This window comes from Lygodium microphyllum, chromosome 23, assembly GCF_053477565.2.
Source record: "Lygodium microphyllum isolate KBCC chromosome 23, Lygodium_microphyllum_v1.1.10, whole genome shotgun sequence".
In the NCBI taxonomy this organism is placed as follows: Eukaryota; Viridiplantae; Streptophyta; class Polypodiopsida; order Schizaeales; family Lygodiaceae; genus Lygodium; species Lygodium microphyllum.
The window spans coordinates 3788598-3929615 of NC_141157.1; the positions used below are offsets into that span (position 1 = coordinate 3788598).

Below are 141018 nucleotides of genomic sequence, written 5' to 3' on the forward strand. Positions count from 1 at the left end.
CAAATCCGATCCTAGAAATATTGAAGACAAGCCAACAAATGTAGTCCCATATAGAGGACGACAGTCTAGTGATGGCCAAAGATCAGAAGTCGAGTGTTACAAATGTGGAGAAAAGATACATATCTCACCAAACTATCCAAACCCTAGAAGGTCTATGGACTACAAACCTTTATGTAGTCCATGCAAAGGAGAAGGCCACATTGCAAAAAATTGTCCAAGTCCAGCCCTCGTGAAAGCTACCATGGATACCCAACAGAAGACCCAAGAATTGGAGGTTACCACAATAACGCATGCCAAGAAAAGAGAACCCACAGTTCCAAAAGAGAACATTCCCTCTACCAAAACAGTGAAATTCAATCTTCCCAAGGGAAAACAAAACAATACAAAGCAAGATGATGTAGTACAGAGCATTGTAGTGCCACAAAAGGATACATAGACAGGACCAGAGGTCCAAGAGACAAAGGATGTTGAAGTACCTCCAGTAGTAGAAAAAGTGTAGATTTGTCGCTTTTGGAGGAAAGAGGAAGGATAAAAATGGGGGTTGCTCCATTTCCTAGTCGATTGGAAAAGCCAGTGGATCCTATCAAAGAATATGACTTGGTCAAAGACCTAGACACCTTCAAACCAAACTTCACATTTCGACAATTGCTAATGTTGTCTCCTAGCTGTCAAAAGAAATTCAAAAGCATATTGACTAGAAGAAGAGGCCTAAGGATTGCTCCCTCAATAGCAACCAAGTCCAACAAAGCCCTTGAGCCTATGAAAGAAGTGGTTGTGGCTAATGCCTTCTTGGATCCTGGTACCCCAAAGATTGGCATGTGGATTGAATGATGCTTGATAGCAGATGCATTGATTGATGGAGGTTCATCAGTGAGCATCATGATGGATGTGACAATGAAGAATCTAGGCTTGCAAGGAATGTAACCTATGCAGTGGCTTATTAGACTAGCAGACTAAAGCAGAATTAGGCCTTTGGGCATTGTTCCATATGTGAAGACAAGCCTCACAAGAAGAGATTATTAGCAGACCTATTTGGTGGTAAAATCAAATTCCCATGGGACCTCATACCCTCTATTGCTGGGAAGATCATGGCTTTTTGAAGTAAAGGCATGGACCGATTGGCTCAAAGGAACCTAATTCTAGGTAGATGACCCTACAAAGTGGTGTTAAAGTTGTATGGCTCACAAAAAGGTAATGGATCCACTTCCATTGAAGTTGACTAGACTCTTTCAATGAAGTAACAGATGGCACATTAGGAGACGAAGAAGCCACAAAAAAAATCTTGATTGAACTTGAATTGACTTCTAAAGTCACCTCTAACAGTGAGATAAAAGCATAGATATATAGATGTATTGTTTTCCCTACTACATCGCTGTAGTTGAGAGACAGCGACAAAGACACGGACAAAGATAGAGACCGTAGCAGAGATAGAAATAGAAGTAAAGACAGACATAGAAGCAAAGGCCAAGGACACAATAGAGAGTATATTTTTCTCTTACAAAGCCCCCACTGAGGCAGAAATAGATTCTGAAGAGGACGAAGATGACATTACAGAAGAAGACTATGAAAGCAAGCTAGAAGAATCTATTCTACTCGCAAAAGACATAGATGATGTTAAATTTTTTGGCTGATTTTTTTTGTTTTTGTGGACTAAATGATTGATTTTTGGTGGATTTTATATGATGATTAGTTGATTTGTAAGTTTTTGGGAGTGTTTTAGATGAGGTTGATTATGTTTGAGAACCTCATGATGAGTTTTAGTGGAGATATGATATTTTGTTAGTGTTTGATTGTTTTGTTCGAGTTTGTTGAGCTTCTGTTTTGCTTTGTTTTTCTTTTGAATGAGATGATAGAATTATGATTGATGAAGTTTGAGAGTGTTTGGAAGCTTATTGGTTGATTCTTGATGGTTTTGAATGGTTTTAGTTAAGCTAACATCTTTCTAATTCTGTAGTATGGTTTTGTAAACCCCTATGTTGAGCTTCTGTAGAGCCTCTATCTATGTCCTGTTATGTTCTGTATACCTTTGTAAGTGTTATGATAAATGAATGTGTAACTTGGAAAAGTTTTTCAACATTGGAAAGAGATGAATACAAGTTCAAAATAGCTCAAAGAAGTGGAAGAAGTAGCTACTGAAGATTCAAGTAAAGATTGAAGTGATAGTGACACTATTGAGATACGAAGGGACATTGTAGTGGCTCTGGTGACCTTTCATATCAGACATACCTCTTGGGATGGGTATACATGACCAAAGAGTGGTTATGAATGATTATTCTTGATTATCCCATTGTACTATTGAGAGAGAGTATGTATGAGAGAGTGTGTGAGTGAGAGATAGCAAATCTATACAAAACAATGTATCTACCGAGTGAGAGATTGTGAGAGAAAGTAATGGAACCTTTGAAGAAGATTTTCCATTCAAAATGGTGTATTCTCTTGTGTTTTTTTTGTCTCTTGATGAATTTTATGAAGAATATGAAGAGCATAATCGATTTTGTTCAAGTCAAAGCCATGGGAGAATAAGCTATGTGAAGATTTCTTGTTCCTAGTGTTCTTTTCCTTATTGTGGTCACATAAAATATGAAAAACATGATTGTTGATGATACAAGATAGATTTTCTTATAGTAGATTCACCATTTTCTTGGTGCTCCTCTTGGGCTCTAGATGAGGAAAAAGTTTCGATAGCTACAGAAGCAGAAGACTCCATGCTATTGTGGACATAATGACCATGATACCATTTCTCTTGATATGCAAAACCTTTATAAGAAATGGATTAAGCAGAATAAGCCTTCCTTTAATAGTGGCTTTTACTATGCTAATCCATCCTTAAGAGAGGATGATGATGATGCATTGTGCCAACAACTACCAGTCCTACAACCCAAACAAAACTTCGAAGGTTTCTATTGTGTGACATTCATAGAGGCATCCTCGAAAGATGAATCCTTGAGTTAAGAGATAAATAACCCTTCTATAAGATTCGAAACAACTCTAATACCCTTTCAACATCCCAAGGAGTCAGTCCAGCCCTCATTAAAGGAGGAATTTGATTCTAGTGGAGCATCAAAAGATGAGATCACTCCCTTGAAGGAGTCGGATTTGTACCGAGAAGCAGTCTATGGGACATTCATCTGTGAAGTGGATGATGAAAATAAATTAAACTTCATGGATCTAGATGGTACTAGAACGTCACCTGAAGGTGGGTATGAATCTTTCAAAAGAGGAGCTATCAATCTTACATGACCTTCTGAAGGAGAACTTGGACATGTTTGCATGGCCCTACAAAGATCTAAACGGGATTGATCCCACAGTGTGTCAATATCACATAAACCTAGAGCTTGATGCCAAGCCTGTGAGGCAAAGACAGAGGCACATGAATCCAAATTACTTTGCCCTTGTGAAAGTCAAATTATTGAAGCTCCTTGAAGCTAAGTTTATCCCACAGTGTGTCAATACCACATCAACCTAGAGCTTGATGCCAAGCCTGTGAGGCAAAGACAGAGGCACATGAAACTAAAGGGGATTGATCCCACAGTGTGTCAATACCACATCAACCTAGAGCTTGATGCCCAGCCTGTGAGGCAAAGACAGAGGCACATGAATCCAAATTACTTTGCCCTCGTGAAAGTCAAATTATTGAAGCTCCTTGAAGCTAAGTTTATCAATCCAGTGGCTAATAATGAATGGGTTTCACCCATTGTGGTAGTAGCCAAGAAGAATGAAAAGCTGCAAATATATATGGACTTTTGAAAGTTGAACTCCAAGACTAAGAAATATCATTTTCCTATCCCCTTCATAGATCAATTGTTAGACACAGTAGCTGGCCATGAACTCTATTCCCTCTTAGATGGATTTAGTGGGTATAACCAATTCCAGATCATAGAAGAAGATCAACCCAAAACAACCTTTACAACAGAATAGGGAACCAATGCTTCCAAGGGGATGCCTTTTGGGATCTATCTTAACGCTCGTGGTACCTTCCAATGAGTGATAATGGTCGTATTTCAAAACCATCCATATGATTTCATTGAGGTGTGGCTAGATGACTTTTGTGTCTATAGTCTAATCTGTGAGCATTGGGGACACCTAGAGCAGTGCTTTCACAGATGTCGAGAGTATGGGATCTCTCTCAACCCTGAGAAATGCGTCTTCAAAGTCTCTTTAGAGTTCTTTTGGGCCACATTGTCTCTGCACAAGGGATAACAACAAACCCTACCAAGATTGAGAAGATTGCAGCCTTAACAGTGCCAACTAACCTCAAATAATTGAGAGGATTCCTTGGCCATGTGGGTTATTATAGAAGGTTCATTGTACACTTTGCAACAAAGGTAGCCCCTTTGCTTTAGCTCCAGAGAAAAGATGCAGAGTGTATGTGGACCACTAATTGTGACATTCAACACTCTAAAGGAGTGTTTAATTGAATAACCCATCCTGCAACTTCTTGATAGGACGAAGAAGTTCCATGTGCACATTGATGCATCAGTTGAAGGCCTAGGCATAGTTTTATGCCAAAAAGACTTCTCAAAGTTGGATCAACCTATCTATTATGCAAGCTGAAAAGTAATCGACAGAGAAAGAAACTATACAGTGACAGAACTTGAATGCTTGGCAATGGTGACTTTCAACACATTTCAAATTCTATATGGATCATGCGGCTCTATCCTTCTTGATGAACAAAGCAGATGTGAAGGGAAGAATGATAAGATGGCTCTTTCTATTCCAGGAGTTCAACTTTGAAGTGGTTATCAAACCTCATTGCTTCCATGTCCTGGCTGATCTTCTATCACCACGGATTCGTTAGAGTGATGAAGAGTAGGATGACCTAGACCTCCCTGATGCTTCTCTTTTTCTAGTTGAAACTATAACTCCATGGTATGCAGACATAACCAACCTCTTGGAAATGCAACAATATCCTCCTGGTATCTCTAGCCATCGTAAGAAGAAGAAGCTTATGTTGGAATCACCCCCCTACACCCTGTTAGTAGGTGGCACTTTGTACAAGAAAGACAAAGATGAAGTACTGAGAAGATGTGTTGCAGGAGACAAGATTGAAATCGTTCAGAAAGCATATCATGACGAGCCTTATGGAGGTTACTTCGCAGGAGAAGTGACAACTGGAAAGGCCTTGCTTGCAAGATATTGGTGGCTGACCCTTCATAAAGATACTTATGACTATTGCAAACGTTGTGATGCTTGTCAGAGGATTGGAAAGCCTACCAAAACCAACAATATGCCACTACAACCCATCGTTCCCCTAAAGCCATTCGAGAAGTGAAAAATTGACTTTGTAGGCCCCATTGATCTGCCAACCAGAAGGAAGCAGAATAGATACATTTTAGTTTGTACAGACTACGTGACAAAGTGGTGTGAAGCCAAAGCTCTGAAGTGGGATGATGGTAACAGTGTGGCCATGTTCTTATATGAGAACATCATCACCCATTTTGGCAGTCCCCTAGAGCTAGTTAGTATTTATTTTCTCAACAAGATTATGGAAGAATTGACAGAGTTGTATAAGATCCGCCATCGCAAGTCCACACCCTACTACCCCAAACCCAATGGCCAAGTTGAAGTTACTAATTGCATCCTCTGCTCGACTCTAACAATGACGATTGCTACACATCACCGTGATTGGGACGATCGACTTATAGAAGTCTAGGCATATCGAACCTCCTATAAGAATGCTACAGGATAGACCCCTTTCTAGTTGGTGTGTGGCACAAAAGCAATCTTCCTTATTGAATTGGAGTTGCCCTCTCTAGGTGTGGCTATCAAAGAGCGCTTGGGGGATGGCAAGTCTTTGCAGCACCATCTCCTACACTTGGAATGTCTGACTCATAAGATGGCCCTATAGTGCATGGAAGCCACATAAGCTCGAAGAAAGGCCTATCATGACAGCTTCATCAAGTAAAATGAGTTGAAGGAAGGTGATTTAGTCTTGGCTTATGACTCGAGGTTTGACAAGTTTTCAAGAAAGCTTCAATGATGGATGGGCCCTTATAAGGTACTTGATGTCAACCCTAATGGCTTTGTCCAAGTGCAAACAATCAATGCTTCTAATGATCCCTTCCTAATTTATTCATCCTAACTAGATGAGGATGTGAGTATGGCCTATCCTCTGTATTTATCAATAGAGCATGAGGAGACAAAGGGTGGGATGAGTGACCAGTCCTTGCCCTTTACATTCAAATGAGAGGTGAGATATGTGAATGGAGTGTTGCATGCATGGGATGGGCCTCTCAATGCACCAAGCACAAATTGTTCCTATACACAGAACTATAAGGCTCCATGTCCTTCCTTCTCACATCGTATGCTAGCACAGAGCGGGATGCACTATTGCACCATCAATTACGCACAAGGCATATAACTTTCGCACAAGTGGTAGTGAGGCTTGCATTAATGGGTGTGAGGAACGGGTTTCCCTCCTGTAATCATCAACATAGCATGAGATAGAGGGGGGGCTAGATTTCCCTTTAATCAATTGAAAGATGAGGTTTGAGGGACATTGCGACAATTGGAGTCAGGTACATTCTTGCTTCCCTATGCACATAAGGGATGAATCTCATCCATCACCAGACACACCTCATTCTGTTTGGTACACTACACTATAAGGCTCCTTGGCCTTTCCTTCTTACACCTATGCCAAATGGGTTGGGACGCACTAATGCACCATCAACTATGGACTTTAGTATACACCCTCTGAACCATCCCTCTTGTCAATTTTCGAACAACTGTAAGATACATGCCTCAATTATTCTCTTTGAGTGACATGAGCCATGGGGCGAGTGACTAATCTATCATTTTAACATGAGTGAATGTCAAACTTGAGTGTTGTATACCTCACAATTGACAATTTAATCAACGCTTCATTCACAAGTGCTACCTCTCCCCTGGGTACTGCTACATGCTCCCTGCCATGACGGACGAGTGTGATATGGTGAGTCATGGTACCTCCTGTTTGTCTTTATCCTTTGTTTTGTCACTTCTCCATGTGAACACATTCTATGTTCAATGAAATTGAAATGTGACCTTACAACCCTATTTTTCCCTTCAAAGTGGCCACTTTTTCTTTTTACGGCCCCCTGTTTCGAGCCACAATTCTTAAGTTATTAATTTTTAAAGAATTTTTTATAAATTTGATGTGTTTTCATGTGAACGTGCATTTTTCACTTTGAAACAAAGATTTGATGTGACAATCCCAAACTACACCTTCCCCTTTACATTTTTCCTTTTTATTGCTTATCATTTTGATACACAGTTTGTCCTTTTTTTTTGTGTTTTCGAGTATTCTATTCTTCCTTTGTCTTTACCTATAGTGCTACTAGATGCACCTAAAGATGTAGATCTACTCCTTTTTTTGGCTCTTTTTTCATGTGAACCTTCCCTATTCACCTCAGAATTTGATTCTGATTAGATAGCCTTGTCCGACTTACTCCCTTGCACAACTTTTCTTTTTTCTCCATCATGTTTTGGTCCACCGATTTTGTGTTATTAATTTTTCTGTGTGTTCTCGTGCTCGTTTTTACTATTTTTTCTATGTGAACGCGCCTTTCTTGAACCAGAATCACATTCTGATTTGACAGTCCTATCTCCATCTCTTGAACATTTTTTCTTTTTGTTGCCCTCTATTCCAACTTATGAATTGTTGGGAATCAATTTTTATTTGGATATTCGAGTGTGTTTTTCCTATTTTTTCCATGGATCCTATTCTCGTTAGAACTATGTTTTGACATGACAAACCTGCCTGACTCGTAATTTCAGACAATTTTCCTTGTTTTCCCATTTCATTCGGGCTGATGAATTTTGTGCCATTAATTTTTGTGTGAATTTTGTGGTCGATTTTTCATATCTTTTCACATGAAATCCCCTTTTTTGTTGATAAACACGCTAGACTCGTGTCCATATCATTCCCCCCATCATCCTACTCAGTTTTCCTTTTTATGACATCTAGATCCGATGCTCGAATCACTTCGAATTAATTTTAATGGTTTAAATTTGTGTTTGTGCTCCTCGTGTATCGCATAACCGATCAATTTTTGCCTCAATCCACATGTGCGATCTTCGCAGTGTCACATGTTGACATTCAGATTTTTCAGTCGCACGTGGCTAGTCGTTCATGTTAGCGTAAGTCCCCCCCCCAGCACGCCTATGTTCATGCACGAGATGTGGGGGAGCTCTTTATTTATTAAAAGAAATAAAGAAAACCTCACTAACAACATTTGAAAAAGATAATTAAAAAACAAAAGATAAATAAATCCTTTCCCACCAGCCCAATCGACACCCTCTCTCTCTCTCTCTCTCTCTCTCTCTCTCTCTCTCTCTCTCTCTCTCTCTCTCTCTCTCTCTCTCCCCCTTGCATCATACTCCCCTCCCTCCCCTTCTCCTTCCCTCTTCTTCTTCTCCATCTTCTCCTCCTCCACCTCCTTCCCCCCTCTTCTTCTCTCTCTTCTCCCTTCGCCTCCTCCCCCATCTCCTCCCTTCCCTCCCCCTCTTCTTCTCCTTCCACCTCCCTCCCACCTCCCCTCTTCTCCCCCCTTCTCCCTTCCTCTCACTCGCTCACATCGCCAAGCCCGCTGACCACAAAGGGACTGCCAAAGTCACCGTCACCACCTTGCTGTTGCCATGCTTGCCGTGGTCACTACCTCTCGTGTTGCCATCGTCGGCCGTTCGCCACCATAGCCACATTGTCACACCTCCTCCGTCCGCCACCTTGACCGTGCTATCGCCACCACGACCGATCGTCACTGATGCCACGCCCATGTCACAACCACTCCATGCAAGTGGTCGCTTACCCCTCGCTCTTCTTCTTCCTCCCATTGGCCACCCAACAACCCCCTCTGCCTACCCTTCCCCCCATGTGGGCGTTCGCCCACCCCCAAGGCCCTCCACAAACCCCTTGCTCGCCCACCCCACAAAAACAAGGCCCACCCCCCTTTCTGCCCAACCATTTTAAAAAATGCACCCACCCCCCCACCACCTTGATGTTGTCACAATCGCCGTGGTCACTACCTCCTATGTTGCCATCGTCAAGTATTCACCACCATAGCCACGTTGCCACACCTCCTCCGTCCGCTGCCTTGACCGTGCTGTCGCCACCATGACTGACCGTCACTGATGCCACGCCCATGTCACAACCACTCCATGCCAGTGGTCGCCTACCCCTCGCTCTCCTTATTCCTCCCATTGGCTAGCCAATAGCCCTCTCTGCCTACCCTCCCCCCCTGTGGGCACTCGCCCACCCCCAAGGCCCTCCACAACCCCCTTGCTCGCCCACCCCACAAAAACATGGCCCACCCCCCTCTCTACCCAACCATTAAAAAAAATGCACCCACCCCCCCTCCCCCACCTTCTATAAATGTAAACCCCCTCGCCCCATTATATGTATGTATGTATGTAAACAAGTATATTAACAAAAAAACACCCACAAAAAGACACATAAAAACAAAAAAAAGCACAACCTTTTTAAAAAAACACACGATTTAAAAAAACAAAAAAAAAATTCCCCCCTAACCCCACCCTTTTTTTTAACCTTTCCCCCATCTACTTTTCCTCTTCCAACGTGCGACTGCCTTTTCTATTGTGCCCCATTGCCATGTCCCCTTCCACGGTGTTGTTCATGTGTGCAGGTTTTCATGTTCGTGTGAGACTTTGTTGTGATCACAGACATTCACGTACGAGGACGCGCATGTAGTTTTTTTCCGCGCAGTGGTAGAGAGCTTGCAGCTGTTCACACGTAGTCCACACAGTCCGTGACTGGGTATCATATTCCTAACATATTTTTAATTCCGAAAAAACCATAAATACACTAACAATTTATCTACAAACCATAAAAATTCAAATAAAATGAAAAAATTACCAAAAAATCAAAAAAATTATTAAAATTTTGGAGAATATTCTATTAATTAAAAATTGACAATAAGCATAAAATATTGAAATATTTAATGAGAATTAAAAATACCTCACTATATCATAAAATTTTTAAAAAATAAAAAATCTAGAAAATTCTAAATAAATTTCCATCATGATTATGACCAATAAAAAATACATAAAAACTAGAAAACATATTGGAAATGATTTATTTGAAGAAAAAACAACTTAAACAATGAGAAATTGAGGAAATTTACAAAAATGGTTGTTTGAATGCATTAAAAAATTCCTACAAAATTCTTTTCATGTTTCTAATATTTGTTTTGACATTTGGATAATCACATTCATTTATTTGTTTGTTTGTTCAAAATATTTTTTTTTAAAAAAAATCAACTTAAAACACATAAACACAAATTAAAAATAAAAATAAAATAAAAATAAAAAATGAAAAACAAAAAAAAAACAAGATCCCAACACATAATCACCTAGGTGTGATAAACCCTTCTTTGTCCTTGTTTTTTTTAATAGTATTAGTATTTGGTTTCTCGTGCCTTACAAGAGGCCGACTGCCATTTAGTCGCCCTGTTGTTTTTGTATGAGGATTTTCCTATTCTGTGGCTTGTTTGGAAGTGGGATTTTGCGCATCAGACGTTGTGGATGTCCACACATCACCAAAAATCCTTCCTCCTTTTCTTGGTTTTGTTTGTATGTGAATACTCTAATGTGGTCTAAATGGTATCTTCTTCCACTCCCCCGCTTGTGATCCATCATGTACTATTACCGGTCCATGATTATTCTCTTCTTTTGGATGTTGATTGTATTCAAAAGGCTGGTCTTCATCTCTTTATGGCCTTTTAAGTTCCCTTCAATGGATGCAAAGCTCTATTACTCTTTTTTGGAGATTTACAAGAAGCTTTCGGTCTTGGTTTATGGCCCTCGGTTTTGTTTATCCCCTACTACTATCAATGAGGCCTTATTCCTACCTTTTGTAGCTTCCCGTGTGCCTAGTGGCAATCATTTATTATCCACTACAGAGATCCTTGCCTTGTTCTAGAAGGAAACCTCTACTCCTTTGGTAGCAAATAAGGTTATTACTAGTTCAGGAGTATCAATTGTATATATTTCCTCTCCTTTATGGAAGCAATTATGCAAGTTCCTCTAGGACCGCTTTATGTTGGGCAAGTCTACTTCAAAGTGTTTGTCTTGAGAATTATTCACAGTATCTATCAGGATCTTGGAAGGGGTTAAGCTTAATTGGACAAACTTTTTGTTGGCGAAAATGGATCAACACTTTCAGTGAGTCACGAAAGGTCAACTCAGTACTGTTTCCTATGGGGTTTTTCTATAGAAAACCATTTAGTTGGCATCTCCCCTAGGTGGCATTCATGTGCTTGATCCTTTTCCACTCCCGTAGTAGCAGTCTCTACATGTTCCTTCTCCTCCTATGGAAATCAATTCAAATCTAGCAAATGTATCCCCTGCCAAAATCATTTGAAAGAAGCACCATACATAGGGTCCTTCTAATCCTCTACTTCTTCCAACCCCTGTGGTATAGATTCCAATCCTTGAAGTGTCTGGTAGCTCCCTTCCCTCGTTCTTGTCTTGTATCGATCTCCTTGTAGTGCAACGGCAAGGACAACTGGATCCATAGATTCCTCATTCCTTGCAAATAGTACTTTCTAGATTTATGCTCTCACAACTAGTTTTTGGTGTTCACTTTACTTTGGAGACTTCCATGAATTCTTATCTTCATACAATCTATACGGGAGTATATACCTCATTGCAAGACAAGGTGCATTCTTTGAAGTGCAGCATGTACAAGATCTAAGAAGAAACCTAATATGAATAGGTAAACTTGAGGATGAAGGATACATGATAACATTTGGATCATGTTTTAAGATATGTTTACTTTACCTATATAGGCTTTGAAAATGTTGACACTTCTATTAATGTGGTGAAGAGGTAAAATATAACATATAGACTTGGGCCCATGGGTGAAAAGGACATGCATATTCTTCAGTCAAAGAACATGCTTCTAGGTTTGAAGAGTGTTGATCAATGGGAGGTCAAAGAAAGGTGACAAGCTTGAGCTTGGTTCATAGATGTGTGGGGGATACATAGGTACCATCAATGGCTCTATCATTATGTTATATTTATTGATGGTGCGTCCAGGAAGGCTTGGGTTTACAATATTAGATGATATTTTTTGACACTTTTAAGTAGTGATATGCTCTAGTAGAGATGGAAACAAGAAAATGGTTGGAGTTTCTTTCATCTAATAATCTAGATGGGTATTATAGCAAAGAACTTGATGAATTTTGTGCACACAATGGAATTATTTGGGAGAAATTTATTCCAGGAGCACCAGAATGAAATGTGTCTCAAAGGGGATGAATAGGACCATTATGGGTCATGCAAGGAGTATGAGGCTACATACAATTTGGCCTCTATTAAGTTGGGTTGAGGTAGTAAATACACTAGTTTTTTAAATAAATTGTTCATCTTCAAGTTCATCGAATGGTGGGACCTTAGAAGAAGCATGGATACGAAAAAGATGGACTATTCCTCCTTGAAAGTATTTGGATGTGAACATTTTTTTCACATTAATAAACAAGAAAGAACCTAATGCAAAATCCACAAAATTCATCTTCAATAGATATGGTTTGAATGATTTTAGTTATTGACAATGGGATTTTGTAACAATAAGATCATTAGAAACAAGGATGTGAACTTTAACGAGTAGCTAGTATTCAAAGAAGAAGGGACAAGGAAAGTAAGTTGGATAGGAAAGTTTAGAGTATGTGTCTTTGTTGGTGGATGAAGAACCTATTGGAAAGCCCCTAAAAACACGACTTGCAACAAGAGAAACTATCTCAAATGCCTCAAACTATTGTAAGAAAACACAACTAGGGAAGTATAGCCCCACTAAGGTATTCTCCTTCCCTAATCTTATATGGTTAATCGATCATGGTGAACTAGAATTCTATGTAGAAGTCTTTCATGCAAATTCTTGTAAGAAGTGGGAGAAAGCTATCCATGAGGAGATGAGCTCCTTTATTGACAATGACAAATGGGAACTTGTAGAGTTCCCAAATGAAAAAAGAACATTGAAAAGAAAATGCATCTACAAGTTGGAGTAGGAAGCAAATGATCAAAAAAGATATAAGGCAAGGCTACTTGTGAAAGGGTTTGCACAAAAACCAGGTATTGACTTTTCTCTTGTATTGGTAAACTGACTTCAACCAAGGTTAACCTAAGTTTGGTACCAATAGAAGATCTACATATTCTTGTTGGTAAAATGGCTTTTCTCTTGTTGCTAAAAATGACTTCATCAAGGCTATCCTAAGTTTGGTACCAATAGAAGATCTACATCTTGAGCAACTAGATGTGAAGATCTACTTTCTCCATGGAGATTTAGAGCAAAAAATCAGAAGATATGAGGCCAATGATAAAGGAGAAAATGGTACAAAGTTAAATAAAAGTGTGTAAGGTGTAGAAAGCCTTAAGACAATGGCGCCTAAATTTTAAGACGTCCATAATAGATCATGGCTATTTAAGATGTCATACTCATCATTGTGTCTGCTTCAAGAGGTTGCCAAATGGAGGTTACATCATCTTACTATTATGTATAGATTACATGCTTGTTGATAGACTAACATCTAGGATAATCAATTGGTAGAAAAAAATGCTTGCAAAATCATTCAAAACTAAGGAGTTGGGTGCTACACAATAGTTCTTTGCATGAATATCAATCAAAATAAGAAGAGTTGGATGATGACTCTATCTTAAGAGGAGTCCATCAAGAAGATGTTTGAGAGAGATTCCACATGCATGATCCAAAGCTTATGTATATCCCTTTGGCAAGTCATTTAAAGGTAAGCAAGGATCAAAGTCCTCAAACACATGAGAAAAAGGACTATATTTTGGTGCCTTATGCTTCAATGGTAGGGAGTCTTATCTATGCTATGGCATGCATTAATTTAAATTGCTCATGCACTATGAGTTGTGAGTAGGTTCAAGAGCAACCTAGATAAGGTGCATTGATGTTTGTTAAAGTATTTGAAAGGGACAACAAATAGGAGTTAGCATTATGTTGTATGTAAAACCCCATTAATTGGATAGGTTGATGCCTACATGGCCAGAGATCTAGATGGTATGAGGACCAACACAAGGTATGTTTTTACAATTTATGACAATATTGTTAGTTGGAGCTTCAAAGTACAAAATGTAGTTGCTATATCCACTATAAAGGAAAAATATGTTTCAATTAAATATTCAAGCAAGGAGCCTATATGGATACAACAATTTGTTAGTGAATTACAACAAAAGCAAGTTGATCCTAGACTCACAATCGTGGTCAAAGTGAAATTCATCTTACAAAGAGTCACAAACAAAATACATTCACCTCAGGTATCATTTCATCATTCCCTTGTGAAAAATATTCAATTGAAGTTTGGAAAAGATACATATCAACAAGGTTACTACAAATATTCACATAAAGACAATCAGAAAACTGAACCTAGAAGGTTTTTTAGCTTCTGTAGATCCACTTTGATTGAGGAGAAGAAACTCCTCATCTCTTGCAAGTTCATGATTTTCTAAGACAATAAGTCTCCAAGTGGGAGACTGTTAGGCAAATGGAGCCTAATCTCATTTTCACCATATCCTTATATGGTCTCCTTCATATTTTAGTATTGTTGAGCAAGTTCTTGAGGTGCATGCACCGAGTAGGGGAAGATATAGCTATAGGACCCCCTGAGGAGAGTTTGGGGTCTATTTATTTTGGAGGCATTTTATTGTGGTTTTAATGTATTTTTCACCCAAACGAGGTTATGTTTATTTTACCATGGATGGATTATACACTCTTCTTTGTATTATCATTTTGGGACTTGCAATTGTGAGTCTAAAGCTAACACTACTACAACAAGCTTCACAACATATGTAGCCAATATTCAGTGAATCACGCTATATTCATCTCTCTTCTCATACTATCTCTTTCTTTGTGCAAGTATATTTGTTCATATTTCTACATGCGTGCACATTTATTATTGATTTGTACTAGGATTCTATGCATAATTGGACTTAGGATTTAAATCACCGACAAAATAGGCAATTCCCTTATCTTCATGATGACTTGCAACAAATGCCTAATCACATGTATGCATCGTAGAGTGATTTTGCCTAAACTTTTCTTCCTTAGTGGCATTGATATCAACTGATGAAATGCGAAGACATTAGGTTTTCCCTTCATCATAAGTTAAAGTTTATAAGTAAAATCTTCATAAGTTTCTAGTACAAAATTTGAAATTTGGTAATTAGGGTGCCATTTGGCACAATCTCATCAACCATACAAGTTTCACATTTAGGTGCTTGACTTCACGAGAAAAACTTCATGGTGTCACTCTTATTCATATACTCAAAATCCAACTACTTAAGTAGGTGGGCAACATGTGCCTATGCATATGGAAAAGTGTAGAAAGTGCATCCCAATTCCACACAATTATGAATAAGTAAATATGAAGTATGGTTTTTGTTCTGACAGGTCAAGTCATTAATAGATGGGCTTATGCATCCTTTATATGCAATCTAGATTGTTACTTGGTAGGTGGCACATCAATTTTAGGACGTAGCTCATCCTCCTTCATGCCTTTAGAGGCTACAACTACAGTGGAGCCAAGCTACTTCTCAACACATTTTATAACATTCCATGATCCTTTGGCTAACTAGCATAAACTACATCATGTAGGACGAAAATGAATACTTGGTTCCATTAGGATTTTCATTGCTTGACATTAAATCGTTGGATACCTCATTTCTCCCATGCATTTTTATCTCTCAAGTGTTCTTGTACATTTCTCAAGGCACAATTACAAAGTCAGTATATATAAATATGACCCTTGGAGAATTGTTGTACCTATATCACAAGATAGAATAAATTGGCAAAGTATAGAAAAGATCGTACTAAGAGCAATAAGAGAAAAATTACTAAAGTTGAAAGCTATAAGCAAAACTTGTAGGAATCTTTTATCACAATGTACCAACATGGCCAAAACATAGCAAATGTTAGACCTTGCTTACAAAGCACAAAATGTGACTATTTTGTAAAACAAGCCACACAAATTTGTAACCTAAGTAGTAGACTATACGCCATATTGAGACCTAAGTTTAGCTTGAATCGTAGAGCAATTTAATGAATTTTATACTCATATATTGTATAGGTGCTAATGCATAAGATAGACAAACATAAATACACAACAAAGGAATGGATGACTTTTTGCCATTACAAGCCTCACATGGAGTGATGGATTGCAATGCTTTAGTGAGAAACCTACTAGTACATAAGATATACATGCAAACTTTTTGAAGCATAATCACACTTCCAACTTAGCTTCAAAGGATATATATATGCATGCATAGAGTAATTCGTCATAAAAACTCATGAAATATAGACAATTACCAAAAACAATGTTTGCATTAGACTATAAACATTATTATGTACAACAATAGCTCTCATTGAATCATCATCTTAAGGAGACCATGCTTCATTGTACAGAAACATGCAACCCTCAAAAATACATTTTACAAGTGCCTCCAGAGGAGGCAGTGAAGACGAAATTCAGATCACAAAAACATCATGTCAAAGTTTTACATCGAAGACAACCCACAAGTCTACAACTATACATGCTACAAATCCACAAATTACCCATAACTATTAAGTTTTTGCAATTCACAATATAACAAGTCAATTGTGATAATTGTATCACAACATGAGAGTTCATGAACAATACATCAGTCATCCATAAATTTGATCATCAAGCCAATCTTGGAAAGCACAAAAACTAATTGTAGACTCTTTTTTATCTCTAACACATACAAAGCATGTGAAAGTATAAAGGTATTAGCATTAGTCCTTTAAAGGTAAGAAGAGTTACGATACATGTAACTACCCTTATAGGCAAGCCCAAGAGAAATAAAAATAAATAAATTATAAGGTAATGAAGATTATAAATAAATAAATTGATATACAGGTATCATGTAATGAAGATTCATAAGTCCATTATGCATGAAATATCCATTGTCTATCTTACACAACATTTGTATATTCTAAATTAGAAGGATAGTATACAATAGTTATAAAATCTTTTACTCTCATTTCTTTTCCCATCCTTCTTAACCTTCTTTGTTTGATTAGTATCTATAGAGTTCTACTTACTCATAAAAAATGTAGCTTTTCCTTTATCTTTTTTACTAGCCACAAAAGCTTGATTTATAAAACATATGGTGAATATATTTCATCAAGATAGATCTTATTGTACAAGATAGAAACCAACTCCTTAAATGACTAAGGATTGTGATTTTCTTTTATCATCAAACATCAAATCAAGAAGACCATTAAGAATAATCTCCACAAGTGAACTATGTGGTGATTGTTCACTCAAGATTTTATCATCAAATGTAGAATCAAGAAGAATAAAAAATACCATTAAGAATAATCTTCACAAGTGAACTATCTCCACATTACTTTGAGAAGAAACAAGAAGTCTATTATGAACAATCTCCACAAGTGAACTATGTGGTAAAAATCATCTACCACAATTAATTTCTCCTTAAAATCTCTGATCTTGATTTAAAAACTACCCATAAAGTCACATTTATCCATGTGTTCACTCTTTAATTGCTTATGTAAATAAGCAACATAAGCTCATTTCTTGCTTGATGCAAACGTACAAGTATACCCCAAGCCTCTTTAGTTGTCTTACATGTGAGCAAACATACAAGATCATGGTACATAACAAATAGTATAATCAAGACATGGACCTATGTATATCTAATATCCCACTACATTTTCTCAATAATAGGAAAGAATGCTTTAACCATTAACTATAGTAAAACTACAACCTAGAACATCCTCATAACACGGTCTTTTTTTGCATTTGCAACTTCCATATTCACAATGGTCCGAAACCCTTATTTAACCAATAGATGATGCATCTATAAGCCCACAGTGAATAGTTGGTTCCATCCAACTTATCCTCAATAATCAACATATGGAATATTACTACTAACCATAGTCATTGATTAAACTTGATACAAAACTAACATGTATAGGGCAAAATTTGTACAAATTCAACATTTCCTATATAGAATACAACTTGAAGTATAACATAAAAGGCCTTACCTACAAAGGTGAACATGTGTAAAAGTTCTACATTTTTTAAAAAAAAATTGCATAATACTAATAGTAGTGCAAATGGAGTCTAAAATAAACTCAAATGGAAAATATGACAAAACCAAGCCCTATGGGCATACATACAGTATTAGTTGATTGCAAATGTTCATCACATATTGCTTTTATCTAAAGAGATGAAGTGGAGAGTTTTAATGACTTTGCCTAAATATGGTAGTCCACTTTGATGCCAACTATTGGAACAACATGGAGAAGAACAAGTTTGAGAGCACACAACATAAAGTATATTCAAAAGTATCAATGTAGAAGACTTACAAGACTACGTTTTCCCTAGAGTGAATGGGCATATATACAAAGCCAAGGGAAAAACCTCCTAATGAAAGGAAAAGAAGTGCCCCATTGGTCATAAGTGTATTTACACACACATTGTTAAAAACATGGTCATAGTCTGCTAATTGGAGAAGTGGGTTATATTTTCAATAAGAAATGGCATGCATTAGATTAAAGACTTGATAGTGAGCTTGATGCCTACAACTTTATTTAGACACATTCACCATCTTTAGTACTAGTAAGATTGTGGTGGTGAAGTGTAATCCTCTGTTGTTTTTTATGCAAATTGAGAACTTTGTGCTCTCAATTATGCACTTAATCATATTTACTTAAACCATTACAAGTCAATTCAAATTTCGTACTCAAATGACAACCTTTTTTAATATGATATTTGCAAAGAATGGAAGCCATCACATGTAAGAGCTAAATATGTCATAGTTGTGGGTTTTAGTATATCAATCATGATCTAGAAGGATCCTTTGATGTGCCCTTTTAGATGTTCAAGTGGCTCGCAAAATTTCTATCTTTACTAATGATAGTAACACACTTGCCATAAATAGTTACATCATCAAAATGATCAACTAGTTAAACTTCAAATCTATTTGCATGAACAATAGCTATCAAAGCCCAGTGGGTAGCTTTAAAGTTCTAGATTTTGGAACAAAAGAATGCGGCCTAGGATTTCTTCATGAATCTTCTACATTAAACCTTGTACTACCCTCTTGAATAATACAAGAACAATGCTCAGAAATTCACTATCCAAAAGGCTTGCATACCATATGTAATTGCATTTTTATGTAGATCATTATCTAAAACTTACAAGTTGGATTTAATAAATATTTGATTGATTACTTAAACATTGCAATCAAAAAATCGTCAATGCATGCATTTAATCAAAGCTACAACAAAGCACATACTAAAGAAGATGTGATTCCATTGGTTAGTGAATCATGGATAGATAACCCTACCAATTTAACTATGGCCATAGAGAGCAACATAGATGGAAGCCTTAGGGCTAATAAGGATTCATTGAGCATCCAAGCTTATAGGATAGCAACCTAGGCCACCTTGGAACTTCTCATCTTAAGGGGCACCCATACCCACAAGGTGAGATAGAAACCCTCAAGGATGTGAATAAATTATCGTTTTGGATGCGAGAAGTTTGAGAACAACATCAAGGAGGCCAAGAAAGGAAAAATATGACCTTCAAAATGTTTACCCCCTTCTAGTGACACTATCAAATGTTTCAGATGCCTTCAAAGTAGGCTAGGGCTCAAGCCACAAGAATGAACAATGCCTAAACTAGGACAAAGTTCCTTGGCAACAAAATCATCTCAAGATTTTATTGCCATATAAAATGGGTAGGTGACCAAGGAAAGCACTCTAAAATCTAGTAACTTGGCATCTCTTGACAAGCTCTATCCATGGATCCCATAGAGTTTTCTAGTCTCTACAATTTCTGAGATGCTACTTTATAACTACCCTAACCTCCTAAAAGACTCTACCCATGAAGCCACCATTCATTGAGCCTCTTCAATCAATATATAAAACATGTTAGAGCTTTTTACTGTCTATAAACATTGAGATTCTACTTTGCTGCCACCCTAACCTCTAGCGAGGAAGTGGGCCATGCACATGAGGAGACTTGCATGCCCATATATGTGGGAGTTCGCAGAGACAACGTTCCCAAATACTAGCTCCACAACTAGAATAATCTTGATATCTCATACACAACTATCTCCATAACAAGGACAAGGGTACTATAATGATAAAGGTTCACTCTTCTTACACCAATATCATTTTAGATTAGGTCACATAACTAAGTATTCTTACCATGCTATAAAAGGAGAAGTTTGGGAAATATTGGCACAATAGCTTAGCCTATGGGCAATTGAAAAATATAAAGAGATGTTAATCTTGGAACAACCATACATGAGATTAGAAGGAAGGCTACAAAATTAGGAGCAAATAATGTATGTCCATGAAAGATTGAGAAGGTATTGAGAAGCAATCTTAGCAACCAATGGACTTTTGATATAAGAGGAGACTTGTACAAGATGTTGACTTTGTCACAAAATCTTGACTCTAACATTGATAATGCTACAATGAACACATAGTTGAGATGCAATATATACATAAAAGAGTTGTACTCACATTAGAACATTACACACAAAGCTCTATAAGTCCTAATGGCTTGAGAATTGGATATGACTGTAAGTATGTTAGAGGCATGACCAATGACTTTGAAAAATTTGGAACCAAGGTGTTTTTGGACCAAGAATGGGTTACATGATTGTTAATATGCTCCATGGATAATCAGTTCCTAGGAATTGGAACATGTGAATACTGAATTTTCAATCATCGATAGCCCATTTTCCTTCTATTTAGACAAATATACAAAGAGATAAATACCCTAGAACTAATTATGGCACATTGTCCTCTAACGAGCTAATGTTGGGAGCAATGAGAAGTTTGCGAAATTCTCACAATTTCATATACTCTTTAAAGGCATTCCTAGTTTATAAGGAGACTTGCAACAAACTACGACACATGTGAGAAATTTCCTCTAAGATGCTAATGTTGTCTAAATGGTCTTAGTCATGGTTAATAAGAGATGAGAAATAAGGAGAAGTTTGTGGAATTCTCACCATTTCATACTCTCTATAAAGGCATTCCTAGTTCATGTTAAGGAGTTCTACAAAAATCGAGGTGAAGGCCATAAAGGTAGTTAGATAATAAGAAGAGCACATATGGTTTTGGGATATTTTCAAATCAAAGGGTTCTAAAGCACATCCATCAAAAATAATTATAGAAGAGGAACGTAGAGAAAATTGAAGGCAAAAAAGGCTACAAGAAAGAACCATAAAGGAGATTATAAGATCAAGACCTTCATCCCATGCTTCAAAATACAACTATGAAAAATTATTTGTTTCAACATGTCAAAAGGTCTTGATCTTATAAAGGAGATTATAAGATCAAGACCTTTATGCCATGCTTGAAAATACAACTATGAAAATTTATTTGTTTCAACATGTCCAAAGAGCCTATGATAGAGACACCCCAATGACTTGTCATGTCATGAAAGGGAACCTCTAGTACGCATAGTGTAACATTGATAGTTGGCATGCATTCAAATTTACCCTCCTCTTTCAGTCGTAAGAAGAAATCTCTCTATTTCTTGCTAATTTGTTTCCTTCGCATTCCCAACAAAAAAACTTAAGCTAAGAAACTAATCCATAAAGCAAGAAGAGAATCAAGTTCTTAGGTAACACTTGCTTGAAGATAGGATTTGTGATCAAGCAAAATGGCCAAGAAAAAAGTTCTCATCAGGCTCTCCCTAAGATGTAATGAAGACTACACTGAACATTGTCATATAAGGTCATATGACTATATATAGAGTTGAGCCATAAGCCCTTCTAAGCCTTATTTCCTAGCATATGGCTCAAAGGCTCTCATGCACAATAGTGCCAAGCCTTTGATCATGAGGCCATAAAAGGGCAAGTGAAATATACCTCCACATGCACGGGTATAAGCTCACCAAGCTAGATAAAGCACATTTAAGGCCTACATTAATCGAAACCTACGTAAGAAGGAAATTCAGTAAGATCATATAAGGTCATATGACTTTATATAAAGTTGAAGCCTTGGTTCTTAGCATATGGCTCAAAGGCTCTCATCCCCCATAGTGCCAAGCCTTTGACCATAAGGCCCTAAAAGGGCAAGCAAAATATCCCTCCACATGGGTGGATGTAAGCTCAGCAAGCTAGATGAAGCACATTTAAGGGCTACATTGATTGAAACCTTCGCAATAAGGAAATTTAGTAAGATCGTATAAGGTTATGCAACTATATATAAAGTTGAGCCATAAACCCTTCTAGGCCTTGTTTCTTAGCATATGGCTCAAAGGCTCTCATGCCCACTGCATGGTATGTTGTTCACTCTAGTTGTACATACAAATATTGTAAGTGCCCAACAAATTATTCACCATGGAACACCTTAGAATTCTTGAGCATATTCAATACTCCTAACTAAAAACATACATTTCATTATATACTGATATTGCCATTATTACGTAGACTCGCATTTTCCAATCTTAAAAATGACTCATAGATAGATGTACTACTCAATATCCAAATAGGATGTTTCATCAATTACCCCACTACTGTTGTGATGATTAAAATTTCTCCATTTAACAATATATGAAAATCCCGCCTTCAAATTTTGAAATTTACCTCTAAAACTAAAATTAAGAGGTGAGAGCTCTGGAGCGACTAGAACGGAACATGGCAAGCATCTAGCAACTTTTGCTGAAATTCGTGGTGGGAAGATCGCCATTTGACTTATTGATAAACAAATGGCACGCACGAGTGACAAACAAATCATCCGTGCTTTACTCATTCAACTATAAAGGCATTTCCAATAAAAAGGAGCTCAGCAACTTTTTTATTAAATTTCCAGATGTCATTCATTCAAAGAGCTCGAGTACAAATGGAAGCTACAAAAGCTTGCTACGCATCATCATGACTTCGCTCAGAAAGCCAGGGAAATACGGCCGGTGAACTTGGCAAGCGGGCTGTAAGAACCTCCACCCCTGTATCTGTGACCTGCAAAAACTTACAAGTAAATCAGAAACACGGGAGTGTTACAAAAACTTGGTATACAGGTCAGGTAGGAATTTCACAAAGACTGGTGCAGGCTTTGTCGCAGTGTATTCGTTCAAAATCAAGGATGTATTAACAGAGGTGCAGTTGTATTACAAACCACCGGGAGATTGAATTAGATACTCACAACATAAAGCAAAGGTGTACATGCCTAGAAATAGGAGCACATCACAGAGTTCTCCAAGCTGTGAAGCAGTGCAGTCATTCGACGTGCTAAAACAAAACATGTGAGTCAAATTTAAAAAATGTATTAACATGTGCAAAAGACACAGGAGTCTGGTTGAAGCTCACATCTGCTGTCCAGTAAACGACAAAAAAGACGCACGACACCTTAATAATGGTAGTGCATTTTTAAGTACTAGAGACATGAGCATGAACTGCTATTTGTTTCTCATGCTCTTTCCATCATCATGCAAACAAACAAGAAAGCAGCTGCCTCACGCACAAGCTCTCAAGAACCATTGCGTACATATGTGAGAACAAAGGATAAGCCTTCTGACCGTATTGTTTCTAAAGTGACTTTCCTCTGCTCTACAGAGATCAACAAATGCTAAAGTGTCTATTGATCGTCCTAGGGATCTGCCAATCCATCTCACCTTTGATAGGAAAGACAAGGTGTTCATTGTTCACTCCCTAGGATCGTCGATATCAAAAATCAGCTCATAAGCGAGGGGATAATCCCTCTACTTCCAAGTCTGATCATCAAGGGCAGAATGCATTTGCAGTGTTGACTGACTTTTTGGATGATGGGGTACTCAAGGCATTGGCAAAGAGAGTTAAATCCAGGCGGAAAAAGTTAAATTGCGGCAAAATCAACATCTATCTTGATCTTTTCTTGTTCATGCATATGAAGATTGCCGCTTGGAATGTGCCTAGAATTTGCTCTCGTAGCAAGCAGCATGACATGTAGCATGTTTTGCATGAAAACAAACGGAATGTATTACATGCTCTCAAGCATAAGAGTCATGGTCAAGCAAGGAACATTGTGGATTGCCATGGGTTTCACTTGTTTTATGCTGGGGGTCCTACAATGCATTACTCCAATGTGCTCATGGTTTTTCATGAGAAATTTCAGCTCGTGCTTGCTAAGAAATTAGAATAATGAGTTTGGCCGCTTCTTGGTGATCAAAATTTTGTTTCAAGGGGACGTTCTATGGCTGATTGGGCTCTATGCCCCAAATGATCCCCTATCTAGACATCATTTGAGGGATAGACAAAAAGCATTTTTGTCCCTCGGTAGACCAGGTTTCTTGATGGGGGATTTTAACATGTGCATTGATCCCTCACATTGTACTTCTAAACACTCGGTGATGAATGCACTTGAGTGTCATGCTTGGAATGATTTTGCTTTGGTCGTTCGTAAGCAAGACCTTTGGTCTTGGCTTCTTCTACCACTAGCCTCGGGATACACTTTTTATTCAGCACAAGATATAGCCACATGGTCTCAATTGGATCATCTATACATTATGCAGGAATATACTTTTTTTGTGGGGGATTTTGGAGATGCAAGTACTCCAACAATATGCCTTGCCCAATCGCTTTCCCCTGCAGTTTGAGATGCTTGAACAACCCATTGCTCCTTTTGCATAGTTTTTAGACAAGCTTCCTAACGCTTCAATTCATCTTACTCAAAACACCTAGTCATTAACGGTTATATGAGGCACTTGCTTGATGGATTCTTGCTCGACTTCTCATCTAAGGATAGTCACTCTTTTGAGCAATTGATCTATAATGTGCAAAGGGCTGCCCGGTAATATGGCATCTATCATGGCTCCCTCTCCTCTCCATCAGCATCATAACATATAAGAAGCATGGGGCATTCAATTTTCATGCCATCCATGTGAAGAAGGGCACAAAGAAGTTCAATTCCCACCATTGGACATTAAAGTATTGCAAAAAGCGCTACACTAGTGGTGCGACTTGACATCTCCAAAATCGTTCCAAGACGGGCTGGGACCAATTGCTCCATGCAAGGAAATCCCTAAAACATCGCGGATAAGATTCCCATCAAGATGAGATAGGGATCCACTAGATGAGGTGGAAGTGGCATAGTAGCACCAAGACCTGTGCCTACTCATGAGGAAACCTCAAGTATAGGCATATCTTCAACCAATGCAAGTGAGCCCTCTACCATTGGTGATGCCAGCTCCACATTCACATCCAAGTCTGGCAAAAGACAAAGATTGAAGGTTGATGCAGCACACGAGAGGCAATCCTCTCTCTCTCAAGCTCAGGGTCATGTGCATGGATTGGTTGCCTTTCTTAGAGAAAGACGACAACTTGCGGACATTGAGGTTGCATGCACAGTGATTGAGTGCAAGCTTGCACTCAGATGGCCCTGATGATAATAATAGTGATGCCTCACTCTAGGCCTTTCTCTTTTTTGTACCATTGTATCCACTCCTAAGTCCTACCTATGATCTACAATCCATGTATAATGTCTGTTGTTGAATGGCATGTTGCATAATTTTTTTAAAAACAAGTTTATTTCTTCGTACAAAAACTATACCGTATATTATAAAATCTTAAGGTACCATTTAGTACCAAACTTAATTCTACCACATTGTATCGTATCTTTCCTATCTAGCAACTATAGACTATTAGTTGGTTGCTTTTTCGTGCTATGTGCACTGATCATCACCCATGGGTCTTTATCGCCCATTTTTGCCTGGAGGACCAAGGACATGTGCATGGTAATACCAATTCAAGGCTCATATCAGCACATCCTAAACATTGATGCTCATTTCTCAACATCTTCCTTTTTCTAGTGACTCACTTGGTGTGCTTATAAAAACTTGTTCTTCAAAAGATGCACAGGTATCCAATAGAGAATCGCTTGGCTGCTAACTCTTTTCACATGGAATTGTTGGATGTGTCAAAGCTACTTTCTTGAAATGAAAAACATGAGACATCGTATATCTGAGCTTATCTACAACTTTTGATGGTTTTAATAGTGTATGTTGTGAAGAACACTCTATCTATAGGACCAAGCTTCTATCTAAAAGATAGTTTGAAAAAGCATGAGCACATGGTCATGCTTGAGAGAAGGATTCAACCTTTCTCGAAAGTTGAAAGTCCATGGTTTTTAGTGTGAAGGGGAAGGTTTATTTAACCTTGGAAAGAGATAAATGCAAGTTCAAAAGAGCTCAAGGAAGTGGAAGAAGTAGCTGCTGAAGACTCAAGTAAAGACTGGAGTGAAGTAACAGTAGTGAGCTATGAAAAGTCACTGTAGTGGCTCTAGTGATCTTTTATATCAGACACACATCTTGGGAGGGGTATTCAGAACCAAAGAAGGGTTATTGTGAGTGATTATTGAGTATTGTAGTGAGGAGATGATGTAATATGGAGAGAGAGAGAGAGAGAGAGAGAGAGAGAGAGAGAGAGAGAGTCAAAGATAGCCAATTCTATGACAGACAATGTATCTACCTGTTGTTGCTACCCCTTTGGTAAGGTAGGGTGTATTGACGCCTTTCCACGTAGCTAGGAGGCTTTTGAGGATCCCTCCCAGATGTCCTAACTTATGGGGACAAATTTTGATGATATTGCAACATAGGTGGTCCTTTTCCGCCCTTAATTCTGATCGTCCTTTGCAAGATAGGGATTTTGCAAGCCAACCTAATCTTGAAAAGGCTTCAACTACTCCGTGTATCATCTCATGATGAAATATCATCATTGGCTGGTCACTAAATCCAATGCTTCTTTGACGCTTGCATACTTTTAAGGCCTTGTGAAAAATGATTATGTTGGATTATAGTTGGCCACTAATATGTAGTCCCAAGTTATGGTGGACCCATATAGTGGGTTAAAGAAAAGATAAGTTGGCCCTATCCATCTATATCATCATCCACCACTCTATCAAATACCCCCATATTCCCTCTTCTTTCACTATGGTTTATAAGACAACAAACATGTAAATTCATTAAAGCCCTATCTCCTTGAGCTCTTCTTCCATTTCAAGAACAAGGACCAAGCCGTATTAATGTATTGCTAATCAATGATGTAAAAATGCTAATCTTCCCTCTTTCCACTCACATCTTGTAAAGAAGTCTCTTCTCATTATTACATAGTAGGTCATGCATGTGTATACGTACATGTGTTTATAATCTTGTGAGAGTAAGAACTACTTCTCCACACTCTCTAATTGATTGTAACTAAGCTCTTCCCTAAAAGACTTGGGTTAAGCAAAAATAAATTCTTTTTGGGGAGGGGGAGGGGGAGTGGAGGGGACGACAGGATCTCCATCATCTCCATTACTTTTATATTTCCATGGATGTAGATTGTCATATTCAATGTTAATTATTTGTTCTCTCCATTTCTTGAAAGATCAAAACTTAAAAGTAAACGAATACTACAATTGTTGAATACACTATATCATTCGAGCATTTACAATGATATCAAGAGCTTTGGTTCGATCCTCACCCCGATATTAGTAATGCTCACAGTTATAAATCTCTTTGTTTTTAGTCTTGGCTGCCCCATCATTGCATGCATGCCCGACTATCCAAAACCTATTGGATTGGCACTAGCAAAATGGCCTTCATTTGGGATATCCAATCCCACTAATAGCATTTTCTTTTGCTCATCCCCAATCTTTGATGCATCTTTAGGCTGCGGTAGCTACCCTTTGGAAGCTTCTTGCTGCCCAAAGGCCTTTGAAGATGACATCTTCTTCTTGCCCTTGTCCTTTTTGGGGGAATTCAAAGATCTTTGAAACTGTGGAGATCTTTGGCCAATTGAACAAATATGTTTATCACTGCCTTCAACCAGACCCTTGAATAGATCAAGGTATTATTTACCTCTTGGCCGGTTATTAGCATCTTGTGACCTAGAAGGACATCCTTCTTGGTCAATAACCACATTTTCTCCTTATTGTCCATGTTGTCAGCTTATTTCAAGATTAGGCATTGCATTTTTCCCTTCATTATGTGCATTTTGAGAATGAGATGCATCATCACTGCTTGATCCCATCTCATTGTAAGAACACATGGTTGTTGTAATTGGTCAATTGAATACATTTTCAACATTGGAGTAACGCTTCTGACCTTCAATCAAGTGCCTCGGGCCCACCAAGTCAAGGGGTTTAATGGTGTCCCGGTAATGGAACCATGAAACCAACCTTCCTCCTCGAAGAGAGTGGTAATAACCTGATTTAGCAATAATTACAGAAAGCAAATAAATCACATAAACTAAAATGTACACTTTACCACTCTAATCTTGGAAAATGGACAACCTGTTGGCTCCAAATCGAGCGCCCCTTGTAGTATTTCTTTATCTTCAATTGCAAATGGATGGAGTATAACTGAGATTCACCAATCTCCTCCGCTAATCCAAGTGCCTCTTGCTATCACAAATGACCAACAAATCTCCAAACCAATTTGCCCCTTGGTTTACTTAGGAATTCACCTTCACCCTACTTCTTACGAGACAAATACAATCCCAAATTTGATATTGGCTAGCTGGCCTGAATCCCCCTGAAATTCTTCAATTTCAACTAATAGAATTCAAGTCCTAGGCCTCAATTCTAGCATGCATCCCAAGGTAGCTATCAAGCCCTAATTTCTATTATAAATTAGAGTTTAGAGCAAAGATTAATCGAAATCTCTACCTCTAATGACTCAAATGGTTGGATTCAACTAAGATAACCTCAGAGAGCGCTAGAGAATAAGAGAGAATGCGAGAGAGAGAGAGAGAGAGAGAGAGAGAGAGAGAGAGAGAGAGAGAATTTAGACTTCCATCACAAGAAAATGAAAGCAATCAATTACTGCCCTTTTTAGATAGCCATGAAAGCTATCTCCTTATGAAACATCCCAAATATGATGTTGGCTTGCTAGAACAACCCTCAAACCACTATCACCTACAGCTATAGTCCCTTCTAGGTGTGTTACCAACTCCTTGTGCCACCGAGCAAAGAACCGATGGCAGGGGTTTTCTACATATATTTGACAAAAGAAACAATCACCATTGTAAATCCACCGCTTGGAGAGAGTAGAGACAAGAGGAAGAGCACCAATCAACGTTCACTAAATGAAGACCTTAGATCTAGAAGGCATTTTGTTGTGCTAGCCTATCAGTTTTACAAATTTTCATCAAACTTGATCTTTGTGAAGACCGCAAGTGGTGTTGGTCGTCTGAATAATCTCGTACAAGCAAGTGGTATATCTGATTGACTGAAACAAAGCCCAAATGCAGCTGATCATTGCTCATCCAATCCTACCAAGGTGCCTCTTGATCCAAAAGGGGGAAGAGGCTCTATGACTTGCAAAGAGCTTGAAATGGAGTTCCACAATTATGATAGCCTCAAGGAATATAAAAGTAGCATCAAACTAATCAAAAGACATGACAGTCTCTCTCATGAGAACATGTATTTTTGAAACCTCACTTAATATGTGGATTAATTTTTAATCACATGGTTAAGTAAATGTTACACATGTGAGATGTTACAGGGGTTAGAATAAATTTACGAGCCCTCGACCCAAGGAAATCACAAGATGTCAAAGGCAAAATTTACTATAAGTTATGTCACACAAGTACTTGGTGGTCTCTAGTGCCAATTGTTGACCTAGGTCATTCATTTGACCATACGTGTCAATTGATGACACTAGAAAAGTGGTGTTTAGTAGTACTTAACGCCAATCAGATGATTAAAAATTATGTAGAGACACTAGGAATGGAAGTTGCCTAACCAATCAAATTATTTTTCTAGACACCGAAATAATTATTAGATTAATTTTTAATATTTGAAAATTAAAATTTAATATTTAATTATGAATAATGCTGAAAAAATCATTTGGAAAGATTGCCACTTGGCAAAAATACCCATGCAAGACTAAAAAATGTCTCTAAAGACTGGAGAGATGCATTTTTAGTGCATTAAGCTTGCAAGAGAAAGGGAGGAATGCTCCTGGTCTAATTTGCAGCCATTGCAGGACCTTCTGAGGCAACCAATTGCAAGAGAAGACCAATCAACAGCAGGTGACATCATCTACAAGCTGTTGAGACAGGGCAGCAATAGTAAATGACTGATTTTCTTTAGTTCTTTGCAAAGAATGTCTGAATTTTCTCTCTCATCTCCCAGCCTTTCTACAATCTTGCTCGGAAGATTACAGCATTGAGATCACCAGTCTTTTAAGATTATAGAAAAAATTAGGGTTTAGCAGCAACCTCTGGAAACTTGCCAAAAATTGAAAGCTCCAAAACTTGGATTCATTAGGGCTGAAGCTATTTTCAGTAAAATTCAAGTGGAGGGACCAACAAACCAATGAATTTGAGGTATTTTTCATCTCCATCAAAATGGGTGAAGGCCAATTGACTGCCCAAATCAAGGGGGAAATCAGATTGAAGACTTACTAGTCGTTTTGGACAACAAGGGGAGTTGGAATACCGAAAGGGATTGGGCGAATCCCATTGTATATCAACTTCTTCTTCAATTAAGTTAAAGAAATACTGAAAGGGGTGCCAGTTTTTGGGCCAACAAGGTATCCATTATCCAAGATTGTAAGTTAATTTGTATTTCTCAGTTTTGTAATAAATGTTACTATTGTAACTAAGTTGTAATTAGGGAATAACCACTCATCAACAGAAGGAAGGTTGGTTTCATAATATTAACTTAATAATTAATAATTATGGATAATCCTAGAAAAACCATTTGGGAAGGCTACCACTTGTCAAAAGTGCCCATGCAAGACTGAAAAACGTCTTTAGAGGCTCAAGAGAGGCATTTTAATGCATTCAACTTGCAAAAGAGAGGGAGAAGATGCTGTTGGTTTGATTTGCAGCCATCTGAGAACCTTTAAAGGTAGCCAAGGGCAAGAGAAGACCAATCAACAGCCGGTGACAGCATCTACAAGCTATTGAGACAAGGCAATAGTAGTAAATGACTGATTTTCTTCATTTCTTCACAAAAAAAGCTTGAATTTTCTCTCTCCTCAGCATTCTCTCTCATCTCTTAACCTTTCTATAGCCTAGCTCCGAAGATTACACCATTGAGATCACCATAGGTAGAGAAATTTCAGATTTTCCTACTGTAAACCCTAATTTGCAACAAACTTTAGGGTTTAGCAATAGCCTCGAGAAGCGTGCCAAAAATTGAAAGCTCCAAGACTTGGATTCAACAAGGCTGAAGCTGTTTTTAGTCAATTTCAAGTGCAAGGACCAACAAATCAATGAGTTTGGAGCATTTTCCATCTCCATCAAAGAGGGTAAAGGCCAATTGACTGCCCGAATCAAGAGGCAAATCAGATTGAATACTTATTGGTCATTTTGGAAAACAAGTTGGAATACCAAAAGGGCTTGGGAGAATCCCATTGTACATCAACTTCTTTTGAATCAAGTGAAAGAAATACCAAAAGAGGCGGCAGTTTTGTGGCCGATAAGGTGTCCATTGTCCAAGATTGTAAGTTAATTTCCATTTCTCGGTTTTGTAATAAATGTTATTGCTGTAACTAAGTTGTAATTGGGAAATTGCCACCCATCCATGGAAGGAAGGCTTGTTCCAGCAACTCTCAGGGCTTCTCTCAACCTGGAGATGGGTACCAAGAAGATTCAAAAGCATAGGAGACTTAAGATGAAGAAGCTGTTCAACATTAATCACATGCCACCATCAAGCAGAAATATTGATATTCCCATGCCTAATACCTAGAGTCTCAAGGATAAACTTGGCAATCAAAGACCAGAGCTACCTACCCTTTCCCAAAACATTGACCTACGCAGAGCAGTCATATGTGTCCCCAAATCCAGAACAGCCCCACTACCCATTCTTTTGGAAGTGCAAGCATGGTACCAAGAGATACATGATATACCCACCATCCCTGTACGGTCCTCTTTTCAAAGTAAGAACCCGATAGGTTTAGTAATTTCCCGTAAATTAGACTTTAACCAAGGGAGCAAGGGGAGGTAATATGAAACCATTGATACTATGATTATCTAAGTTATTTTTAATCTTACATGGAAAGGCCAAGCTTGCAATTTCCACTACACAAACTTATTCATAATGCTTGAGAAGATCTAGTGCATTAGCACCTTGGGCAAAACCTACATCCCCAAAAGATAGTCTAGATGCCTAAAAACAAAGCCCTTAAGCACAACCTCGAATTGCTAGCTCAAGGCTTGAAGATCACTCTCAATGCACCTGATAAGGACTGATTTAGATGCATTAATATGTAGCATCAAGGCATGAGTCCCATGTATCCATTGCTCTTTGCATATTATCAAGATCTGCCTTGAGAAACATGAAGGTGTCATCTTGTTGAGAAACCCTTCACCCTTCACCCGCAGTTTGCATTTCTACGTCTTGCGTCTAGGGTTTGTGTTTAGGATTTGCAGCCCCAAAAAGGGACGCCACCCTTGACTAACTATGTCTATTTATAGACCACTCTCTCATTCATTCCTTACGGCTGATTCATTCAGTCCGTCGCCTCTTGTCTCCAACCTCTCCACTACCCTCACACCCCTTCAGGAGGACATTGCGGTTCATGGTTCGTGGTTCGTGGCTGTCTTCATCATCTTCCTTGTGCTACGACACCCTTGTTCCCTTGTATCACATTCACTCCATGATTCAGAACTTCATCATTCCATTCATCAAAATTTCTTCTCCCTTCTTTTCTCTTCTGCATGTTTGCAAAGTTCACTCTGTGTTCCTCTCCACAAACCCTACTGTCTCGCTAGTATGTCATCTTTTGACATGGTATCTTGTTATGTCTTCGACTAAGTATAGTGCTACTCAAGTAACTGAATCACTTCTCCTAACTGGATAATAATAAATATCATTTTTGTATATTTAAAGTGTATATATAAAAAAAGTTTTGTCCTTTATTTTTTACACATATCCAATGACATTTTCGCGGTGGCCGAGATACTGGACTATCCCTTTGCCTATGGAGTCTAAATCTTCGTATTGTGGATTCTCTACAGCCACCCACCAACCACAAAGGCAATGAATGGATATCCACTGGCGATTGCTGTCTATAACAATCTGGTGCATGTTTCCAACCTACCACACACTGTGCGGAGCTGATTTCAGCATATACTAATTGCTACTACTGATCTAGCCTTCCTTGGCTATGTTTGGCCACAAAGATCCTCCTCACCAGAGAAGACAAAGATTGATGGCGGGTTCAGCATCAACATTTGATTTCTCTATCATTTCTGCTGAGCATTGGGAGATATCCTTTTTCTCGCTCCCACCCTCCCTTATCCAGTTTACCACACCGTTACCATGGCGTCTCCCCCAACAGATCGCCCTTCTACTAGGTGTTCCTACTGCAGTATGAATGGTCATTCCACCGATGATTGTCGATATCGACCTTTGCTCCCCACCCCTCCGGAGTACATGCATCTTCCACCAGGCACTCCTTGTGCCACCTCTCCTTTCTGGGCCACAGAGATCGTTCAGCATTGGCTATTAGAGTATTATGCTCGAGGCAATAAGCCGCATTCAATGCGCACTAAGTCCATTCGAGCACGCGGAGGCTCTAAGACCTTATGAGGCAATAACCCCTCCTGAAAACCACCCCACTACGTGGAGGTTTCCCCTACCCACTTCCGGGTACAGTGGCTTCCACGGCCCACATCTCCTCCACAATCCACTCTCTTGAGAGCCCGCGAACTGGGATTCAGAAGGGGATTTTCTTACTTCGCCCTCAGAGGGGGCTTCTAGTTCTTCTTCGCTTCACAGGGGGAACCTACTTCTACTCCTTCCAATTCAGAGAGGGATCCTATGTGCCATGAAGTTTTTCACACACCACCACCTTTCACTTTCGAGGAGTGGCTCTCCTTTGAGCAATCATTTCCTCCACTCATACCCAAGATCTAGAGGATCTACCTAGATCGAAGTCCTTGGGACTTCAACAACGACTTGATGGCTAGGCCTTCGTATTCCTTCCAGCATGGAGTCATGAAGCTAGTGGCTTCTCTCACGAGGTTGAGTTTCAGGTTCTACAGCTCATCCAGTCTCCTAACTATCTTCAAAGTTCTCCTTTCACGTGGTATTCTCATATTACAGGGTGGATCTTCTTCGTCCCTTGGTTAGCATGGAGCCCTCTCCCGAGATCGAGTACATCCGCCAAAGCTTGGCCAACCAAATACTCCTATAAAGGGGGAGAGAGTTCGATCAGCTCACTATTAGCCGCTAGGCTACTCAACATCATCAGAATGGGATGAGTAGCCAAGGAGAAAAACAAAGGACTCGGTTTTGCTATAAACTCTTATACAGCAGCTAAAGATAGCCTAAAGTTAGCCCCATCTATGTTCATGATCATTCTTCACTCCTTCACCATCAAATAGGTCCATATTCCCTCTTCTTTTACTTGTTTTACAAGACAACAAAGTTGTAAATTTATCAACCCTTCTTGCTTTAGCTCTTCTTTCATTTCAAGAACAAGAATCAAGCCGTATCAATGTATTACTAATCAACGATAGAGAAAGGCTGATTTTCCCTCTTTCTACTCACATATTGTAAAGAAATATATTATTTTTATTGCATAGTAAGTGATACATGTGTGTATGTATATCTTTTTATAATCTTGTGAGAGTGAGAACTACTCCTCCTCACTCTCTAGTTAATTGTTCCTAAAGGACTTCGGATGAGCAGAAATAAATTCCTTCAGCAAGGGGAGGAGAAGAGGGGGGTGTGTTTATTGTTGCCCATCTTCAACCCTCAATCTTGTCTCCATTACTTTTATATTTACATGGTTGTAAGTTGTTATATTCAACTTCAAGTATTTATTCTCTCCATTCTTTGAAATATTAAGTCTTGAAAACAAATCAATATTTTAATTGTTGAGTATAGTATGTTATTCAAGGCATTCACAAGGTGGCTAAATAAGAGTCCATTCAAATGTAAGATCCTTCTTTGGTGAGTGTTGATCGGCAGCCTTTCCCTGCCTTGGTTCTTTCAAAGCACCAAAGGTCGAATGGCAATTATTCTACAAAATCTGCTCATCATAGATTTATTTCCTACCCTTTAGCTAGAAAAATTTAGACCATCATGTCTGATATTTGACAAGTTCTTGTTGGGCCATCATTGAGCCCCTTTGATTGGGTCTTTGCTAAGGTAGAATATCCCACTCTGGCGTAGCCACCTATGAAGATATTGTTGCATCTTCTCAAATTTTGGGGCTATTGGCACAACTAGGTCACCCGAAATGCATTTGTTTTTGACTCAACCTCTGGTGTTCAGGGATATATTGCTAGGCTCAAGGGTCTTCTACATTGGCACTTAGATCTCGTTTAGCATGCTGGCCTTTCCCTAGGGAGGACTTGGTTCCTTGGTATACGGCAATTTCACCTATTTCTTTGTCATGGCTTTTATATTCTTCACGTAATCTAATATAATATTACTTATTACAAAGAGAGAGAGAGAGAGAGAGAGAGAGAGAGAGAGAGAGAGAGATGAGACTGAAGTGGAGAATGTGTTGTCCCACGTAGAAAAATCCCCAAGTGGAATGGCCTCCCTAAGTAATTGTTTTCAATCCATTTTGAACGACTTGAGAACCCACTGACTTGCCTTTGCCAACATATCCACTTCAATGCCTTCAGATTGGAAGATTGTGGTCACTCATTTGCTGCCCAAGGTTCCTTCCTCGTACACCGTGAAGCAATGAAGACCCATTTCTATTATGGGTTTTTTGATACAAAATCTTTTTCAAAATCATTACCGACAGATTACAAAAAGTGTTCCTGTAGTTGATTCATCCACATCAACTACAGAATGTTTATATGGGAATTGATTGTGCCAAAGCCTCTGGCCAACAAATTGTTATAATCCAGCTAGATATCGAACATGCTTTTTGATCATGTTAGTCGGTCTTTTAATTGATATCATGGATTTTTGTCCTCACATGACTTCTCTTATTAATATCATCAACCGTGATATTGTGGCACATATTACGCTTTGTTGGGGGGGGGGGGGGGGGGGGGAGGAGGAGGAGGAGGAGGAGGAGGAGGAGGAGGGAGGGGATGGGGGGGTCGTCTCTCACAAATGGCATTGCCCTATCTCATTCTCTTTGTCAAGGATACCCTCTTAGTCCTTTGTTATATACATTGGTCACTCACTCAATGCTCTCTTTGTAAAATAAGTTGGCTGATGATGGGGAGATCATTGGTTTAACTCTTCCTAGTGGTGATCACCTTTTGAGTCAATCTCTGGCACATGATTCCTTTATGTTTTTGAACACTGACCAGATCAATGTGAATAGGACATTGGTTGTTTAGAGTCTCTTTGGTTTGCCTTTGAGACTTTGTATCAAAGCTCAAAAATCTACACTATTTTCTTCTGTGCAAATAGATTTGCAAGTTTGGGATAGCAAGGAGCACTTATTTATAAAGGTGAAATTACCTCACACTTTGGGTTATCCCATTGATGTGGATGTGGCTCCTTGCACCTTGCTTGATTGGATGTCTTCTTGAGTTCCTCATAGGTTTATATATTGAAAATCTTAGAGATAGCCTCTTCATGTGCAGTGAAAAGTGGCCCAGTCCATCATGATCAGTATGGCTTATATTTTTTTCCTTACTTCCCTAGACTGAGAAGTCTCTCTTGGAATTGGTGTGGCCCATCCCCTTTATGTTGTAGAAAAAAAAGGGGAATTGTCTGGGTTAGGTGTGGATATCTTGGCAGCATGTTACTACTCCAAAATAGCTGGGTAGGGCTGCTTTGTTGGATGTCAATCTCCACATGATAGCTTTGAGATTGGCTCTTTTGCAAGCTTTATGTGTGCAAAGTCATCCTTGGTCTAATATTGCAATAATAAGGAGACTGGTATCTCCCATGGTCGTACTCATAGTGGCATGTTTTGAATTCAAGGCAACCTCTTAAAATTTCTCCGTCCATTACTCATCTAAGTGGCTCCTAGCAAGAGATTCTCCGCTCTACAGTTTGGCCTCTTGATCTCCGAAAGGAGGCTAATTCATTGCAAGCAAAAGTGCTAGCCACTTCCACACTACTAGATTGGCTTGACATAGACTTGCAACAAGATAAATTTAATCGGATCGCTAGATTGGGACTGTAGACTATACATGCTACTATCATTCCTAGTGAGCCCCGTCTTTATTCTTTCTGTTGCACTCGCCAATAGTTACAGATGCCTAGAGACTATGACCATATTTGGTCAACCTTGCAAGAGTAACTTCAGCAGCATGTTCTGTTGCTTGATTTTCAACCTTCTTCCCTTGGCAGAACTGGCCATTTGTGAATCCAACGATTTCCTAAAAAGGTTGGTTAATTGGATTTTTACCATAACATGGTCAAGGATAAGAGATAGGTCGTTGAGAAAGCCCAACATAGTTTGGCATGTTCAAGATAGCAAAGAAAAATGGCGATTTCTTCAATTGTGGAAGTCCAAGTTTCATTATCAAGGAAAAGTTTTCATATGAAGGCTTCTTATTGGGTGTCTTTTCATCTCCTACCCATTTTGGAGCTTTATTTCCCGTGCCTGGACTTCGGTGACACAACAGCAAACAAACATTCATTCTTGGGTCATGAGCAAGATACCTTCTTTGACTACTTTGCAACCAAATCATCCTTGCCTTTTCCATTTTTTGAGATGGACTGCTCTCTAGAACATTTGGTGTACCCATAATGCCTTGATTTTTGATTAGTCCTCGGGTATTTGTGGTCACATGGCCTATGTTTGAGGATTATTGTTATGGTAGATTTCTTCCATGGTTTCAGCCGAGTTGGTCCTCACTGAGGTGGCTGCTCTATGGCTTCATATTGTTCACTCCACTCCGGTTGTGCCCTCCACATGATATTTGTTTGCTACATTTTGGTAGTCTTTTGGCTTCACTTATGATCACAATAATTTTCTTTGGCTGGCCAGGGCTGATGTAAATATTCTCGTTTAAGTTAAGCTTCTTCACAAGAGAGACAGACAGACAGACACAGGGAGAGAACCAAAAAAGTTGATTGCCATACAGCATTAAGTACATTACAAGCAGTTCCTGCCTATAGATTAATATAAAGCTAGTAATGACAGAATCAGAATTCAAAACTAATGTGACAAGCTAGTCTACTCACAAGCAATGTGTGCTCGAATTGAGCACTGCATTTTCCATCTGATGTGACAGCACTCCAACCATCTGGCCACATTCTGTCCCTCCAATTCCCTAAAGAAACATCCAGTGATGGGCATTTGCTCAAGCGCTTACATTAGGGCCTTAACAATTCCCTCCCCACCCCAATTCCCTAAAGAAACATCCAGCAATGGACATTTGCTCAAGCACTTAGATTAGGGCCTTAACAACTCCCTCCCTGCCCCAAACCCCAAAAAAATCAAAACAACAGAAAAAAGAAAAAACGAAAACAGAAAACAAAAACAGCCTCCTGTTTCCAACTCAAGTCAGAAGAGGCTCTAACTCATAATACTCACCTGCATTTATCATAGGTTCGATGGTAAAGATCTGCCCTGCCTTCATTACGCCAACAGCTTTGTTTTCTGGTCTAAGTTAAGGGGGATTACAACAAAATGTTTCAGTTCTTACCTTACCAAAAACAACTTATTCAACTTTGGATACTTGCATAATGTGGTATATTGGGAGCACAATGGAACAATTCTCCAATACCATGACCACAGTAAGACTTTACCTATCACCCATAGTAATCCAAACACAATGAATATCAAAAACGTGAACATAAGCGATTTTTTGACATGTGAGATGAGAATTTAAATATACTCACCACAGAAAATCCAGACGTAGAGGCATGCCTGTTGATAACTTCACCAATCTCACGGTACCTAACTCCAGGTTTCACTGCCACAACAGTCCAACTTTAGAGGGTAATGATACTCCACCTAGAGTCCTATGTCTGATCAAGCAATAGTTATTTTTTCATTGCAGTGAATTAGTACTTGGAGTGCCTTTACAAAACAGTTCAGATCCAATTACTTTCAGTGACTGTATGATAAGAATATATGACCTTTTCCTGGAGCAAGTGGCTACCATAGATGCAATTTTTCAGAGTTAATAGATTGTGTGTGTACTGTACCTTAAAAGTATCTTGAAATGCTTGGCTAGTGCCTGAGGTTGGGGGCATACATCAAGGACCCCTAGAAAGTAACAGTAAAATCCACATTCTCTAACTGCTAACAGCCAGCATTCATTGAGCACTGAGCTAGAGGGAACCAGCCAAGGCTGATCCTTGATTAATGACAAGAGATGTGACTTGGCATCTCAAAACAATATGTTCAAAATGGATTTATCTGGTCTTATCCTGAATTCAGCCTTGACAGGTCCTCCATTTATAACTTGGTGAATCTGTTGCGCAAGCATCCTGTTCAGACACACTCAATGTTCACAACTTAGGTTCCACATATTATGCATCCACCTGGCTGATAAGACCAGCTCAACTAAGGGTTGGTAAATTTGGCTAAGCAGGCCAGACAAACCAAATCAGAAAAGAGGACAGAGTAGGCAGCTCAATATCTTCTCCATTCGATCAATGATTCTCGAGAGTGTGCAAATCACTGGCCTTATTCTTATTACAGATCTCTTCATTAGCACCAAACTTCTTCATTAGCACCAAACTCATATAAGAAACTAAAAATTACAATCGATTTGAAGATACTATCGGACTTATAGTACCCCCTTGGTGTTGTAGTTCTAAATCACTTATGAGACTTCCTGTTTACAAAGTATAAACTACCAGCATATTATCAAAATACAAGGGAGGTGACTAACCTATTGCAATAGCTTTCTCAAGGCATTCGTATGTGCAACGAACAAGTTGTTCCGATGCTTCATCTACTTTGCCTACGAAGAATGTTTCATTCAAGTCTCCTGCAAATAAAAAACCCCACAAAGATGGAAAATTAGTCCTGAAAAACATCATCTATGGTAGCAGAAAGGTTTGTTGAAAGCAAACCCTGAATCCTTCCATTAATGTTCCAAGTATAAGTACCATGATAGCCATTCAAGTACACTACAACATCAACATTTACTATGTCGCCTTCCTCCAAACGCCTGAAAAATCACAGTAATTTTTAGCTTCAGATAATGTGGACTTCAAGACAGAAATATTCTAGAGCTGTTCAGCAAATATGTATGCAGACAGAATATGATTATGATACCTTAACCTCTCGCATAAGACACTGATAAGCACTAATACCTACCTTGTATCTCATAGCACACAGCATATCAACACTGCTCTCCTCAGTCTATACCTCCTAGTCATATACCTGACAGATGCAGTCTTCTAGCTCCATTCCCTCATATCTGCCAGTCTCTAACCTTTTGCATCCATGCAACCTATCATTTGTGCTCATTGTTTGGGCCATTGTTGTGGGCCACCCACTCTTTTGATCATGTCCTTTGTCACAAGCTTCCCTATCCAGCCATTTAGTAAGTAATTAAGGACAAGCACTGCCCCCCTGGTGTTGTACTTAAAACATATTCTGCTGCATATTCAGACATGAGTCGCTCTCTTGCTATGCATGAGCTTGCAGACGCACATCCACAGCAGGGTAAGGCCTCCTGCCTAGCAGCCTCTTAACTTTTGCATCCATGCAACCTGTTATTTATGCACATTGTTTGGGCCCTTGTTGTGGGCACAGCCCACCCATTTGATCATGTTGCCCTTTGTCACAAGCTTCCCTATCCAGCAATTCAGTACATAATACAGACCTGCCCATTCCGTATGATCTGTAGCATATGGTACCATACGGATTCGTACCATAAAACTGTCCACTTTTGGCCACCCCGTTTGGCACATTCCCGCATGATGAAAACATGTTTCGATCTATGTACTCCTCCCCTAGCCCCCTTGGATTCTATCCAGCTCTCTTTGACCAATTGAACCTTCTTGGATCCCTCTCTTGTCCCACACTCTTCTCTCAAAGCTCCAGGTCATGTGCAAGGATCTACTACCTTTCTTAGAGAAAGGCAATGACTTGAGGACATTGAGATTGCATGCATGGTGATTAAGTGTAATCTTGCACTCATGGTCTTGATGATGATAGTGATGCCTCATTCTAGGTCTCTCTCTTTTTGTATCATTCTATCCACTCCTACGTCCTACCTATGATCTATGATCCATGTATAATGTATACTACCTATTGCGCATACAACTGAGAGGGCCTAGCATATGCCAATTTGGCTTTTAACCTCATGTATTCATCTTATTTTGTGATGGCATTGCTATTTTCATTTTAAGCGTGTGTTTTGTCATTTATAGTTATGAAAAAACTGAGTTTTTCTTTTTTTCAAGCTAATATCGTACCATACCCTTTGAAACCTTAAGGTAGCATTTAGTACCGTATTTTATCGTAACATACCGTATCATACCTTTCATACCTAACAACTATGCATTTACTGTAGTTAAGGGCAAGCATTGCTCCGTGGTGTTGTACATTATACATATTGTACTGCATATCAAACAAGAGTTGCTCTCTTTCTATTCATGAGCTTGAAGAAGCGCATTTACAGCAGGATGAGGCCTCCTACCTAGCAGTCTCTTTGTCATGCACTATAGGTACACACACTCTTCTAAAAGCCACATGCTCGAGTGCATACCTTTGCCAGCTTGCACTCGCCTATCCTCTTGTGGCAGTTTCCAAATGTTACAGCATTCTTTGGAAGCAATCCTGTAGCTGAAGTGCAATATAAACATACAACATGACCAATTGCAGTAGACCAATCGGTTACTGTTCTTCTACAGTACCCCAAAACACCATTTCAGGCAGGCTGAAACAACAGGCACGCCAAAACGGTGTGGCCTTATCAGACAGAAACAGCACCTCCAAAATGGTGTTTCTGGCAGCCCATTTTTATCCACCCTGCAGTAAGATCTGGTTATCCAGAGAGTTTCACTCATATCTGCCCACATCGCATTTTCCTAGAGCTGCTGCCTTGCATCTCTCTCTCTTTTTTCCATAAAAGGTAATTGTATTAATTACGAAAAAAAGTACCAAGGTTACACCTCCGAAATGGTGTTTCCGGCAGTCCATTTTTTCCCACCCTGCAGTAAGATCTGGTTATCCAGAGAGTTTCATTTTCCTGGAGTTGCTGCCTTGCATCTCTCTCTCTTTTTTCTTTTCCGTAAAAGGTAATTGTATTAATCACAAAAAAAGTACAAGATACAGGATGGCTCTAGGCCCTCAAGCGCAAAATCTGAGACATCATAGTGATGGTACAAGGGAGGTAGAGTGACTAAAGGGGCCGCAGAAGAAACTGCACTGTGCCAAGCAAGTGGATCCTCTCTAGGGAGAATATCTGTTAACTCAATCAAGTCAGGCTGTCAATGAAGAAGCCCTTTCAAGCGGGCTATATGACTCTGAACGCATGATGAAACATCAAAGATGAATGCATTCTTCATGTTCCATATATACCAACAACCCCAGAAGCATAAGAAAGGAAAGAGCACTTTTATATCAGCCTGCATGGGACCCACAAGCTTGGGATGTCCAAAGACTAAGTCTCTTGGAAGCATCAATAGCCCAGCCACTTGGAACCAAATGGCCAATGGTAGCGACCAAACCTTTTGCGCTATCAGACAAGTAAGGAACTGGTTTCAACCGATGTCTGACAAAAGTAGCAACAACAATTTGGAAATCCTCACTTGGAGAGTGTTGAGGCAAGAGGAAGGGCACCAATCAACATTCACCAAATAAGCCACCTTGTCATTACCACAAACTTCGCCTTGCTCAAGACCCCAAGTGGTATTGCCTTTCTGGACAAGCCTATCCTTATCACGAATAAGCAAATGATATATCTAATTCACTAAAGCACAACCCAAAAGCTGCATGGCCCATAAAGAGGTGGAGATGGTGTTCCACAAATTAGGGTAGCCTTAGGGAACATGAAACTAGTGTCGAGCCAATCTGGAGGACGCAACAACCCCACGGACAAGTAAAAAATTTGGGATAAGAATCCTCTCGAGGGGGGTTAAGCTTTAACCATGTGTTGAAATGGAAAGCTCAAAGGCTTTTCTCGTCCTTATCGAGGGAGATGATAACCTTCTCTCCTTCTTTCAAGAACACACACACACAAACACACACACACACACACACACACACACTCTCTTTTTTTTTTCGTAAAAGGTAATTGTATTAATTACGAAAAAAATACAAGATTACTGGATTACAAGATACATGATGACACAAAGCCATCATGTGAAGAGGTTTTCTCTTTCTCTCTCTCTCTCTTTTTTCTGATTACAAGATACACGAGGGCCCTAGGCCAACGTGTGGGGAAGCCCCGTAGGGATGCACTGAAAAGGTTACACCAATCATGGCAACGACCCAGCGGCAATCGCCATATGCCACGGTTGCAAATCCTCCCGAGGGAGCAAGTCGGAGTGACGGATGATATCTAGCTGCCAATGCAAGAGCCCTTTAAGCCTGGCAATATGTCGGGGTACATTAGAGGCCGAATCAAAGAGAAAAGCATTGCGCGTGGTCCAAATGTGCCAGCAACCCCAATATCTGAAAAAGTGAAATAAGATCTTCTCATGCAACTGTGGCGGTGCGGGATACTTCGGGCGCACAAAAACCCAGTCGAAAGGAGTTAGCGAGGACCCCACCACCGCGCGCCAAATGTGCGACAAGAGCGACCAGATATTCTTGGCGAGCGGGCAAGAGAGAAAACGATGTCGGGCCGATTCCGCCGGTGTGGTACAGAAGAAACAATTGCCATTCGAGATGTGACGCTTGGCAAGGGCCGAGGCCAGAGGAAGACCACCAATCATCACCCGCCAAAGAAAAACCTTGTATTTGAAAGGTGTCTTATTTAGCCAGCCCTCCATCAGCGTTTTCTGCCACCATGACAGCGATTTCCGCAGTCCCCAAACAGTATTAGCTTTCTCTCCCAGCCATTGGTGATCTTGAACAAGAAGATGATACACCTGATTAGTAGAGGCCTTTTCCAGACTCAGGCGGCCTGCAAGGTCCCAGTCCTGCCAAGGGCGATCCACAGTCAAGGCAGGAAAGGGTTGCAGACCCTGAAGCTCCGACGAAAGCTGGTCCCATAAATGACGGTATCCACGCGGGATCTTGAAGAGTCGCCGAGCAGTCCGAAATGATACGAGGACATTGCGAGTGGCAAGGGTAGAATCCGCAACCGGCGTGACACCTAAACGGGCCATGCGATTAAATCTTGGTCTGAGTTGATGTTTATCTTCCCATGAAAGGAGTCTCGATACTGCCAACAATTCCAGCTGAAAGGAGTTAGTCTGCAAGCGATCCCCTACTGGGTGCCAACGGGACTTTTGGAGCACCACTTTCCAAGAGCCGACCAGGTGCAGTAACAAAGAGGAAGCGGGACTGGAAATACGAGAGTCAGCATTAAGGACATGCCACCAGGAGGCCCGAAGCCGTGTGTTGCCATGGCGGAGCCCGCTGTCCTCAAGAAAATAACGGCCTATGATGGTCCATGGGTGATGGTCCACACACATGGCACGAAAAAGGGACCAACGGAGAGCTAACATATGAGTGTGTGCATCCAAAATAGCTCCTCCACCCATGCGCTTAGGGGTACATGCGTGTGACCACGAAATTCAGGAAATGCCGGCCTGCAATGAATCCTTCTTCCACAGCATGAAACGGATGGGATGAGTGAGGGCCTTCAAAGTAGTAGGCGTCCATGGCAACAAAGGCAGAAAATACGTTAGCATTGGAAGCATGATTGTCTGGGCCACTTTGAGGCGGACATGGAAAGGCCACGCTTGTGACTTCCAATACATAAACTTTGCCGCCAGTTTTTGTGAAATCCACTCCAGCAGGTCTTTTGGCCGTACATCCACCCCCAATGGGTATCCAAGATGCCTGACAATGGATCCACGGGAAACCACCTGGCCTTGCCAGCCTAAGGACGGTAAATCAGGCTCCGTGCAACTGAGAATGGCTGATTTGAGGGCATTGATGCGAAGCCCAGAGGCCTGACCAAAGAGTGTCCAGACATCTAATGCCCTGCGAATGTTATCCCTGTCCGCCTGCAAAATCATAAAGGTGTCATCAGCCAAAGATTGACTAACGAAGTGCTGACCCAACGGAAGAGACAGCCCGGCCAGCTGAGCAGAGGCTGCCATGGAGGATAACATTGAAAGGACCGGGTGAGTCGCCAGGGCAAAGAAGAGAGGGCTCAACGGACAACCCTGTCTGACCGAGCGAGCAAGGACAAATGGCTCTGTAACTCCACCATTAAGCATAACTCTGGAGGAAGCCTCAGCACTAATGGTGTAGATTAATCGGGACATTCGGGTACCAAAGCCCATAGCCGACATGAGGTCTGCAATGAAAGACCAGTCCACATAATCAAGCGCCTTTTCCAAGTCCAATTGGATCAATACCACTTCCTGACCGGAGTGCCGCGCATAGTCAATAGCCATTTGCACATTTAGGATATTATGCAGAATGTTGCGGCCCTTAATGAAACCATATTGGAGCGGATGCACAATAGCTGGAAGGTGCTTGTGAAGCCGATTCGCCAGCACTTTGGAGTAGATTTTATACATGGAGCCCATCAAAGAGATCGGTCTCCAGTGTTGCAACTGTGACTGCGAAGGGACCTTTGGAATTAGTTTGATAAGGCCTTCTTTCCATGAGGAGGGCATGACTCCCGTTTCCCACACCTGCTGAAACATGGCCACCAATGGCTTCACCAACTGCGTGGCCGAGGTCTGAAAGAATTCATTAGTGAGACCATCCCAGCCAGGGCTTTTATCATTCGACAGGTGCAGCAAAACATCCATAACCTCTTCCTCGCAAATATCCGTCTCCAAAGCGGCTTGCATGTCAACTGGAACCTGCTGGCGGACCAGATGATAGAAGACCGAGCGGGCATGCATAACCTGGCTAGAAGGCGAGGAAGAGGAACCAAGAAGTTCCATAAAATAGTTTCTGCACATAGTGACAATGGTCTGCGGATCCGTGACCATGCGACCTTCCGAATCCTGGAGTCTGGTCATATTTTCGCGAGCCGGAGACGCATGCAAGGCGCGAAAGAACTTATGAGACTGGCAGGCGCTATCTTGCATTGTGTCCGTCAAGTTGTGCAGCTTGGCCTGTTGATAAGATTTCAACTGAAACACTTGAAGAAGGTGGGCCAACCGCCTCTCCAGAGAGAGCAGAAAATCATCATCAGGGGAATCCAGGAGCAAGGAACGGACCAAAGCCAGTAAATCTTCTGCTGCATGTCGGCGTCGGCGGCAAAGCGAGGCATGATGGATCCCATACTGGCGAGCAACCCGCTGCACATTAGAGAGCAGCCATGCAAATGAAGGCAAGCCCTCAAAGGCGAAGTCCAATAGGAACCTCTCAATCAGCTGCTGCATATAGCCCTGGAAAATTGAATGCTTCAAATAAGAGGAGTTGAAACGTAAAGGGAGCTTATCCAGGAATTGCACAAAAGGTGCAATAGAGTGTGCCCGCATCTCAAGCTGGAGGGGGAAGTGGTCCGACAACGCATATTGCCGCAAGACCTTCATTTCCAGCATCTCGGGGAGAAAATCATCACCCTGCATGATATACATTCTGTCCAGTCGCGACCAGGTAGTTGCATATTGTGCGGAATGAAAAGTAAACCCTGAAAAAGAAGGGTGAAGCCACGACCAAAGATCTTGCTTGAGCACGTGCAAAGCAAAGGAACTCCACACCCGGCTTTCCGGCGTATCCATTACCGAATGTCCTGAAGTGGACTGAGAAGAGTCAACACACATATTGAAATCTCCCATCAAGAATCCCCTTCGGCCGAGTGACATGGAGCCCTGCAAAGTGGACCAAAGATCCCGTCGGGATGCGGGATCATTCGGAGCATAGAGGCCCAACAGCCATAAAATCTCTCCTTCAAATAAGACTTCGATCACCAGAAAGCGGCCGTGCACATCATTTTTAACAAGGATAGGCTGATATTTCTCATGGACAATCATCAGCACGCCCGAATAGTGCGTAGCATGGGTCCCTGCATAAAATAGACGGAATCCATGACAATCCATCACTTTTCCTGCTTCACCGTGACTTTTGTGCTCAACTGCACACAATACATCCCACTGGTTCTCGTGCAAGACGGTCCACATGGCATGTTGCTTATGACGAGAGCAAATGCCTCGCACATTCCACGTGGCTATCTTCATGTATCCTCAAAGAAGGAAGTCAGGAATGAGGCGCCTGCTGCCTCGATTTCACCTTTTCCGCGAGAGCATCCAGGACACCCTCATCCAGAAAATCAGCCAACACTGCGAAAGAATTCTGGCGACCTGCTTTGGAGGTAGAAGGGAAATCCACTGCCTTGGGAGAGGGGCAGGGATAACGCCGGTCCCAGGGTGTAATAACATTTCCTTTGGTATCGAACGCCAGCTTGGCAGGTGGGCCTCTGGGGCCGTCGGTATAGGCTCTCCTTGGAGACTGATTGCGGGGGCCCGACGGGGCCGTAGGATGCGCAGCCTGCTGTGAAGTGACCATTTCTTTCCGGCGCGTATACGTGCGCACGGAATCCTGGAAAGCGGGAGGCCTAGGATCTGCCAGGCCTGCATCCAACTTTTTACCTTTTTTAGGACGTGCCTCAATCCAGTCAGTGCGACGCGAATCCACACTCAGGACCTGTTGTTTGCCTTTATCCATGACATGAGGAGACTGAAGGGCTTCCTGGGGCGTGGCATCAAGCACCATGTCGTCCTTGGGCAGCACCACCTGCGCGTCCTCGGAAGACCATTGCTTTTCAGGGCATTCGGCCATGAAATGCCCCAATTTACCACATGAAAAGCAGTGGCCCGCAAAGTTGCCCCATTTTAAGCGAAAATACAAAGGATGCATGCCCGAACAATTGAGGCGAAGCCAGGCGGGCCTTTTCCTGGCCGTGTCCCATAGCATGCATAAACGGTTGCGGTTCATCGCCCTGAGGCTTGGGGGAACCAGCACTGTTCCCACAACTGCCATCGCATCCTTCAACATGGGCCAATAGACCGCCGGACAGTTTTCCACCTCCACCCACACCAGGCATTCGCGTTGAAGCAGACGCTGGAAGTCGGCCATGGGGCGCCATGGCACAACATGGACCAGGCGGCGATCAAAGAATAGCGGCAACTTGGACAGGAGCTCAGCGCGCTGCGTTTCCGATTTCAGCAGGACCTCATAAAACCCTCGAGGTCCAAGGAAGATCTCCTCAACAGACTCCCCTTGCAATAGATGGTGCAACCATTGGCGAATGTGCGAAAGCACTGGGATCCTGCCAGTGAAGAAAAGTATAACTGCACGGTCATAGAACACCGTGAAGGATTGCAAGACTGATTTGGGGTCCACCGTAGCTTCCAGCACATCATCCGTTCCCGCAACAGAAAAAGATTCGGTATTATGCTGGACATAATCACCGAGCAGAGTATTGGCGAAGTCCAGCAAATGCTCCCAGTCAATGTCCTGCGAATCCACAGGATCAGAGGCCACTTGCGCATAGGAGCGTTCCGGAGGACTCATTGGCTCATCAGGCGTATGCTTGGAGCGTTTGCCGGCAGGCGGCTGTTCAGAACTCGGCGGCAACTCCTCCGTGCATGGCACCATATCTTCCGGCTCCTCAGCATCGGAATCAGGGCCAAGGGCTGCCACCGTCCGGTCAAGAAAATCCAAATCCAGGCCAGCCATACTGCTGTCTTCACACGCGTCCTGGCGGAGGGCGAGCTAGGTTAGGTGAGGTCGAACCCGGGCAGGGACGTATTGCAGGTCCCCAGCTTCGCGCAGGATCCAGTCAAGCCTGCACTGCCCTGGAGGACGGGGTCAGGCGGCGCGCAGGGTGGGATGGCGAAGGAACCACAGGACAGGGCGGCGCAACACGCGGGCGGGTCAAAGACGAAGGCGCGCAGGGGGGCGACGAAAGGGCGCAGGGGGTAGTGACAGGCGAGAGGGCAGGGCGGCACGCAGGGCGGCGCCAAGCCCGCAGGTCAGAGGGGCGGCGGCAGGAGGGCCAGACAGGCGCAGGCGGGCCAGACAGGCGCACGCAGGGCCAGACGGACTCGCAGGCGCACTTTCTCTCTCGCTCTGTCTCTCTCGCTCTCTCTCTCTCTTTCTGAAGCGGCAGACGACCAGTTACAAACAGGCGAAGGTCTGGGTCAAAACGGCAGACGTCATGGCAGAAACGGGCAGCGCGCAGGTGGAACAGGCGAAGGTCTGGGTCAAAACGGGCAGTGGCGACGGGTCTCCAGCGAACCTGCAGATCGCGCGCTCTTCACAGCGCAGGGCGCCGCAGGCTGCAGGCGTCGACGGGTACCACGGAAGGTCAGGTCGCCCTCGCGCCATCACGTCCGCCATTCTCTCTCTCTCTCTCTCTCTCTCTCTCTCTCTCTCTCTCTCTCTCTCTCTCTCTCTCTCTCTCTCTCTCTCTCTCTCTCTCTCTCTCTCTCTCTCTCTCTCTCTCTCTCTCTCTCTCTCTCTGAACTGCTGTCCGCACACTCTCTCTCTCTCTCTCTCTCTCTCTCTCTCTCTCTCTCTCTCTCTCTCTCTCTCTCTCTCTCTCTCTCTCTCTCTCTCTCTCTCTCTCTCTCTCTCTCTCTCTCTCTGTCTCTCTCTCTCTCTCTCTCTCTGTCTCTCTCTCTCTCTCTCTCTCTCTCTCTCTCTCTCTCTCTCATTTCTACAATCTACTCTCCTCCTCTCTGATGCCTTATTCTTCTTCTTCTTCTTCTTCTTCTTCTCACGCTATCTTTCTCGTCTTATTCATCTACCTTGAAGCTTCAAGGCCTAACTTCAAAAACAAGTCCAAGAGGGATATCATAGTACCGCATCCATTTTGGAGGCATGTCACACTATTCTTGATATACGGAGGCTTAGGTGGATTAAAATAATGGAGAAACTATTGTGGATTGGAAAAATCGGCTTGTGTAATGTAAAATACCATTTGGTATACATGCCCAACAAGGATATAGTGCCTTACACAAATAGACCACTGCATGTAAAGGCAAGCCTTGATTAGTGGTACCAAAAATGATTGGGGCTTGGGCTATGTAAGAAGGAATCCTCTCATCATTGTGGGGATCAAACTAATGTAGCTCAAATTAGCCAAGTTAAGGCTAGCCAAATGGGGACATAAAAAAGAAGAGTATCCAAATCTGCATCCAGTCCAAGCACAAAAAGGATTGTATTATCTCTTCATCCACCAAGGGGCTCATTGCGAAGTGTAAGTATCCAAGCAAGGTTTCAAGAGAATACATGATGGATGCAACCAAAGAGCTAACTCAATTGTTCATTCGACATGCCATTCCTTTCAATGTGGCTACCACATAACAATGAAAGAGGACAATGAGGGTAGTTAGTTGCATAGGATGTGGTGGAAAGGTCCCTCAATGGAGGCATTCCACACACAAGAGTTGAAGAGGAAAAATGCATCTATACTTTATAGAGACTCACTTAGAGCCCTTGAAGAACACTTACGCCAAATATGGATACAGAATCTTATGTGATGGACAATCAAACATACAAAAGAGAAATGTCAATATGTTTTGGCGTCTTCATGCAAAGGTACAATGTTTACTAAGGCCATCGATACCTCTGTTGTCGGTCTTACCATTGCAAGAGCTTTTATTTGGAGCCACATAAAAGAGATCATCATAGACATAGAGGTCCAAAACGTAGTGCACATGGTTACTCATAATGGTACCAATTGTGTAACTATGGAAAGCATACTTAAAGGTGAATTTCCTACCATCACATAGACTCCATCCGCTTCACATTGCCAAGACTTACTAAGATATTGGTTAGATATATTGGGTGGATAGCATCTTCAAAACAACAAGTATAGAGAGCTTTGCGACGAAGAAGAGGCCAACCTAGTAGATTGCTTATCTCTTTCTCTTGTTAGAGAGGCTTATACTGGTTCATCCAAATTTAATATAAACCATTGCATGTTAGGAGTGGCTCACATAGAATGTGTCTCTCCAAAGACTCACATTTAGACACAATATCTTGGATGAGAGGTGATGGCTTGAGAGCAAGACATTGATCAAGACAAACTCCTATCTACACTAGCTTGCACATCACTCACACGGAGTGGAGTACTCTACGGCTTCTCTATGAATACACAGACAAAACTAGGGAAGTCTTGCTTTGGAATTGCTACTTTCCACAAGACAACTCACCTTGTGTGTGTGTGTGTGTGTGTGTGTGTGTGTGCAGGCGCGTGCGGATATGTGTTTTCAATGTTGATTTCATGATTTATCTACTATTTGACTTTATCCATGGCTCATTGTTCTTTTGTCAAAACTATTTATGTACTATATAGTCCATTCCCCTCAAGAGTTGATGTAATATGGAACACAATATGGGATTGGTTTCATAATCCAATCCATGTTCTTATGTATGTATTGCATTCTCTTTGGCACAATGAGTACCAATAGAGTAATGAAAATCTTGACAAGGGCTCCATGGAGTACATGCAATGGATTACAAGTGTGACTTAGACATGATGAGTGAAACATCCCCTAGGATCCAATCTACATACAAGACACAACATAAGCCATATCCACAAGGGGCTGGACATCAAACTCACCTCCCAACCATAGTGCCAAATGGGCTCACCCCCAAGCCTATGAGCTAGAAGTACTCCAGGTCACGACTATATCCAAAAGTTGACATCCCATACCACCAATCCACACCTTTCTGATACACGAATGTGTCAACCAATGGGCCAAGAATCCAACAGAGGTGATTACACAATGATCATGCACAATAGAGCCTTGAGTTCCATAAATAGGACTCAACTGCCCTAACCCTAAAATGTCCTTATTGTATTCGCACCAAGTCACTTTATAATCATTGTGCCCAATGCTGCTAGCGCCCATTCGAATGTCTAAGGATATAACACTTCCTCCCTTATAAATGATTACTATTCTCAACAAACAAAGTGGGAAAAACGACTCTTCAATAAACATACTTAATACTCCAGACAAACAGCTGAACAAGATCATTTGGACCTAAGGTCAAGAACTAATTTAGCTTCAAGTGGAATATATCAAGTGGTATCTTTGAGCTGTGGGACTTCCTTAATCAGAACAATCAATTCACCTGGTCCCAATCATTCCTTCAAATGACCAACATGGACCACAAGGTGAACTTGAATTTTTGAACATAAGTTCAGCCAGCTCATAAGATACATTACTTATCTTCTTGCTAATCTAGAAAGGGCCACAATACCTCGAAGATAACTTATAACATTTGCCAATAGTCATTGAATCAAAGTCGTTTGGGACTTTAAGGTAAACCAACATACACTCCTCCAGCTCTTGAGAAGTATGGTATGGATTAGCATAAAACATGGCACAATCCTAGGCCGTTTTAATGCTTTCCCTAGCAATTGTCAACATCTCCTACATATCATGCAGAAAGTTGACCACAACCTACATTTTTACCCCCTTGAGCTCGATAGCAATCAATGGTTTTTGCTCATAACCATGCATAAGTATAAACAAGCTATAACTAATAGGTGAATATTTGGCACTATTATAAGCAAACTCAATCTGAGAAAGATAGTGTTCCTAATTAGATTACCTATGAAAGACATATGCATGCAGCATATTCTTCATGGCTTCATTTGTCCTCTCAATTTGTCCATAGATTTCAGGATGCTTGGAGAATGGCATGGACAATCAAATTTCTAGTTTTTCAAAAATTATTTGCCAAAAATGGCCAATGAACTTAGGATCCCTGTCACCACTATTTCATGAGGCAAACTTAAAGTTTGTAAAGATGCATAGTTTAAGAAAAAAACCAACCAAGTTCCAACTTGTGGCTTTTCATGATTATCTTTGTAGGAATGAATAGAGTCATTTTTGTCAATTGATAGATCACAATCCAGATTGTGTCATGACCTCAATTCGTACAAGGTAATTCTACTACAAAATCCATAGAAATGTTGCTCCACTTTCTATCAAAAATTTTGTAAGGATGTAACATCCCTGCATATCTATGTCGTTCAACTTTATTAAGCTAACACTACAAGCAATCATGCACATGAGACTCAACCATAGCATTAATGTGCAGCCAATAAAAGCAGCAACTAACCAAGGCCATAAGGATTCAGGGATATGAGCATAGTTTTTTTTTAACATCCATTAAAACGTAAGAAAGATTTTACTTACCTCGTGGTCCATGGAATAAGCCAATCAAGCACTACTCAAATCTTTTCAAGATCAATGGAAATGACATCCATTGAGATGACATGTCCAAGATATAATAGCTCCCTGTGAAAAAATACACAATTACATAATTTTGCAAACAATCGCTTTAGTCTTAAGAGACATAAGATGATATCCAAATGTTTATCATATCCCTCCAACGACTCACTATAAATAAGGATGTTATCGAGGAAAACGACTATCCACTTTTCGAGATATGGACGAAATAAGTCATTCTTCGTCTACCCGAAAGTTACAGCAACATTGGTTAAACCAAAAGGTAGGATCAAAAATTCATGTCCATAGAGCATTTAAAACGTAGCTTTGAGAACATCCTCTCAACCTACTCGTATGTAATGGTAATCAGACCTACGCACCATAAAGTCAATCTACAAAGTTATCCATCCGAGGTAAAGGATATTTGTTCTTGATTGTCACCTTATTGAGACTTTTATGATCAACACAAGAGTGCATTGTCTCATCCTTCTTTTTAGCAAGAAGAATAGATACCCCCCATGGAGATTTACTTGGCTCAATAAAACCCTTAGCTAGGTCATCGTGAAGTTGCCTAGCTATCTCATCCTCCTCTTTCGAGCTAAACCTATAAGGCTGCTGAGAGACGGAAAGTACATGAGTTTTATGGTCAATGTACAAATAGGAATCTTTATCAAGAAACTATGACACATCAAGAATGACATCGACGTAGCCAAGGCTCATAAGGCAAAATTCTATAACTTGATGGTACCACTAGATCAAAAAGTCCAAACTCAATACCATTTGATTCCAACAATCCACAATAGGACTCTCTGCATAAGGACGCAATAAGTTTGGTTAGCGTGGGTACCATGAGGAGCTATAGTTTTCCTACCAATCGAGAAAATGAAAATTGTGAGTAGAGTGCTTATCAAATAAAGCTATAAATTCTTGGCCATTAATACACCCAGTGACCTTTAAAAGATCATGCAGGCCAAATATAATTTTATTAATCAAGCAACCATTGCAACTACTCGTATAAAAAAAACGATATTCCAATTAAATCGAAACCCGGGTTTCTCGCATATCCATCAAAGACTGCTCCGAAGTAAACTAAGAAGGATCAAAGCAATGTTGAAGTTGCCCATAAGTAGGCCCACTCTATCCAAAGACAAAGAATCAAAAAGTTGATTCCACAAGGCCTCACGATGCAATGAGGCATTGTGTGCATAAAGTCCAGCCAACCACAAAGCCTCTCCTTCAAAAACATTTTCCACCACTATGAAGCAATGACGGAAATCATTCTTAATAAGTACAAGTTAGAGTTTCTCATGCACCATCATAAGGACACTCGAGAAGTGCATCGCTTTGCTACCAGCATAAAAAAGCCAAAAACCATGACAATCCAAAATGCAACCTGTATTATCATGACTTTGGTGTTCAACAGCACACAACACATACCAAGATTTCTCGTGAAAAATGCACCACATATAATGCTACTTACTGCGGGAACAAATCCTACCAACATTCCAAGTGGCAATCCACATGAGGGGAATCAAAATCAAGGACAAGGCTGCTCATACCTCACTCGAACTTTATCCAACAATGTCTCGAGATTTCCATCATCCAAGAAATCTACCAAAACCGCAAAAACATTCTACCCTGGACAAGTACACTTTGATGACGAAGGGTCAAATCCATTCATTGGGCTGAGCTAGGGTATCTACGATTCCATGGGGTGATGCCCTTATTTGTACAATCAAAGGCAAGACGTGTTGGCGGCTCCTTGCAGCGTTTAGTAGATACAACAGTAGCACCTCCCGCTCTACATGGAGTGGGGGAAGAAACATTCAAAGGAACATGATTAGAAGGGGATACACCCTTCCTTCGTGCATATGTGCACAATGAGTCTACAAGAGCTCTTTCTGGAATGAACCTCTATCCAAGCAAGTGCTGACTAATCACTTGGGTACATAAGTTGTTTACCCTCATTCATAGTCCTCTATAGAGGGGTTTCACTAGCCTTCACTTCATCAGCAATTCTATCCACTTTTTTCAAGCACTTAGACCTAAAGTGACCCAACTTCCCACAAGAAAAGCAACGACCTACAAAGGTGCCCCATTTGAGCCAAAAAAGCAATGAACACATAACATAGCAATTAATGAGCAGTCAGTTAGGCCTCTTGCGGCCAATGTCCCACAACATACATAATCTATTCCGATTAGGAGCATGCAAGGTCACTGGTACCTAAATTGTGTGAATGTCAGCCATTGCATCCTATAGCAAAGGCCAATATACCATTGGGCAGCCTTCAACCTCAACCCAAATAGGACATTCACATTGAAGCAGATATTGGAAATATGCCATGGGCCTCTAGGGCACTACATGGACCAAATGAAATCTAACATGGGCCTCCAGGTCGCTACATAATCTATTCCGATTAGGAGCATGAAAGGTCAATGGTACCAAAACCGCACCAATGGCATCCATTGCATCCTGCACCAAAGGTGAATATACCACTGGGCAACCTTCAACCTCAACCCAGATAGGACATTTACGTTGAAGCAAACATTGGAAATCTACCGTGGGCCTCCAAGGCACTAAATGGACCAAACCACTGTCGAAAAGAAAAGGCAACTTTGCCAATAGAGCATCCCGCATCTAAGAAGAATGCAACAACACCTCATAGAAGCCCTTAGGGCCTACAAAGATTTTGTATACACAGTCAGCTTGAATCAAAGAAGCTAGCCATTGCTGAATCTGAGCAAGCATCGGATTTCTACCTATAAAAAACAATATGACACTCTTTTCATAGAAGCTAAAAAAGAAGCACAACATAGCCTTAGTACCCATAGCATCTTCCTTGACCTTGTCTGATGTAGTGGAAAGATTTTGGTGAACATAATCACCCAACAAAGTATTCGCAAATTCAAGCAAGTGCTCCCAATTCAACTCTTGGGAGTCCTCAAAGACGGTGGCAATTTGTGCATAGGAGCAGACGGGAGTATGGATCGGAGTAGAAGCCAACTTCATCTAGGGCATGTTTAGAACATTTTCCTACCACCTGATTATCCAAACAAGGTACCATTTCTTCAGAACAAGGAAGCATTTCCTCTTCATTGTCAGCCACAAGATCCACAGTAAGGATACCCTCTGTTCGATCTAGGAATACAGCATCAAGACCAGCCATGAGTGGCGATTCCCCTCTCTGGGTTGGCATGTTTATATTTGTGCAACAAACAAAGCTACTGTGCAACAAGGATATCCGGTACAGATGTCATGATAGGTTCTCTGCAAGTCACAACGGGTCTTAGGATGGGTGGCAGAACAGATTGTGTTCCAAGAACAAGGATTGTGGACGCAAGGTTGCAAGTGCCAAGCAGGGCAAGCAACTCATGCTAAACTACAGACTCCACAAGCAAGGCGGGGACAAAAGGGACACACCCTAAGACAAGGCGGTAGGTGGGCCAAAGGAACCTCCCTCTCTTTTTTTTTCTCATGAAGATAATTGTATTAAGAAGTAAATATTTACACTAGACCATCAAGTCAGCATGGAGCTAACAGACATAAACTCTCTCTCACCGGAAATATTTACATGAGGCCTGCAGGCTCTCATAACAACCTATTACAAGAACAGTACTAATAAATCACACAAAAGGAACAGCTAGAGTAGAGCGAACAATTGCCAGCCAAGGAGCAACAATATCCGGAAGAGCCAGGTCAGCTAACATCATAGAAGAGATTTTCCATAAAACTAATCCATGCACACAGGCGACATGCCCATGGATGCCTGATGCTGAATCAAAAATAAAGGCATTGTGAGTACGCCATATATGCCACAAGGCTGTCCATCTAAGGAAATGGAATAGGCAAGAACAATCTGAATGCAAAGAAGGCATAGAGGACATATTTCCCATAATTCACTAACAAACTAGTATGCAGTGGTGCTGAGTTACCAAGGACCACACTCGAGAAATGAAATTCCAAATCTATCGCACAACAAGGCAAGAGACAAAGAGGTGAAGCAATGTCTCATCACATGTAGTGCAGAAAACACAACGACCTGCAAAGATCTTTCGGGCATGGAGCACTTCTCCCGTTGGAAGACCCCCAATGAGCAGCCTCCACATAAACAATTTACCCTGATACGGAACCCTAGACTTCCAAAGCTGGATAAATCTTTCCCGCCACTTCTTTTTGCTATCCCTAAGATGCCATAACTTATTAACTTTCCCCATGAGTCATCTCTTAGCTTCCACCATCTGATGATATATCTGATTGGCTGACCTTTTCTCAAAATCATCAAAAGCACAAACATCCAGTCACGCCATGGATCCAACGGTTGTAACGCAGGCAAAGGAGAGAACCTCTAAAGGCTGTCCTGTATGGACAACCAAATGTCACTATATCCACAAGGCAACCTAAAGTACTAACAAATACGCATGAAGAATAAAGACGGGGCTGCCCAAGAATAACACCATCACAAACTGTCTTCAACCCCAACCTAGCCATCCCATTAAACTTGTCTCGCTGCAAATCTTTTTGTGGCCAATCCAACAACCTTGAGGAAGCCAGTATTTCTCCTTGCAGCAAATTTTCCTCCTTACAAATATCCAGAGGACGCCAAACTGCCAAAAGAAGCATCTCCTGCTAAGAAGCAATCAAATGAGAAAGGAGAAAAGACTGGGAGACCTTAATAGGTCTCATAGAATTAAGCGCATGCCACCAGGAAGAATGAATAGCTGTGCTACCATCAGAGATGCCAATATTTCCGATGAAGAATTTAGCAATATTTGACCAAGGATGACAGTGAATACATAGACTCTACAAAAGGGATAGCCTCAAAGAGGCCATATGCAAATTAACATCCAACAAAGCTGCACTCCCCATCCTTTTCGGAGTAGTTACATGCTGCTAGGAGATCCATACCTGACCCAAACGATTGCCTTTCTTTTTCCACAGCAAAAATTTGATAGGCTGGACCAAATCCAAAAGGGACTTCTTACTCCAAGGAAGCAATGGCAGAAAGAACAAAATCATATTGATCATAATGCATTAAGCCACTTTTAGTCTCACATGTAGAGGTCAACTCTAAGATTTCCAATACATGAACCTATCATGAATTCAGGACACCATCCAATCCAACAAGGCACCGAGAGCAACCTCCATACCAAAAGGATATCCCAACTGTCTGGTTATATTGCCCCTTGGGATCACAATTCCATTCCAACCCAAGGCCTGCAGATCATTCTCCATACAAGAGAGAAGGGTAGATCTTCTGAGTATTAATGTGAAGACCCGATGCCAAAGCAAAAAGATTCTAGGCCACGATTTCCCGATTAACATTAGTGCGATTGGCCGTATATAACGACCCCATAACTGAAATGGGTCTCCATTGTTTCAAAGAGGTTGGAGAGGGAACCTTGGGCAACAACTTGATGATAGCAATCTTCCAATTTGAAGGCATCATACCAGAGTTCCACACCAACTAACATAGGCGAGTTAATGGGTCCTTAAGTAGTTGCACATGGGCTGAAAACAGCTCATTAGGAAGTCCCCCATCTCAATCTAGACTTTTCCTTCGAGGCAAGTGAGACAGCACTTCTTCCACTTCATCTTCTGAAATATCAGCCTCCATTAAATTCACCCATTTTGGTTTGACCTGATTACTAACCAAGTCACAAATATATGTTCGAGCAGAGAGAAAAGCATCAGAAGAATCCCTTGCGGACCCAACAAGGACCTATGAAAGTCAAGAGTCATTTGAATAATGGAAGCAGGATCAGTCACCATATCACCTTGGCCATCCTTTAAGCGCACAATATTTTTCCAAGCATATTTCTGATGCAGACGAGCAAAAGATTGATGAGTTTGACAGTTGTTATCATGTAAAGCTTCGCTCTGGCCAACAGTTTGTATTTTGCATATTCCTCTTCGTGAAGAGATTGGACCCTGCCTTTCAACCATTCAATGCAGTGAGCAAGTCATCATTGGAGTCCCCTGTCTGACACACAGACAAGGAATGAGCTAATAAAGATTGAGCATGCTGCAATTCAGCTCGAAACGAGGAAGCATGTTGAATACCATATTGTTGGGATAACGCTTGCGCATTATCCCTAAAAACCGCCCATGCTTCCATCCCTCTAAATAGGACCTTCAAGCTAAAAGAAGCTATCAGTTGCTAAACACCTTCCGAAAACTGGTTTTGCTACAAAAAAGATTGATTAAACCGAAGAGGAAAATGGCCAAGGAGAGACTTAAATGCATGAATAGGTCTCTAGCTCATTTCCAAGACCAAAGGGTAATGATCTAACAAAACATGTTGTCTTTTCACCCACATATCAATGACTGCAAGAAGAAAAGAGTCACTCTGGCAGATGTAGATCCTATCCAGTCTGGCCCAAGTATTTGGATGCTGAAAAGAACGATAAGTATATCCACCAGCTTGTGATGGATACATCAAGGACTACATGTCCTGTTTCAAAGATGCCGCTGCAAGAGCATCCCAAGCATGTTGCTCAAGGCCAGCCATAACCAAATGTGGAGAGGTCGCCTGATTTGCAAAAACACAAGCATTAAAATCACCCATAACAAAGCCTTGACAAGCCATGGCAAGGCAGTGCAGGTCATCCCAAAGCTAACGACGTTCCCTTGCATTAGAAGGAGCATACACACCTACAATCCACAATACCTCTCCCTCATAAATTATTTCGAGAATCAAAATCGGCCACAAGGGTCCTGAGAGACCAACGATGATTGTCGGGAGGATTTGATAGCCAACATAACTCCCGATCTGTGTGGAGGTCGACCACTAAAAAAAACCGCATAATCCTTATATACATAAGAAGATCCAGCCAGAGTGTGTTGTTTATGCTCCACGGCACAGAAAACGTCCCATTTTCCAGCTAGCACAACTTTCCACAACCGATATTGCTTGCTGCTCGAAGAAATACCTTTCACATTCCACAAAGCAATTTTCATGATCAATCAGAAATGAGAAAAACTACTAAACCGCCGCTTTCCCTTTTCCTTTTACATCAATTGCCTTGGCAGCCTGGAATCTCTCCATTTCACCTCGGATAACATCAACAAGATCTGCCCTCTGCAAACCTACAATCGAAGCATGGGAAGGGAACTGCTGTTGCTAGGAGCGGAAAACATCCCGAGGAGGCACAAGCCTCCCACACACATCGAAGCGCAAAGCAAAATCAGAAGGCCTTTTATCTTCTACTGCCGGAGCACGCAAAGATTGAGGTTTCATATAAAACCCCCTACCTCTGTGCTGAAAGGTTTGAGTGATTGGGGGCGGCGGAGGATGTGCAGGAGTGGAGCAAAAATCCTATCTGGCATTACGATGAACCACAGTGACCCAAGAATCCTCCTGAAGAGACAAATTCCGCCCACCCACAAGCGAAGCACACTCCCCACCACCGTGGGAAACATCCTTGTTGCCTTCATTACAACCATGTTGGAAAAGCTACTCTGGATCGGCTATTGGCTTCTGAATCGTCTACTGAGGGAGGTGGTCTTGCATTTCCATGTCTCGATCCATAGGGCATTGCCCTACCTTCATATTTTTGTCACATTCTGAAATGAAATGGCCCAACTAGCCACATTTGAAACAGTGTCCTACAAAGTACCCCATTTCAACTCATATACCAATGTCTATAACCCTGGAACCTCAAAACGAATCTTTGTCGGCGGGCCAGGTTTCCCTGTATCCCAAAGCATACATGCCCTATTCTGATTGCAGGAAGCTAGCCAAGGTTCCACCAAAACCTCTCCAAGGGTTCTCAAAACCAGGAGGAGGAGTCTCCAGAGATGCACAGGGAAATCAACCACCTCTACCCAAATTGGGCATGTCTGTCTCAGCACCTCCCGAAACTCAGCCATGGGCCTCCAAGGGACCACATGAACCAGCTGCCCATCCATAAACAAAGGAATGTGTTGCATAATAAGAGCCCGTACTTCCGCAAAACCAAAAAGAACCTCAAAGAACCCCTTCGGGCCATCATAAATCTCTTCAACTAGGGGAACCTGCATACGCCCTAAAGCATCATCTGAGCACTGTTCAAAACTAACAAGCATGGACTGCAGCCAAGCACGAATTCTAGTGACCAAGGAAGTCCTTCCAGTGAAATAAAATATGGCTTCCCTCTCATGAAAAGCAGCTATCTATTGTAAGATCAGGTCGGTTCCCATGACTGCAACTACTTGATCCCCATCCGGTAATGCGTTAGCTTTATCCTCACTACAGTGGACATAATCCGACATAAGAGGATTGGCAGTGGCCAGCATGAACTATAAAGAACCATCAGGTTGTGAACATGAAACATGAACCTCAGGCTGAGGCAAATTCGAGCCTAAGACCGGTTCTTCAACAAACATCCTATAACGTTTGCCCATCTCTTCACTATCTAGCAACGGCCTGAGTTCATCAACCAATGAATCACCATCCAAGTCGGCCAAGTCTTTGTCATTCCCTTGCCCAATCTGCTGATCAAGAAAGGCCATATCAATACCATTAGATTCCTGCAGATTTACATAGCAGAACCATATTCTCTCTCTCTCTCTCTCTCTCTCTCTCTCTCTCTCTCTCTCTCTCTCTCTCTCTCTCTCTCTCTCTCTCTCTCTCTCTCTCTCTCTCTCTCTCTCTCTCTCTCTCTCTCTCTCTCTCTCTCTCTCTCTCTCTCTCTCTCTCTCTCTCTCTCTCTCTCTCTCTCTCTCTCTCTCTCTCTCTCTCTCTCTCTCTCCGTAAAAGGTAATTGTATTAATTACGAAAAAGGTACAAGTTTACATGATTACAAGATACATGATGGCTCTATGCCAGCGTGTGTAAAAACACTCTGTCTCTCTACAAGAACTAAACGACTAAAGAGTTACAAAAAGTCATGGCAAAGACGTAGAGGAAATTGCCAGATGCCAGGGACATAAGTCCTCCCGAGGGAGCATGTCAGAGTGCCGAATAAGATCTATTTGCCAATGCAAGAGACCTTTACGCAATCCCCATAGAGTATTAGCTTTAGTAACCAGCCATTGATGATCTTTAATCAGAAGATGATACACCTGGTTAGCTGAAGCCTTTTCTAAATTCAGCCGGCCTACAAAGTCCCAGTCCTACGGCAAAAGCATATGCAGCCTTAGGTGCATTGAAGAGGCAATGTGCTCACATACAATTTCATGAACCATGCACCAAACTATGGCTTTTGCACACCCTAGTTACACCCACACTCCTATATGGGGCAGCTATTTGGTATCGAAGTCTCTTCCATACAAGGAGACAACCTTTGGGAGATCAGGTACAACCTAAGAAGGAATACTATGGAAAGGCCACCAGTCATGTAGATCTCACATATGATATGAGCAAAGAGCTCGACCCCACATGAGATTCTAAGAGCTAAGTTGGGAGCATCACCCATGGTGGTTGAGGCCTTGGTCTAGGAAGTGACTTTCATACATAGCTTATGAAAGCTCCCCCAAGATAGATACCCACAGCTAGCCCTTGCCTCTTCTAGACAGCTTGCAACAGATGGTGACAGACATTGTTGGTATGCTTTGATGAGTACATCAATGAGTTTACATGGGCTACATATTGACAAACTTGACTATATCCTGGATTGCCATACACTTGACCTAAGCCGATCAAAGCTGAACCATGTGATCAAAGCACACATATTGAGGTTAGATGCGGAGAAGACTTTCATACATAGCTTATGAAAGCTCCCCCAAGATAGATACCCATGGCTAGCCCTAGCCTCTACTACACAACTTACAACAACAGTGACAGGCATTGTTGGTATGCTCAGATGGATACATGGATGAGTTTACATGGGCTGCAAATTGACAAACTATCCCTTTGACCTAACCCAATCAGAGTTGAACCGTGTGATTAGAACAAATATACTGAGGTTAGATGCAAAGAAGACTTGAATCCGACCCCCCTCCCTCCATGGCACAAGGATAACACACTACCAGATCCACTTCGTTCAGGGATCTGAGAATGGTTTCATCACCCCACCCAATTACATGGATACACAGTTACCTCATGGATTGCGCACAGTTATTGGTCAAATTCGAATTTCGCTCCTCATCCCACCACCTCAGGATTGAGACAAGCAAATGGAAGGGCATACAGAGAGAGGAACACATATGCCTACTATGTGACAAAGAGCCAAAGACAGAGGAACACTACATATGCAGATGCACAGTATATTATGATATACGAGACAGATATCACTATCTGTTTCAAGAGGGTTTTGGACCCTTGAGATGAATCATGCAATTTGAGGATCAAAGATGCTTGGGTTTCTTCCTCTTGGAACTCCAGAGGCATAGACCACCTATCCTACAGAGTAGGAGGCCCCCACAAGTTGGCTCACAAAGACAAAGCGAGTCATTGACTTTTTCATTGGTACACAACCGAGTATGGTACATACCACTACTGTCAAAAGATGACATACCAGCGAGACAGTAGGGTTGGCGGAGAGGAACACGGAGTGAACTCCGCCAACATGGAGAAGAGAAGAGAAGAGAGAAGAAACTTTGATGAATGGAATGATGAAGACCTAAATCATGGAGTGAATGTGATACAAGGGAACAAGAGTGTTGTAGCACAAGGAAGGTGATGAAGACAACCACGAACCGCAATGTCCTTTTGAAGGGGTGTGAGGGTAGTGGAGAGGCTGGAGAGAAGAGATGACGGACTGAATGAATCAGCCGTGAGGAATGAATGAGAGAGTGGCCTATAAATAGGCACAGTCAGTCTAGGATGGATCCCCTTTTTGGGGCTACAAACTCTAAACGCAAAGCGTAGAAACGCAGAAATGCAAACTGCAGGTGAAGGGTTTCTCAACACCCCCTCTCAAGCCCAGAAAGGGGAACAAGTGAAGAGTGAGGTGGAGATGCAATGCTACATGCTGAAGAATGCTCATGCAACAGGTGTCACTTGGACAATGTCCCTCGTGGGGAAATTGTTCACTTGCCCAAGTGCCCTAGTACAAAGATGATTAAAACATGCAATGCATAGGAGGAATGTCAGACTTTGTGTGGTGCCAATAACCATAAGGATATGCCCGTACGCGATCTCAAGAGGTGGCTCCATGTTGACCAAGGAACGAAGGCAAGAAGAAGAGGAGGAAGAAGATGTAGAGGATCCCTAAGATCCAAGATTTCCACCGAAAAGGGAACCTGCAGTAAAGAACAATAGACAGAGTGAACTGGAGAACCCGAAACTCAACCTCAGGAGAGAAGCCACTAGCTCCGTGCATCCATGCTGGAAGGAATACGAAGGCCTCATCACCAAGTCGCAGCTGAACCTTCGAGGTCGCGATCAAGGTAGTACCTGAAGATCCTGGGTATCAGTAGAAGAGATGATTGGTCGAAGATAGCCACCCCAGGAAAGTAGAGGATGGGTGAAGAACTTCATGTGGAGTAGGTTCCCCCTCTGAGGTGGGAGATAGAGGGATCCCCGCTGAAGTCGAAGAAGAAGTACATGCCCCCTCTAAGAGCAAAGAAATAACATCCCCCTTTGAAGTAGATAGGGAATCCAAAAACTCATGGATCACGGACTCCGAAATGTTTGATGACAGAGGAAGTGCCACTAGTCATGCCGAAGAAGGTAGCTGGGGTGCCGAAGAGCTCCCAGAGGTGGCCTCTCGAACTTGAGTAGTCGAGGGTATAGAAGGGTGGGGCTCAGAATGAGCAACAGGTGGGCAACAATCGTTGTTTCTCGCTGGACGAACTGGGTAGCCGAAGAAAAAGAAGGAGTCGAGCAACCACTGTCTCTCGAAGGACCAGACTGACGAGGGGACAATATCAAACAATCGCTGTCTCTTGACGAAGCAGACTACAGATCCGTAGGTCGTGGAAGCCACTGTACCTGAAAATAAGTGAAAGAAGACTGCCGCTGGCATTGCGACGATCTCCAGGAGGTCATAGAGCCAATCGATCCTCCATGTGCTCGAAAGGACTTAGTGCGCATCGGATACGTCTTATTGCCTTGAGCATAGTACTCTGATAGCCGATGCAAAACGATCTCTGTGGCCTAGAAAGGAGAGGTGGCACAAGGAGTGCCTGGTGGAAGACGCATGTACTCCGAAGGGGTGGGGAACAAAGGTCGAAGTCGGCAAGCATCGGTGGTGTGTCCGGTGATGCTATAGTAGGAGCACCCAGTAGTCTGGTCATCTATTGGTAAAGAAGCCATGGACACCAGTGTGCCTTGCTGAAGAAGGAAGAGGTCAGTCACCATGAACCACGAACCGCAACGTCCACCTCAAGGGGTGTGAGGGCAGTGTGAAGCACGAACCGCAATGTCTGTCTCAAGGGGTGGGAGGATAGTGAAAGGGCTAGAAGTAAGTTGCCAATGGAAGGAGGATGCGACCAGCAGTAAGAGATTGCAACCAATAGCAAAACGCAGGTAAGGAGAGAGAAAGACTATCAGCAACTGTCGCTCTATTGTAAATAGCTGCAAACTGCGGGTGGAAGGCTGGAAACAGGCGCCAGACTGTAGATGACAGCAAGGGATAGCTGAGACTGCGATGTCCTCCGCCAAAGGGGTGTGGGCAGCAAGCTGAAAACACCTGAAACCTGCAAAAACGAGATTTTGATACAGCCGAAGAAGAAGAGAAGTGGATGCCAAACCCACCACCGTTCTTTGCCTTCACTGGAGTGGAGGAGCTTTGCCGCTGTTTGAGTAGATCCAACACTGATACCATGTCAAAAGATGACGTACCAGCGAGGCAGTAGGGTTTGCGGGGAGGAACACGGAGTGAACTCGGCAAACATGGAGAAGAGAAGAGAAGAGAGAAGAAACTTTGATGAATGGAATGATGAAGACCTAAATCATGGAGTGAATGTGATACAAGGGAACAAGAGTGTCGTAGCACAAGGAAGGTGATGAAGACAACCACGAACCGCAATGTTCTCCTAAAGGGGTGTGAGGGTAGTGGAGAGGCTGGAGAGAAGAGGTGACGGACTGAATGAATCAGCCGTGAGGAATGAATAAGAGAGTGGCCTATAAATAGGCACAATCAGTCTAGGATAGCACCCCTTTTTGGGGCTGCAAACCCTAAACGCAAAACGCAAAAACGCAAGCTACAGGTGAAGGGTGAAGGGTGAAGGGTTTCTCAACAACTACTACTACCCCACAACCTACACGAGTACATCATCACTGGACCTCATCTTCTGTAGGTGTCCCTTTGGATAGAGCAATGATACTCAGCCGGTCTAGACGCCCACATCCACCCGAACGAAGACCTAGATATCCACACCAAAGACATTAAAGCCATCATTGAGCACCATAGGAGATAGATGCCGAGATGCCTCAGCCATGCAGAGATACATCTCTGTAGAGGACAGACATCTCATTGATGGAGAGTTTCATTTTTCTACTTTGACTTTTAGATTATTGACATGTTTTCTTTTTTTAGGACATTATTTCACTTTTTAGTCTTATAGGCATGTTTTTCATCTTTTCTTGTTCCAGATGAGAAACACACCATCATCATATGTATTATTTTGGTCTCATAGGCCACATTGGCCTTGTAGAGACATTAATATACTCTTTCTTTCTTTCTTTCTCTCATCCGTACCTCATCCCACCATCTAAGGATTGAGACAAGCAGATGGGAGGGCATACAGACAAAGGAACGCATATGTCCACTATGCGACAAAGAGCTAGAGAATACATCTACCAATGCATGGTATATTATGATATACGAGGCAGATACCACTATCTGTTTCGAGATGGTTTTGGACCCTTGAAGATGAATCATGCAATTTGAGGATTAGAGATGCTTGGGTTTCTTCCTCTTGGAGCTCCAGAGGCGTAGAGCAACTATTCTATAGAGTAGTAGGTCCCCCATAGCTTGGATCACATAGACAAAGAGCGTCACTAACTATTTCACTAGTACACGACCAAGTATGGTAAATACCACTACTACTGCCACACAACCTATAGGAGTACATCATCATTGCACCTGATCTTCTGTAGGTGTCCCTTTGGATAGAGCAGTGGCACTCAGCTGGTCTAGGCGCCCACATCCACCTAAACAAAGGCCTAGACATCCACACCATAGACAAATTAGAGCCATCATTGAGTGCCACACAAGACAGATGGCGAGATGCCTCAGCCATGTAGATATACATCTCCTTAGAGGACAAACATTTCATTGATGCGGAGTTTTCCTTTTCTACTTTTACTTTTAAATCATCGACACATTTTCTTTTTATAAGACACTATTTCACTTTTCAATCTTATAGGCATGTTTTTTATCTTTTCTCGTTCCAAATGAGAAACGCACCATCATTGTATGTATCGCTCTGGTCTCATAGGCCACATTGGCCTTCTAGAGACATTAATATTGTGTGTGTGTGTGTGTGTGTGTGTGTGTGTGTGTGTGTGTGTGTGTGTGCACTTACCCCTGCACATGGGATGTATACAGCGGCAAGCTCCTCTAACAAGTGTCATACCTGATAATGTCCATCTAGATATTCCTATTAACAAACTGGGGGAGTGCCTCCATCTGCACATCATGGATGACAAACAAACTGCTCACCTGGGTGCACCATTAGTTGTTTCAAGAACTAGTGCGAACCGAGCCACCTTGAAAACTCTCTTATTGTATATGATTTTGTAACTGTTTTTGTTTTTGTTTTTTGAGTCGGGTGCCTAATCACGCTCAAAGGCGGAACCCTATACCACTAGCTTATGAATTCGCTACTTCCTTTGGGAACGTGTTCCTTGGAAGACTCCGCTTACCACCCAAATGACAGAGTGTGGGTAGGCACCTAGCTGGAAGGGGACTTCTGCCTTCAGAAGAGTAAAGACCTATGAGAGTCTTTACACTAACAAAAGGATCTTTACTTTCTAAATCATGCATCAATAAACCCCCTGGGCCAAAGTTGTGTATTATGGAGGTGGCACTCAGAGGAGCCCATGAGATTGTTGTTATTGCATCTGAACATTCTGTGCTGATGCAGCTATATGAGTGAATGGTGGCTCAAGGGTCAACCCTGTAAAAAAGCATATATCTTCCTCAATGCACGTCTTTGAGTTGCTTCTATCTGAAGCACGCAGCAGTTGTAAAGTTTGTTACTAGGTCTCCTGTCATGATGTTTGTAGGAGAGTGGTGATCATCTTGGATGTGTTAAGTGCTAAACAAGACAATATATTAAGCTTTGGTCATAATTGAGTGATCTCACGTACCAGTCAACAAGACTTGATGTTGCTGTTTCTATTAAGGTCAAACATTGAGCATTCATGATCTGAATTATTTGAGGCAGGCACCAGTTGCTATTACTGAAACTCTACTTCTGATCTCCAACTACCTACTCTGATTGTGAAAGAAACACATCCAAAAAAGAAATACAAGCCGCTCTTCAAAACTGCTCATAAGCATACATTTATGACACAAGGTTCACCTTGAATCTGGAATTCCATGACAAATCACCTCATTCACAGACCTGCAGCATGCACAACAAAGCGAACAAACACTATTCAATAGCCTTGAGAAAGCCCAACCCTTTCCATTACAAAGTTATTATCTCAGAAACTCCTTGGAGCCCCAGAAAAAGTTTTTAAAAAACCAAAGTGATGAAACCCCAAACCTACGTGCAACATGATTTGGGGAAGAAAATATAATTCAACGGTGATGGATAAGCACCTGTTCATGACATTAAGAATAAGAGCAAAAAAAGGCATGATTCTTGTCATAACATATGCCAGTCTGAATTGATGAATTAAGTATTCAACAGATAAGGCATAAATTTTAGTATAACATTCCTTACCTGCAGCAATGATTGCCTTATGAACAATGTCATCAATTTCATCGGTTGTTATTCCTGGCCTGATAGCTCTCGCAGCAACATCCAGAACCTCACGTGCCACCTACACCAGCAGGATTGGTATCAGGAATAGGTGCACAAATGACAAGAGGTCACTCAGTTTCTATTTCCAAGGTATTAAGGTTGTTCAATTACTCTTTTTTGAAGTATCTACTATGCATCTGAAATGTAAAAGGTGCATAGACAAGGAAGATGTCAGATCACTAAGAGATCACACGGATGTGCAAACTCTTGGAGCAGCTGAATTTTTGTCCAGTTTCAAGGCTCACCCTTGTGGAGCTGCAGGGAGATATTAGAAGTAGAGACCCTCAGGGCATCTGCATTTATGAGCCACACTAGAGTCTGGGCACAACAATATCTTAGAAAACTGTCCTCAAGTGTGAGGTGCATGTAAACACACACTTTGTGTAGAAGTATGCCACAATGTGCATATATGTTGCCCAAGATACATTGGCCCAATATTGTACACAGGATTAACAAGGCCACATGCGACAGATTCCAAGCTAGTTTGGCAGACACAACAATATCTTAGAAAACTGTCCTCAAGTGTGAGGTGCATGTAAACACACACTTCGTGTATAAGTATGCCACAATGTGCATATATGTTGCCCAAGATACATTGGCCCAATATTGTACACAGGATTAACAAGGCCACATGCGACAGATTCCAAGCTAGTTTGGCAGACCATACTATTGTACCTCTCTTCAAGAACAGACACCCCAATTCTTGCACCAAGTACTGGAAAATTATGATTGGAAATTACTTGGAAAAGCTCTACAGCTCTATTTTGGAACATGAATTGAGTCTTTGGGAGAGAAACATAATCAGAGATCCCTAGAAAAATGGGCAAATGGTAAAAGGATTTATTGTTGTTTTACAGAGTTTTGCAAAGCCTTTTACAATCACCATGGTCAAGGCTCAAAAGAAGGCTACAAAAGATGGAAGTACCAGAGGACACACAATGGATCACATGTCTTGTACGACTCAATGATAGGAAAAGTACAGGCCATAGTCACATGGAACTCCATTCCATGGCTCAAGGAACTTGGGAACATGTTTCATAAGTGCCAGCATTTGCACTCCTATTAATAGTATATTGGAATAGTCATATGTTTTGAGCATTCTAGTATCTTATGTGGCAGAGTTTATCAATATGTTATAATGATGTGGCGGTCCCACAAATACTCAATCAATAACTTTGTTCTCATTCCAAAAAGAAGTCTCTTTCCATCTATACATTTCCACTCCATGTGACATCAGTGCAGCACCAAAAGGCCTCTAAGTAAAAGGGCGAACAGCACTAAACAGCCTAACAGGTAAAACAAGATTGCCCATTGTTACATTGATGAAGTAACAAAACATGTGGACAGATTGGGAAGACATGGGGCAAAACTGCAGGAGTGTCATTACATATCCTATTGTATATTGATGGCATTGTTTTCATCTCAAATTCACCAAAGGTTTGCAACAGTACCTAAATGCTTTACATGTATTTTGCACGATAGAGATCTCTCGGTAAACCTAAAGCTAAGTTCATAGGGCTTGACACCACCCAAGGTTGGATAACCAAGTCAGAACAGCAACTTACCTCTAATGGGAGCCCCATAGAGATGGTCTATGTATATCTAGATGTGACCTTCAAAGGACCACACTGGGCTTTATCAGCTCCATTCCCCTTCTTCTGTGAAGGTTGAAGGGTCCTCCTCAGCATCTCCCCATCCATCAAGCTATCTTCTCTTCCACAAGTTCCTATCCATACCCCACCATTTCCTCTAGTCATTCCCTCAGACCCTCTATGCATTTCAAGGGAGAAATACTGACATCAATGATGCGGTTGTGCATTTGTTGGCCCTTCTATCAGTTTTAGAGGTGGATTCTCAGGATTATGAAGATATCTGTCACAGATACACATATTCACATGGCTTTTACACCACGCAGCGGCTCCTAAAACCAACCTTCCTTTTACATGAGGGTAGTGGAACCCTAAATTACACCAATTACTGCAAGCAATTAATGAATTAAATAAATAAGCGATTGATAATTCAGTACTTCACCACTTTGAGCTAGATTGCCCTCAAGAAAGTACGACGACCCAACACCCCCATGTTGTTTTTAATGAAAATCGCTAAAGTTGCTATCAAACTGCATAGTATTACTGCTTGACAAGGATAATCTGATTGGTCCTGAAAGCACTGATACCCCTTGTGCTATTTCTATTCACATTAAATTCAAGTAGTGCAATGGAAATAGGCCGAATTCCCAAGAAATTGATGAACCACACCACAGACTCAAGTAATACGTCCAAGTTCTTAATCCTCAACGAATCAAACACAATCCCACAAAATATTGTGAACCGCATGCTGCTCTCTGAAAAAAACAATCATAAAATTCAATTTCCACTTGAACCCACATCTTGAGAGCCCAAATTAAACCTTCTCTAGTTGCACCCAAATCAGCCCTATTGTAAACCAACAGATCTCACCCATTTTATTGTTCACTAGCTGAATTCACGTCAGTAACCTTCCTTTCATGCAGGCATTCCAATGCAGAATGCAAACCCTAATCCTTGCTGGTTAAGACTAAGATAAGCAACTTCCCAAACAGCAACAGTTCAGGTCCAAAGTGAGGCTTGAATCTTCACCCTTCATCCCCAAATTGAACACACGCCTGACAAAGATGACAGAATATAAGCAAGACACAGAAAATTCTGATTGCAGCCCTGGAAATGCCCTATACAGCAGTTGCAAGCAGCAATTGATGTTCTCAAAGTTGTCACCTAGCACTGGAACACCCCAAATGCTATCACCTGGCTCAAAAACCATCCCAAATCAGGTCACCTACTGCTCTTAGGGATGTTGCTGCTGTCTCATGCTCTAATTTCTGTTCCAACATCTAGCAATGGTACAGATCAGCTGTCGCCTGCATCAAACAGCCCCCGAATCAGCCTCAATACAGGTCATCCTACTATCAAAGTGCCCACTCTCCTAGGAAATGACCCAAATCTGCTCTCTCCAGTCCCAAACAGCTCAAAATGGCCTCACACAGCCTTGCATGCCTGCCTGACAACTGTCAAACATGCCCATGCAAAATTCAGCCTCTAGACTTAATTTCAACAACTCATTCAAGACTTAATTTCAACAACTCATTCAATAAATTGAAAAATGCACAGTCCTGCCCAATCTTTGACCGGTGCCCAGCCTCAGTTTTTTGGATTATTCCTATGCAATCATACTATGGATTATTCTCGTGTACCTCATAGTTGCCTAGTTTTGGATGGTTTCAACTAAGACAAGTTTACTTTTGTGGTGGTGTAAAGACACCTTAGCCCTTGCAGTATCACTAACTTTTAGAGCACTATAGGTGGGAGAGGAACCTCTCTTCTAAATGGTGGCTGAGGGTTGACCAGCTTCTTTTGATGAGTCACAATGCAAACAACAAAGGTATTAGGCCACTTGATTCTCTAGAGACTTTATTGGGTGTGGGCTATGCAGACCACAAACTGAACTACCTATGCAGGACATGGAAAATCTCTCAAGATTTGCAGAACTTGTCACCTTCCTGAACTGGAGACTAATTGAGCAACTAGTTGAGAAACTTTGGTTTTCATGTGGGAATAGAATTTCAGTAAGGCAGAAAATCACTGCTTGTGTTTTGAGCATCAAAAGAAAGCTTCTGTACTCATGCTACAGCAAATCTTTCTTTATATGGCAGATCAAGTCCTTGTGCTCCCAAGTGGTACGTCGGTACGTCACCCCTTGTGAGGCTTCCTCTAGATCCCACACTTGCCAAATGGAACAAGTCATTTCATTTGGGCTAGAGGACATCAAAGGAAAATCGGTGATTAGTGGGACGCAAGGGTTTATGCATTGTGGCTGCAGTCTTTGCACTAACTCCTTTAAAACTTCTACTATGATTAGAGCCAAAAATAGCTCTTGGTGCAAAAATTTAAGGGATGCAATCCATCCTTAGCTGGCTCTTGAGCACAATACAGTTTGCCATTCTTTTAGTATTTTCTCTTCCACTCCTTTGGAGAAGGTTTCTTTTGAACCCATACATGGGGGTTCATTGCCCTTCGAGAATTTTTCTTTTACCAGTAAAACTAGAATCTAAGACTATCACATTTGAAACAGACCTCCAACAAAACAAAGCACATCATTTTCAAAAGAATGCAACAGTTCATGTGGAAACTTCATGCCAACTAGCTTAAGGCCTCCTTACAATTTCACACGTGCATGCACACACAACAAAAATAATAGTATGATATAGCTGCTTCTATTGGTGCTGCTACTGACATTTTTCGTTCTGTGGTCATCATTGCTAGTTTCTGTCAACAGTGTTCAATATGACTGGCACAAATGTAGTCCACATGCGACACATCACTTCATCCACATTGCTTATGAAATTAGATGAAGTAGATGAAATATTGAAGGCTAAAATGAAAGGTGCCAAAGATTCCATGGCCATTTCTTTCCCAACATGAACCTTCACTAACTCTCCAAAGATTTTGTGTGTGCTGTACAAAAAAGAATCATATATTATAAAGATTACCCGGCATGTCTCTCGCATTCGCTTTATTTGTTCTGGTGTCTTGATCTGGACATGACATTGAAATTTTCTCTGCGGTTATCATGGAAGTTCATTGTCTCTCTCTGAGATTGTATAAGATGGCTTACCTCCACTCTGTTTTGCAGATCACTAGCCAATTGTCTCTTCGGTACACCCTAGCACGTAAAAAGCAAAGGACAATTAAACAATAAGCATATATTTGTGCTTTGTATAACGGCCACATTTAAATACTAAGCAGCAGACGCTTATACCAAAGTAAATAGCATTAACCACATCATTCACGGCGAACACAAAAACTGCAAAGTAGCTTCTTGTTCACAAATCAAATGAAAAACGGTGCAATACAAGTAGCCAAGTCCATAATACATACAGTCCAAAGACCGACAGACATTGTAAAGTGAACCGACAGGATCTATGCAAGCACATACCATTAAAGGTTTTTCTGAAGGACAGTGTGCTCATATCTACATTTCTGCCAGCTGTACATCTATGCTGCAATGTGTATGCATCCCTTTTTATTCACATTATGCTGTAGTTCCATGGGCCTTTCTTGCCTTCATCAACATCCATCACTCACTACCCTTTTCACCATCTCATCTTCGACATTGAGTGCTAGTTTTGGTACTGAATCCAAAGACATCGATCCCCTTGATTTTACTTTTCTCTTATCATCCTGTCTATCTTCGTAGACATGGAGGACATTATCATTTAAACTTAGAGAATGATGCAAAAGATAACTGCCATAATGCAAACCTAAAGGAAAAAACCCCGGTTGACCATTTGAGCCCACCTTCTCTAATGAATCTATTGATTGCTAAGCCAACTACCATCAATCTACTCCACCTCGTCTTCAGCCTTCACCATCACTCCTGCAACCAGCCTGCCTTCTTGGAGAGAGTGGTAATTCTCTAACTAAGCACTTAATTACAGCAATCAGCAAAAATAAACATAAATTGAAACGCACAATTTACCTTAATAATCTTGGACAAAAGACACCAGGTTGGCCCCCAAAATAATGCCCCTTTCAGTATTTCTCTAACTTTAATTGCTAATGGATTGAGTACAAGTTGAGATTCCACAATCTTCTTTGTTAATTCAAAAGCCCCTTGCTGTGCATGCAATCAACAAGCAATTTAGGCCAATTGCCCCTTGATTTTCACCCACGAATTGCACAAATGGAACCACCAACTGGCCAAATGTTGCCCCAATTCACAATAGATGGCATGGCATTTGAAATACCTGTCAATTCCACGAATTTCAAGTGTTGATTTCAGTGTATGATGCCTTCTCCTATTGGCTCAAGACCCAAGGTGGCTACTAAACCCTAATTCCTACAAAAATTTAGGGTTTACAGCAAAGATCTCTCTCTCCTATCCACCAAATTTGGCTGAGATATGCTCAAAATAGCTAAGAATGCTGAGATCTCTTGAGAATGGGTTGGAGAAGGTGAGAAAAAGACAAGATGAGAGAGAAATCTAATTTTCTTTGCAAGAAAACCCTAAATTCTACATGTTGCCTACTCCAACCTGCATTTAATATACTCACTTGTTGCTGCCAGTCCATTGATGTCTACATCAGTTGACGCCTGATTTCCAAACCTCTTCGCACAGTTTGGAGCTGATCCCAGCCAGGCGACTGCTGTTCCGGCACAGACCTGCTGCCGTACTACCTGCCACGTCATCTATAGCCTGCATTTGACAGTTTTCTCTCTCCTCCAGCTATTACCCTCCTCCAGCCTGCGTTTTTATTCTTTCTCTCTCCTCACTGCCGTCTATATCAAATCCAACATCTTACTACTGCATTTCCTAGTGTTCGACATCCAGAGGCTACCTTGCTGCGATTCGAGATCCATTCAAAGTACGACACACTCTCTAGCTCATTACCCTTGCTTGACCCTTGAGATACAGGAATTCGAGATTCAGTATTCATTCACTGCATAGTGTGTTTGCTACATGAGCATTGTATGTTCAGCAGTTATATCACTTCAGTTATTTTCTATGTTCATTGTCTCTGGGTTACCCTAACCCTAACTGACTTATTTTATTAGTCTGTGCTTTGTCATACGATTGTTATTTGTGTTTCTGTATCAAAGTATTTATTTACAGTTTCACCCTCTTGCCACCTTTATCAAGCCTTCTTTCCCTTTCTCTCTATTAAGTCTTATTGGCACTCGTCTAAAACTCAAAAGAGAAAGTATCCACCAAAAACATCCCTTTCTAGTCGTTCCTAATAATGGAACAGGGTAAGGGGTAGCAAGAATAGCTAAGATGGTGGGCCAACTATGGGGGATGAGATAGGGGACATCCACATCCTCATCTAGCACCCCCCGTGGCCTGAGGGAGTAGAGTGGGACAACCATTCCCTATTTACTATGAGATGTTGCCAACCATATATAGAGTAAGTATGCACGGTGCAAGTGGGCTTCTTAAAGCAATATGCTCACTCTGCAATCATAATATCTTTGGTATGCCTTAGAATCACCTCGACAATACAAAGGTCCAAAGAGGATATGGATGAAGAGAGAACAAAGAGGAAACAATCTGCTAGAGAGAAGTGATAAGCAAGAGAGTTGTCCTTCTTATAGAAGAGGGTGATAGAAAAAATCTCCTTACATTTTTTCTTTCTCTAGAATCTTCTATGAGTCCTACTCCAAAGAGTTTTTCGAGATTTCTCACTTAAGAAAAGATCTCTATAGAGAAATGTGGACCAAGTGTCCAATCTATGCTCCAAAAAAAGGACCCAATCTAGAGTCCGATCTAAAAAAGAACCCACTCTGGAGTCTAGTCCAAAAAAGGATCAGTAAGAACACAAAGAAGTCTCTCCCTCTCGCCACCCCCCCAAAAAAGAAAAAACATGGTATGTCAGTCCCCCACCCCCCACCATACCACCTCCCTCCCTCGTAACATGGCATGGTAACACTCCCATCCCCCCACCCCTATTGAGCTAAAAAATGTATTATATGCTGATTAGCTCTTTGAAACAGCCCCAAAACATGTAAACTTTTAATTGACCAAAGTTTCATTAAACAATGCATGATCCTAAGGAGTGCATGTGTCCCATAAGCCAACCCTAATTTGGAAGGATCCACTCATCTATAAATAGACAGGCTGCCTACGTGCACAGTACGAGGTCCTAAAAGTTTCTATAAATAGGTTGGATGCCCTCCATTCAGCATCAATCTCGTTTTTGCAAGTTGTAGGTACTAGAGCTTTGTTGCCCACACCCCGTTTGCAGAGGATATCTCAAATGAAGCTGCCGCAACCTTGTGCCCATCCATTAGCACCTATTCTACTACCTCCATCCCACTGTGCAAATTGCCTATTGATCCAAACCATCTCTCAAGCTGCATTTGCTAATTGGCAACATCTTCTCTAGCTTGGCGACTTCTTTCCCTGCCTAGCGACATCACTCTCCTTGTGTCTAACACTCTAGAGGCTCTTCCTAATTAGGGCGACCCTGTTCCCAGCTGTGTTCACAGATATTGCTACTGCTTGTCATCTATCTAACACTTGGAGCATGCGTTTACACCCTACTACTACTGCCCAAGCTGGTCACACCCTCTAGGTACTTGCATTTGCTAATTTTCTGTCTCTTCTACTACCTATCAGCATCAGATCCAATCTCTCGGGCTGCATTTGCTGGTGTTAGACTCATAGTTGCCTCCGTACGTGGTATGAAATAGTTCGTACAATACGATCCGTACCGTATGGATTCGTACGATTTTGTACGTTAAAATAGGCTTGTTTGGGCCACCTGGCCTGCGCGTCCTTATTCTGCGTTTCCTGCGCCCCTGCACCCCCCCCCCCCCCCCCCGTCCCGCATTTCGTGCACTGTTGCACTTTTTGGGGGCGTGGGAAGCCTTAAATACCTCACCCCACCCCCATCAAGACATGACGGAGTGGGCTTCACAACTTGCTCCTCCATTTGACATGGCCAAGTCGTCAAACTACCATGGAGTCCACAAACCGTACAACATTTCACGAGCCAAATATGACTCCATTCTCATGTATCGAGCTCGACAGTAGATTGAAGGTAAATCTGAGTTTTTCCTTATAGATTCGGTGCATCCATCTAATGATTTTGCAAGGATGGAAATTCCACAAAGGACCAATCACCCTTACGTGGAAACTAGCATGGAGTATAAGTCATTTTCTACTCCATCTTCATTCACTCCCATGTCAAGTACACATGATACTTCTCAATCTTTTGATTTTTCTTCCCCTTTTCCACAATATATTGGAGATCTCATGATGAAGGAACTATCTACACCAAGAACTGGTACATTAGCCCTAAAGAGGATAGGTATTTCAAATTGCACTCAAGAAAAGGTAAACAAAATTTGCAAGAATCTATGGTGAGTGCTCCTTCTTCATCTTTTCCTTCAGTTTTTCCATCTCATGGTCAATATGATTTTGGTGATGCATCTATTTCTTCATTTGCATTTAACGGACAAAAGGAATCTAACACTTTTCCAACAACTCCTCAAATGACAAATCCATTTGATCTCCCACCCATCCCACCCATTAGTTCTGCTACACCTTCCTTTCAACCTTCATTAAGTGCACCACACATCTTCTCACATCACACTGGAGGGGCCTTCCCCCATATGCACCTCTTTTAGAACCTTGTCTTCTCCCCGACCGGGTGATGTCCCCATGATGGAGGTTCATCCTTCCATCCCCACACTTTCAGGTTTTTCACGGATTGGGAATGCTATCCGTCCACTACTGAGTATGGATCAGTTGGTACCAGAGTTTGCTTCCATGACATTACTTAGTGGGCCTTCTAGTCATTTTGTTGTGCCCCACCCATCTACTGGTTAGGGCTTACATGTCTCTGTGCCTCCATCTTCACCGGCACTTTATGGAAACATTAATGTTCCAATGCCTCCCAATCAATTGATCCCCATTGAACACTATCAACCTATTTTTGCCTACCCACCCCCCTCCTACTTATCCTCCTCTTCCTCCTACCCATTCCACTTATATGACACCTCATGGTTCAAACCTTATGAGACATCCTTATGAGACATATCCTTGACTCCCAGAACCTATGGGATGTTATGTAGGAGTTGGAATCCCAACTTAACCCCACACTTATTCCATACGAGGTTGTCTGCTCATGGAAGGCTAGACATGCCTCCACTATTATCGAGCTGATGCAAGGTCTATTACCTGAATTTCATTCAAAGCTTCAGCATTTTGACTTAGCATCCGAGTGTTGGGCATACTTGACTAACCGCTATGCAACAGCTCGGAATAGGATTCGTCACATAAATTTGGATCATTTGCTCCAAAACTTTAAATCGTTGACTGGGATGACTTGAAAGTTGAGTTGACTCAGTATCAATATCTTCTCACCAAGTTCTCACCATGAGGGCTCCTAAGTCCTCAAACAATTGAGTCATATTATTTCTAAACACCTACTACAAAAATACTTCCATTTTATGCAACAAGTGATCTCATAGCCCACCATCCTCATATTCTATGTATTCTATGAATTCGAGTGTCAACTACTATGTTATGCTTGGTTGCTCGATCAGTTTTATAGTTTGATCTCTACAGAGGGGGCTCTCATTGCTTCTTTTCAAGAGGGAACACAAGGAAAGTGTAAACAAAATCTAAAATCCAATCAAAATCAAAATAGTGAGACCCAAGGAAACTCCCAATCATCTCTAAAACTTGAGTGGAAAAATGTACCAAAGAAAAATCAGTATTGTCAACATTGTCAAAAGGCTGGCCATTTTACCAACAATTGTCAATCAAAGGTAAAAGGCACAGCATCAAAAGACAAGACTCAAACCCCTACCCCTTAGTCGAGAAATCCCCAACAAGAAAAGGCAAGGTGGTGGCAACCCTCAGTAGGGGCAATGGTGAGGCCAAACCCACATTGCCACCAGTTAGCCATCACAGTCAACAACATTCTTTACACCAGAGGGCTTGTCTAACTACTCTACAGAGACCCACATCGTCTCCATCGAGACATTTGAGGATATGAGTCTTGTCCATATTTGCAAGTTGCCTCTTGACGAGATGACTACAAAGGCCCACTCGTCACAACCAAGAACTTTAACTACTCCTTAGATTGTAGACAACGGAGCTACCCATTACATGACCCCCATCACAATATTTTCATTTCCTGAGCCCCTGCAGCCGGGCACATCCAAGTTGGAAACAACTCCTCGATCATGATTCAAGCTCACGCTCCTGTCAGTTTTTCCACTAACCACGGCCTGGATTCACTATGCTTGACGATGTATACCATGTCCCCCAACTTGGGGTGAACTTGTTATCCATTCAGCAGCTTTGCCAGTTGGGTTGAGCAATCTTATTCACAATGACCACAGTCGAGGTCCTTGACTCTCAAACTGGTTTAGTGATTGCTCGCGATGAGCCACAGTCTAGTGGCTTGTACCACATGACAGTGTCTTTCTGAGCCAAGAGCTAAGGGCTCTAAGTTCCACCACTTCCAAGCTTTAGCCACTACATGGGAGCCTACTAGCATTAAGCGTCTTTGGCATTTTTGCTTAGGGCATCTCGGATTTTTGCTTAGGGCATCTCGGATATGACTCTATGAGTTGTCACCTCAACAAATGGTTAATGGCCTTCCCTGCCTGAAGCTATCATGGGATGTCTGTAATGCCTGTCAACTCGGGAAACAGTACCATACTCCATTTCCTCAGTAGTCTACACATAAACCTGAGGCACCTCTCAAATTGATTCATGTTGATCTTTGTGGTCCGACATCCATTGCCGCCTTAAACTACACATTATACTTCTTTTTTATTGTGGGTGATCATTCTCATTACATGTGGGTGGCTTTCTCAAGCATAAGCCCAATGCCTTCACATATTTTTCTGCTTGGATGCTCCTGGTGCATAATCAAACCAATCGTCATATAGGATGCATGAGAAGTGATAGTAGAGGCGAGTTTACCTCCCACAAGTTTTGCAAGTTTCTATAGGAGCATGGTATTTCCAAACAGCTCACCTCTATCAACTCCCCCTCTCAAAATTGAGCCATAGAGCATAGAAAGGAACCGGACCATCATGAACATGGCACACTCTATGTTATTCACAGCAAAGCTCCCTAAGCGCCTTCGGGTCGAGGCTATTAATATTTCAATGTACTTCCTTAACCGATGCTCAACTACAGTTTTTCCTTAGAGGATCCATATGCGGCATTCTTTGGCTCTTTGCTTGTAGTTTCTCTTACACACACACCCCTAATGACAAAATAAGCAAGCTCACTCCCCGAGCTGATCTCTTGACTTTTGTAGGATACTCCTTCAAAGCAAAAACCTATCGTCTCTTCGATCCTTGGACAGACAAGGTGATCGTTAGGAGGGATGTAGTGTTTGATGAAAGGGACATTGTGCAAACTTCTATAGCTGATTATGTTCCCTTCCTCACATTGTTCCTACTGAAATAGTGCCTTCTGAGCTGAGTCTACTACCCACAACTGACCCACCCGTAGATTCTTTACCCCCCATACCCCCTCTGTACGACTCTTTACGTCGCTCATACCAACAAACCATGTGGGATTCATGGATCCTTCTACCAGATTCTACTCCGGAGGGCCCTAGAATATCTACCTAGCTTGTACTTCAAGCTTCATTTGCGTCATTGTTTACATCTCATTATATAGTGCATTCTAAGCCAAATAATTGGCAGGTGACTCTTCAGCACCCCAATGATATCGAAAAATGAAAAAGAAGAAGTTGGAGAGTATTGATCAAAATGAGATTTTGACCTTAGTGGATCATCTAAGCTACAAGAAAGTCATCAAGACAAAATGGATTTTTAGAACTAAGCTAAAAGCTAATGGGACTTTGGACAAATACAAGGCTCACCTTGTGGTGCAAGGGTTTCAATAGTAGCAAGGTATTGACTATGAAGAGACCTTTCCTCCTACAATGCAATTGACTTCATTTCGTCTATTAGTTGCACTCACCGCTCACCACGGTTGGCCGATCTATCAAATGGACGTCAAAAATGCCTTCCTGAACAGTTATTTGAAGCAAGAAATCTATGAGGAGCAGTCTCCCAAATTTTTTTCTGCTAACCAAAAAGATAAGGTCTTTTGCTTGTGGAAAGCTCTCTACGGGCTGAAGCAAGCACTGCAATCTTGGTTCCAAAGCATAGATGAGTTTCTTAGGACTCACGGATATCATTCTACACCTTATGATCCGAACTTATATGTCTGTACTACTTCACAGAGGGTTAGCTACATCTTGTTGTATATAGATGATTTACTTATCTAATGGTATAGCAACAACAAAGACCTAGCTTTGCTCTACTTTTGAGATGTCATACCTTGGTTTGTTGTCTTATTTTTTGGGGATGGAGATAGTTCGATTTGAGGGCAGTATTTTTGTTTCCCACCATGAATACACTCTTCACTTAGTGGACCAGCATTGCACGGATCAAACACAACTTGTGGCCATGTCTCTTGATCCCACTGTTCATCTTTCTAAGGATACCCTAGGTCAACTACTTGACAAGAACACCTATAGGTCTATTATAGGAAAGCTTCTTTGATTGATTCACACTAGGCTAGATTTAGCTTACTCAGATAGTTTGCTTAGTCAGTATTTCAATGCACCTAGGATATCACATTGGATTGTCTTTTTGCATGTTTTGAGATATTTGCGGTATCCCTATCCTTATGGCCTAACTTATGAATCCGGTTTATGTTTGAAGGGGTACACTAACTCTGCCTGGGCAAGATATCCTACCACCTAGCGTTCCCACGGCAGCTACCTTTTTACCTTGGGCATGGCATCCATCTCTTGGGCCAACTGTGAGCAAAAGATGATGGCGGCTTCCACGACAAAGACCGAGTGTAGGACTCTCTTCAATGGTAGTATGGAGGCCATCTACTTGAGGAGCTTACTAGTAGCACTATACTTTCCATGCAACTTTTCCACTGTCGTCTACTACAATAACCAAAGTGACATTGCCCTTGCAGGAGATCTAATCATCACACCACGAACGCAGTATGTGGGGATCCACTACCACTTCACCAAAGAGCAGGTTGAGCTAGGCACCATCCACCGTTTGTGCCTTCTTTCGACAATTTTGTAAACATATTGACCAAGGTGATCAATCGGCCGATGTTGCAATATTTGTTACCTAAGATCGGCTTGGGTATATCCTCGTCTACTTCTTCAATTTGACGGAGAGGGTGTTTCCCTCTAGCTTTTCCTTCCAATTTGAGAGGGGGTGGCTTCTTCTCTTGATAGTGACAGTGATGATGCTTCAGATTTTGATTCAATTGATATATTTATTGAACATTTTGAACATTGTATCTTCATCCACACTATCAGGATGACCTAATTGTAAAATGGCACTTCGGCAAGTGAGCAATTCCCAGCACTGTCCAAGTGGTACCATTGCATAGCATTTTGCAAGCGCTGTCAAGATAATTTGTGCGTATATCGAAAAGACATCAAGTCTCTGGCTGCGGAAGTGAATAAGAGTAGTAATGGATCAATAGATGTATGTGATGTTAAAGAGATTCTTAATGAAGGATTAATGATAGTAAGAGATTAGGCAAATTCTTGTATGAGAGAAGAGATGATGATAGAGATTACATAGAGTAGAGACCAACGAGAGATTAAACAACACATATGCAAGAGATCAGAGGCTCAAAGTATCCCAAAACCAATCCTTGATTAAGAAAACCTATTTATGATGAGTTTTCCCTTCACCCTGTTATACCCAAAAACTCACAGCAAATACTACCTTTATACTCTGTTGTTTAGACGGCAAATCTAACGGTTCCGTTGGCTCCAAAAGGAAAGTAAAACCCCATGACACCTGATCAGAATTCTCCTGGATCACTCCTTCCTCCTCCTCCCATCCGGAGTGCTATTTACTGCCTAAAAATTGTGATCACACGCAGCATGAATTCGCGAGTCCTTCTTTTTGTATAAGATCTCCAAAACTGACTGAAAAGCGACTTGCTTTTTGTATGACACCTTATTTTGAAAGTTTTCTACACCTTTTTAGGATATTTACAAGAAAAAATGTCCAAAATATCAAAAATAGGCTAAAATTATCCAAGAATCCTGTAAGTTTGAACCATTCATACTATGGACACTAACGCTAATGACTAATATGACATTAACTCTCTAGATTAATAAGAAAACTGGATGATGATGCACTTAAGGGTTTTTCACACTATGTCCGCATAGCAACACGTCAGTGCATGATCGCCCTTGCATTGCCTCTTATATAACTCCATTGCATTGACATTTTGTTATATAAATATATATCTATGTGCATATATCCCTTTTCGGTCTTTCTAAGTGGTTGGCCCTAGATCCACCACATTCACGGCATTGCACATGGCAATCTCCCTTGTTTACTCGGCCTTGCTAGCTTGTTTTTCACACATCCTTTTCACATATCCCCCATATTTGTTGCACATTTCCCTAGCCTATTACTTTATTATCAACACCCAATAGTGGTAGGGATAGCCTATTTATTTTATGAAAGCCTTGGAAATTTGCTACTTTTCTCCTATCCATTACTTATTCGACTGCCACCTCCCCTTTTTGAAACAATGATTATGAAACCAACCCACCAAAAAAAAAAATCATTGTGGTTCCATCCACCTTTGTAGAACTTGGTATACCACTAGGCAACCAACATGCACCCTTTGTCTGATGTCCTGGCTTCTCTGAGGTGACTACTTAAACTCCCTTGGTAAGATAACCATCACCTCTATAGTCTTGGTAGGCCACTAGCCAACCACTATGCACCCTTGTCCAATGCCCTGGCTGCTTTGGGGTGGGACGCCTTGGGGTAAAAGTATGTTTTCTTTAACAAAACAAAAAAAAACAATATATATTCCAAATTCAAATTGGGCTTCCTTTCTTCCTCAATTTTTGGTCCTAAGAGGACTCTTGAGCTAAAATAAGCTTTACATGCTAAATTAGCCTCTTAAACTTCCCCAAAAATGCCTACTTAATTAAATCCCCAAAATGGTGTGCAGTACAAGGTCCTGAAACTTTCTATAATAGGCCAATTGCCCTCCATTCAACCTCAATCTCATTTTTGAAAATTGCAAGTGCTAAAGCTTTGCTGTCTATACCCCATTCGCAGAGGACATCTTAAACGAAGCTGCCCCACCCTTGTGCCCATCCATTGGTGTCTATTTTGCTGCCTCCATCCTATTGTGGAGTTGCCTACTGATCCAGACCATCTCCCAAGCTGCGTTTGCTGATTGGCGACATCTTCTCCAACTTGGCAACTACTTTCCCTACCCAACAACATCACTCCCAGCTGTGTTTAACACCCTGGAGGCTCTTCCTGATCAGGTCCTACCTGTGTTTGCACATATTGCTGGTGCCTATCATCTATTTGACACCTAGAGTATGCATTTACACCTTACTGCTGCTGCCCAAGCTGGTCACACCCTCCAAGTACTTGCATTTGCTGATTTCCTCTCTCTTCCACTACCTATTTGCATCAAATCCAGCCTCTGTGGCTGCGTTTGTTTGTGTTCGACTCTCGGAGACTGCCTTTGTTAAATTTCAAGATCCGTTAGGAGTACAACACACTCCACTCAACACCTCTGTTTCAGTCCTTGAGACACGAGAGTTCAAGGTACAATTTTCATTCTTGCACGGTTTGTTTGCTGCATGAACACTGTATATTTAGTATTCATTCATTCATTCAGATTCACTGTGTTCATTGTCTCTTTGTTACCCTAACCCTAACTATGTTCTTCTGAGTTTATGCTTTGTCATACACTTTAGTTTATGTTTCTGTGTTAGGGTATTTCTTCACAGCAGCCAGCCCATCTCCAGCCTAAGCCACCCCCTGGCAGCTACCACCAACAAACCTACTATGTTCGGGAGCTGTTTTAGACCTGCATTTGGTGCTGTTTACTGCCACCCTGATCAGACAAACTCTGATTGTCATGAAATCCACCAAGAACTTGCAGCTTTCTGCTGCTTTCCAGCATCTCTCTCTCCTCAGATGCTGCTGCCACTGCAGGCTGATCTGCATTTTGCTGCCAGACTTGCATTTTCATTGCTGCACTGCCCTGTCTTCACTCTGTACAGGCCACCCTGCTGCTGTTGCCTATGATCAGCTTGATCCAGACAGGTTCATCACCCTGATCTACATTTGCTGCTGCTGATCACATACAGATATTGTCTGCTACATTCCGGGACACGCTCTTCAGCTCACACTCTCTACCAAAGGTCCTAAACACATGGGAGTTTGAGGTTTTGTATTACCCTGCATAGGGTTTTTACTGTATGACCATTGTATTTATTCATTGTTCTTCATTCATCTTCTATGTTCATTGTCTCCGAGTTACCATGACCCTACTAAGTTCTTTTATCAATCTATGCTTTGTCAAACAATTGTGTTTGTTATCTGTAGACAAGTATTTCTTTGCAGCCCCCGCAAAGACACACATGCCCCATGGCATGGCACCCCTCTCCCCTTCTTCACCCTGAAACCCAAGCAATCCCCACCCTTCCAACTATAAATATCATGGTGCTATACCGAAAGAGTTGCACGTGAACATCGAAGTCAATGTGACTAAAATTTTGTCTATGAGAACTCTCTTTTTTGATGTGTGGAAGATTGAGGGGGTGGGAATCCCCACTAAAATGTTATCCTTAAGTGTATGACTCATGGTCAGCTCAAGTGCATGGACATGTGGACATGCTTGGGTGCATGCAACTAGAGCTTTGCATGGCAATATAGGGCTACTAATGTATAAAAGAGTTAAAGAATGCATAAAGGAGTCAAACTGAATTGCATGTTGTGAAGTGGATGGTTATTAAGGCATGCAAACTAGGTGATGACTCCAAAGGGCTGCAATCATCTACTTAAGAACACCATGGGGCACCATAATGAGGGGATGAGGGTGGATGCCACTGCAGTGAGAGAGAGATTGCTGAAGCACAAGCATGGAAGACTGCTCACTATGAGCTGAAGAAGAACTCAAGCTTTGGAGCTGATCAACCAAGAAGCATTATTGCTATAGCTTGACGAATGTGCTACCTGCCAGTTTTCCACATATACCACAAATAAGATGGAACTTAAAAGGTCATCTGCAGGAGACACAACCGTTTCTAGTCAACGACTCACCAGGCAACTGGCTCAAAACTCCTCGATTTGGTGAATTGCCTGTGCTGTCCAGGCAATGTAGTCCCAGTTACTGAAAAGGCAGTCCTGAAGCAATGGAACTAGGTGACAAATGAACAATAAAATTGCCCATTCTTATAACAAGAGTTCGATAATTCTCAACCATGAAGGAATTTCATCCGACATATCTACTATTTGAATAGCTGTTCGGCACCAAAATATACTACTCCAAGTTTTTCCCTAGAGCACAGTATTTTTGCCAATTATACCAAGTTATAAATAACCACCTCAAGCACACCCTTAATAAAAAGCTATTTCCCACCAGAAATGTAGCAAAACATGGATATGGAAATGAAGAATCTCCATGCAAAATATGGAGTCTAGTTTTACGGTTCTTCAAGCATACTTAAAGAACAACTAGAAAGTCCCTGGTATATTACTTCATAAAACATAAAATCCAACACGAGAACTTACATACAATGAAGCGCATAGTTAAAAACTAAATAATAGCACTCCATACTAAATCACTCACAGTATCAGCCCACTCAGGACGAGCAATATGTTCTGGTACAAGCCGCCGTGGAGAAACTGGAAACGGCCTTAAAGGACTGCACATTGAAATCTCAACCAAGCACATGATTATGTGATCTTGCACAAAAGACAACTATTGTTTAAAATATAAGATGTTATACTCCAAGTTGAGAGAAAGATATATATCCTACAGGAGAAAACACCAAGCATGCATAGATTCTTGAGAAAGAAAAATGCAATCAGAGAAAATCTTGCAAATTCCCATAAAATAAACTTCATTTGATGGAACATCAAGTTTCAATGCTACTGCATTTATCGACAACATATCCCAAGAAGAGCTTTAGAAAGCTTAAGCCTAAATACTGCATAGCGCTATGAGCCAATGGCACACCCTTAACTTTCTCCTGATTATAAACCAAAAACAGTTGTGTTCATCACATTTGCCCTCTGCCTTTTGCTGTTTTTGTTTCTCTCCTATTCCACTGATCCAGGCCACACCTTACTCCTACCCATTAGCATTACCTAGCCCTACCTTTTTGGACCTCAACCTATTTACATTATTCAAGCATCTTCTGCTACACTTCTCTCATGTTCAGATACAGTTTCAGCCGTGACCTGGTCAGGAATGTAAGAAACAATTTGTTTTTCATTATATTATTAGAATTATATATTTGTCGAACATCTCACAAGGTATTGAAGACCAATGTTGGGTGATAACTCCCCTCCACCTCTTTGAATCACCCTCAAGGGATTTTGAATCACCCTCAAGGAATTTTGAATAGCCTCTTAATAAATGCATGAGAAGCCATATGGCAGAGATTACCTCTGTAGGACTCCTATGTTGCTTCATCCCTCTCTTATCTTGCTTTCTATACATGCCAAGCTACTTTGACAATAATCTCCCACCCCTGACTTTCCTCTCTGTTGCTAACCTGCTAATCTATTCAGGAATGACCTACTTGGACACCTGGCAGCTGAACACAGGCAGGAACATGCATGGCACAAGCAATGTACAGAGTAATCAAGACATCCAGACACCCGTGGCAGACAGATGGATAGCCACATGGGCAATCAAAGAGGCCAGCCATACAGGCGTACAGGTGGTGGGAATGATTCTAAGGTATCACATGCAGACAGGTGAGCAAGTGAGCAGTGGGGTAGAGCACAGGTAGCTAAGGCACATGCCGCAGGGCAAGATTGCTAACCCATGTGCAAATGATTAGATGCTCATCCCAGTCACGGGCCATGCCATTGCTCGCCAAATGAATATCATCTACATGACAATATCTTCCAAGCTGAGGAGCAAACCAATTCCAAATCTCTAAGTGATAACCATACTTTTGGGACCATCCAAGAATATGATTCCTTGCCAAACATGTGCCTATGGATAGAGCTATATGGGCCAACTGACACGTCAAGGGTCACCTTTTTCTGGCCTCAAAATGCCATAGAAATTTTCATTAAAGACTTCACACAAAATCAGGGCAGATCCCTACAATTTTTACTTCAGCAGTACATTATATATCTCCCCTATTTTTATCTGTAGAGTACAGTAAGTTCCTAGGGGCATACATTGTATGATAACCAAATAAACAGTGGCTTCAGCCAAACAAGAATGGCCCAGAGGATTGTGTCCTGGCCTATCAGACAAAGAGGAAACAGAAAGCAACTGTATTGATCATTCAAGGAGTTCCAAATGAGGCTTTAATGGTTGGTACAACCACTAAACGAAAAATAGAAGAGCAAAAGAAACACCCTGACAAAAAATAACCAATCTCCAATGCAACTCTTTGAAGATGTTGATCAAGGAAGACAACAGAGGCACAAATCCAATATAGAACACAGTGTCTCTGCAAGTAGCGTTCTCCTTTGTAATATGTAGCCAGCCCATTTCGAGTACTTCTAGGGTGTCACACATATATCTCAATCCTCCTTTATAATATCTAGTCAACCCATAGAGTACGTCTAGAGCATCATGAGCGTATTTCAAAACTCTCGCAAGTTTCCATCTTATCTAGGGCCATAAACAAGCCCAAGCATCTCAAGCACACTACCTCACGCTGCTACAACCTCTCACAAGGCTCCATCTTCTCTAGGACCCATAAACAAGTCCAAGCATCTCAAGCACACTAGCTCAAGCTGCTACACCAGTGCAACCATATGTTGTACCAACACCTAAGTGTAGTCTCACCTAGCAGAGTGCCAAACATGCCAATCTAATCCAACCACTTGCAACACAACCTGGTCTCCAGACTGTGATCAGTGCCATGTTGCTTTCAAAACCAGAGCTCTGTTCTATAAAGAGCATATCAGTGGTGATGACAAAAAACATACAAACCATTTTAAGAGCAAACAATAAATCTTGGTAGAAGAATCACTTATACAATCTGTTATTGAGCTTTTGGTATCTTTATGACCCTAGCTTCATGCTTGCATGCTGCACAATGTACATGACATTGCCAAAAAACTCTTTATTCACATGCATATAGGGATGCAAGACTTGAGAAAAAGCTTTTTAAGAACTATCTATATCAGATGCTTAGAGTATGACGCAAAAGATGCAATGAGCATACAATATCATAACTGATAATGCATCTAATAATGTTAAGACATATTCATCTACCTACAAACAAAGAGGGAAACACTATTCAAGCAAACATGAGAGCGTTAAATGCCAGTGTTCAAGCAAACATGAGAACCATATACTAGCCAACTGTCAGGAAGTAGAAGATAGCGTACCCAGTCCACTTAAAATAAGGAACTTGGGCAGTTCGACTTTTCCCATTGTTGATAACGTAGAGCCATCCCCGTGACAGTGCCTCCACTACTTGCTCTTCTGGAGTATCTGCCTTTGGCGGTGATTGTATCACAGAAGTATGAACTAGTTTATGTGTGCTCCATGCGGCCTTGAAACAAGCTTGAGAGCTACATTAATAACAGACAACTTAGTGGAGACAGGCGGAAAAGGGGGGGGGCAGGGGGGGGGCAGGGGGGGGGGAGGGTTTGGTGTGGTGCTTGTGTGCAGTTTTGGGTTTTTGTGATATAGTAACTAATTTATGTCGCTTTCTTACAGTCTTAGAAACATTTAGAGCTATACACCAACAGGAGTACAATTTTGCAGATAAGTTTTAAAATTCTTAATTATGTCAGGTGATATGATGGTTATCTTGGAGGAAGCATTGAGCAGTTATTTGCAGTGCATTGGGATACAAATAATCACCTTAATACAAAAACACAGAAGTTAAGGGACAGCATACCTCCAGTGACAGTGATAATTGTTCTTAAACATGAAATCTCTCTATTATTCCATGCTGTGATTCTTTTCAAGAGTATTTACACACAAACCTATATTCTTCAACAAGGTCATTGCTTTTGTGGGACTCTCATGCTAGTCCAACGGACCCTCCCTTGAGGCAATTCTATAAACCACTTATGAACAATCTTTACATGCACATTTGACAAATTAGTTGGGTCAAAAGATGAACACATACCAAAAAGCAGCATTTACACGTGGCAATTTCAATTCAATACATTTCGGACACCTGCAGCACAAAGCAACATGAAATCTTGAAATACAGCCTCAAAATGCACAGCTCAAATGTTGTACAGTATATGCAATTCTGTATCACGACACTTTAACACTAACAATGCTTCAGACAATAAGCTTCATGATTCATATGACAGCTCAAATGTTGTATAATATATACAATTCTGTATCACAAAATTTTTCCTCTTACAATGCTTCAAATGATGAGCTTCATGATTCAAGGGTGCAGAATGGAATGCTGGCCACATGCCAAATTAGAAGTTATTATTACTTGAGACCTGAATCATATTATTTGATAAAAACTTGTCCCACTCAAGGAGGCCACCATATTACACTCGTTCATGATTTGGTCTGTCAGAAATTACTTGTGTCAAGGTGCTTCACTAAACTGCAAAACTTCCACTGCTAATCAGTTCTGTGTCATCATCACTTGAAATCTTATCTCACACAACAATTCAGTTAAAACCATTTTGATGACATCTCTGGCAATGTCAAATCTAGATAAGGCATTTTCATGACTAAAAACAACTTAGACCTAACCTCCAGATCTATCATTTCTCAAGAAACTAGCACAACCTAAGTGCGTAAGTACCCCATACAATCTAGTACATGCAATAGTTACAAGTTCAATGTTTTCAGATTTTTACTTGCAGAAAATCGTTAATGGAAATTCAATTACAAAAGATGATCGAACTCCCGTCTCAATCTTCCAGTACACGTTAATTGGATGCTCCCTGCTGTTGAGCTTCTTGTGAACTTGACTTTGCAGGAGTGAGTTAAAGTATCAGAACAGGAGCTCACCAATTTCAGAATTCATGCTGAGCAGGAAATGGAGGCCCTGGAGAAGCAGATCCAGAAGAAGCTTAAGAACGGTTGTTTCCTTGTTCTAAGACCCACTCAAAGTCTTCCTCCAAACCTTCTTCTTAGTCAGTTAAAACCCTCCAAGTCCTTGCCATGAAATATCCTCTTCTCCAGTCTTTTGGTACTTAGATGCCTATGTTAGCAAAGGATGTCAGCTCATGTGTGAGTCTGAGCATGTATTATGGGTGGCCACATTATGTAGATATTTTAGGCATTTTTATTGTGTAGCATTTTATGCTTTATGGCATTAAATGCTGGCCGACCTGACATATTTTATGCCATTATTCATGCCTATATATTTTGGGCTCCTCATCCTCAGTCAATCAATTCACCACCTGGAGGTCCCATGGAGAGAGGAGCCGGTGCCGGTGCCCACGCAGCTAGTGACTCACTGTTGTATGCAACAGTCTCGTGTCTGATATATGGATTCCATTTCCCGAGCATACATCTGAGTTGTCATCTGTATTGTTTTCTTTCTTTCCCTTTCTCTTTTGTCTTGTGTTTCAGCAGTTTATAACAGCGTACGTTTATGCTTCCATTGTTGCTCCACTTTTGACATGGTATCAGATTTCAAGATTTGTGCTCCTGTTGTGTTTTCTTGCTGATTTCAGGACTGTTTTCACCCTTGCTGATCAGGTGACTGCTGCTCCATACAGGCAACCTGTTTTACCTGTGTTTTCTGCAGATTTGCCATCACGTGCTGTCTACTGCCCCTCTGCTGCCTGCGTTTTCAGTTTTCAGACTGCTGCAACAGTTTTTCAGCCTATTTGTGGCAGTACTCAGCCTGCATTTTGGTGTTCTACGACTATACCTTCGGGCCATTTTTGCTTTTTTTGGTAGTTTCTGACTGATTTTTTGATTTTATGCAACAGTTTTTGTCCTCTTTTGGTTAGATTTTGGGTAAACTCTTGTTTTTTGCAGTCTGTGCTCGTGTTGTGGCTGTGTTACTTCTCCAAATACCTTCTTTTCTCTACTTCTCTTCTAAATCCTCTACAGATGGCTCCTCCATGCACATCCACTAATGCCTGATTATCACACGTGGCGTGCCGTGATGAAAGCTTGGTTCATCCAAAAGCAGTTATGGTACGTGGTTTGCAAAGCTATTGCAAATTCTCAACGGCCTTCTCCTGTTCCAGTTGATTTTGATAAAGACAACCATGACGAAGCAGTGCTTACATGGGATTTGGATGATGCCCATGCTTACTCAGTCTTGCTTCCGTGTATTTCCAAAGAAGTCCTACCGGCAGTCACCTCCTATAGGACAGCTTCGAACTATGCAGTCTACCCTATCAAAGACACATCTTGTTGGATTCCATTTCCTAAGCATACATCTCAATTCTCATTTGTATTGTGTTCTTCAATGTTCTTTCTTTTCTTTTCTCTTTTGTCTTGTGTCTCAGCAATTTATTATGGCATATGTTTATACTTCCATTGATTGCTCCACTTCTGACAGGGTATCGAATTTCAAGATTTGTACTCCTGCTCTGTTTTCTTACTGATTTCAAGATTGTTTTCACCCTTGCTAATCAGCTGATTGCTGCTCCAACCAGGCAACCTGTTTTACCTATGTTTTTTATAGATTTGCCAAACTCGCACATAAGCTAACATACTCTACTAACACCCTCTCTCAAATCATGGGTTATCTAATACAATACAATGATACAATGATAAATGACTCATCATAGTCCATACAACAAAGAACCACCAAGTAGAACCCTGGATAGCCATGCAGTGGATGATCAAGCTATCACCAAGGTGTCTCGGAGAGAACCTAATGTCGATGTTAATCGTACCAGCCCCTAAAGATAGAGAAGATCATAGTAGCTCTCAATGTCTATCAACAATGCCTCTGATGTAGCACACATGACCATCCTATTGTTAGACAGTCATTTCCTGAACAGTTAGTAGACAATAGGTTCCACGTCAACAAGTTGGTGGATAGCAGGCTCCACGTCAGCAGTACGGCAGGGCACTGGTACAGTCGGCCAGATTTATTGGTACAATCGGCCAGATTTTATGCACTTGGCTGCATTTAATGCAGCCGTCTTGCTTCAATTATTTCCTATTTTTCGGCTATTTATAGCCGGTTTCATGGCTCACTCCAAGATTCATTATTCAGATTCTGATCTTGAGATCTGTTGACTGAGACAGATTGTGCTCGGGCTGACCGAGATCGAGATCATCAAGTCGGAGACATACGCAGATATTTCATCTGTCCCCTTGTGTATTTCTGCACTCTTATACAGCATATTACACCGCAGATTTTCTGCGTTTACATTGTGTCATTTTCTCTCTCTCTCTCCTCTCTGTGTTCACTCTCAGTCTTTGTCCTACGCTTCTGCATCGCTGCACTATGACATGGTATCAGAGCGGTGAAGATGGACTGACTGAGGGCTGAACCTATCTGAAGAGGAGATTTCATCGCAACACAAGGCTGCGTTTCCAGGTTTTGAGGGCGAGCGGGAGGGCTGCGCATTGGATCAAGGCTGAAGCGAGCATGGGCGTGAGAGAAAGGAGTCTAATCGGTGAATTTGCTGCAGGTTATTGCTGTTCTAAGGGGAGAAAGGCTGCGTTTAAGGCCTTCCATTGCAGATTTTACCTTTTCATCACCTCCGGCGGGTGAAGAAAGTTTGGGCAGCAGAGGAATCAATCCTAGAAGGCTGCATTCTCATAGTCAAAGGGGGCTGCTTTTGCGTTTGTGCAGGTATTGTAGGTTAACATGTCTTCAGAGACTGATTTGGAGTTCCAGGCGATCATGGACAGGAAGATGCCTGTCCTACCAGCTCTTCCAACGGATCAAAAGCTTGATGGTGACAATTACCGCATTTGGCAGGTAATGATGTTGGCCATTTTAGAGTCTTATGATTTGGCAGAACTGGTGATGGAGGAGATTAACATGCCCTCGGTGAGGGATGAGTCCAAACTCTCTTTCAATGCTCGTGCGGAGTTGACCAAGGCTCAGTCTCATTGGAACAAACTGAATGCCAGGATTCAATCTTTTATGTCTCTGTCTTGCACCACAGCCGTGATAGCTCACATCGAGCACTTGACGGTGGCTCGTGAGATATGGCTGGAGCTCAACCAAATATACAACCGGATGACCCTGATGAAGAGGGTTTCTTTGGAGGTGCAGATGCGGACTTTGTCCGTGAATAAGTCTTCTTCGCTTCGGAAACATATCAACAAGCTTCGACAACTTCAGATGCAGGTTCAAAATGTGGGAAAGCCTATTTCCTCCGAAGACATGGCGATCACTCTACTATCCCAGTTGCCGCCACGATTCGGTACTTTTTATCCCGCTCTTATTGCTTCAGGGCGGGAGTCGACTCTTCGGTGGGAAGAGTTGGTTCCTATGGTCTTGGACCAGGAGAAACAATTGAAGGGACAGAATGCTTCCAAATCGGAGGCATTGGTTGGTCAAGCCTCTCAAAAGAAGGGGAAGGACCAAAAGAAGAAGGAGGACAACAAATCCACGAAGGACAAGGAAAAGGACTCAACTTGCCATATTTGTGGTAAGACTGGTCACTGGAAGAAGGATTGCCCCAACAAAGACAAGAAGGATACCAAGAAGAAGGACACGAAGGACTCTGGAGCGGTGGCTGCACCCTCATCAGCTGCTTTTCTACACTTAGCAGTCATTGAGGACTCTACACCGACAACTTCTGATGTTGTGATGACAGCTCCCAAGGCTTGAGAGTGGATTGTGGACAGCGGTGTCTCACAGCACAACTTCTTCTTCCGTTGGTGTTGCCCATTTGCAACCTTCGCATGGGCAGATTCTCATTGGAGACAGCTCTTCTATGTCTATTGCTAGCAGGGTGAGATGCAGCTTATTCCAAATGGACATGGTGGTACGCACACCTCTGAGGTGTTGCATGCGCTAGGATTGGGGTATCATTTACTTTCGGTTCATAAGATTTGTGCTCTTGGTCTCTTGGTGGAGTTTGACAGTGATACTATTCGAGTCCTTGATCGTGGATCGAGGAAGGTTTTCTCTACAGGGTATGATGAGAATGGAGTCTACAAATTGAAGTCTTCTTCAGCTCTTACTTCTCTTCTTTTTACTTCTCAGACATAGTCCGAGCTATGGCATGCTCGGTTTGGCCACCTGAACTACAAGTACCTTCGGAAGGCGTCCCGAGGGTCATTTGTCCAAGGCTTGCCGAACATAGTGGTGAGCCATCAGCCATGTGTCTCCTGCATTCGTGGAAAACTGCATCGGGATGCAATTCCCAACAAAGCTTCTAGGCGGTCTACTTCACCCATGGAGCTTGTATCTATGAATCTTTGTGGCCCGATGAGGATCGAGTTACTTCATGTTGATCGTAGATGACTACAGCAGGATGACTTGGGCCTATTTCTTGACTTTGAAGTCGAAGGCTTTCTCTCATTTCAAGGATTGGCTTCTTTTTTAGGACAGCCGTTCTGGCCGGCGACTAAAGACCTTACGTTCAGACAAGGGAGGTGAATCTATGTCTAATGAGTTCGCTCGTTTTTGTGCAGATAGAGGCATTCACCAGGAGTTTGCTAACACCAACACTTCCCAAGAGAATGGCATTTTGGAGCGGAAGAACCGAAGTGTGATCAAGATGGCACGCACCATGATGGAGCATCGACAGACACCTCAGTTTCTGTGGGCCGAGGCAATGGCTACCGCAGTTCGCATCCTTAATCGATCTCCCACTTCAGCCGTTGACAAGATGACACCTTTTGAGGCTTACTTCGGGACTAAGCCTGATGTCTCTTATTTCAGGATCTTTGGGTGTGACGCTTATATGCACATTCCGAAGACGCGGCGTGATAAGTTCAAGGCGGCTTCCCAAAGACAGGTTTTTGTTGGCTATAGCTCCCAATCCCAAGATTATCATTTGTTTGATCCCATTAAGCAGGATGTCTACACAAGCCGAGATGTGCGGTTCATGGAAGTACCGGCCACAGAGAGAGGTGAGGAGCACCCCGTCCTTGGAGATCCAGGGGAGAGCTCGGCTCCCGAGACAGTTTCTTTGGAGCCACAGCCTCTTAATGGAGATTCTTCTTCGGATTCCGAGTCTTCTCTCCCACCGGCCACCCCCGAGAAGCTTCCGCCGGTGGATGTTCCTAAGTCTTCAGCAGATGGAGAGCGACGGGGAGAGGTTCGTCCTCCTCCTCGTTGGGCCCGTGGCACCCTCCGAGATTTAGGAATCGAGGGGATCCCTGAGGAGTGGGAACCACAGGATGGACCGCGGAGGTCACGGAGGAACCAGGCACATTCTTCGAAGCTTGTTTGCTCCAACTATTGTTTGCTAACCTGTGTTATACAGGATCGAGAGCCCACTTCAATGAAGGAGGCTTTACAGTTTGATCATTGGCGGAAGGCCATGGAAGCCGAGTTGGAGGCTATTGAGAGGAATGGCACTTGGTCTCTTGTGCCTCATCCCTCTTACAAGAAGGTGATTGGTGTCAAGTGGGTCTTCAAGACCAAGTACCTTAGTGATGGTTCTTTGGACAAGCACAAGGCTCGCCTTGTTGCTAAAGGTTTTGCTCAGTGCCCAGGCATTGATTTCCATGATACTTTTGCCCCCACTACTCGTATGGTGACTATTCGAGCAGTTCTTACCTTGGCTGGCCGTAGGAGATGGCCTGTTTATCAGTAGAGTGAAGTCGGCCTTTCTGAATGGTGACTTGCAGGAGGAGATCTATGTTGAGCAACCTCCGGGTTTTGGATCCTCGGATGGGAAAGTTTACAGGTTGAAGAAGGCCTTGTATGGCCTCAAGCAGGCTCCGCGTGCATGGAACGAGAATATTGACTCATTTCTTCAGTTGAAGTTGGGATATCGGCACTCCAAGGCTGATCCGCAGCTTTATGTGCGCACTTCCGAGGTTGGTCATGTATTGTTTGTATTGTATGTTGATGATTTGATTTTGACAGGGGATCGTGCACAAAAGGTCCGCGAGACCAAGGCAGCTTTACATCAGGCATTCGGGATGACGGATTTGGGGCTTCTTCATTTCTTCTTCGGTCACGAGATTGATCAGTCTCAGAGGGGGATTTTCATCTCTCAGCAGAGGTACATTCAGGAGCTCTTGGTGACTTTTGAGATGGAGACTTCTCGGCCCATTACTACTCCTATGGATCCGAATTGAAAGGCCACTTCACACTCAGATTCTCCCGTGATGGATGCTTCACACTAATGTCAGTTGATTGGATCCTTGATTTGGCTTCTCAACACTCGTGTTGATCTTTGTTTTGCTATGGATCTTTTGGCAGGGTTCATGACGGAACCCAAACAGGTGCATTGACAGGCTACCCTGCGGATTCTTCGGTATTTGAGCGAGACCTCTGACTTAGGGATTTCTTATCCCGTAGGTACAGATACTACAGATCTGGTTCTTGCAGGTTGAAGTGACTTGGATTGGGCTAGAGACGTGAACCATTGACGGTCTACTACAAGCTACAGTTTTATCTTGGGTACAGGTGTTATCTCTTGGAGTAGCAAGAAGCAGCCCACGGTAGCCCTTTCTTCTACTGAGGCGGAGAATCAAGCTGCGTCTTCCACCACATGTGAGGTAGTGTGGCTTCGGAGATTGTTGGAGGAGCTTGGCTGCCCCCAGACTCGTCCTACTCTTCTGCGGTGCGACAATGAGAGTTGCATTGCCTTGGTACAGAATCTAGTATTCCATGTCTGGACGAAGCACATTGAGATCCAGTATCACTTCATTCGGGAGAAGCTTCTGGATGGGACCATTGATGTGGAGTAATGCAAGACGGAGGATAATCTTGCAGCTTTGTTTACGAAGGCGTTTCCCCAGGCTCTTCTTCGGCAGCATTCCAGATCCCTCAATCTTTTGACCCGTCCATCCTAGACAGTTAGTAGACAGCAGGTTCCACGTCAGCAGGTTGGTGGACAGCAGGCTCCACGTCAACAGTACAGCAGTCCACGTCAGCAGTACGGCAGGGCACTGGTACAATCAGCCAAATTTACTGGTACAGTCGGCCAGATTTAATGCAGTCGACCTGCTCCAATTATTTCCTATTTTTCAGCTATTTATAGCCTGTTTCGTGGCTCACTCTAGTATTCATTATTCAAATTCTGATCTTGAGATCTGTTGGCTGAGACAGACTATGCTCGGGCTGAGGAGATCGAGGTCATCAAGTGGCAGACATACGCACATATTTTCCTCTACCCCCTTGTGTATTTCTGCACTCTTTTACAGCATATTACACCGCAGATTTTCTGTGTTTACACTATCTCCCTTTCTCTCTCTCTCTCTTCTCTCTGTGTTCGCTCTCTCAGTCTTTGTCCTACGCTTCCGCATCGCTGCACTCTGACACCTATCACCAATACCGCGGCGCATAAATGACCATGGATCCCCCTTCTTTGGCCAAACCGCCAAAGTGTCCCCTTATGTGAGCTCCAGATGAAAGCCTAGAGTCCTGACTAATTTTGATCGATTTTGAGGAAGCTACCTTGAAGAGGGGAGACTATGAAGCTCTGGAGTACCGAGCAAAGAGAATAAGATTGCACATGAACTACGACCTTCTAGACCAACACAACAGTCAAAAAGTCACTCTGCTACTGATAGAGAAGGCGGAGCACCTTAAGCTGCAAAGGCTGGAGGTCCATCAAAACTTAGATATGACTAGTATAAACAATGAAATTATGGTAGCAAAGATGCTACACTATCGTATTCTACAACCACAAGCATGGCACTTGTTCGATCTATTCATGCAGACGCACAATTTCAACCATGTACCTTTTCCAGCATTGTCTCCTCCAAATCCAAATCAACCTGCTCACTAGTATCTATGGGGCCACCGCATCTTGCTCCTATTGCTGCAGCCCTACTCTCAGTTCCTGTTCAAACTCCAATTACTACTCCACTCCTTGTCGTTGTTCCTATCCCTATTCTTCTTGTCATGGCTCCAAATGAGAATGCTAGAGATGTTGAGATCCAATTTGTCCTTAGCTTCTTGCACAAGCATTGTTTCCTCCCAAATGGGTGATGCTGGAACAAGGTCGTGGCTCCTGCAAAGTCAAATCCATGAGAAGCTCAAAGTTCCTACTGAATGACTCAAACAATCAGATATTCAGCTTAAATAGTCCAAAGTTAGCAAATTTCAAAAGGCAATTCTATATTTTGAAGGCATACTCATGCAAAAACTAAGGTGTAATGCATTGGGACATGCTTATGCAACAGGGTATGTGAAGAAATGCTCTAAACGCAAAAAACACAAAACCAATTGTATGACAAAGCACAAACTAATAACACAAAACACAGTTAGGGTTAGGGTAGCTCACAGACAGTGAACACAATGAATAATGAAGTGAATGACTATTGAATATCCAGTGTTCATGCAGCAAACACCCTATGCAGTGAATACTGGATCTCAAAATCTAGTATCTCTGGGATCAAAGCTGAGGTTATGGGTTGCAGAGTGTATCATACTCCAAATGGATCCTAAAACACAGCAAGGCAACCTTTGTGTGCCGAACACCAGCAAACGCAGCCAAAGAGGCTAGATCTAATGCAAACAAGCAGTGAAGAGAGAGAAAGAAAACAACACAAGTACCTCGGAGGAGAGAAAAATTGGGCGACAGCAGAAAAAAATAAACGACTATACACGAAGCATAGGCGACAGCTAGAGGAGAAACTCAGCAAATATAGGATTCTAGATGATGGCGACACTGTCCGATTGATGGCAAAAGCTCCAAATAATGATGCAACAGCAAACATAAGGTGCTGATTACAAGTGATAGCTCCTAGATACAAATGACAACTCACAAGCGGAGTCCAAGATTGGAATCAAGCGCCAAATGATAGCAAATAACAATGGGAAGCTCTGACCACAATGTTCTCTGTAAACGGAATGTGAACAACAGAGATACGGCCCCTTAAACCTACAAAAACAAGATTGAGAGAGAGTGGTGGGATACATGTATGTTTATAGAAAGTTTGAGCCACCCAAATTAGGATTTGGCATGTGGGACATAGTAACTCTCTAGGATTGCTTTTTTTTTCTTAATAATAAAATTTCTTCACTAATTAAGTATGTTTTGAGGCTATTTAAGTCCAGTTAATGCAATTTTAACTCAACACCCCCTCTCACGTCCAAAACTAAGCCATGAGAAATAAGTCCTTTTGTTTATTTTCTTTGATCCCAAGGCATCCCATCACAAAGTAGCCATGGTATCAAGCAAAGGGTGCACATCGGCTGCCCACTAATCTACCAAGACTACAAAGGCAATAGTTATCTTACCAAGGGAGCCCAAGTAATCACCCTAGAGAGGCCAGGGCATCAAACCAAGACTCCTCATCGGTTACCCAAGGGGTTACCAAGCCCTACAAAGACAAATAGAATCAACAATGGACTGTCTTCTTCTTCTTTTTCTTCTTTTAAATAAAAACAATGTTTTAGTTTATCACAAGATTTAGTATTAATTGAGGGTTTCAAATCAGCATTTGTTCCATAGGCTCACTATACCCCGGAGTACAGAAAATAAGGATGGATAGCCCCACTACCTTCATTAAACATGTAAAACAATCCCAAATACTACTAGGATAAGTACCTAGGGATTACCTAAGAGTGTGGATGTGTATGCCAATCATATGGAAAACATATAAAAAAACAAGTAATACAACGTCGAAGCAAGAAAGACAAGCAAAGCCAACATATAAGCATAGAGGAAAAAAAAATATGCCTTTGGAGACTGCCATGTACAATGCCACGAGTATGGTGGATCCAAAGTCAATCACTCCAAGGGTGACTGAAAAGAGATAAATACGCACAGATATATGTTTACATAAACAAAATGCAAATGTATTGGATAATGCAAAGGAAGATGCAAGTTTTCATGCTCATATGAAATGCAATGCAACGGTGCCACTTGGATAGTATCCTTATAGTGGAATTGTTCACTTGCCCAAGCGCCCTCTTACAATCATGTCATCCTAACAATGCGGATGAAATTACAAATATCCATAATGTACAATATAAAATAAATAAATATCAAAAAGTAAAAATTTGTAAGTTTTATCACTATCACTATCAAGAGAAGGAAATCGCTCCCTTCAAACTGGAAGGAAAAGTAAGAGGGAAGCACCCTCTCCCCATCAATCTGAAGAAGTAGAGAAAAATGTACCCAAGTCGATCTGAGATAGAAGATATTGTAAAACCGGCCTATTGACCACCTTGGTCAAAACATCTGCAAAATTATCATCACTAGATAACACAAACAAACTCTAGGCAAATAGTGTCTGGCTCAACCTACTCTATGGTGAAGTGAAAGTGAATCGCCACATGCCATGTCCAAGGTGTGATGATCAAATTGTCCACAAGAACAATGGCACTCTGGTTATCACAGTAGACAACCATAGATATCTCACAAGAAAACTGGTACAACCAATAAGTTCCTCAGATAGATAGACTTTACAGTACCGTCGAAGAGAGCCTGATACTCTGCCTTGGCCATAGAAGCCGCTACCATCTCCTGCTTACAACTAGCCCAAGAAATGAATATTGTGCCCAAGGTGTAAAGGTAGCGACAAATGTCCATCGCAAAAGCATTCCAAGCCCAAATTTCCAAGGAATCCATTAGAGAGCGCTCTGAAGTAGACTAGGAAGAGTTAATGCACATGTTAAAATTACCCATAAGCAAACCCAATTGATCCAAAGACAAAGAATCATGAAGGCAACAGCGACAAGGCAAAACAACGCAATGAGTCATTAAACACATTAAGACCAACAAACTATAAAACCTGCCCTTCAAAAACAAGTCAACCATAAGAAAGCGTTCCTAAACATCATTCTTAATAATCACTCAATGAAATTTCTCATGCACCACCATAAGGACACCAAAGTACTGCATTGCCTTGCTACCAACATAAAAAAGACAGAAACTATGACAATCTAAAATATGACCAACATCATTGTGACTTTTGTGCTCAACAACACACAATACATCCCAATTGTTCTCAGGCAAAATGTGCCACATGTCATGCTATTTCCTATTGAAACAAGTCCCATGAATATTCCAAGTGGCAATCTGCATATCAAAAACCAAAAAAATCATGGACGAGACTGCTCACCCCTCACTTGAACTTTCTCTACCCAATGCCTCAAAAATCCCATCATCCAAAAAATCTACCAAAACTACAAAAGCATTCTGTTCTCGACAAGTAAACCCTGAGGAGAAAGGGTTAACTTCATTTGTGGGGGCCAAATGAGGGTATCTGCAATCCCACAAAGTGATCACCTTGCCTTTACGATCAAAAGCAAGGCCTCTCTCTCTCTCTCTCTCTCTCTCTCTCTCTCTCTCTCTCTCATGGTCTCATGGATAAGAGGAACGACCCATTTTCTTTTTCCTTTTAATAAGCTCCACGTTTCTGTGCATTGATAGGTTTTGTTTTCCTTTTGAATCAAATCTTCATGTTTTTGTGTGTCCAAAGAGAAATGAGTACATATGGCAACATTATTCAAAGTTATGCATGGATTGCTTCTATTACAACGATTGGGATTACATCACCATGGCATTCTTTATATACCACTATGAGGGTGTTAAAGCGTTGTGGAAATGCTACATGTCTTTTGATAGTGGACAATATGAACTTAGTTTCATGGCCTTATCCTCTAGATTATGCATCTCCGTTAGTTCATCCTCTCTCACAAAGTTGAGAATCCATGGTTTTTTGGCCTAAATGAAAAGGTTTATACATATTTTTGGGGGATAGAGAGGGGAAGAGAGAACCAACGTGCTTTTTTGCTTTTTCCTTTTTCTTTAATCACTCTAAATTGAGTTTGCCTTTGTTGAGTGTACCTTGTCCCCAATTTTGGCCACTGTTTTCATTGAAAAGCTAAATTTGAACTTTCTTTTTCACTTCTAATGTCTTTTCTATTTTGCTCTCTAGCATCTAGCAAAGACACATTGATGGTGAAAAATCCTCAATCAATTATGAATAACTAAGCTTCCACTTAAGTCTAGACTTACCCTATGACATACTTGGTGGGTGTGTTGACCTCTAGAGCACTTCTTGCAAGGAGATGCATTGCAAATCCAGCTCATCAATGATGCATGCACCTATGGAAACAATCTCTTGTGTCTTATGGTTTTTCACTTTAGCCCATGGCTTTCTAAGTAGAATGACAGCATATTTGAGAGCTTGATTCCCTTCTCACAGTTTTGGGAAAAGTTCTAGATGTTCAGGAACCTATGCCTGCTTGGGGAGCTCTTCTCGCTCTTTTACTTGGGTCAGGTTTTTGTCTTTGGTGACTCTTCTGTTGATCTTTTTACCGTCTTTATGAGATCTCAGCAACAATTGGCTGACTGCCTTAGACTCCATGATATTGATATAGAATATAATATAGTCATATATAGAATATAATATAGTCATATTCAAAAAAGTTCCACGTTCGCACTCTGCCATCGTATTCTTGATTTTCATAATCGTACTTGTGTGTTTTGCATTTCCATTTCATGTGCACCGTCTACTACACATTGCACTTCTAACAGAATGCTACTGGATTACTCCTGCCCGTGAGAGATCTGCAAATTGTGACTTCTCGAGCAAAGACTTATGGTGACTTGTAGTTTCCATGTCACAGAAGAAACCCGCTACTAGGGAGTACCCTTGTCACATAGTTCCAAGAAACACCAGAATGCAGCTGTAAACACCGTACTTTGCAACAAGCATTGGAGTGGAAACATAAGAAGACGAAATGTGCGTACTGCAAAGAAGCGCGTTTGCCGCAGCTGGCGCAAGCCAGCTGCGTGTCGCCAGCAGAGGTCCCGCCATTGGATTCTTCCATAGCTCTGTGACTTAGTCTGGTTCAATGATCGGTGTCCCTCTAACTGTCCGGCACTGCAAGGAACCAAGAAGGCATGGCAGAAAAACATCATCATCAGCAAGCAAGCTGCAGCGTGAAAGAGAGCATGATTCTTCAGGGAACATCTGCGATCATGAACCTCGTTCCCGGATCGAATGCTGCGTTCTTATACAATGGATTTCAACGGGCGGTAAGTTCTATCATAAGACGGAGTGAGCGAAAATGGCGAGGAGTAAAAAACAGCAACATTCATTTAGACTTACATATGATAACTACTTCCCCGAATCTCTCGTCTTCACTTCGGCTCTGTCTGAAAATCGTCCTTTCTTCGGCCGCGCGGACCCTTTTATAACGTTTCAAAGTTGCGTGTGCGTCTAGACCAGTTGGTATTTGACGTCTTGTCTCTTGACTTTGATAAGCACTCAATAGACTTACGCAACGCAGGTTAATATGGTTAGCATTTTTACACTTACCAACAAGCTTGGCCTTCTAGAAGTTCGAAAGTGCTTTGCCTTTTGGCTTGTATTAACGGCAAAGATTTACTAGATAAAGTTAACTAGGTTGAAATGTGCAGCCAGGCTTAGGTGATGGTGGTATTGTGTTTGTTTTTTTCATGTATAATGTTATGTTGCTGAATTGAATTTGTTTTTAACAATATGTAAGCAAAATCAAACGTTTGTTTTAGACTAGACTATGCATTAGATGAACAACACTCGCAAGTTTTTTAAGCTAATCTGATTTGGTTGAAAACTTGACGCATGGTTTAAGATGTTGTGTTAATGAAGAGAAGCTCGCAAAACATAAAACCAAAAACCAAAAAGTGGATTGGTCAAAGTTTCAAATGTAGTGGCTTTCACCTTTCGCTCTTTTTTTTTGGTTAAAAATTTAACTTATTATTTCATGAAAGCATGGTAGCAACCAAAAAAACACATAAACATGCTATACAAGCAACATGTTGGCACAATTCTCTTCATTGTTTCATAATTAGAGGGGAATATGTCATTCCCCCATCTTTCAAGAAGATATACACTTTTCTTTACTTTCCTTTACTATTGTTTATGAAAACAATGGAAATGATAAGTTCTAACCTTGTAAGATCATATGTATGAAATTTGTAGTTGCCTTTCGTAAATTAAACCTTGCGATTCTAAGACAAAACTGAATGAACAAAATACATTAACTCTAACAATAATAGATCCAAAAACTATTTATTGATAAATAATCAAGTAATTAAATAACTATCTACATGTTTCACTCACTCACTCAAACAAATTCTCTCTCCTTTTCTTTGCATCTACATGTCTTTTGTTGTTGCAACACTTAAAAATAACTAATTAACTACACTACATAATAACTATGCACGTTATGTCTAACTAATCAATCAATTAATTATATCACAACCATGACCACCTATTGAGCCTCGTGCATGTAATAATATTATAAATATATATTTTGATAAATATATATCAAACCAACCAACCAATAAGTAATTAATTAGTAAACCAATTAATTAAATTTAACTTTACTTAATCAAATAATTTAAATAATTAATCTCTAATCACTTAATAATTGAGATTTCATGTGATTACTATTAATAGTTAGCTAAACTACTTAAGCAGACTAATTAATTAACTATATAAACAAAATTATTTCATTAACTACACTAAGCCAACTAATCACAAATTAAGTTAAACCATAATAATTAATTATATTATATTAATTTATTATTTATTTAATATTATTAATTAAAATAATTAACTAATTAAACTAAACTAATGAATTGCTTAATTAAATTAAACTAATCAATGATTTAATCACATAATTTTCTAACTTCTCATTTAATTAATGATCACTTAAAATTATATTAATCATATTCAATTAACGTAATCAATTAGTGTGACTTAATTTTGCTGAATTTACAAAAACAATAACAAAAGTTTAACAAAAAAGATTAAATATTTAAATAATGTTAAACTAGGAAAAAGATTTTTTTTAATGCTCATAAGCTCCACTTGTAACTAGTGTTTCCTACACTTCGCGTGCAAGGAATGTTACCTATTGCTCACAAAGTGGCCTTATGAGGGAACCACATGGCAACTTCCTTTGCTCTTTGTTTTCTTCTCTCTCTCTCTCTCTCTCTCTCTCTCTCTCTCTCTCTCTCTCTCTCTCTCTCTCTCTCTCTCTCTCTCTCTCTCTCTCTCTCTCTCTCTCTCTCTCTCTCTCTCTCTCTCTCTCTCTCTCTCTCTCTCTCATATAGATCCAAAACTGACTTTTGAAGCGATGAAATTATTCATGTCAAATTTGCCCATGTTATTTCTATAGATGTTGATATCTACATCACTATTTGCATCAATATCTACATCGGTATGCAGCAATGCTAAATGTAGATGCAAATATAGCGACGTTCATACTGATGCACGTATCGATGTGGATACCGATGCAAATAGCAACCATTGCAAGTTTAATTCCGATGCAAATAGCGATGATTACATATAAAAAAAAGGGGGGTAGGGTATGTAACCTTGCCACCCTTCTAGCCACATGGGTTGAATATTATTCTATAATTCATTTATAAATAGAATGTACAAGTGTTATCCAATAATCATACATCATGATTCACCATGAGGAATAAACCCATTAATTGAATGTCCAAACAAGTATAAGGGCAAGATGATATTCCATAGTACTACATTGAATGATAGGGAGGAGAACCAAAAATTTGGAAAACCATCCATAAAAGTCATTAAATGCGAGCCACTAATAATGAAGGCGAAATGTATCTAAAGAAAGCTACATACAATCAATGGAAAGAGTACGTATAGAGCACATAAAAGTCACTAAATGTGAGCCACATATAATGAAGGAGAAATGTATCTAAAGAAAGCTATATACAATCAATGAAAAGATCATGTATAGAGCACAAGGCCAAAAAAAAAAAGGAAGGGGTGCTCCATGAATCCAAGTGACTACTATAGCTCGTCACCATATGATAGTTTGTCCCAATGCAACAAATCATCGAAAGGAGTCTGCAACCACCAAAGATCAATCTAGACTACACAATGCATCACGAGAACTAAAAACTAAAAATATGAAAGAGGTGTGACTTACAAGAACACTACACACATACAACTTGTCAATAAGTGCAGTGAGACCATATCTTTCTGTATATCGAATCTCCAATCCTATTGGATTGCAATTTGTAATCAAGTGTTACAACAAAAAAAAAAAGACAAAGTAGCATTGTTAGAATAAGGTTATTATTATAACTAATATATAAAATAAGAGTAAATATAATTGATAGAGAATCTATAAAGTCCTACAAGTATGGCCACCACTCTCTAGATGGTGTACAACTCCCGGCTCTAGCTGTGTCCTCGCTATCTCTTATTGTTATTGCCATCACCCTAGAGAGTTCATAGCTTGCTCTTTGAGTCTCCTCTAACCCTCGTGATCTAGCCACTCATGCTTTGGTATGCCAGTCTTCACTACCTTTCATGCAGTTGACTATTTGTGAGACATGTAGGTTCACATCAGCTTCATCATCCATCTAGTGGAGAATCGATCAATCAATGTGGGAACTAAAAACTCCTTGTACAAGGACACTATCACGTAGTCCTTACTAGCCTTTAGTGTATTCTCGAGTGATCTAAAATGTTGTATCTAAATATTTGTTTGCACAACTCACTCATGCGCACAATCAGTCTCTTCTCCTCATCATTGATGTATATATACCTCATCGAGTTTCTTATCTACTAAGTACCCATACCCACCTAGTGGTTGTGTCTAAGGTGCATCCTCTCCCACCTATGACTACGCTCATGGGCATAATTAGGAGACCCACTTATATAAACTTAGTATACCTACAGGAGTGGTACCTATCGGAGTAGCAACCATAGGAGTGCCACCTCTACACATGGTTGAGCAAACCTTGATATCACGGGAGTAGAAGTGCCTACAAGTGTAGCAAGTTCTAGAGGTAATAAGCGTCTACTCGATTGATGGAAGAGGGACACTATCTTAGTGTTCTCTATAGCACGCACCAAATGCACTCTCTCTAGAACTAGGACAGGAGCAAGGAGGAGCAACCGACCATGGGATCACAACATTTGTATCTTCAGAGTACCCCCTAGAACCACTCTTAGAATAGACTGGATAGGAAATATGCGACTCTTGGAGGCATCCATCCTAGCCACTACCTCCACCAATTGAACGAGGCATCCCTAATCTGCCTCCTTCCGTGGCTAACCTAGAGCATTGACTCTATCTACTAGAGATCAATGCGTTGAAGCATGCTGAGATAAAATGCATAGAATGCCTAGATGTCAATCGAGACAACTCCACAACTATTATGTCCCTGAAGAGCGCCATCTAATTCAGAGACATATGCCTAAAGATCTTATACAACACCTCATTTATGTATTATCAACTCGTCTTGCTCTTTGGACTGTCTACAATGACCTGCACATCCAAAAATCAATGTTAGAACATTCATTATAAGGGTGAAAGTGAAGCACGATAATATATGTCTGCGAATAGGTACATGAGTCAAAAAATATGTAATAAACTACCAATATAAGTGAATAGTCAATGAATCTGACAACAAGTGGATGCAAATATGAGTGATCCTACGGCTCCAAAACAAGCTCTTGGTACAGCATGGTATACATTGAAAGGTCTATGGAGATGTCCCCACAAAAAGAAGAGTTTGCTTCACTCTCAAATAATTCTTGTACTCTTGTCTCCTACCTTGGATTGCCCATTCTCGTCTTCTCCACATGCCATAAGCCCTCTTTATTCTCCACCTACCATGAAAACGACTCCTCTATCCGCATACTCTCCACATCCATGCTAGGGACATTTCTTTCATCATATATTGTGCCATTCAAGATGTTATAGGCACGATATACCACCAACAAGGTTATTGTGGGCTAGGGTAGAAAATCACTTGTTTGGAATCAATTAAGAATGTGTCACATAGTAAAAAGGTAAATGTGACCTTTATTTTCCTCAACTATTTTTTTAAAAAAAGTCATGCACTTGCTCACAATGACCCTAAAAGACAAACATGTCTCGCAATTCGTTCCATCTTTTCTCAAAATCTACCTCTATGAACTCGAATGACTTTCATTGAACGGTTGCTCGGACTCCTTCCAACACCACTTTAAACCATTATACATCAAATATAATTGTGAGAGAAGTTACGATAATCTACTAAAATTATGCTTTGTAGATTGTCAAAATACTCCATCTCATCCACTACAAAATTTGAATATGTGGCCTACCATCGACTTTCTTGCTCAAATTTCTCCATGACACCACAATCTATTATCGAGCATAATTTGTCAATGTACTCCACTTGAAAATGTTGCCTATGCGACCACATCACATTGTAGACTTTGTATTGTACATTGAAATGCCTAGATTAGTTATTGTTGGGGATAAATGTACATGTGCTAATTGCTTGTATATTACTACCCTGATAGTACCTACACACCTGTATACTATAGATAGTGGGCACCCATCATCATCACCTTATTCTTTATTCTTTCAGTGGTATTTGAACAAACGGAAGGCTAGTCACACATTGCGACTATTTGTGTTTCCACACATTCTCTCTCTCTCTCTCTCTCTCTCTCTCTCTCTCTCTCTCTCTCTCTCTCTCTCTCTCTCTCTCTCTCTCTCTCTCTCTCTCCATAGCTCTTGCTTACACTTGCATGCTTCCACTTCAGGCTCACTCCCTTCAACTAGTATTAGAGTCAACCATTCGAGAAGCTCCTTTATTCTTTATTTTAGCCTGGATTCAAAGCATCAACTCAAGGTTTCATGGTAGCCATTGTTTCTTTCTCTCGAGGTATATATTGAGTCTTTTCTCCTTCTGGTTTGTTTTAGCTTACTCCACGCTTGTCGAGGAGCTTCTCAAGCCTTAACCAAGCCCTGTTGAGTGCTTATTGAGCCAAGGAGAAGCCATTTTATTCATTTTGAGTAGATACAAAGCATGTTGTAGAAGTTGTGGACATCTATGGCAGCTTAATAGTGTTATCCTATTTTGGCCATAGCTTTTGCATACAGTATCAAATTTAGGTGTTCTATCAAAAACAAAGAGTGCAATGAAAGCTACAAATCTAGGTACTTACTGAGTTGATTTTGTGCAAATTTTCATTCTTTGTGTCATAGAGAATAGAACTATTCTCATTTGAACAACAAACATAAATTCCATAATGCAAATTTGATATTATTTTGGTGCCCGATAGTATGGATATTATTTTGGGACTAATTTGAGCTTGAAATAGCTTAGATTTCACTATCATTCCAATGCCATGATAATAGTTCGACAAGCATGTGTATCAATGAAAAGCTTATGCTTAATACTCATTAATGCTTTAAGGGATACTCATTGGATGTATTGCTACTTTGATTCTTATGTATACTTTCCAATATGCTATGGCAAGAATTTGAGCTAAGATTTGAGCTCCATTACATTGTTATTGGTTATGGTTATATGCCTTGGTTACTTTAGTGGCTTATGCAATTACATACTTGAAGAATATGTTGGGTTTTATGCTTCCACATTTTATTGGTTATGGTTATATGCCTTGGTTACTTTAGTGGCTTATGCAATTACATACTTGAAGAATATGTTGGGTTTTATGCTTCCATATGTATGCTTTATGTATCTTGGATACTCGGATGTCATTCACATGATGTTTTGAGCTTTGTTTGCTCATTTGCTACTTCAGTGGTAGCTACTTAGCTTTATGTACTAAGTCACATTTGCACTTAGATGTACTACAAAGCATTTGATTCATGCAATTAATGATAAGCTTGATCTTATCATAGTGAGATAGCAGGACTCCTTGTGACATATACATGCTCTATTGATATTTATTGGATGTAGTTACATTTTCATGGGCTAAATTGATCTCTTGGCTTGGACCTAGTACTTGTGTTTATCAGGTGTTGTCAGTGGTATTTATATGATTCTAGGTTATGTATTGAGCTTGTACTTATAGTGGATTATGCATCTGGTAGTTCTCTTCATTTATCCTTAAGACCTACCTTGTGCATAATATTTATGCCTATTGCATGTCTCATTTCTAACACACTACAGTTGTGACAGTCTTTAGTGCCAATTGTTCCTAGTTTCTTCCTTCTTGGTTGCTCACAATTGGTTGTTCGAATATTGTTGTAGTTTATTACAACAACCTGTCATTTTAGTTGTATGTGTTCTATTTGAGGGCAGTCACCTAGACTTGATAGTCCTTTGCTTACAGTTTGTTGACAACTCATTACTTTGGTAGTATCTCATGTCTACCACTTGATTTAGCAATAGTTTTGGGGTTGATTTGCATGGTATTATAGTAGCTTATCTTGCCCTTCTTTGTACTTGCTTAGTCTCATTATGTCTAGTGGTTCTTGCAATAGTGTTATCTTCAATATTGAGAAACTAGTTGGGAACCATTCAAGCTATTAGAAGACCCATATATGGTAGGTTTTAATGCAAAAATTGTAGGTTTCACCACTCAAAAATAGAGGTACCAAACCCAAAAACATTACAACCAAGGATTGGGATGGAGTGGATGAGCTATGTAAGTCCACAATCATTTTATCACTCTCTAAGTAAGTTTACTACATTATTGTAACTAGAAATCAGACTGCATATGAGCTTTAGATACATATTAAGAATCTTTATGACAAGTAGAGTCTTGCATCTCAAATGTATTGGTTGAATTTGTTGATGGACCTTCTCATGAAAGAAATAGCTTCTATGTATGCACACTTGAATGAGTTTCATTCCATAATCAATCATTTTGCTTTGCATGAGATTGAGTTCAAGGATACTTTACATCCTTTATTTATGCTTGTTACTATATCTGAGTCATGGGATACTTTTCATACGGCTCTTTATGCTAAGGATAGGCTGAAATTACATGATGTTGAGACTACCCTCTTAACTAAAGATGCAAAGAAAAAGAATGTGGATACTTCCCATATTTTACATGCATTGACTGTGAGAGGCTGGTAGGATGGAAACGGCCGTGGTCATTATTGTGGAAAAGCAAGTCATATCTAGCCACACTTCCATAAAATACGCAAAGACAAGCACAAGGAAAAGGGAAAGGATAAAGTGTAGGATAAGAATGATGATCGTAGCATTGTGTATAACAAGTCTAGTATCAAAGATTAAGGAGATTAATTTGGTGCAACTTGATGTATTTGATGATTTTATATTGGTAGCTTCTTCTTTGAATGCTTCATAGTTGACCGATGCTTTATCAAGATATACTTAATGTTGATTGATAGATTCATGGGCTTCCTTTCATGTGACCTCTCATAGAGAATGGTTTCACTATTATTGTAGTATGATTGGATCTATTCATTTGGGTAATGACATGGCAATGGAAATCGTTGGTATTAGTGATATCCAACTACCTTTTGGTTCAGGCAACATATTTACTCTTCATGATATATGTCATGTATCAACTCTCGTGAAGAGCCTTATCTCTATTGGCATCTTGGATGATGCACGTTATATTGTCTCTTTTGGTGATTCTTCATGGAAGATTACTTGTGGGAATCTTGTTATTGTACATGGTGCTAAGTTTAGTACCCTCTATCCTTTGCTTGTATCTAGGTTAGTTGACCATGTTTTGGTTGTGGTTACAGTTCCATATGTATCTCCTCGGCATTGTCACCTTGGGCACATGTCTTTCAAAGGAATGAAAATGCTTGCTAGTTTGCAATATCTTTCACCCATAGATTATGAGTATTTTGAGTCTTGCGATCATTGTTTATAAGGTAAGTAGACATGCATAAGAAGTTTGGCATGAAGCACATGGGTGAGACTTTGGCTCTTGTTCATTTGGATATATGTGGTCTCATGTCTTATCAGTTGTGCGAAGTACTTTGTCACATTCATTAATGATTGCTCATATAAGGTTTGGGCTTACCTATTAACTAGAAATCGCATGTCTTGTCTACCTTTCAATGTTGACTTGCTCTTGTTAAGAACTAGTTTGGGTATAGGTTGAAATGCCTAAGGCCAGATAACGGGGGTGAGTATGTCTCAAAAGCTTTTGAATAGTTTTATGATGAGCGGGGTATTAAGTGTCAGTTGACTACTCCTTATACCCCTCCTCCCGAGGATGGTATTGCTGAAAGCATGAACAAGATGATTCAAGAGAGAGTCCATAGTATGCTTAGCAATAAAGGCTTATCATAGCACTTTTGAATCGAGGCAATTATTAGCAAGTCCCCTTGCACTACTATTGATTACCAGGTTGTAGAGGAGGTATGGACTAGGAAACCTCCATCTTATGCCCATTTGTGCATCTTTGGTTGTGAGGCATTCTACCATATTCCCAAAGGACGAGCACAATAAGCGGGATCCTAAGTCCGTGAAATGGATCTTTCTTGGTTATGGGGATGCATATGAGATGGGATGTCACGTATGGGATCTATAAGCTTGCAAAGTTATTCGCATCCATGATGTCATTTTCCATGAGGAAAAGATGCATAAGTAGCCTGAGCAGGTAGTTGAGGTACATAGGGTGGTCTTTCAAGAGGAGCCTCTTACTCCCATACAGCCAACTGAATAGCCTATAGCAGTTGATGCTCCTATGGTCCAAGCCTTGCCTATTGTAGAGAGCCTACTTTGAGATGCTCTACTAGAGTTGAGCACTTTACACCCTCCATGGATTATGTAATGGTGACAAATGCATATGAGTCTCTCTCTTATGATGAGACCATACACATAGATAATAGTCATTCATGGGACATGGTTATATAGTCAAGCTAAGGGTTTCAAGCAGGAATATAGTGTTTGACTTTGATGAATTCTTTTCTCCTATGGTCAAAATGATGGCTCTATGCTTGCTACTGGCATTGGTTGCTCAACTAGATTTTGACATTTATCAGATGAATGTGAAGATGATTTTTTAACATGGGGATTTTCATGATGAGATCTATATGTAGCAGCCTAAGGGTTTTGAAGAAAAAGCCAAGGGACACCTGGCAGCCTTATGATTTTGGCACTCTATGTGGATGATATGCTTATTGCTGGAAGAGCTCATGATGAGCTGGATGCCTTGAAAACTCAGCTCAATAAGAACTTTGAGACAAAGAATAAGGAATAGGCCTCACATATTCTTAGGATGCATATAATGCATGATCGCTTTAAGAGGTTCCTTTATTTGTAACAAAAGGAGTATATCTAGAAAGTCCTTGAGTAGTTTCACATGCAAGATGCTAAGCCCATTGGTTATCCTCTACCTTCTCATGCGAAGCTTAATCATGTTGATTATTTGCAGTTTGATGAGTAGAAGGCCGAGATGGCCAAGTTCCCTTTATGCATCTACTATGGATAGTTCGATGTATGCCATGATAGCCACTTGTGCTGACGACATAGCATTTGTAGTGGGAGTTGTAGCACACTATATAGCAACACCTGACAAATGGCATAAGGATGTCGACAAGGGTATCATGAGGTGCTTGAAGGGCATTGCGACTATGTGCATATGTTTTGGTAGCTAGGATACAAGAGTTGTGGGGTACACTGACTCTAATTATGCACGACATGCAGACAATAGGAAGTCCACTTGGCTTGGTCTTCACCTTTCCTAGAGATGTTATTTCTTGGATATCTAGGGTGTAAAAATACATGGGGCTCTCTACTATCGAGGCCAAGTATGTTGCAATCACTAAGGCTTACAAGGATACTCTCTTATTATAGACCTTGGCATTACAAATGTGGTCTCTACACTACATTTGAATTCTATGAGTGCTATCTAGTTAGCTAAGAATCTAATCTTCCATGTGAAGACAAAAAACATTGAAGAGCATTATCACTTCATTAGAGAGGTCATTGAGGATAAGTCTATTGGCCTTATCAATATCTTCAACTGACCAAAATCCTATATATTTGCTCATGAAAAGTCTCTCAACAGAGTGTTTTGCCTTCCTTACGAAGTTGATGGGTGTTGGATGAGATGACATCTTTCCTCATCTTCTTGTTGTACTAATGTACATTTATACTTTGTCACTTTTTTTTTGTTCTCTTCTCACTAGGAACACATTCGCCTTTAAGTGGGAGGTTGTTGGGGGTAAAGGGGCTTATGCCGAGTCGCTTGTGTATTACTATACTATTGACAGTATCCGCACACCTATACACTATAGGTGTCAAGCGCCCATCACTGTCACTTCATTCTTTATTCTTTCAATGACATTTGAATAAAGGGAAAGCTGGTCACACATTAATAGTCGGAGTTTCCACATCTTGTATGTCTCCCTCTCTTACTCTTCCTCCTTCCACCATAGCTCTTGCTTCCGCTCATGTGCTTCCACTCCACGCTCACTCCCTTCATATATTGCAATAATTATTAGATATAACAATGATAGAAACATGGGTTTTCCTTTGGACTACATTCCCTTAAGAAGTCCCACTCCTTCCCAGTGACTTTCTCCCCTTGGCATGAAGCTATTGTCAGGGCATCATGTAATCACCTCATAGTCATGAACCATGACAACTCGTCTATGCCCTCTGAGTATCAAATATTCCACTGACGTATACTACACTAAAATTATAATCTCATTGCCTTGTAATAAGCTCGTACATATTCAGCCACTTCTCCATGGATGCATTGCATAACATTTTAAAATGATTCACCTTGTCCATGGCTCCATCCATCCTATTCTCTATCCATTTCTAACTACCATATCTCCAATTAGTATGTCATCATCCTTCAACATCCATAACATCCTATTATTTGAATCCATTATCCATAGCCACTCTGAAATATGCACTAATGGCTTCAACGCTAGTTAATCTTTAGCCATGCTGCCCTTTAGACAAGCTCGTTGTTGCACAAAGCCTTTTAGGGTTTTCATGAAGTACTCCAAAAAGAACATCCATAGTCCTTTAAATCTCCACTTTGTCCACAATATGTATTAGGAGGTGGGTCTATATCATGGTGGGCATGTATCCCAAGGGCATATAAGAATATTCCTAAGAAAAGGAGGTTCAACACCTTTTGTCCCATTCTAAAAATGAAGGGCCTCTAAGACCTTAGTTTATGTATGCAAATTTGAATGTCATAATATCAAGAAAGAAGGAAGTTTGTCGGGTGATTTAAGGAGGTGGTTGGTTCAGGGTGATTGTAAACCCATTTCCCCTTTATCTTATCCTTTCAAGCTTCATTTCTCCCTCTCTCACTTTGGTACAACTCTCATTTCTTGTTCTTGTTTCTTTCTCTCTTGTGCTTCATTGCAAAATCTCATGGAGAGAGAGGAAGAGGAAGAGAGTGAGATGGAAGCAATCTTTCAATCTTTTGTGTGCCTTTTTCTCTCTTGTGTGTTTTGAGGGCATGGTTTCTTGGTGAAGGAGAGAGTTTTCTTGTAGGTTTTACATATTTGTAGTCTATATTTGGCTGGTTCATGGTTCATTTTGTGATGGGGCAGGATATTGTTTAACTTATTTTACACATGCCACATTGTCAAGCTCACCATTCTTGACATGAAAATGTGTGATGGATATGAGTACGAGCATAAAGTGCATGAGAACCCTTTAAGGGACAGTTGGGCTCTACAGATCTTGTCAATACTTATAAGCACTACACTTCGGATATGTTTCCATGGACTCGTATTCTCCTCAAAAGAGCTCATAGTCATTGTGACACATGCACAAATGTTGTTGTAATCCATGCCTAACTTTCGTAATACTTGTCGCACATTATCATGAGACTTGGGCATTATGTTTTTAAATGGCAATATGTGACATTTTAGTAATTTGAGAAAAAATTCCAAACATTAAAGAAATATGAAAGCTTTATTATGCACAGTAAGAAAAATAGAGCGTACTACGTACTCAAAAAACTTGATCGCACTTGCATCGATCCATCTATACATTGCTTGTATACTCAAGAATGCAAGGAGCATCTTTAAGTGAGATATGCACCTCCCATCATGTATTAGTATAGATGCCTCCTCTCTCAATGGATTAGATAACTTAGCATCCATGGATAGTAATGCATTGATCATTGCTTTCATCTCAAGCTATGGGATTTAAGGTCTGGTAGATCCCCAATATCTTCTTCAATTGAGAGCATACTAGATGAAGTGTTGTCTAGCATGTTTATCAGCTTGGGTGCTCCTTCCATTGTATGTCCATGAACTCTTCTTATCAACTGCAATACATCCATTGCTTGGGCACCCCCTACGGAGATTCTTCACAGACAATTAATATTATTGAAAATTATTTCAATCAAAGATTGATTATAAAGCATGATTAGTGCACACTTTGCTCATTGCTAAATTGAAGTCTAAGACCGCTTGATTAATGTTTCTTGGCTAAAACTTGTTGTAGCATCACACATGGTCTATAGAGAAGTGATGCTTTCATTGAATTGCAAGCTTGCACCTCAGTGCAACCTCAGTGCAAGGACATGGGACATACTAATTTGAGATATGCCTCTTGATCATTGGCAAATTATAGCTCTTCCAATAGGCATAATTCCTACCATCAAGCTTACTGATGTTGAAGATAGCACTGTTAGTGGAAGAAAATGCCATAGTGTAAGCTGAAATGGTGCATGCTTGTTGTTTTTTGCTATAAAAAGGCAAAATATCACCAAAACCAAGGCAAAATGACCATGAAATTGATAGCTAATGATGCTACCCACCAAGTACCATCAAAAGTACATAAAATCAGGATAAATCAACATGAAAAATACATCACAGTCCATGCATAATTGCTTGCTATAATAAATTACAGCTAGGTAAAATGAGAGCAAATTGTAGGCAAAATGAATACACCAAGTCAACCACTGAGACTGTCAAAGCATAACTAGCATCAAGCGGGCATAAATCAGCATGTGACAGTCATATGGACATTGAGCAAACACCCAAGCATGTCAAATGAATCCGTCAATAAACCGGCACACCCCTATGTAATAGGGCAAAGTGTACACAACATTGGCAAGACATGACACAAATAGGTGTATGCTTAGGGAGTGCAAAGCCCAAATTAGCCCAAGTACATCTGTGAGGACCACGATATCAACCATGGAATATCCAAGTGAAGATCGTAGTCTCAAGTATCCCAATGCTCAAGTAGCATAAACCCACCTACTCTATGTTTGCCAAGCATATCAAGATGCTCCCACTAACACAAAATCTGTAAATGTCAAACAAGAAAGCTCAAACAAAGCATGTAAGAGTGCACCAGTAACAAGTATCCAAGATCAAGCATCAATGAGACATCCAGAGCATGTAGGCCATGTAGCATCCATACATAGTGTACATAGACATCAAGTACATCCAAAGGCAAACTCTGACAAGCCAATGAATCACCAAGATAAGCTCCAAGGCAAGGCTCCGGAAGCATCCAACTCCAAACAATGTAATTAGCATGTATAGAGATGGCATAAGCCAAGTATGTCAAGACCGGTCAGACATAAGCACAATACATGCCATAAGTACATCAAAGATGGAGATCCAAATGCTATGCAAAGCGAGCTCAAGCTCAACCAATTATTGGAGAGCAAATCCAAGCTCTATGTTGATCCCCAAGAGTCACCACATCAATGTATATCTCCAAAGCATGTCTCAATTCCAAGAGTATATGCAAACATGAAGTAATAGGCTTCAACCCACTATTGTACAATAGTGATTTATTTTTGAAAACTGTGATTTTTTAGCCCGAATATCAGGCCAAAATCATGGCAAAGCATGTGCACAACATCCACCAAGCATAGGTATTAATGGCATAGCATACAAGAATGAAGTAGTGTATGTAGAGAGCTCCAATGTAGATGTAAATGTCAATTGCAGACATAGACAACATGTTTGCTATACATGCGGTTAAACTAGAGGTGAATATTAGTGCCCCAAAGCCTCTACAAGGCTCAAGACATACCAAGGATTAATCCAAGTAGTGCCACAATGATTAGGAAACATGCCATGACCAACATTTGATGTAGGAGCTGTTGTCCATCTTTTGCCTACAACAAGTGCAGGTCATGCTAATCTACCTAAGGTTGTTGCTCATGTTTTGTGCTAGTTCAAGGTGGTAGGAAGCTCAAGGGGGTGCCAAAGAAGGCACACAACAAGCCTAAGGTGTGCCACAAAGGCCTATGTCAAGATTTGGAGCTAGAAGATACAATGGTGTTGCCCCCTTCTTTTTCTCAGACTTGTAGACTTGTAACGAGCATGAAACCCTAAAGAAGATGAATTAATACCTTTGTTGGAATGCCCTGAGAGTTCCCAAAGTGGTCGGGAAGGTGCGCGGCGAGAGAGTCAGCTATGACTGTCAAGAAGGAGACCCAATGAGTGTAGGGATTTGATAGGAAGCTGAAGACACAACAAACCAAGTTGGAATGCTCAAGCAACCATGATTTGATACCAATTGAAAGGTGAGAAGGATCGAAGCTTGCTTGGAAGAGCTATGGCGAGAGAGTAAGAGTAAGAAAGAGAGAGACGCGAAATGGGAACTCTAACAGTTACAATGTGTGACCAGGCCTTCCTTTATTCAAACTGTCACTAAAAGAATAAAGAATAAAGTGACGGTGATGGGTGTCCGCCACCTGCAGTGTGCAGTGGTGGGTACTGTCAGTGTAGTAATACACGGGCGGCTAGGCAAAGGTGTCTTTACCCCCAACATGTCAACCAATGCTCTAAGTACTTAATTCAGCTCCCCATAGAGCACCTTCTTTGACCTACACACATATGTGGAATGCTCCTAATCTCTTATTGCAAATCATCATGCAGGAAGGATTTCTTTTTATCCATTTGCTATAAACTCCAAAAAAAATTTAGTCCCAAATAAATCTTACGTCTAACCATTGCCACCCTAACAATTGCACTAAATGTCTATGCCATATGTTTGAGCATAGCCTTTAGCAATTAGCCTTGCCTTATACCTATTAGCTAAACCATCTAAGTTATGCTTAATCTTACAGACCCTCTTATAGCCAATAGCTTTCTTGAGCTTAGGAAATGGAACAAAAAATAAGTGGGTTCTATATCTTGAACCACCTTTATCATATAAATACAATGGTAAGTTGCATAACCCTCAAAATCAAATATTTTCATAGGGTATCTAGCCTTGTTGGATGTATGTATCACTAGGTCACTCAATGGAGCCCTTAGATTTCCAAGTGATTTTTGTACACTTAGTGTCTTGATAGAATAAATACCAATCTCATCATCCAACCTCTCCAACCCATTAGAATCTCCATAAAAAAATTATTGAAATGCTAGATCTATCATTTTTGAGAGTTTCTTCTTCCCTTTGTGATCATAATAGTTGATCTTTTGAAGATGTGGGGATACTTCTTAGTCTCCTAGACCAACGACTATCTGCATATCTACTACTAGATGATGTTTTTGGTCCATTTTCGAGTATGAAACCCTTGCTTTTTTGCTTGCATGTGACTACCATAATCATCACCATCTTTCAATGTATCACCACTAGATGCATACCAACTACTCATCTCATCAAAGATGGTACCCCTACTCATTCTAAACTCATTGTGATAAGGTTATAATGATGATACCCACTTTGTTTAGTACAATCTCTAATGAATATATATTTTTTAGCCTTTGGATCAAGTTTTTTTCTCAAATCATTAAGAACATGAACTTATGCAATATAACCAAATAGTTTTGGATATGATACACCATGCTTCTTGCTTGTAAAAGTAAGAAGCATGATACATTTTGTTTAGTGCAATATCTAATGAATATACATTTTAAAGCCTTTAGATCAAGTTTTTTCCACAAATCATTAAGAACATGAACTTATGCAATACAATCAAATACTTTTGGATGTGATACATCATGCTTCTTGCTTGTAAAGCATTCTTTAGGGGTTATGCCATGAACTTTAGTTGTGGAAGTTATATTCATAATGTACAAAATAGTATGAACAACCTCAAACGAAATACACTTTGGTATATTATTTAGCCATAGGCGCTTGTGTAATTTCTACAATATGCATGTTTTCTATTTCTAAAACCCATTTTGTTGTGGTGTATATCTCCAAGTAAGCTACTATTTGATGCCACAAAATCTCAAAAAGTCACTTGACTTATTGGAGAGATATTCTTATTCTCCATTTGACCTCAAACCCTTAAATTTTTACACTTGTTTGTTTCGACAACAAGCTTAGAACTTTTGAAGTGCTCAAATACTTCGATCTTTTATTTTATAAAATACGTCAGTATCTTTTTGGAACGATTATTAATGAATGTAAAAAAGTACTTATTACTATTGAGAGACATTTTACATGGGCCCTAAACATGTGTATAAACAACTTTAAGTATACAACTACTTGCATTTTTGTCATGTGAAAAAGGTTGTCATTTTTGCTTTCTAAATTGTCATGCTTCATAGACTTTATGTAACTCTACAGCTTTAAATGTAGATGAATCTAAAACCAATCATTTTGAATAGAGTGACTTTAATCTTTGTACATTTACATGACCAATATATTTATGTCAAATTTCAATATATGTAACTATATCTTTACTTTTAGCATATATAGCCACCTTAATGGTGAGATTACTAGCATCCAAAGTAAAGATACAACCATTTGTACTTCCTTTTAAAAAAAGCAACACTTTTTATTGAAGTCCTCTCCAAAAAAACCCTTTACATTGAATTTAATCTACAACACATAACCATTTTGTTGAGATGGTAAGCTCAACATGTGCAGACATTAATGATGGACCGCTTGGCTAGATGGGTCCAAATGTCTACACTTAGCACGCCAGTGGTCATTATGATCCTCACATGGCCATTGACTTATCACTTATTATATTTAGTTTGTTGCATCTATCTATACATGACATAGTTATAGTGTCAGTTGATTAGTATAGTTAGTAATGCATTGTTTGACTTAGTAGTCCACTTTCCTTTATGTTATATCTTATCTATACTTTGTGTACATTATAGTGTGTGTGGAAGAAGAAGAAACCAACAAGAAAACATTTTGGTCTCCATCTCTCTTATTGTGTTCTTAAATGAGCTTCCTCTTATGTGTATGGTGTATGTTTGGCGCAGCAGCTCAAGTAAGTCCCCCCACCATGCAATTCTCAACATGGTATCAGGGTGGTGCCACTAAGAGAGAATGGATTTGAAGGCTAAAGTGAAGGACAAGAGGCAAGAATTCAAGCAAGCAAGAAATGGGTAAGAACCTCTTCCGTTCCCCCAAATTTTTTGTTGGATAGTGCCTATGGAGGCACTAAAAGTAGGGTAGAGTGAAAATCTCAGATTGCTATGAGCAAGTTTTTTTGCCATTCTGAGACCATTTTGGGCGTCGTTTTGGATTTGCAAGCATTATTGACAATAGTTTAAGGGCATATTGCAATTTTCATTGTGTCAGTCGTGAAAGTGGGTGGAGAGGTTACAGATTTTAAATCTGTAATTTTTAAGGTGTTTGCTAGGAAGCAAACATATGTTTTATCTGCAAACAAGTTGAGATTACATGTACTATTGAGTAATCAATAAAAAAGGTTGCTTGGTGTATTGCTATGCATTTGTTGTGAAATATTGCAAAAGACTTGCTTGCTATTTTGTATCAATTTTGAAACAATGGCAGAGAACAGTGGAAAAACCATCGTTGAAAAGCTGGACAAGAACAACTACCCATAATGGAAGTTTCATGCGACGAACTTCCTTATTGGAAAATGTCTTTATGAGTTTGTTTTAGGTGAATAAAAGGAGCCAGAGTTGAGCAACCCTGGGACTACAGATGAATTAAAGGCGTGGAAAGAATTGAATGCAATGGATAAAAATGTGATGTATTGGCTATCTGCAATTGTTGATAATACTACACTGGGGCATATCAAGAATGCCAAATCGTCACATGCAACTTGGACAATCTTTGAGAACATATTTTCAGTAAATACGAAGGCACGGAAGATTCAATTCAAGCAAGAGTTGAATACTTTGAAGAAAGGGAAAATGTATGTTAATGAGTATGTTTTGAAGGTGAGGAGTATTGTAAATACTTTGGCAATGATTGATGTAATGCCTAATGATAATGATTTGGTTTCATCTACTTTGGGTGGCCTTAATAATGAAAAGACTTGAAAATCATTTGTCACTTCAGTATATGTACAGAAGCCATTCTTAGATTTTGATGAGTTGATCTCTCTCGTGATTACTAAAGAGATCAATATGTAGGGTGACTTATTTGAAAGAAATGGTAAATAAGTCCAAGAATTTTACTCAAGTTCAGGAAGGGGATGTGGCTGATCCTCTACGAGAGGGTATGGGACATGCTGATGATAACTAGAAAAACATGTTAAATCAGTAGTTCAATGAAATGCAAATTTCAGGAGTCGTGAAAATATTAGAGAAAGGGGGAGCTCTAGAGGAAGAGGTGGATGGTAGAACAAAGGTTATGGAAATTTTGCTATTATTTGCCATTATTGTGGCAAAATAGGTCATATTGCAATTCATTGTTATGCTAAGAAGGATGATATGTGTAGTAGTAAATTGCAGCAAGGAAACTATGCATCATCTTTACAGCAAAATGAATACAAAAATGAGCGTCTATTTGTTATCTAACATATGATGAATGTTGTTACATGAAAGGGGACACATGATGATGTATGGTATGTCAATTCATGTGCATACAATCATATGACGAGTCATACTGAATGGTTTCGAGAGATGTAGGATTTGCAAAATCCAGGTTATGTGTAGACGAGTGATGATTCATGCTACCCAATTTCACACATTGGAAAGGTTCCCTTGTCCTTGCATAATGGCAAGCAAAGAGTTTGTCAGATATATTACATGTGCCATCAATTACAAAGAACTTAGTGTCTATTGGTCAAATAGTAGAGCAAGGGTTGCACGTTCAATTTAATGTAAAATGTTATTTTGTAGAAGACTTTAATGATAAGTTGGTGGCAAAATGAAGTAGAGTTGGTTGCATATCCACTTTAGATGTTGGATTTCTTACAATGAATGCTATTGTGTATGCTAAAAGAAAAGGAGTGGTTGCAGACATTGAAATATGGCAAAAACATATTGGACATGCAAATGTGCAAAGGCTAAAATTAATGCAGTCTAAGGATTGGTTACGAGGTTGCATGTTTTTAGAGTTCTAGAATTTCATAAAGTGTGAAGCATAAGACAATCCTTTTCACATGACAGAGATGTGAGTAAAAACATACTTAATGTTGTACATACAAATGTTTGGGATTCTACACATAATATATCTCTTTGTGGCAGCAAATATTTTCTTTGATTGTTCAAGGAAGCTGTGGATATATTTTATGAAGGAAAAGAGTGATGTATTTGAGTACTTCAAAAACTTTCAAGGCTATGGTTGAAACAAAAACATGCTTGAAAGTTAAAGTGCTTGAGATCAAATGGAGGGGGAGAGTACCTCTTTAATGAGTTTAGTGTGTTCTTGAGGTCTCATGGGATAAAGAGATAGTTTACTTGTAGGTATACCCCACAACAATATGGGATTGTAGAAAGAAAAAATAGGCATATTACAAAAGTTACACATGCATTGATGGTTGAAAAGAATATGCCAAAATATTTTTGGTATGAAGCTGTTCATATTGCTCTCTATATTATGAGCAGAATTTCCATAACTTCAAATCTTGGGATAACCCTTGAAGAGTGCTTTACAAGCAAGAAGCTGACGTATCACACTTGAAAGTATTTGGATGTATTGTATATGTTCATGTGCCAAGTGAGATGTGAAATAAGCTTGATCCAAAGGTTAAAAAATGTATTTTCATTGGATACTCTTTAGAGTAGAAAGGACATCGTTGTTATAATCTTATCGTCACAGGTAAGTTTAGAGTGAACAGAGATGTTATTTTTATGAGATAAGCAGTTGGTATATATCTAGTGGTGATGCATTAGATGATGATCATGATCATGAAAGAAAAGAAAGAATTAGAGAGCCTTAGTGGGTTGTAAATATCATATGGTACTACATCTATAGTTAGACCTTGGTTTGAGAGACTAAGAAGTAGCCCCACATCTTCAGGTGGATCTACAAGTGTTATAGGTAAAAACAAAGGAAAGAAGAAAGTGTTGGATGGTAATGATGCATCTACTAATCATTTGGGATTTGATGGAGATTCTAATGGTTCAAAGAGTTTGGATGATGAGCTTAATATTCATCCAGTTAAGACACCATGTGTGCAGAGAGCACATGGTAATGTAAAGGCTCCATTAACTAATCCAATGCTATGTAGGTCTAGCAGGGTCAAATACATTGTTAAAAGATTTGGTTTTGAAGGTTATGTAGCTCATGATTATGCTTATATGGTAAAGGTAGTTGAGGATGTTGATCCCACTTTTTTTGAGGATGTTGTTAGTCATGCTCATTGGGATGCATCAATGGATAAGGAGATGGTTGCATTAGAAGCCAGTAAGACTTGGGATTTGATACCCTTGCCTAGGGGCAAGTAAGCTATTGGATGTAAGTGGGTTTACAAAATTTACCATAATGCAGATGATTCTATTAGCATGTATAAGGCTAAGCTAGTTAAAATAGGCTATGCTCAAACATATGGCGTAAATTATGAAGAGACATTCACTCTAGTTGCTAGGATGACAATTGCTAAATGCGATATTACTTTGGCAATAGCCAAAGGTCGGAGTTTGTAGTAGATGGATGTCAAGAATGCCTTTTGCATTGTGAATTGTAAGAAGAGGTGTATATGAAGCAACTGGCAAGTTATGAGGATTTAGACTATCCTACATATGTATAGAAGTTAAAGAAGGTACTTTATGGATTGAAGCAAGCACTTAGAGCATGGTCTGACAAGATCAGAGAATATCTTGTCAATATTGGCTTTTATATTTCTAATGCTAATCACTCACTTTATGTGAGAAAGGGAGATGCAGGTTTGGTCATCATAGTCATCTATGTCGATGACTTGATTATTACACGTGACAATGATAGTGGGATTGTTGAAGTTAAGGACTTTTTGAAGAAGAAGTTTGAGATGAAGGATTTGGGTGAGCTGAGGTACTTTCTTGGTATTGAGGTGATCAAATGTGATGATGGTATATGGTTGTCCCAAAGGCAATATGGCTCGGATATGTTATCCAAGTATGGTATGACAATGTATAAGCCTCATTTAGTCCCATTGGAGCAAAATGTGAAGTTGAGTGCTAATGTTGGGGATGAGATAGAAGACCCTACTATATTAATGAGGATAGTAGGGAGTTTGATTTACATGACTACCACAAGGCCAGCCTTGAGCTATACTGTTGGCCTTATCAATTAGTTTATGCAGATGCTTAGAAAGCCTCACTTGGGTACAATTAGACACATATTGAGGTATGTGAAGTTCACTTTGCGTCGTGGATTTTTTTATGAGACAGGTGAGGATGTATGAGTGTTTGGATATACAGATGTAGATTGGGTTGCTAGCATGTTAGATAGAAAATCTACCAGTGGATTCATGTTTTCCCTTGGTAATGCAGTAGTTACATGATGGAGCAACAAAAAGCAACCTACAATTGCTTTATCAAGTAGTATAGAGGCACTACTATGGCAATATGTGAGATGATATGGCTAGAAAAGTTATTGGGTGATTTGGATGTGTAAGGAAATGGTCTAGTTGTCATTCACTGTGACAACATGACCAGCATACAACTAGCTAGGAACCAGTGTTTCATTCTAGGACAAAACACATTGAGATACGCCACCACTTTGTGAGAGAGAAGGTACTTGTAGGAGAGATTGACTTGGTATATGTCAACACACAAGATTAGATAGCTGACATTTTCACAAAGGCATTGGGTGTAGAGAAGCTTCGAAAGTTTCGAAGCTTACTTGGAGTTGTAGAGATACAATTGAGCCTAGCTAGATGGGTCTAAACGTCTACACTTAGCACATTACTATGGTCATTATGATCCTCACATGGTCATTGACTTGTCACTTATTATATTTTGTTTGTTGCACCTACCTGCATTTGGCATAGTTATAGTGCTAGTTGATTAGTATAGTCAGTTATGCATTGTTTGACTTAGCAAGCCACTTTCCTTTGTGTTGTATCTTATTTATACTTTGTGCACATTGTGTTGTGTGTGGAGAAGAAGAAACCAACAATAGAACATGTTGGTCTTCATCTCTCTTATTGTATTCTTTAGTGAGCTTCCTCTTGTGTGATTGTTTGTCATTCTTATGGAAGAACATTTTGCAAACCCAACTCTTCCCCTAGAGCTTTGCTTACATATAGAGTCACCCACAACCTCCTAAAATTTGTATATCACCAAATTGTTGACCCAACTTGTTTTGCTACTTACTACCAAGACATCAAATGCCATAGCCTCTTAAAGAGTACCTACCTCATTCCCTTCCTAAAATTAAGTAGAATGTTTGGATTTATTGAACATTTTTTCTAAAGATTCATTGTATACAGGATTAACAAAGGATTTCTAAGCCTTTTTGTTGTTAAGGCCACCCAAAGTAGATGAAGCCAAATCATCATCATCTGATGTTACATCAATGATTGCCAAGGTACCTACAATACTCTTCACTTTTAGTATATACTCATTTAGAGACATCTTTCCTTTCTTCAAAGTACTTAGCTCTTTCTAGAGCTAAGTCTTTCTTACCTTCGTATCTACATAAAATATATTTCAAAGACGGTCTAAGATACATGTGAATTCTCTGATTTTTTGCATATCCCAACATGCTGTTATATAAAAAAATGATTGTAGACAACTAGTACATAATTTTTGGTCCTTTTTATCCCATTATTTTCATGCCTTTATTTCTTTTGTAATTGATAGTTCACTTAATCATGGCTTCTTTTCTTAACTCGTAACAAGTTTGTATAAGCCTTTTCCAATGAGAAAGTTTGTCACACGGAACTTCATGACGAATATTTGTTATTCTCTAACTTCTCAATGATGGGGTTTCTAATGTTCTTAACTAAATAGTAACAAGCAAGTCTTTTGCAGCCTTATAAGATGTGCATGGTCACAAACTAGATAATCTTTTTCATTGATTGCTCAATAATACATACAATATGTAATCTCTATGAAATTAAACCTTGTGTTTATTACCTTTATAAATACCTCAATACTTATAGATTTGAATATGAAACATGGGACCTAAAATGGCCAAAAGACAAGTGGAAAGCTTGTATGGGATTATTTATATTATATGCATGGTACTACTTGTCTAGCAAATCTTACAGTAACCTAAGATGTTTGCTCTACCTTATTTTGAGTGCCTCCGTAGGCAAGATCCCAAACTAAGAATCAAAAAGTGAGAGAGCTTCTTATCTCTTACTTTCTTGCTTGAATCCTCACTCCTCCTTAACCTCAACCTCCAAAACAATCTCTAAAATTGATGTAGCTTTGATACAACAACAAAACTCATGTTGTGGGGGACCTTGCATGAATTGATGTACCAAAAACACAAACACATGTGAGGAGAACCTCAGTCAAGAACACAATAAGAGGAATGAAGGTCAAAAAAAATTTGTGTTGGTTTTTCTTTATTCTTTCTCACAGAATACAATGTATACAAAGTATAGATATGATAAAACATAAGAAAAGTGACCTACTAAGTCGAACATTCTATAATTAACAATAATTAGTTACTGCTATTATTACACTAGCCCTAAGTAGATGTAACTAACTAAATACAATAAATGGTGAGTTAGTGGATATGTGAGGATCATGATAATCACCAATGTATTAAGTATAGATGTGTAGTCCCATCTAACCAAGTGTGCATTATCAATGTTTGCATGTTTTTAGATTGGTATCTATATTGCACTTATAGATGCGAGAGAAAAGGATTAGCAACAATAAAGAGTTTCAGTGCTTATAATGAAAAATGGCCTAACAAATTCTAGTTATCTCCTCATGTTTTTTTGTTCTTATGATATTGTGATGTTATTGCTCTATGATGTAGCCATCTTGGCAAAAATGCATATATGTATCTCTTTTATTATATTGATACTTATATAATGTCTTATGAGTAGTGGGAGGTCTACTCATACTATCAAACTTGGAGTGTATCCATTTGTCTTGCATATTATGTAAGCACTTATAAGATGTCTTGCACACATCGTGGGAGGTTTATCCATAGTATCAATATTTAAAATAATAACATCTTGAATATAAAGAAAATCAAATAGATATAAAAAATATGAAAATGTAATGAAATTTTTAGGCACTTACAAACTTAGCCTACCACATTTCAACACATTGTGATTTGAAGTGTAATGATCTATGTCACTTCATTTGGATTTGCCACACCTTCTTCTGATGTATATCGAAGGTTGCTTCCCCACCCTTCTTTTTCCTTCCCCCTCTAGTAGCACTTATGAGCTATTGTAGGCTGGTATGGAGAAAGCCCTTGCCCTACTCTGCTCTTTTCTTCCAAGTCTTTTTTCTTTAAAAAGGACCTCTTGTTGCATAGGATGGTTAAGATATTTCCTTAATAGCCATTTGTCACTCAATGAACCTCAAATGCTCATGATTAAGAAATCTCCTGGGTAGTCTTGATAGTTTCCTTGATGAGACTTGGGTTTTGACTGGTGAACTTGATGTAGCAATCCTTGTAAATTGTCAATACTATAGAACGGAGGTAGCTCATTACGTCCTTTCAACATGGGTCCTACTTCATGCGATGCTTATTGGTAAAAAAAAGTAGCACATGATAGGTAGTTGAGGAGATGATGCTGAGGAGCTACCTCAACCACCAAAGTAGCCTTTTGAGCATCCGCTACCTCTTCCATTCCCTATTCCTATGACATCCATCACTCCCTTGGGACTACTTCTTGAGGGGGATAATGGAGTAGATGTAATAGAATTGGGGGATGATATAGTGGATTGTAATGATGGCATGAATGAGAAGGATTTCGAAGGACCTACCTATGGAATTTGTAATGCAAGCCTACCTATCACTAGATTCTATGTTGTTGTCTACATTTGAAAAGGTCAAGGGCTACTCACGTACTTGCTTAGCTCATTTGGGATGGGGGCACTCATAGCCAAAAAAATAATACATCTTTACCATCAATTGGTCATGGCTTGATATCTCCCTTTGAACATGAGGGTAGGGATTCCCACAAGAGGATTTTCAATATTTGTAGCAACATAAATAGAAATATCTATGGAAGCATACTATATACTATATCAAGATTGGTGATGTAACAAACAACATACTATATGCAACAATCCATGCCTAGGTCTAGCCTAGCTTGTGTCTACATCTACCTTACCCTATTCCTCCATAGGTTTGGCTAAGCATAGACTAGGCTAAGCCATAGGCATGGACTATATGTGGGCATTAGCTAGTCTAGTTATAGACCACACATGGACTACTGTAGGTATAAGATACATATAGACATAAGCTAGGCATAGGCTAGGCTCAATAAACCAAACATAGGCTACACATGGCATAGGTGTAGGCCTACAAATGCCCTATGCCTATGCTACGCATGGCATAGGATCCTTGACTACACCTACGTATTCTTATGCCTACACCTATGCTTGGCTAGGTATAGGCTTAGGCAAAATTTCAATCATAAAGGCATATGCATAGGATATAGACTACATGTAGGCATAGATTTGGCTAGTTGTAGATTGCAAGTATGCATAAGCTACATGTACACTACATGCGGGTATAGGCTAGGCATAAACTAATTTAGGTGTAGGTGTGTGTAGCCTATAAGGCTACACCTACCTTGGTTTACACCTAGCCTATTGTAGCATGCATCTACACCTATGCCATGCCTAGCCTACACTTACAGTGTGTAGGCTAGCCTATCCTACAACTATGCTAGATATAGACTAGACTAGGCTTAGCTAGGCATAGCCACAACTTAGGCACAAGTAGGCATGAGCAAGGCACATGCTAAGCATAGACTTGTGGATGCATATGTGTTGGCTAGACTTGCCTACAACTAAGCCTTAGTCTACACCTAATATAGCCTAATATATGCCCATCCCTACATTTGGGCCTATATCACACCAAACCTATGCCATTTTGGATCCTTTCACTATTTTGAGAAATAAGGTCTTTGGGGCACATCTTAGTATTACACTAGATGTTTTGAGAATTGTAGCATGGGAGATCCTAAATAATACCAAGATCTTGGTAGTGTAGCATGATTGAGGCACTTATTTAACATGGTAGAGGCAATAAGGATCCACTCCACCTAGATCCTATACCTTTATCAATCTATTATGAATCCACATCATGTCAAATGCATCGATCCCAATCAACGTAAAGGAGGCACCACATATGCATGTTACACCATTATAGTGAACCATGACAAGGTATACATGCTATCATAGGTGCATTTCACACCCACAACAACCATGATTGAGGTACATTGAATGCCATGCATGCATGTCACAAAGAGCTTGATAGATGTTTGCATAAACCTTGATCAAGGAGGTATCTATTCATCATCATCAACCATGAGGCATATCCCTACCCATGCATGATATATCGCAATCAATGCCATGTATGCATGCCACAAAGAGATTAATTGAGGTGTGCATGAATCTTGATCAAGCTATCTATTGGCCATCATCAACCATGAGGCTTTTTCGCTATCTATGCATGATATATCTTGATCAAGCTACATGATTAAGTTTTAAATATTAAATAATAATAATAATAATAAGTCAAACATTGATTAATATTGATTTTTATTTATGAAGAAGCAATATGTCAAGCTGAAGTTTGATTCCACCAACTGTTGTTACCAAGATCAGTTGACTTGTTTATCAAGTCTTGTGAGTATAAGATTTGTATGTTGGAAGTTTTGAAATTTCAATTCTCAAAATAACATTTATGACATTTTTGAAGCATCAATATGGGAAAAAACATTTATGAATAAATAGAACAAAGCTAGCATATTGTTACTAGATTTGGGTTGGTTAGCTTTTTGAAGCAACAATATGGGAAATAACATCTTAGTAAGAACAAAGCTAGCATGTTGTTACTAGATTTGGGTTGGTCACCTTTTTGAAGCAACAATATGGGAAATAACATCTTAGTAAGAACAAAGCTAGCATATTGTTATGAATAAATATAAAAAAGTTCACAATATAATCATCTCATTGATAAAGTGAGATCCATGATCATTCCACTATTTCTAATGGTAACCATAACTAGTGTCTCTAAAAGGTCTAGGAGGAATTTTATTGTAGTGAGGATAGAGTGAAATGCCTAGTTGTAGATTCACAAATCAGCTTTTTTGAGAATATGGTCATATTCTTTCCCTCATACATGTGGCATTAAGTATCTTTCCCTTTCCTTGACTATTATGTTATTACATATAGGTTCAATTTGGTGTCTCTAGCAAAGGAACATCAAAGACAAGTATTTGTTCTTGACCCTTTGTTCTCCATTGCATTGTGCGATGATGCACAAGCGTTCATCCAACAACTTGATTGGTTCAGGCTTGTCAAGCTAGATGATGTCAAACCAACTTGAGATTATCGCTTCCTCACTTAGTCAAAAGGGTTAACTCTTCGTCATTGTGCGTTAAAAATAAGAAGAGGAGCCCTCCTTTATATAGTTTTTTTAGGGAAGGGGCAAGGGGGGGTTTTTCATCTTTTTATGAGCTTATGGAAGAAGGGAACTAATTTTGTTTTATTATAAAAGGATTTCCTTTTGTTTTTTATGAAAAAGAAAAATTTAATTAGTTTATGATTTAAAAAATTAACTTATCCTTTTGTTTTTCATTGAGTTAGAAAAAAGGGACCTTTGTTTTCTTCTTTGTTAAGAAAAAGGGGGAGATTTTCTTATTATATGTAAAAAGAGAAAAAAAGGAGAGGGGAGGGCAGGACGGTGCCGCCTTTTCTCCCCTTTCTCTTTTCTATTCAGGTTAATTATCTTAGTTTTTTATTTTTTGAAATAATAAATTAAAAAATTAACTAATAATAATTTACTTTATTGTTATTATTATTATTATTTAAAAATATATATTTTGGATATATATATAAAACATAAAATCTCTCAAAAAATAAAAATATATTTGAATTTTTAAATAAAAATATTTATGCAAAGAAAATTGAAAGAAAAATGTATACAATTGATTAAATTTCTTAAAATTTGTTAAAAAATAAAATAAAAATTCAAAATCAATGTGAAAGCTTAGTTAGAACTTGGTCTTATAGTAAATCATTAAAAGTTAAATTTTATTCTTTAAGTTAAGAGTTTTTAAAGAAAAAATCTAATTAATTTGTTAAAAATTATTTCAGTTTAGAAAATACTAATTGTCTTAATTTGAACATTTTGGAATGATAACTAAGTATGCTCCCGTGAGAAAAGAAATCGAGCATGTTACACTGCTCCTTAACATTTTACGAAAATATGCATTAGGTATAGGTGTTAATGTTTTTTGTGCTTTTATACCAAGTGTACAAATGTTGATCTTCTTATGCATTTTCTATATACTTGTGTGTTTTGTGGTGTGGGCTTCCACTTGGATCCTTTGGATGTTGTGTTTATGCCTTGCATGCATGTATATCACATGTTGTGTGCATCACATCATCTCTCTGATTCCAAATTATGTGTGGCCCATTCATGCAATGAAAGCATGAGCTATGATTGGATGGCTGCAATGGGTTATGGACCCCCTACATGTATCTGATTTTTAACTCTTTCACTAATGTCTCATGTACTTTTCATGAATCACGTTTAGTCCTCTTTTCATGTAATTTTAGTACTCTATAGTTAAAAAATACTAATTGGGCAATGTTCATAGTAACTTTTTTGGTATAGTTTCTTGCACTTTACATTCAACTACTCTTTTACTATGAGCTTTTTAGTGTGTAGATATGACCACTCTCATGCATTCCTATTAGCCACTCCTGTAGTTCTTCTTAGTTCTAGGTTGGAACATGTTTTACTATCAGTGTCTTAGGAGTTATTAGGACTCCTATGCTAGCAATATTTGCTATGAGTAATAAAGGTCAGTACTATAGAAAATTTTCCTCTCCTTCCCCCCACCCTCCCCATAAGCTTTTGGGGGGTTGGGGGAGTGGGGGGTTTGAGCCTTCTCTCCAAATATTAGCCTCTTTAGTACTATAGCTATTGTGATCTAAGTAGTAATTAGTTCTATGTTTGTGGTATCTAGTTGATGGTACTAAAATAGTCCTTTGAAAGAAAGCACTTAAGTATTAAGAAATGTGAAATATTAAGTACTAGTTGGTATAGAGGTTAGTACTCTTTAGACCATATCCTTTTTTAATACCATCTTGTATGGTACTATGGTAATATGATATTGTTGCATTACTAGTTGACAATATTAGTACTACTTTATTGGTACTAATTACCTTTCATAATAGAAGCAATATATTAGTTTTATTTTGAAATAAGTAGTTTTCCAAAAGAAACTTGTTAGTACTATGAGGCCATTGTGTTTGCTACGGCTAGTACTTTCTTAGCTTAATGGTGTTAATATGGCTATTTTAGTAATAACACCTTCTTGTATTTCTAATTGCTTGCAGCTATTGTCACAAGCACTTTGGATCCTACTGAATATGCAACTCTAGAAGTACTTGCACCCTATAACACAAGGGAGAAGCAATTAAAGGTGTGCATGGGTTTGCATATGGATCATCTAAAAAGCTTAAAAAGCTGACAGTTAACCCTATATAGGTCCCTAACATAGTAAGGACACATGAGAGAAAGGGGCTAAAAGAAGCCTTGGTTTGGGTAATGTTGATGATGCAAAAGACTCCTACAATGAAGAGAAGTGCAAGAAGAAAGCCTTGAGTGGCCAAAAAGCTTTTAAGCTCTAATTATATTAATCAAAGGTGCCCAATTTGAGGTGCAAGGTGGACCTCTTGTCCCACAAGAAGTAGCACATTGTGAAGGTGTGCACTTCAGATTCCCATACTTGTTTACATAACATATTTAAATCTAGCATACTATTTTACACATAATTTAATTATGACTCAGGTCCACCAGCTATGAGTGAATGAGTGCATGCAAGAAGCGAGCTTTTGGACCAAGCTTTTTTTGGCAACCCTAAAGTTTTATTCCACATAGTCCAATTGGTCCTCTTTTTCTCTTGGGCATATATCAAGCAGCAATGTTGCTTCTCCATTGTTGGTGCCACCACCACTACTGCCGCCACCACCACCACCTCATCTTACTCTCCCCCTCCTCATTAGAGTCACAACCAATTCTCCTCTCTCTCTCTCCTCATATGTTGGGGACCAACCACTAACATCTCACTTCCCTTTAAGAACATCACCACCACTAGCACTGCCACTACACTACCACATCTTACTCTCCTCCTCATCAGAACCACAATTGATTCTCCCCTCTCTCTCTCTCTCTCTCTCTCTCTCTCTCTCTCTCTCATATCTTGGAGACCCAAAACATGCATCTCCCTCTCCTCCTCCCCCTCAATAACACCCTCTCTCTCTATCTCTCTCTCTTTCTTTTTTCTACCTCCAACTCTCTCTCTCTCTCTCTAACAACACATTAGTAGTTCCGCGCCTGCAGATCCCATAGGCGATAGCCCATCTCTCCTGAATCACCATAACCAAGACAGATGCATTTAATGCTCTTTGGATCCAACTTACTCCTCTTGTCCTTGGGCACATGGCAGAATGCCTCACATCCAAAGACACGGAGATGCGCATAAGAGGGTGGCTTACCAGCCCAAACTTCCTCTGCAACCTGGAAATCCAATCCACTAGAAGGCGATCGGCTTATGACATGCACTGCCGTACTAACTGCCTCAGCCCAAAAGCTCTCTGGTAGGCCTGCATGGCTAAGCATAGAGCGGACACGCTCCTGAATAGTCCTGTTCATGCGCTCAGCCAAACCATTTTAGGCGGGGGTGTAAGGGGCGGTCAATTGACGCTTAATACCCCTGTCATCACAAAACTGCTCAAAGGCACGTGAGACATATTCTCCCCCATTGTCAGTCCTAAGGCATTTCAGCCTATACCCAGTCTGGTTCTCAAGAAGAGCAAGCCAACGTTGAAAGACTGCCAAGACATCGGACTTTTGCTTTATGGGATAAGCCCACACTTTCCTAGAAAAATCATCAATGAAGGTAACAAAGTACTTCGTGCCACCCATAGACATACATGGCATGGGCCCACAAACATCTGAATGCACCAAAGCCAAGGGCTCACTCATGCATGGCCTACCCGATTTCTTATGCGTAGACCTATTCTGCTTACCATAAAGACAATGATCACACGAGTCAAAACGTGCATAGTCCAAAGGCGAAAGATACTGCAAACCAGATAACATTTTCATTCCCTTCAAAGACATATGCCCCAAACGGGCATGCCAAAGTGATACATGTGGGATAGAGCCCACTGCCAAAACATGGTCTACAGAAGACCCAGATACAACAAGAGGATAGAGGCTGCCAGCCTTGGCGCCTCTAGCAAGCACAAGTCTGCCTTTGGTAATCTTCCAGGCGGAATCCCCAAAACAGACATGAAACCCTGCATCATCCAACTGTCCTGCAGACATAAGACTGTGTGTAAGCGCAGGTACATGACGCACATCCCTGAGCAAAAAGGAACTGCCAATGGAAAACTGCAACTGAATATCTCCACAGCCCACAATATCAAGAGACCTGTCATCTCCAAGTCTGACAGATCCAAAAACAGTACGGTAAGAGTGAAACCACTCACGGTAAGGCGTCACATGGAAGGACGCACCTGAATCCAATAACCAGCACTGTGCATACATACTAGGTGTCTCAGTCAAGTGTGAAGCATCAAAAGAACTAGCTGCAAGTATGAACTCATCACTACCATCGGAATCCTTGGTCTGCATGACATTAATTTCTTCAATCTTGACGCTGGACTTCGCAGGTACTATGCTGCGATCAGAGGACTTCTCCTGCACTTTCTCTTTGCCCTTATCCTTGCGCTTTGCATTGCGTAACTCATGACACTGTGGTCTGATATGGCCCTTTTTCCCACAATGATGACAAGTGACATTAGCATTGCGCCCACGCGACTTACTACGCGACTTTCCACGAGATTTAGACCGACCCTTCTGCGAGTCACGGCCACGGTTATTACCACGATCATTCCTGTCATTCCTGCCTCTAACTATCAAAGCATGTGAAACACGAGAGGCATCCAAGTTTTTGCAATTAACCTCTTCCTACAGAAGAGTACTCTCAACATCATTCAGTTTCAGAGTAGCACTAGAGGCACATAGGGCAGTGCGGAATACATCCCATGACTCATTCAGAGTCCCAAGCAAGAAAAGAGGAGTTACTTCCTCTCCAAAGGTGATATCCTGCGAAGTCAGGTTTTTCAATATAGCATGGAACTGGCTCAATTGAGCAGACATAGTCGCATTATCCTTCATGTGCAGATCCATAAGCTGCTTCAACCAGTACATCTGACTCGCCGGATTTTTCTTATCATAAAGATTCTTGATCTTATTCCATAGATCCCATGCACTCTGTGCTTCCTCAAATACATTATAATGTACCTGTTCAGTGAGAGACAATACAATCATGGACTTGCATAGCTCATCAAGTTCAAGCCAGTCGTCATTGTCCATAGTTTCAGGCTGCTCCCCACTCAACCGAAGTGGCTTAATCTGAGATTTCTGCACCAAGACCTGCCAAATTTGACTCTTCCAATAAGAGTAGTTGGTACCATCCAACTTTGTGATGTTAAATATGGCATTATCAGTCGAAGAGGATGCCATAATGCAGGCTGGAAATGCACAGACAATGTAAAACTGCTAGCTATTTTACTGCACTTCTCAACCACAAGCCCTCTTCTCTAATTCACTATAAATATGAGGCATGGGAGAGGCATAGGAAGCATAAGGAGACCCCGAGAGACTGTGAGAGAGAGGTAGAGAGAAGGATACTCCTCCAAGAGATTGTGAGGAAGAGCTTGAAAGAGAGCTTGAGAGAGAGAGAGAGAGAGAAGAGTCACCCCGAGAGGCTGCAAGGAAGAGAATTAGCTCAATTCCCTCTATCTCGATCCTTGACTTAACCATCTTCTCTTACGCTCCCCCATCTTGAATCTATTCCACCTCCTTAATCTCTTGAGTCTATTTGCGAACGATGGCCTCCAAGCGAAGAATGTCACATACGAATGACAATCTTGCAACTAGCAACAAGGCTTCGGGCAAAGGCATCACTATCAATCCAACTGCAGTTTCGGTCGTAAGTAATGTATTTCCAAATTGATAGATGCTTGCTTTGATTCTCGTATGAGATACATTACGCCCCATACTATGATGCACGAGTATAGGCCATAGGAAAGGATAAATTTCATCTCACCTACTCGGAAGATGGAGTTTGTGAAGTGCATATATCAAGGGAAGAGAATTGCACCTAGTTACATATGACTTATTTGCTAGTAGAGCAATTACAAGGAAGAATTACTCAAGCATTATGAATGGCATAGTCATCAAAAGAATGACATTAAAAGATTGGGAATACAAGTGCTAGATTAAAGTATAGTCAAGGGTTATAAATAGCATAATTGCTAAAAGAATATGACATTAAGAATTATGAATAGAGAAGTACTACTTTAAAGTTTAGATACTTCAAAAGTACTTAGCGTAAGAACCCAATATTAAGAAAAACTAGATTCTAGCTCAATGCACGGCCTATTGGAGTCTAATTACTTGAGATCATCTCGCACTTATCTTATTAAGTATTCACACGTTATGCCTATAACATGTTTGATATATGAGGATAAATTTCTAGTTGCCTCATGACTTGACTAAGAGCTAGTACAAGAATTTAATCATAAGGGTTAAAACTAAGATGTCTTGAGATCCGTTGGATAACGATGACTTTTGCCAACCCAAATCCAGGGTTGGGTTATCAATCAAGGTAAGTGACCCATAGAACTTACATCATGAATAGTGTTTGAACCCTTAACATATGCCCTAGCCAAAGGAAGGAAGTGTTAAGATTATGTTCGCATAGTATTGCTCTTAGATCCCAAGGGAAAGAGCAAATATACGATGAAAATGTTATATCATCTATTTTTGCATTGGTTGGAAAGAATGCAATTGGTTTTGTTGATTGATTGAACAACATCCTAAATGCTTTTATATTCAACTAGTCGTTAGTTGTTGTTTGGATGATTATTCCAAGTGCTTGTGATTTATGGTAAATGCATGGCAAGGATCTGTGATGACAAGTCGCCATGGGAATAAATGAATGTTTTCTTGGAAAATGATATTAGGCTGAATGCTTTGTTTGTGCTTGATTCTTAAAGGATTTAATTAAGGAAGGATATATTGTACGGGTGGATCACCTCCATGGTCCCACCACGTATTAACCCGAGAGGGCACTGCTCGATTCATGGGCCGAAGGTCGAGTGGTGAAAAGGCCAACCACGGGAATGATGTTTCGCTCCTAGACAGCTTGCGGGTCAATTGGAGCTCTGGACACCCCTTGCTAGGTCTAGAATGGAGTTGAAGACCTCCGTGGCCCCCAACATCTGGGCATGTTGGGAGATCCTATTCTAGATAAAGGATTGAGTTTGTGGTGCCATGTGAATTGGACCAGTTACTTCTGCAGGGTAGAAGGGATACGTCTGTTGGACAGAAGCGATACATAATTTCTCCTGTATGGGCGGGAGACAAAGATTAACTTGAAGATAAGTTAAGGAACTTGTTTGAACTTGTTTGTCAATAGATTGCTTGGCTCTGTTTTCGTGTCTGTGCTATAAGTTATGCGAACGAACCCTGTTCCCTAAAAGGCTTAATTAATGAAGCTGACTTTAAGTGTCACACATAAATGTGGTAGGACCTAATTAGAAAATTAAAGCTATTAAGGGAAGTGGGTGGGCGAAACCCTCGACGGGTCCGTCCTACGGTAGGGTGGTCCCAGAGAACTGGGAGGCTTCTCATAAGTTTTTTTATCGTCATTCGACCTTTAGGTATTGTTAGGTTAGAACCCGATTCATGCCGTTTTAGGGGACCGAAATGGGACTATGCCCTATGGGCAGAGAGGTTGAGCAGCGCATCCCTCTCGTTTCCCATTCTCTTTAAACCAAGTGCGGCATGGGTCTGCTTCGGATTGGGTATCTCTGCGTAAAGTAGGATGTCCAAAAACCGACGCTAGAATGCTAACAGGAGACCTTGACAACTAGAAACCCGAATTTTAGGTCGATCCTAATGGGTTCGGTCATGAACGTTCCGTTATGAGGCGGATTCGGGAAACCCTAGGCGACAAAACTCGGAACATTCCCTGGGAGTGCCGAGCAGCAGCGCTTAGATTTGTTTCTCGATAGACCGCTAAAAGAGTGCCTGGAAAGCTGATGGGCGGGCACCTCACAGAAACTTAAGGAGAGAAACACATGCTTTCTTATTTACCATACAAGATTTGATTTAATGTGGCTTGCACTGACATCCATGAGGACGAATACAGAAACATTACATGGAGATATATGTGATTGCTCATGCATGGTTTATAGGGCGAATATAGGGAAAAAGTGCAATGCTCATACAACTACCTTTTCTTGGGTATTAGAATTGTGGAGGTTGGCAATGTGCCCAAAGGAACCATCAGCACTGCTCCTCCTCCAAGTCCACCTAGTCCTAGCATTCTCATGGCAAACTTTATAGCACTGCGTTCTTGAATTGCACATAGATGAACTTTCCATTCATAGTTCTATTACATATAGAGAACACATAGATAAGATAGCATTGCAAATATACTT

At 40.6% G+C, this 141018-nt stretch overlaps 1 protein-coding gene and 1 non-coding gene across 4 annotated transcripts; both read right to left on the reverse strand.

The window, feature by feature from the left end:
• Positions 1-22518: 22518 nt before the first annotated feature.
• Positions 22519-104757, reverse strand: LOC148015818 (methionine aminopeptidase 1A-like). Of its 3 annotated transcripts, none has more exons than XM_087663566.1 (17): positions 104495-104620; positions 104258-104390; positions 90637-90687; positions 89885-90070; positions 87147-87222; positions 73608-73655; positions 73483-73527; positions 68877-68976; positions 68701-68752; positions 68511-68552; positions 39935-39996; positions 39715-39813; positions 38714-38787; positions 38551-38620; positions 38406-38471; positions 38054-38142; positions 22521-22983 (listed from the first exon to the last, which is right to left on the reverse strand). In XM_087663566.1, the coding sequence occupies exons 2-17, from the start codon at positions 104335-104337 to the stop codon at positions 22888-22890; spliced, it is 1236 nt and encodes a 411-aa protein (XP_087519692.1). In that variant the 5' UTR covers positions 104338-104390; positions 104495-104620; the 3' UTR covers positions 22521-22887. The 3 variants fall into 3 exon arrangements, with proteins under 3 accessions (XP_087519693.1, XP_087519692.1, XP_087519691.1); XM_087663565.1 differs by having other exon boundaries at positions 22522-22983; positions 104619-104757; XM_087663567.1 differs by lacking the exon at positions 38551-38620 and having other exon boundaries at positions 22519-22983; positions 38406-38476; positions 104619-104757.
• LOC148015819 (U6atac minor spliceosomal RNA) lies at positions 42882-43010 on the reverse strand. Its single transcript, XR_015688240.1, has one exon. It is a non-coding gene; the product is annotated as a U6atac minor spliceosomal RNA (small nuclear RNA).
• Positions 104758-141018: the final 36261 nt, after the last annotated feature.

Bases quoted from the DNA above. Each gene is read 5' to 3' on its own strand.
- LOC148015818 (XM_087663566.1), bottom strand. From the start codon at position 104,337: ATGGAAGAATCCAATGGCGGGACCTCTGCTGGCGACACGCAGCTGGCT. The intron at 68,753-68,876 runs GTAAGGAATGTT...TGTCATGAACAG, and splicing joins TAAGGCAATCATTGCTGCAG to GTGCTTATCCATCACCGTTG. The intron at 38,472-38,550 runs GTATCCAAAGTT...AACTTAGACCAG, and splicing joins CAATATACCACATTATGCAA to AAAACAAAGCTGTTGGCGTA.